This window comes from Oryzias latipes, chromosome 6 (genome assembly GCF_002234675.1).
Source record: "Oryzias latipes chromosome 6, ASM223467v1".
NCBI classification, from domain to species: domain Eukaryota; kingdom Metazoa; phylum Chordata; class Actinopteri; order Beloniformes; family Adrianichthyidae; genus Oryzias; species Oryzias latipes.
Window position 1 is genome coordinate 2,106,441 of NC_019864.2, and position 144,179 is coordinate 2,250,619.

Here is a 144,179-nt window from a genome sequence, read left to right on the forward strand (position 1 = left end):
GAGCAAAACCAAAAAAGATGAGGCACAGTTTCTGGTGAGGAATGACAGAATGAACAGTTTATGTCCAGATCTTTTTTAAACTTAGTAAAGAAATGTTTCACTGGATAAAATTTGTGAAGAATTTTGATAGAAATTTCTCTGATTTTATTGGTGATGAAATACTTTTGTGGCAGGGTCCAAACCTTTTCCCACTGAATTCTACATCCAAAGCTGTTCCAGTATGAGATAACATACGGTTTTGTGGCAATCTCATTTTGAAACAGAGAACGGATACTTTGATTATTCCTGCTAGCTGAAAAACATACTTTTCCACACCACAAGTCTGTTAATTTGGGATTTCTTGCTGGTTCATGTTAGCGTCTGCACTGTAATCCCTAAGCGAGTTGACTGAACTTAAAAATTATTGTGTAACAGATTACGCAACAGTTAAGTTATATTATTAAAACTTTTAAGTTAACATTTATTAAAATTCATATTGTCAGTTGGCTTACATTTGTATTATTTCATATAAAAAATATTAAGATTCCTCAACTTATAAGAGAGAGATTATTTACTTAAAGTTTTTAATATTTTCCAACTAAAAAACGCTTTAACTAACTATATTTTTATATTACTCAACTCATAAAATATGTAAAATTCACTCAAATGCTTTATAAATTCTTTAACTCATTAAATGTGTAGCATTGAAAATATTTAAAATTCTTCAGCTTAAAATGTATTCTAAACAGAGATATTGATACTGCCCCACTACATTTTAAAGGCTAACATTGATAAAAACCAACAAACGTGAAGGCCACACAATAGTGATTGCTTAATACACTTTTTTTAATTGCTCTTTAAAAAAAAAGCACAAATATCAAGAGGATGAAGAAACAATAAGTGCAAAAAACACGGCATTAGAAGAGTGCCACACAACATATTGACAAAAAGAGTTGGTTTTGTATTGTACGGCAGAAAAAGCATATGATCACAACAAAACACATTAGTTACATAACACTTAAACCAACAAATAGTCCATTCTGGAAGACTCACTCAACGAAACATTCTTCAGCGTCAATAAATGTCCTTTCAGTGGTTTGCTGTCCTCAAGGTTCAAGACAGCATTCTGAATAAATATGAAGGCAAGTTCAAGTTTTTTGGGGTGCTGTAGGTCCAGAGCATAGATGTCCCCGAAGAGTTAGAAGAGATTAGTCAGCCAGATGTGTGGGACCACTGACGGCAGCATCCGGAGCGTCACCACGACAACTGAGAAGATACCCACAGCAGTGTCTGTGAGGTCTGGTATTCTGGAAAATACAAAACAAAAAACACAGATGAGTTCAGACCCTCAAAGATATTCATCACACTAATGTCCAAAACTGACATTCCTGCCATCTGTCAATGGGAATCTTTTCATGCTAACATTCTGTTAGCTTTTAATCAACTGGCTATGATGTTTTAAGGACCAACTCCAATTAAAATTGTGTTTTTAAAAAGTTCTTTAGCATTTTTCTGAAGGAGGACATTTATAAAATAATTTAAGACTAAAGCTTCATTTTTCTTTATTCAAATAATGATGGATCAGGAGCAGAAAAAGGTAAATGAAAATGTTCCCACTCCTTCCAATCAGGAGTCCCTGATGTTCGTCTCATCTTCCATCTCATTTTTAAAACCATTTAAAAATATCACTCAGTTTACAAACTACAAACAATTGCCCTATTTATTATGTCACTCAATAAAATCTCAATCAATATTAAAGGATTAGTGAAAACCATTGACAGGGAGTCGTGTGCACTTACTGTACAGGTCTTGAAGAAGTTGGAGGCATCTTCATGCAGATAAACAGGAAGTGCAAGGAGGACAAGTGCCCGTCTCATGTTCACGTCACGCTGGTCCTAAAAGAATAAAAAGAAATATCCATTACTATTGAAGCAAATGAAGGGCAAACACTTCCAATATTTATTTAAGGAACTTTAAGAAATAATAAAATGATACCTTTTCTAGGTGTCTATTTCTAGTGAGAGTACAATACAGTGTTCATGGCATGATCCACTTCAGGTCAAAGACCCAAAGTCATTTTTAAGGCAAGTTACACCGTGGCTTCTTACAGCTGTTATCCGTTTTTGAATTATGCACATTAGAAATTCACCTGGAGGTCATAAATCCTAACCAAGCTGGCCAGTTCCTGTCTGTTCTGGTGGACTTAGTCTCAGAAAAGGGCAGCTTTAAGTTACACAAACATGTAAAAACTGCACAATTTCCTCTGACTGCATCTACTCTACATAAATCCATTTCAGATCTTGACAGATGAGTTTTCATGGTTTCAAATGATGGAATGGTGCTAATGCAACATCATTTTATTATTGTAATATACTGTCATAAAGACATGACAATATTCCAAAGTGTTTCCACATACATGGCAGTGGAAACACTTTGGAATATTGGCTATGTAGTACTGCAGTATTATATGTAGTACTGCATAGTGCCAAAGTAACAGAACACAACTTGCACCTCCATTCCATTGTGCCACCTTCAGCCTGCAATCTAAATATGTTTAGTTAAATTGTAAATAATTTCAGCTCTATTTAGACCTTTGGCTAGTTAAAATGTGCATAAATGTTTCCATGCTGCCGTATAAATCTAATAATGGTAATAGTTCAGGATGAATATATTAAATAAGTATAAAACTCACCCACTGACACCTCTTTTCTGGTGAAATGGTGACTTTCTGGTGAACTTTCTGAAGTTCAGTTTCTGAAGTTCAGTATCTGAAAAAGTCCAAAAGAGATTTTTCAATGTTAAAAAATGTTTCAATTATATTCTGATCAAAAAACATTTATTGCACTACACAACCTATTGCATTTTTTGTTTTTTTAAAATAGCTCTAGACAAATAACTGAGACAAGTTACCTGGCTGGCCTTGGCGTCTACCTGGAGGTGAAACACTGAACACTCTGTAGTTCGGTACCTGAACACAACACGAGCACGTTGATTAATTTATTTTTACAAAAACCGTTTTTATAACGGAGATCAGTGATTTATAAAAGCTTAAAGCTGCATTCAAAACCCAATGCTTCCATGTAGCAACCAGGCTTAAAACTGTTGGCGGTAGCTCCTCCCACACAACCGTTAGAGGCTTTGAGTGACATTTTTGGACAAATGTCCAGCAGCAAACTTTAGCCACAGACAGAGGCCTCCAACGCGAATTTCACACGCGGATCATGTTTAGTGTGATTGCAGCATAACAGACCATTTCTACCTCTGAAAAAAAAAAAAACCTCATCACTGTCGTAACTAAACGTACGGGCAGAAATGTATTTGGGTTTGGCTCGCCATACGTCTGCTATGACAAACTAATCATGTATACATTTCCACATTAATCTCTAAAACAATCATAACACACATATGTTTAAACAACAGTAAACCACATTTACGGTAGTATAAGAGCATTCTTAAAGCATTCATTCAAAATAAACCATGAACGATACTTACCAAATTAAATCAGGGCTGAAGACAAGACGGCACCATCAGCGATGAGGCGGATGGAAAAAAACCCCGAGGTTGGGGCGTCTTGAAGCGGGACGAAATCGCAACGCTTTGCAGAAAAATAAAATGCTCGACTTTCAATTTCAAACGTCGCATACTCGCATTCGGCAAATCCAACATGGCCACCTGAGCTAACGTAGAGAAAACGAAAGACCCTCCCACCAGTACGTGATGACGTCATGACGCTACTTCAGGGATCTTAAAATTTTTGAGTGCTAGATACAAATAAGCTTTAAAATATTTAGCACTGTTAAGTTAAATTTGAAAAAATCTTGATAGAGCTTAATACTTTATAGTTGAATCAACTACAAAATGACATTTAAGTTGTGTAACCTTAATAGTTATGAGTCAGTACAAGTGATAGGGTTTAGAGTGTGTTCAAAATGGGAGGTGGCGGCCTCTCGTCCAATCAGAGCACGAGAAATCATCTGCCTTCCGTTTCATGCAAAGTGCCTTCCTTTTCATTCAAAGTGCCTTCCTTTTCATCCAAAGTCACTTCCGTTTCATGCATACTCCTCTCTCACACACACATATAAACTCTTCCTCACACGTTCATATATACTTGTCTTTCACATACATACATTCTTTTTTAAGAGTGACAATGAGAGTGAGAATGTATGTATGTGTAAAGTAATATATATGCATGCGAGAGAGAGAATATATGAATGTGCAAGTGAGAATATATGTATGCGAAAGAGAGTATATATGACTGTGAGAGCAAGAATGTATGAATGTGAGAGAGAGAATATATGGATGCGTAAGAGAATATATGTATGCGAAAGAGAGTATATATGACTGTGAGAGCAAGAATGTATGAATGTGAATGGTTCAGAATAAATAATGTCTTATACGGCCCCTCATAGCATTCTGCTGCTGCACATCCTGTCTTAGCGAAGGAAAAGGGGAGGGGTAGTGGGCGCTGCGATTATGCAATACCTGGATCATCATGCTGTTGGATCACTCAGCTCATGCTAATAATGTCATTATTTAGTAACTATTGTAGATATTTTTATTACATGTCTTTTCTGTCATTTAGTTGGTGTCAGCATTTGACATAAAGACAGCAGGTTATGCAGGAAAACAGCTGAACTTTATGACATCAGAAATAAACAATCCATCATTTATTTATTAATGTTTTAAGGTTTTTTGAAGGATTTTTACTGTTGGTGTTGCACAAAATTAGAAAAATGCCAAATATTTTTGGAGTAATCCCACTGATGAGTTCTATGATTTAGTTTTTAATGATATTGACAATAACAGGCTTTTAAAAAAATCAAATGCCTCTGATCCGTTTCACAAAGACACACACAGGACGTCACACACCAAGAAATTAACTTATTGATAAAAATGATGCAGGAGTCCAGCTCTAAAAAAATGACAAAAGAGCAAAGAAAACTGAATGATTTGTTATTTCTTATTATTTTCAGGCTTGGTTTGTTTTGTTCTGCAGCATCTTCTTATTTGTATAACTTTGATGGAATATATTTTTATGGAGAGCAAAATATTACACGGTATTTAAGGTTTAACTTGATTTATTCTGGATTAATGTTCCTGTCTGTTTTTATTCATATTTATGTTCAAAAAGTTCAGTTTTAAAGGTTTAAAAGTTTAGCTGTAGTGTGTTCAATAAATGTTTATCTTGTTCAACCCAAAACCTAAAGTGGTTTTTAACTTGGGCCCCCTGTGTGATTGAGTTTGACCCCCCTGTAGTACCAGTTATACAATTCATGCAATTTATGTAAAATGTTAAATAAAGATAGAGACTGAAGGATGTCGTCAAATTTGTATGCGTGTGCGGGGGGGGGGGTTACTCGCCCGGTGAGTAAGTTAGTGTAGAACCGCCACTCATCAGAACTAAAACCCTTGGCGAGGCCTCGCTTCAGCACTGTGGGCCTCAGCCTGCCTGAGGACTTGAGGTGGCACTGTTCAGGTTTTTAAGAGAAAACTTCAAACACATCTTTTAGTAAAGCCTTTACATAGTTTTTACTTGTGCACATGTTTTTATTTGATTTTATTAAATTTTAACAACTAATGGAGAACCTCATGGAGACCCGTGGAGAAAGTGGGTGTGTCTGTTATCCTGGGGGCAGTGCTGGCAGCTCAGACTCTTCCTGGGAGGGGCTGTTCTTCACTGGTCTACATCACAATGTAAGAACCCACTCATTTTCGTGGGAGGGGCTGGTGCTCAGAGCGCAGGTTTTTAGAGGAATACTCATAAATGGTCATGGAAATACCACTTTGGGTGTTCTTTTAGTGAGGAATGAACATTATAATACACTTGAAAGATCAATAAAGTGATTTTGCATGGAATGGGCCCTTTAACATTTTAAACCTTTGTTTTATTTGCAAGTCAACTTTTCATTTTAAATATGTAAGACATGTGGTCTGGTCCTGATACCACTGATTGTTGTGGTTGAATGTTATGTAGATATCCCTTTATGGTGACATCAGCTAAATTGGGCCATCAGGTAAAATGGGCCACATCCGCTCAGAGGATCTCAGTTTCTTAGAAGTTAACAGTCAGAATAAATGTAAATAAATTCAGACGGTTGCCACAACAGTACTTGACATGTAACAACTGATTTGATTGGTCTATGGTAGCTATGGTCGTTGGGGCAAAGCCTCATAGAAAGAAAACCTGATGGTGAGAAACCTAAAATAACTCATTGTGACTGTTTTTTTGTCCTGTCCAGCAAATGAACACACAGATTGCAGCTGAGTCCCTTGGGGGCCTTGGGGGGGGGCTTTGCTTTTACAATCGGGATTGTTTGTCACTCTTGGAGTATCTTGATATAAAATAAATGGAGAAATAGAAGTGAACTTTATTGAGTTTTAGCCGCTCTGACAGGATGGGGAGGGGGGTGATAATCCAGGTGTCATATGTCACTTAAAGACATGCATTGGTGCTCATGGCCCACACCATCATGCCACCTCCACACAACAAGTCTTAAACATATCTATCCAAGTTCACGGTATCTATAGAAGACTTCCTGCCACACATCAGTGGACGAGACCCCTGGGAGGTCACGCCCCCCCAGCCGTCTCCCAGTTCCATCTGGATGAAGCACATCTACTGGACGATTCAAACATGAGGTTGTCGAGTTAGATAAGCTAATTCTTCTCTAAAGGTTCAGCTACATCGCCATCCTGGGAGTGGATCCCTGCTTCATGTGGACACCCCACCCCTGAGGTTTCTGCTTTTTTTCTGGAATCCTTTTTTTTGGGGGTGGGGGGTGGGGGGTTCTCTTACTGAAAAGGAGGGTCTGAGGGCAGGGATGCCCAGTTTAGTTTAGTCAGTTTAGTTTTGTTTAGTGATTACCTACTGTATTTTATGAATGATCTCATGTTTAATACACAATTACTGGTGAGAAGCGCATTGAGACGACTATTGTTATAATGTTGGGCTACATAAATAAAATGGAATAGACTTAAGTCAACAAAAAATAAATTTATATATACATAAATAATTATGTAAAATACTTTTGCTGATGCTTTCGGTTAGATTGTAAGTTCATGTTTTACTAAATGAAATTATTTTGGAGGAAAAGCCTTTTTTGTGAGTGGCCCACTTTACCTAAATATGTTCATGTATTTTGAGACACACATTCCAGCTAAAATGGACCAAATGAGTCATGTTATGAGTTAAGTTTGATCAAATATTTTGATATTTCAGCTTATTAAGAATTAAAAAGTAAGGATGAAATGGAACGTCATTATAATAATTTCCATTACATGCCTCTTTACATTTACTTTTGTAACTCATTGCGTGTCTCACACAAGAAAAGGAAAGATGAAAAAGACATGTGAGTCTACAGATAGTGTCTCTTAAAAATAAGATCTGCTTCCAAGATTTGCCAAGCCCCTTATGGTGACCCCAGTGGCAAAAAGGTCATTGGAGACTGGATGCGCTGTGGGCCCTGCACCTGGTTTCATGAGAGCTGAAGACAGCTTCATCTGCCAGGACTGTCTTTAAAATGCCGTGGTCTACGCCTAGTTGTTTGATTTTTGAGGTTGTTCTGTTTTTACAAGTCCAGAAACAAACACACACTTTCAGTCTCCCTTTTGTCTCTCACACGTTCTTAATTAAGCCTATATTACAATGTTGTTGCTATAGTGAAAGGGCTGTAATTTTCATATTTTAAACATTTAATTAATTTAATTAATGATCTATGATGTTGCTACTGCTAATTTTTATAATAATAATAATAATTTGATTGTAATATGAAACATGACTGCTTTCACTTTGCAGTTGGAGTGGCCCATTGTGCCTGACTGGTGCATATGTCAAAAATTAGGGTCATCTGATGTTTTAACAGCTGTAGAGTATTTTATTCCATAAATTCAACAAAAAAACAGTCAAAACAATCATTATTAATATTAGAAACACAATTTAATGTCACATATTGTGTTTTCATTAACCAAAAAGTGGCCCAATTTAGCGGATGCCACGCATGTGGAGAGGACATCTCTACTGTGAATTGAATCATTCTTAACGGTGTGAAGAACGTCGGCCCTTGATCGAATCCCATTTTTTTAACATTTATCTACAAATGAAGCCGGAAATAGATACACAGTTGTAAGGTTAAAATGAACAGAAAACCTCGTTTACCGTTTATAAACACAAGCACATTGCATGTCATTCATGAGCCAGCCTACTTGTATCGGATTAGTAGTAGTGGATCATACCAAAGCAGCCAAATAGGGGGGGGGGGCAAGGAACAACATGCCAAGTTGCCTCCCATTTTTACATTTGTAAAAAAGGAAAATTATTCTAAAAGGCAAAAAAATGTATGAAAGTGTTTTACTTTGTGAAATGATAGTGAAAAGAGAACTGACTTGAGAGCGAGCTTACAGCTGTGGAGGCGGAGCCCCCCTCTGATGTGGCTGCACTTCCGGGCGGCGGCGGGGAGAAATCGAGCGCTCGAGCGCTGAACGGCTCAGTCGCCGGTCCCAGAGACAGAAGTGATGATGTCTTCCCCGTGCATGAGCGCCCACAATTTCATTCCTTGAGACCAAGCCTCTTCTTCTTTTTCCCAGAGAAAGTCGTCCGTTGTTCCCGCGCAGGTGAGGCCTCGCTTCCGGGCTTTGAGCGCGCAGGTGGAGATGGGGATGGGGATGGGGATGGGGATGGGGATGGGGAGGCTGACCGAGGGACCGGGGCGCAGGATGGAGATGATGAAACACCTCACATGGATGTCATGTAGGCTGCGCGGGAGGGAGCACGGTCATTTATGCTCCATCCCAACAGAACACGCTGTCCCCGCACTCAACATCGAGCCGAATGCTATTATTTACTAGGTTTATTTTGAATTTACTAGACTTATCACGAATTTATAGCTTAAATATCTGTACTAACAATTAATCTGAAATCTATATTTTAAGAGGGGGGGGGGGTATTGTTTGATATAACAATAAAATATATTTTTATTCTAACAACATGTTCTCTTTTTTTTCATTCAAACCAAAATGCGTGAGCGGGGAAGGTTCCTGAAAGCATCATCCATCGTTCTTCCTGTCGTGTTGCGTTCAGTGTTTGATCGCGCGGCGGCCCTCGCCTCGCGCGGACCGGGCTAATCTGAAGGCGTCTAAAGGAGAAGATACTAATCGGGTTAATCCAGTGATTGGTGAAGGACGGGAGGCTGTGCGCGCGGTGCTCGCATCGTATAGGAATGCAAAGTCTAATACATTTATGTAAGAAAAAATACAATAAAATAACCAGATAAATAATGAAAAGCCAGAGCCGGGCCTTAAAGCTAACGCTGAGATTTATGGGAAGCTGCGCACCTCAGCCGCACATGTGCGCCTGGCGCGCGCCCACACCCTACGATCCTCTCCTCAGACTGTTACCTGCAGAAAAATCCAGATTGCATCATTCTGCAACAGTAAAACATGAAGCAGAAACGATGCAAATTGGTTTAGATTTATGGACAATTCGGGGTTTTCTGCACCACTTGTGTCAAAAATGTTTGGTTTTGCATTTAGCTTTGTCTTCTGAATTATGCAGAAGGCTGGGAACATGAGTGTCCACACTGACTCCAGTCAGCCGTCAAGAATCTGGATTCAGTTTCTCTTCATTGATGTCCTTTCCAGCCACGTGATTGTCTCTGGACAGCAACACATCAGAAAGCCTTTGCTGAACTGTTCATATGGCAGATATCTATATCAGCTTTCTAAATTTAAAAATAAAATAGCTGTCATTCCTAAAGTGATAGATTTGGTTCAATTAAAAAAACGTGATTTATTAGAATTATTTTAATCAGATTGGTGTATTTTTGAAAGAAAAAATATCCCAAACATTATTTTCTTGTCCTTTTTTCCTCATTTTTAATATCAGATGACATCAAAACAGTGTTTTCTGAAAGAAATAGGAGGAACTTGATGCACAACAATCCTGCAGCTTCTTAACTATTCTTAACTTTCTGTTCTTTCTGGGTTTATTTTGCAGATAATAGTTAATAATGAAGAAATAAACTCCTTCATTAACCACTCATCCTTCACGAACTGAAAGCCCACGGGCGTTGAACCCCAAACCCTCAAACTCCATTTGTATAAGTGACTTTGTCCAGCACAGACGCAGGCCCGCCAAGCCGAAGAGACGTTCCCCCCCCTCGCCTCTGTTTGCTTTATCAAATGCCCAAAAACAGCAAGGCCGTCAAGAGAGAGCTTGACGACGATGTCACAGAGTCTGTCAAAGACCTGCTTTCCAACGAGGACGCCTGCGACGACTCCTTCAAGAAGAGCTCACTGATCGTCAACGGCCAAGAAGGGGAGGGGAAGGAGTGCGATGTGGAGGAAGGGGGCTCGGACAGCGAGGAAGAGGAGCGCCCGGCCTGGAACAGCAAGCTCCAGTACATCCTGGCCCAGGTTGGCTTCTCTGTAGGCCTGGGAAATGTCTGGAGGTTCCCCTACCTGTGTCAGAAGAATGGAGGGGGTGAGTCACCGCCAGCTGTCTTATCTCTGGGTTCACTCAACTCAACTCAACTCAACTCAACTTTATTTATAAAGCACTTTAAACAGAACAAGGTTCACCAAAGTGCTGAACAATACAAAAATTAATAAAAGCACATGAAAATATAAAGCATAAAACACATAAAATAGGTCCGGATTCCAACTCAGTTAAAAGCAAAAGTGAAAAAATATGTTTTAAGAGCAGATTTAAAAATACTGAGTGAGTTTATTTGTCTGAGGTACAGGGGCAATTCATTCCAGATTTTTGGTCCGAAGACTGAGAAGGCTCGGTCACCTCTCAGTTTTCTCCTGGTCTTCGAGACGACCAGCTGTGTCTGATTTGTTGACCTAAGGGAGCGGGGGGGATTGTACACCTGAATCAGGTCAGACAAATATTTTGGGGCGAGTCCATGGAGACATTTAAAAACAAATAGGAGAATTTTAAAATCAATGCGTAAGCGAACTGGGAGCCAGTGAAGAGATGCTAAAATGGGAGTGATATGTTCTTGTTTCCGTGTACCAGTTAGAAGACGGGCAGCTGCATTTTGGACTAACTGCAAACGAGCAAGTAATTTCTGGGAAAGCCCAACATAGAGAGCATTACAGTAGTCCAAACGTGTTGAAATAAAAGCATGGATTAAAATCTCAAAGTCATGGCGGGAGAGGAGAGGTTTAACCTTGGCCAGTTGTCTCAGGTGAAACAAACTGGATTTCACCACTGAGTTTATATGAGCATTGAAAGTTAAATTGCTATCCAGTTTCACACCTAGACTTGTTGCTGTCTGTTTCAGGTGATCATTTAAAACGCCTAAGCAGAAGGTTAGAAGGTCTGCGGCTCAAATTTGAGTTTTGAAATCAGGAAACAGCATTTATAAGACATTATTTGTATCTGGAAATAACTGGCTTGACAGGGAAACATCGGAATATGAATCCTTCTTCTGAAAGGTCTGGTAGATTTATGTCTGACTTAACTCCACAGCCACAATGACCCTCATTTCCATGGAAGAGAAAGTTATGTGGAGTTAAAGAACATGGATTTTACTCCTGGAATTCATTATTACTCCTGAAGTTTAGGCGTGGATAATGTAGTCTAAGAGAAGAAGAGTCTAAATCCTAAATATAGACCGTTTAAAGGTATCAGGTGTTTTGCATCCTCCCTTTACTGCTCCATTTTGGGCCTTTTGAGCCTGAAGGTGTTTTGGCTTTTTGGTTGCACGGTTGTGTTCTGCCAAAAAACGCTTTCCTTTCTTCATAAATCAGGAACACCTCAGGGTTTTGGGTATCCATGTCCAAGTTAGCATTCAAATCTGCAGGAAAATCTACAAGTGTAGAGAAATGGTCTAAGAAAGTCCCCCCCCACCCCCCCACCCCCCACAAAAAAAGAAAAAGAAAAGAAAAGAACCATTTAGGTATTGGAATGCATGACAGTCCCACTTCCATCATCTTTTGATCTATTTTTAAAGCATTCCCAGTGGACTTTTCTTCATAATTATGCTATTTTGTCCAAAATCCCCAAACCTGTGTCGTTTTCTGCAGAGCCCCAGGAGTTTAGTAGAAATTCACCTCTGGAGCTGAGAGGAAGCCTGCAGAAACTATCTTTATTCTATGATTGGAATAAAAAGATAAACTCAGAAATGCAAAAACTCAGTTTTTCTCAGTGAGTCTTTAAGAACTTTTAAAACACACTGGAGATTATGTTTTTACGGTGGCCCAGAAGGGTCACAACACAACACATTAACTTTATACACAACACACTAACTTTATACACAACACACTAACTTTACACACAACACACTAACTTTACACACAACACATTAACTTTATACACAACACACTAACTTTACACACAACACACTAACTTTACACACAACACATTAACTTTACACACAACACATTAACTTTACACACAACACATTAACTCACAACACAACACAATAACTCACAACATTTATCCTCTTCACCCCTGTCGGGGCATAGGGCGTCTACTAGGTCTCTCCAGCCTCTCCTGTCCTGGGCTGCGGTTTCTATCTGTCCCCATGATAATCCAAGAGCTTTGGCTTCCGCCGCCGTTGTTCTCTGCCATGTTGTTTTGGGCCGTCCTGGATTTCTTTTGCCTTGTGGGTTCCACTTTAGCGCTTGGCGAGTGATACTGTTTTGTGGTTTTCGGAGCGTGTGTCCGAGCCATCCCCACTTTCTCCTTTTGATTTGATTCTCCACTGGCTCATGTTTGGTTAACTTCCAAAGGCATTCGTTCGTGACTCTGTCTTGCCATCTGATTCTAGTGATGGTCCTGAGACGTCTATTGACGAAGGTTTGGAGTCTATGGATTGCGGATTTGGTCGTGCGCCATGTTTTGCATGCGTATAACAGCACAGATTTTACGTTTGTATTGAAAATTCTGAGCTTTGTTGCCAGGGTGATGTGCTGGGATGACCAGATAGGTCTAAGCCTCTTGAATACTGCGGCCGCTTTTCCGATTCTTGCTTTAATGTCTCGGTCTGTGCCGCCATCTTTGCTGACGATACTGCCCAGGTAAGTGAACTGCTCCACTTCCTCTATGACCTCGCCGTTCAGGATCAAGTTGTCGACTCTGGTATTATTTGACCTCAGGTTCTTGGTCTTGACCATGTTTATCTTGGGCCCTACGTTTGCTGCCGTCACGTCAAGAGCTGTTAACTTGAGGTTCATGTGGTCAAAGCTGTGAGACAGAAGTGCGATGTCATCTGCAAAGTCTATGTCTTCCAACTGCCGTAGCAGTCCCCACTGAATTCCCCTCGCTGCCCCTGCTGTTGTCCGCTTCATGACCCAATCAATGGCTATCAGAAATAGAAATGGGGACAAAATACATCCCTGTCGCACACCGGTCTTTACCTCGAATGTATCTGTGAGACTTCCCTTATGGACTACTTGGCAAGTGGAGGGATCATAATTCGCACGGATCAAGTTTATAATCTTCCCTGGGATACCATAATGGTGGAGAAGATTCCAGAGGGTTTTCTGGAATCTGGAAACCCTCTGGAATAACTCACAACACAACACAATAACTCACAACACAACACATTAACTCACAACACAACACATTAACTCATGGCCCAGAAGGGTCACAACACAACACATTAACTTACCTCACAACACATTAACTCACAACGGAAGTAAAGCAGCAATTGAAGTGCTTTTATTCTGAAATTTCTACTGGGCTGAGCAGCTAACTACCTAACAGAAAGTAATGTCACAGTGAGCTGTGGAGGGAGCATGTTATTGCTACAAGAGAAGCTAGCAGCAGTGTTGCCAGAAACTTTGTCTTTACTAAGGTTCTCCTTCCTCTAAACACACACAATATGAACACACACTCCTCCCTCCGCTCTGACACCCCCCTCTGTCGCTGCACGCGCGCTCCTCTCCTCTCCTTTTCTTCCGCTCTGTCCTGTGTGCCTGTGTGAGAGGACAGAGCGGAAAAAAGGAGAGGAGAGGAGCGCGCGTGCAGCTCCCTCCACAGCTCACTGTGACATTACTTTCTGTTAGGTAGTTAGCTGCTCAGCCCAGTAGAAATTTCAGAATAAAAGCACTTCAATTGCTGCTTTACTTCCGTTGCGAGTTAATGTGTTGTGAGGTAAGTTAATGTGTTGTGTTGTGACCCTTCTGGGCCATGAGTTAATGTGTTGTGTTGTGAGTTAATGTGTTGTGTTGTGAGTTATTGTGTTGTGTTGTGAGTTAATGTGTTGTGTGTTAAGTTAATGTGTTGTGTGTTAAGTTAATGTGTTGTGTGTAAAGTTAATGTGTTGTGTGTAAAGTTAGTGTGTTGTGTGTAAAGTTAATGTGTTGTGTATAAAGTTAATGTGTTGTGTGTAAAGTTAGTGTGTTGTGTGTAAAGTTAGTGTGTTGTGTATAAAGTTAATGTGTTGTGTTGTGACCCTTCTGGGCCACCGTACTTGATAAAACATAAGAGAGCAATTTAAAGAAACACTTTCCTCGTAAAACCTCAACATAAACAATGTGTACGAATGTCAGTCAGGAAATCCAGTAAAATCTCTGAAATGTATTGGCGATCCTAACTTCAGTCAACCTTCTGAAACCACAGAGAGAACTGTCAACATTGGTTCAGTCCTCTCCATCATGCCTTTATATGATTTCATCTGGAAATGGGAAAGTAAAGCTGAGCCATTGCAGCGAGGCAGCAACCAGACTAACAGATTAGCCAAAGTACAGACTACAACCTGTGAGGTATTGTTTCGCGGCCACAAAAGTGAGTCATGAGAGTGTTGTAGACGGAAAATAAAGTGTGCGAGTGAACACAGGTGACCAACCTGACGATGACATCACAGGCTCCTAAACGCAGCGCTGCGCCAAAATCATGGAAAACTAAACAGAAACTGTAATAATAAGCATTTAGGTTGTGACTAACTATGTGTCACTGTAACATGGTGAGGTTATGGTCGCACAGACGCAAACCAGAGCATAGATGTGATGGATGAAGGTCTAATCCTGCAAGTCTTTCATCCCTCTTCAGGCACAGAAAACCTCAGTAGATCCAAAAAACACAATGGAAAAAAGAATCAATGTTGTTTGTTGCTGTGGAAAATAGTTTGGGTCTTTATGCGATGTTGGAGTCTGCACAAAGTGGCATTCATGACATTTGGGTCCACCACCAGGCAGTGAGGAGCATTTCCTGCTCACTCTCTTTCATTTTCAATAATTGCATGCAAACTTTCTGCAGCCAAAGGTGCATTTCCCACCGCCCCGCCCTCCCTCACCGCTCACTTTGTTTCTCACGCTGCTGCAGCTAGAACCTGCTAATGTGTCCTGAGAAGGAAATAAGGGGCTGCAACTTCCCTTATGGAGATTACATAAAGCCAACCACTGCTCCTGCAAAGCTGATTAAAGAAAACTCGTCCCAGCGGGAGCGAAGCATAAATGTGTCAAACGATAGAGGAGCTTCGCTCTCACTGGGCTTTACTAATCACGTTACGGTACGGGGTCAGTGCACTCATCAGATGATAATGCTTCTGTGAACGACCTATGTGTTGCTTACATTACACATGATGATCAGATGGTCAGACTGAGAAAAAACCTTGGAGTCTGTTTTCTGCATGAGGGCTCCCAGACATCGTCAGGTTCCTGCTTTCAATGCCCCCCACCCCACCTGTGCTCACCTGTAATCAGATCGAAGCGACAGGTCTGTGTTGGAGTGGGTCTGTGTGTGAACATGAAGTGAGGGCATCCCACTGACGGTCTGCCTGCCTCAGAGGGCAGATGTTGGTTTGTAGATGAGGTTATGGTCACTAAGAAAACAAACAAGAGCTATGCATATTTGTGAGCTTTTCCCTGCTTTAGTGTTTCAGCTTTTACTTTGAAAGAGCTTTCAGTGTTCCTCAGTGAAGCTCATCAACTAAACTGAACTTCACAAATGACAGAAACTATTGAGGGTAGATAGATAGATAGATAGATAGATAGATAGATAGATAGATAGATAGATAGATAGATAGATAGATAGATAGATAGATAGATAGATAGATAGATAGATAGATAGATAGATAGATAGATAGATAGATAGATAGATAGATAGATAGATAGATAGATAGATAGATAGATAGATAGATAGATAGATAGATAGATAGATAGATAGATAGATAGATAGGCATTTAATTTATGATTTGTTTATTACAAAACAAAACAAAGAATTCAAAACAAAAATCCCTCTTTAATTGGCTTATAGGTAAGAAAGAACAAAGAAAACCCAGGTAAGGAGTCTGTATGAGCGGGCTACAAATGCATCCATTGAGATGAATGGATGAATTTGCCACCTGTCATGAAATGCATCAATGTAGTATACATGGGGGGCTGTGATCAGGAAATTACTTGAAATATAAAATGAGTTGACAATGAACCACTCTTATCAGGCTGTTCTTCCTGCTCTCTGAGACAACAGTGGAGATCAAAGATGTTTTTGATGCTCTCTAAGGAGCAGTCTGCAGCCAGCAAACCAGAATTAGAAGTCCTAATATTAGAAACCAGTGGTAGACTGAGTTAAAACAACACACACTGATTCCCCTCTAGTGCCACTCCTGTCAAAGCGGCATGAGGGCGGAGCAGCGAGACTCAGGAAAAGGATCAGAATGGACATCCTGCCCGATGAAACAATGAGATCCGTTGAGATGAGGATGATTGTCACGACTGACTCACCGCAAACATCTGAGGACATTGATCCAACCATGTTTCCATTTGATGTAACTGTTGGAGGGAAAATGTAGCCGTTTCTGTGGTTTCCACAACTTTTTGGTGTAGATTACATCTGTTCACCTGAGAGGATGCAGCAGCTTCTCAAATATTTCCCTTCACTTCACAGTAAAATAGAAAGCCAGTGGATCTGATCACAATCTGGTGACTCTCTGCTGCACAAAGACTTTTAGGTTTCCTTTCATCAGTCATGTGCCCGGCGGTCTGTCCGCCACTAAAGCTGCATTTGATTGCTTCTTTACTGAAGATTCACCCTGAGACTCTAATTCCAGAGAGGAATGCCGTCTTCCAGAAGCTCCTCACACTAAACCAACTGTGTTGTCTATGATGCCAGCCTCGTGTCTCTTCTTGTCTCCAGAATAGTTGGATTGCATCACACACCACATGGTTCAGCAGGCAGGAAGGATGAAAAGCATCGCCGTCGTGTGTGTGTGTGTTTGTGTGGGTGTGTGTGTGTGTGTGTGAAAGCTGCTTTTCACAGTGTTCTGTTGTTCATTGGTTACAAAAGTTTCACTGCCAGGAAGAAATAAAGTAAAAAAAGATATAGAGTTTGTTGTGTTGAGCTCGTGTGTGTGTGTGTGTGTGTGAGTCACCATGTTGTGATGCTTTGAGGAAGTGAAACTCTGTGACTGTCACTGTTTTCTGATGAAACTCATTCCTTTTATTGCGTGAAGGCCGGATGGCTGAAGCTCACAGGGTGAAGCAACCCTCTGCTGGTCGGGGGTTCGAATCCCAGACATGGTTGTTGTGCGTCTATTGTGAGCTGCTGAGTGACTTACATGTGAACCTACTGTATGTGCTGTTTGGACTCCAGGAGCGTACCTGGTGCCCTATCTGATCCTGCTGGTACTGATTGGCATCCCACTGTTCTTCCTGGAGCTGGCAGTGGGGCAGCGGATCCGCAGGGGCAGCATAGGCGTCTGGAACTACATCAGCCCCCGCCTGGGGGGCATCGGCTTTGCCAGCTGTGTTGTAAGTCAGAAACTGAGACTTATCTGTGTTTGTTCAACTTAAACCAAAAAAAAGTTGACAGTTTTACCAATAAAATATAGACTAGAGACACTTCTGCACACAGTGAATTCTACCCTGCAAGACTAAAAATACGTGTCAAACAGACGATTTGTTATTTAAATATAAGTCAGTGTCAGTAAAAGGGTCTTATATTTTAACATGAGGACATCTTAAACTTATGAAACTGCTATTAAAAAGGTGAAATATATTGCTTCCTTAACCCTAAATAACCATTCCTATCATACAAAACGTGTGTCTGCGACTCCTCTCTGATTTGCACGTCCCTTAAAAACACCTCTACATTAAACGTGGTCCATGTTTTCTGCCCTGCAGTTCATCATCAAACCACTGCTCATTTCAAAACGGCTGCTTCCGTTAAAATCTCAAAAACACTTTTAGCCGGAAAAAGTTTGGCTAATTTTCAAAGCTTTATGATCTCATCTATTGGTATTTATTTGTTAAAATGCCTCATTGCTGTTTTTAAAAAAATCAAAATGTGTTGATAGTGAATTCTTTATAATACAGTTACACTAACTTAAAAATGTGTGGATCAGGTTTGAGACAGTGGATAAATAAGGGGCTTGGCAATGTCAATGTAATGTTTTTTTTTCTTCTGCAACCAACCATGCTGTGAGCAAAAACGTACTAAATCACCCAGTGTGTCATTATGGATACCATCTATATCTCATAATCAAAACATAATGCAAAATTATATTTATCTTAATTCCAAGGAGTTTAAAATTTCTGTCAATTCTTTGACGTTGTGGGCTCTTCAGCTTTAACATCCTCCTTCAAAAGTCTTCATTTAGAAAATTCAATCGGTGTTTAAATTATTGTTAAAAATGAGGGCTTTTGTGTTCTAAGGTTGTGTGATTGATCTTTCCAGTTTTTTATATTTGTTTGAGTTTTGTGTGTTGGTCAGAAGTGAAAGGCGCCTCTCTTGTCCTTCAGGTGTGCTTCTTTGTGGCTCTTTACTACAATGTCATCATCAGTTGGAGTCTCTTCTACTTCTCCCAGTCCTTCCAACAACCTCTGCCGTGGCATGAATGTCCTCTTATCAAGAACAAGACCAGTACATGTAAGACGTTGGGAGACAATCCCTCTGGCAATTTGGTGGATTTTTGTCTTTTGTTTGTCCAAAGGTTCTTGACAGCTGTGCTTCTGTTCACAGATGTGGTGCCAGAGTGTGAGAAAAGCTCAGCCACCACGTACTACTGGTACCGTGACGCCCTGGATATCTCTGACAGCATCTCTGAGGGCGGGGGGCTCAACTGGAAGATGACGGTGTGCCTGCTGGCTGCCTGGTCCATGGTTTGTCTCGCCATGATCAAGGGGATCCAGTCCTCTGGGAAGGTACGTTGTCTCTTCAGAAGACGAATTCACAGAAACTAGCTGTTGACTGTATAAGAGAACTGGACGGAGTGACTCCTCCCCCCTGACATTTCAAACAGGAAGTACCTGCTAGTTCCAAGAAGCCAAAATCCCATAGACCTCTATAGAGAAACAAACAGCTGTTAGTCATTCTTTTGGCCAGAATAACTATTATTACACTGATACCTTTGTTCTAAACATGTTCTTGATCATCTTCTTCTGCTTTTTTGTATTTTTTCTGCAGTGCCAGTTATAAACTGACCAATCAGGTGCCTCAATGAAAAGCATGTGGCTGACGGTTCGAAACATCTGATTGACATTTTTCGTGTAGCCCACTTTCAATTATTAGGGGTGTGGCCTTCCAAACAAGCTCCCCCCTGATTAGCAAGAGTGGTTGCCATAGAAACAAGACTCAGAACGACCAATCACTGCTTACTGACATTGTCTGGCTCCAACATGGCGACCTCGGTTTCACAAAAAAAAAATGGTGGGCGTCACCCTCGCCAGGTCCAGTTCTCGTCTACAGACAATAGGTGAAAATGAGAAGAGAAGTTCCGCCCCCCTGTCAAATCCGTCAAATTGGATGAGGCTCCTCCCCAAAAGCAAATCGAGACACTGGGTTGTACTTGAACAAAACAAAAGGCCTACTGGAAAATGCTTCCACGCAAAATCAGCTCTTCAGCTCCAAAGAGCTGCGAGTGACTTAGGTTTTCTCTTGTGCTCCAGTTTCCGCTGAACCTGTGAGCTCATGTGATCCTCTGATGGATTGCAGCTCAGCTTAAGTTCACTGTGTGGAACAGAGATGGGAGCAGCGTGACTTTCCTACACATGGATTATTCGGCTGGCTAAAGGCAGACTTTTGCTTCCAAATGATGATCTCTTTGTACAGGTGATCATTAACATCACATCATCTTCTGGTGTAACACGGCGAGCATTAGCAGCGCGCCCAGAGGTCGGAGTCACGCCGCGGCTTAAACCAGAACAGCATGAACCTTTGGAATTTCTTCAAAGAGGCTTTCAGCTGTCTGGTTTGGTCAGAGCGAAGCTGCAGTCCCAACAAAATACAAGCATTTTGATTTAGAACCGTTTGGTGCGTGTTCTGTTCAAGGTTTTTGTTTAGTGGCTGACCTCGAATAAGGCGCGTTGGCAGATAAATCCGCGGTTAGGAGTCTGACGCCGAACGCTGGCATCTTTCTGAAGTTTAGGAGGAAGAAAAGCTCCACATCTTCTAGGCGCTCGCTGTAGTCAAACACACGTGTGCAGAGACGATTGCTTCAGAGGACGTTCGATTGGCTGTTCCGCTGTCAATTTGTCGTTCTTTGCGCCAATGATGACAATTGGCTGCTGAAAATAAAAAATAAAATAAAAATTCAAATAAAATGTAAACACATCTACAAATAGGTTTTTGCTTATTTATTTTTAATGACCGTTTGTCGACCACGATTGAACTGTTGGGCACTCCTGATTTAGGGCACCGCCAACATACTCGAACGCCTGACATCACCGCAAGATCCCGATTTTTCTTCACCTCACCCCACTGGCACCAGTTTAGACATTGTGTGTTTTGTGATGCATGTGAAGGATGTCAAATCTGGATCAAATCCAAGGTAACTGTTCCAACTAAAGCCACAGCTGCGTGGCATGTTTCATGTTCCCCCTGCTTGACCTCTTTTCATCCCGCTGCTATCACAGCCAGTGTCTTTCATGTCCCCCTCATCAGAGCGCTTTACTTTTTATCACCACAACTACCGCAGCAGAGCTTTTTCACTGCTCTCAACAAATAATGCCCAACAGACCAACAGGTCTAGGGCTGCACGATATGAGGAAAAGCTGCCATATTAGTGATGAACACGGCAATGACGATATAACTTGCGATACATGAAAAAAAAATAGCAAAACAACCAAAAACATCATTTCCATTTCACTGCAACAGTTTAAAATTTCTACTCCAAATGACCCTCGTCTACATGTAACATAAAAGAGCTCCGTCTGATTGGTCAAATGCATAAATGGTTTAGTTTGATTTACTAAATACTTCAAGCTGCCACAAAATGGTTTTAGCACTTTTAAGGTAACCATTTATTACAACTTTCACCGTCTTTTGCGATATGCGTATTGCACAGTTTGATATTGCGATAACGATGCATTTGTGATTCATTGTGCAGGTCTAAATGGGACCCTGACCTTTCCTAAAAGTGTACATTTGATTCTAACATTGTTTCATCATTCAAATTTCAAAACACAAACAGATCTGGAACGACCACAGCAGACAAACTTTTTACAGGGAGTGTCACTTTTCATTATTTGCAACATTTTCAGGATCTCTTAGCCGCCGTAGTCCATCCATCTTATGCCGTCCGAAGCTAAAATCTTGAGAGACAAACATTAGAACAAAAACAACAGTTTCGGAGGTTTCCATGAATTGGGAAAGGCCTGATAAGATGATTGTTCCATGAAATAATGTTTGGGTGACAGTGGATTCTCAATGATTAGTTATCATTTTGTTCCCTGATGTGTTTTTTTTACCAGCTAAGGGGGGACAAGGGGCAAACATCCCCCCCAAAAAGCTTTGCCCTCTAACTTTTGAGTCAAAATCCTGATTATTGACAAAGTTGAAAAAATCATCAATGCAAGCTTATGTAACCCTTGTGCTATAGGCACTTTACCATTGGGAGTTGGGTCATCTAGACCCACTAGACAGTGCTCTGAACCTTTTATCTTCAATGATTTGTGATCTTCACTGGTGTCCATGGATTACATGAAACCTTTCCACCTTTATCCACCTTTGTCATGGTAGGGAGAACACGTCAATGTAAGGGGGGGGTCATCTAAGATAGTACAAGGGTTCAACATTGCAAAAATAACTAAAGTAACATTTTTAAGGAAATCTTAGCTCCTGAAATTATTTACTTTAGTAATAAAACAGTTTGAAAGACGTGTTTCATTTTTATTCACCGCCCTCTTCTGGCCCCCCCTCCAGCCCCCCTTTATGAAATGTTCTAGCTCCTATTTATTCTAAGATCTTCTGAATGTCCGAGCAGTCAAAGGGACGGCCATGGTCAGTCATTCATGGAGCCTCGCGCTTTCACTGACTGAAAATGTACAGTTTGGGACAGATGGCCGCCCTGCAGACCCCCCACCCACCACCACCGCGTGAGGACGGCTCTTTTCAGTCGGACTGTCCCGCTCCGGAGCATGGAGTCTCTTTGAAGTCCAGCCGGCACAGGCCCGTACAAAAGAATATTAATGCCCTCCCAACACACACAGAGGCCGGGTCCAAGGCGGGACCGCCATCAGCCTTTCTGTCACACTTGTGTGTGTGGGTTGGCATGAAAAGGGAAGATGTGGTTGCCATAGTTATACGCGCTCTCAGCACTTGGCTTGATTCCCAAGATTGTGGTAAAATAGAAAGAAGAGAGGGGAGGCTTTTCTCATGAAAATGCAGAATTTATTGCTAATATTTAGAAAAAACTCTATTTTAAAATTAATATTTAAGTTTTAGATTTGAGACTTTTCCATTGTGTGGATGACAAAGGATAAATACACATCTGCCTGTGATCCTGGAAACAGCTTCAGTTCTGGATCCGTTCTAAACAACAAAGCTTCTCTCAGAGGCTGACCTTTCTGAGGGCTGCTTTTAGGCATTTGGATTGCAAAAGTCCCTATTTGGAGAAATAAAAGTTAAAAAAAATGTGCAGAATGTTCTTCTCTGAATGGCCTAAAGCTGAAAACCAAATGAGCACGCTCACTCGAAGCAATTTATTTTAATTAAAGAAAGAAAGAACAAAAAGAGATTTTTGTTTAGTCGAAAAACCCAAATTACTCACAGCGTTTTAGAATTACAGCCTCAACCTAATAAACACTGACAGATGTCCTTTTTCTATCATTTAAAGTCAAACAGGAACATTATGTGGCCCACTTCAGAGCTGCACGCGGACCGCCAGGCCAAACGCCACCCTTCCCTAGATCTAGCTGTGGTTGGGAGGCGCGAGTCCCGCCTACACCCTTTTCTCACTGTGTGCACCCCCACCCCGCAGCCCGGCCCACCCGCCGAGCCCGTCAGACCGGCCGTCGCTCGCTGACAACCGGCTTTACGCATTAGAATGTGTTAACTACGGTGGCCCTGAAGGGCAAATCCCACCAACAAGTCATTCAGCGTAAAAAGCTTTTATCATGTGGTTGATGATGACGATTCATAAAGCAAACAGTTCAGATAAACAGCAGAACATTTTAGAAATCAATAGAAAAATAAAGGAAACTAAATTAAAATGAAACATTTTCTGGTTAAAACCAAACCACAAAAGTGATTTGCACAAATCAAAATGAGAAAAGAAACACAACGACAAACCAGAAAAGGTTTGGATGATTGGATGATGACGTTTGTCCATCATTCCAACTGTTATACTGGATATCATCACATATACCTATAGTATACAAACCTTTCCCAGTTTCTCCTGTGTTTTGTTTTTTACATTTCAATAAGATTTCTGGAAATTAATTTTGTTTCCTTTTTTTGGAATTGTGTTTTGATTTCTGCTATTTTGTTTTAAATTGTAATGTAGTTTTTATTTTAATTGTCGTCGTTATCTTTACTATGTTGTTGGTGGGATTTTCTCTTCAGGACCACCGTAGTTAGAGCGTTTTGAGGGAACTTTACAATATTGTTGGAATAGAATTGAATAAAAAGGGGAAATTAACTTAAATACCAAATGAAATGTGAAAATATTATTAAAGAAAGGTTTTTGAATAACTTCAATCAAAGAAAACCCAACAAAGAACCAGGAATGGTTTCTTTGTTTTGGAGGCTGTGTGTATGTGTGTGTGTATGTGTGTGTGTGTGTGTGTGGGTGTGTGTGTGTGTGTGTGTGTGTGGGTGTGTGTGTGTGTGAGGTGTAGTGATGAAAAGCTCTGGCCTGCTTCCAGGTGATGTACTTCAGCTCCCTGTTTCCATACGTTGTGCTGATTTGCTTCCTGGCCAGAGCTCTGCTCCTGAAGGGCTCGGTGGACGGGATCCGACACATGTTCACCCCAAAGGTAAGATCGCTTCCCATCTGTCTGTCAAAACCGCTTGTTTACTGTGTCAGTTCTGAGGAGATTAGGTCACTGACAAAGTGAGCAGGACCTGGGAAGAAATTCCATCAGTAGAGGGAAACATTCAGGATTACTGCTGATTTCCGTCCACGGTTCCTCTGAGAATCAGAAGACTGAAGCTGCGCTGTAATTGGCTGGCTCCCCAGCAGCAGGTGCCCAATGGGACTAGAGACCACAGAATCCTGTCACCATGGAAACAGGACTCACCGAGTCTCTATGTAACAAGCCAGCCGAAGATGCTGTCTGTCTGGTGTCAGCTTCTCCTGGCTGACTGACAGCTTCTGATTTCTAACGGCCTCCATCTTTGTGTTCTTGGCAACATGGAGATCTGCTGGGGCCTCTGAAGGAGAACACGTCAAGTCTGGTCCTTTTATGCTTTTTATTAATCCCGCCACCATCCCTTATTTCTGCTTAACTAAAAGCATGAAGAGAAACACACAGGAGGGACGAACACGCATGTCAGATTCTACCATACAGCGGTCCCCAACCTGCTCCAGGCCACGGATTTGGCTGAATTATGTGTGTCGGATTTCTTTAGTCCTAGCTTCCAAAGTAAAGTTTATCTTCAGCCTCTTTAAAATCTCTGCAGCTACCATTAGAATATGATCTAGATTCTCTCTTAAGCCATGACCGACGAAGTGGAAGTTTAAAATGAACTTCAACCTCGTCTGACTTTTAAGGTGCGACGGATAAACAAAAACCAAAAAAAAGTCACTAAAACTGGTCATTTTTAAATATAATAATAAACATAAATCCACCAAACTTTAATGGCAGTATCACCGTATCATTAAACAGTCGACACAAAATCTGTCAGTCGTATCAAACGCTTAATTTCACATGTTTTGTTCAGACTGAAATTGGAAATTAAACACAAAATATAGGCTCCAGCAACCCCTGAAAGGGATTCAGCGGGTTCTGAAGATGGATGGATGGTAGCAGTACAGTTTGGTTTGGTGCATGTTTTCAGGGATCTCCTGCTTTCAATTTGTAGGAAGATAATGGATCAGTGCTCTTTTTTCTTGACAACTTTAAAGCACCATTTTCCGTTCCGCCCCCCCAGCTGGAAATCATGCTGGAGGCCAAGGTTTGGCGAGAAGCAGCCACGCAGGTCTTCTTCGCCTTGGGTCTCGGCTTCGGCGGCGTCATCGCCTTTTCCAGCTACAACAAGCGAGACAACAACTGCCACTTTGACGCCGTCTTGGTGTCGTTCATCAACTTCTTCACCTCCGTGCTGGCCACCTTGGTGGTGTTTGCTGTGCTCGGCTTCAAAGCCAACGTCATGAACAGCAAATGCGTTGCTCTGTGAGTGCGCCGGCAGCAAACGCCCACTTTGACGCCGCCGCTGCGACATAACCCTTTTTGTCTGTTCTTTGAAAAGGAACACCAATAGAATCGTGGCGTTGTTGGGAAACGGCATCGAAGCCACGCTCATCCCCCATCACATAAACCTGACTCAGGTCAGTCAGGTGACGGCGGATGACTACCATCAGATGATCGACATCATCAAGGGCGTGAAGGAGGACGAGTTCCAGAAACTGGGGCTGGAATCCTGCACCATTGAAGATGAGCTGAACAAGGTTCAATAACTGAAGAACAAAAACACTGCGTTCAAAATGGTTATGCAAAGTGTCACGAAGAGCAATTATTGGTTTTGAATTTGTCTTGAGGCTCTTTGGATCATTGATATCAAACTCAGTGGTAATTAAATTGGAACACGGTGTACCAGATATTTTCTGGTTTTACCTCCTCGAGTTCTGGCATGAAGATGAACAATCTCAGATTAGAATCAATAACTTTCCTCTGACTCGTTTCCCCGACAGGCAGTCCAGGGCACGGGCTTGGCCTTTATCGCCTTCACAGAAGCCATGACCCACTTTCCTGCTTCGCCATTCTGGTCCGTCATGTTTTTCCTCATGCTGGTTAACCTCGGACTCGGCAGCATGTTCGGCACCATTGAGGGAATCCTCACTCCTCTGATTGATGCGTTCAAAGTCCGCAAAGAGCTTCTGACAGGTGAGGCGTGCACGTTCCCAGCTGAAGTACAGACTGTTCTGTTCTGAGGCCTGGATTGTGTGGAGAAGATGCCAGAATGTGGTCAACACGAGTCCCCGCTTGTCTCCTGCAGTGGGGTGCTGCGCGCTGGCCTTCTCCATCGGCCTCCTGTTTGTCCAGCGCTCAGGGAACTACTTTGTGACCATGTTTGACGATTACTCCGCCACTCTGCCTCTGCTCATCGTCGTCGTGTTGGAGAACATTGCCGTCGCTTGGGTCTACGGGATTGACAAGTAAGCAAGCGGGCCTGGGCCACAGGTTGGACTCCCAACTTGTAAAAAGTGATGAAGAAACCAAACGTTTCGGCATCCAGGCGCTGTCTTTTGACGCACTCGTCTGTCGGGTTGCAGATTCTTTGAAGACCTGAAGGAGATGCTGGGATTTGCTCCGTACCGTTTCTACTATTACATGTGGAAGTACGTCACGCCCATCCTGCTGCTGGTGCTCCTGTGCGCCAGCTTCATCCAGCTGATCATGACGCCGCCCAGCTACAGCGCCTGGATCCAGGAAGAGGTGAGACCGTCTCAGGCTTAACACCCGTGAGGTCCGGGATCAGCAGGGGGGGCTTCTTGGTAAATGTGCATACGTGTACCATGAAAGATTTATGAAATCTTTAAAAAAAAAAAAAGGCCCCAAAGAAACTTGTCAAAAATTGTGACATTTTTAAAAATAGGATAATAAAAATCTGCCAATGGGGTCAGAAAACGCTCTTAGTGAAAAATCCTGGTAAGGGAAAAATTCTAACCATTTTTTCTGAAAATAAGATTCGTTTGCTTTTAAACAACTTCAGTGATCAGATAATTTTTCTTGCAACACAGAAAAAAAGGCTTTTTTTATGAAACGAGAAACTTTTTACTTTCTTAAGATCCAGTTTTTGTCAGGGGTCGTCAACCTGGGGCTCCAGAGCCACATGGGGCCCTTTTAGCGCTAAAGTTGTGGCTTTGAAGAAAACCACTAACAGTCTGAATAAATAATAACTTTATGAAGTTACTTCATGTATGTTTAGATTTTAAAAAACTACTGAGGTGATCATGTATATATATATTGTAGAGCAGGGGTGTCAAACTCATTTTGGTTCGGGGGCCACATTCAGCCCGTCTGATCTCAAGTGGGCCGGACCAGTCCCGTAAAGGCAAAATAACAGCTTTGTTTGTTTTTTTCACTCAATTTGAAAAAATGCCTCAACCAACATAGTAGCTTAATCCCTTGGGGCTAATGGATCTCAAATAAAATTAATTTCAATAAAAAAAAAAGTTGTTCTATTCAAATTTATACAGACTGAATATTTTACATCTGACACTGAAGCGATCCAGAAACTTTTCTTTATGGTGAGTCTCATAGTGGTGCTGAATGTTGTAGTCTTTGAACACTGCAACCTGTTGCTGACATACCAAGCATGGGGGTTTGCATTCAGCTTCGTGAAAGAAAAAAAAACTGTCCATTTTTCCTGGAAGGCTCTTCACTCCACTTCACTTTTTGACAACATTTTGGTCATTAGGGTGTCACTACTGATCATCCTCATAGCAAGATAACAGCGGTAAGGCTCATAGGGAACTAAAGTGAATCTTACCCAGACGCAGAGCTGTTATGTTTCGCTTTTGGCACGTGCAGAGATAAGCTGTTCACCTGTTTTGCCTTTCCTTTTCTCCCCCGAGTGGCGGAATTGCGCACTTCGGTTATTTCTTTAAAAAATCATAACTCGCCACAGGAATGGACTAGAAACTTGCTTGCTTTTTTAACCATCCTTATGATTTTTACTCTTCATGTGTGGGCCGGACTTAACCACCTAGCGGGCCGGGCTTACTTTGCACCAACAGTCCCGTCCACAACTCAGAGGTGAATTTCTAATGAACTCCTGTTGCTCTGCAGAAACTATGTCCCAGAAGAAGACAAACTGGTTTTTGGATTTTGTTTACAAATAGCATCATCAGAATAAAAAGATTATTTTGAAAATAGATCAAACGATGATCAGAGTGGGACACATATTCTTATCTCTAGTTGCTGTTCCGAGGCAAAGTTCTTAAAGTATAAAAATAAATAATTAGAATTATAATATTTAGAATTCTAATCTGCTGCAGCAGGGAATGATTCCCCCTTAAAAAAAGGGTGTATTTTATTTTGAAAGGAACTTATGTGGTGCTGCTCATTGTAACTATAACGACAGTACATCTTCTAAATCAGGGGTCGGGAACCTTTTTGGCAGAGAGAGCCATAAACGCCACATATTTTTAAATGTAATTTCGAAAGAACCATACAATAATGTGGTGTCCCTTTCCCACACTGAGGCACGGAGACTTAACCTCATTTAAGGTTCTTTGTTCTTGTTATTGCAGACCGCAACAAATGACGCACAATTAATTCAGCAACTCCTGAATCTCCCCTGTCGACACGAGAGCGCGTCTCCCAACTTTATATTCCCCTGCTCCCGCTCCAGGCCTCCCATTACCTTATTCGGCCCATGGCTGAACCCCATTGGTCCAAACTACCTAACAACAGGCTGAGCGACAGAACTGAGAGCCAATCAGATGCGTTTAATGAACTCCAGAACTTATAACGCGGCCCAACAGCCACCCAGTCCAAGTCAGTAAGCAACGATATGTTTAAAACTAAATATACAAATGAATATGTGTGCATTTGATGTCATTTCAACATTTTTAAAGTACAATAAGTCTGTGGATTCTTTTTAATAACATTGTTATGCTGTTGCTGATAAATGGTGAGTATTTCTCGTGGTAGTTCTGCTGATGGTCTAGTCTGGTTGATACGAGGTGAGTTTCTGCTTCATGCAGGCGTTGAGACTTTAAACGTGATCGTAGGTCTGAATGTTCTGTAGATGTGACAAAGACTGCTCACATGCAGACGCAGAGCCAAACACACACTCACACGCTGCAGTGAGTGACGGGCAGCAGGTTTTACGTTTTTACAATCCCTGCGCGATTCACCTGCCGGTCCCCACAACACCTCACCCTCACCCTCTGCTTTCTTCCTCACACATCCCGTCCCCGCATCTGCGCGCTCTTTCTCAGAGACGGGGGCGCGTAGTTTTAGGCGCGACAATTCACAGGTTTCCGGGTGGTACAAACTCTGTGAAATAATAGATAATACTAACTGATAGTGCTGGCGCTGAATTTTCTCTCTAAGCACCGCTACTCCTGCGCGCGTCTGGCATCGCATCGCGCCCGAGAAGGACTGGTCTAATGAAAGAAAAAAGTATAATTAAAGATTTGTCTGCGAGCCACATGTGACCATCAAAAGAGCCATATATGGCTCGCGAGCCATAGGTTCCCGACCCCTGCTCTATATGGCCTAATGGTCACACAAACATTAAGTATCTTCTTCTAAATGGTGAGGAGGGACTTGGCGAATGAAACTCAACCAAATGGCATTAAAGGTTGCAGACCTCTGCTTTAAGCTGAGGAGGAGAAGCAGGAGGGTTTTTGTCACCGATGGGACCCTCATGATGCCGTTTGTTCATTTGTGAATCTATAGATCCCATAAAAGACAGAAGAAAGCTTCTGTGATGAACGCTGTTTTCGCCTCTCTTCCCTCCAGGCCATGGAGAAGACCCTCCCCTTTCCCCCATGGGGCATCGGGGTCTGCATCTCTCTGGTGGTGATGGCCATCATGCCCGTGCCCGTCGTCTTCTGCCTGCGCTACTTCAACATAGTGGACGATGGCAGCGACGGCCTCGCCGCCGTCTCCTACAAGAAGGCCCGCATCATCAAGGAGAGCGGCCGGCCAGAGGACGACGACGACGCCAGCCTGATCCACGGCAAGTCTCCCAGCGAGGCGCCTTCGCCCATGCCGGGGATCTACCGCAAGCAGAGCGGCGGGGGCACCGAGGGAGACACCGCGCCCAACGGCCGCTATGGCATCGGGTACCTGATGCCCAGCACGCCTGACACGCCCGAGTCTGACTCATAGACCCATCGTGGTTGGAAGTCAGCTGCCCCCCACAGCGTTTAGTCAGCCGTATCATCATGGAATATTCTTTTTTGCACTGTGTCTCTCTGTCGATATAGTAGCTGCTCTGTATTTGTTGCCTCTGAACCTTTTGTGGATGTTCATCAAAGTAAGAATGACCAGCTCCCTGCCAGGCTCCGCCCCCACCCACCCACTCTGTAACCCCTCCTCCCAGTTCAACAAGAACACGCAGAGGAGTCAGTCAAGTGGACGTTGGTCGTGTTAAAGCGCCCTGTCGGTGTTCCCGCCCTCGTGTGAGCAGGTCGGTCTGAGTGCAGCCGTCCTGGACGCCGCACCGCCGTCGACACTCGCCGGGTTTTTCTCTGGCTCAGATAAAAACAGACAGGCCTTGAAATTCCACTCCCATGATTGTTCCAGACAAAAGTGTGCCTAAGTCATTTCTATTTGTTTGTAGAATACACCCCCCATGTCCATCTGCAGTATTCTGTAAATACAACCCAAATATTACAAATATGTCCTCCTTGGTCGGTTTGGAGTTCAGAGCAGAGATTTTAAGGTTCAGAAGTGCTTCAAGTCCTCAACTGGCGTCATCTTGTTTTAGTTTTCTTTTTTACTAATGTGCTGTCAAAGCGGAGGGACTGAGTCCTTCTTGTAAATAACTTTTTCCATGAAATGGCTTCAAATGCAACGTCTTTTTCCCCAACGATTCCAGATTAAAGAGAGTCAACAGCCTCAGTCATGCTTCGTTTTAATTCAATGGATTTTTCCCTCTGCTCAGTTTTTGTTTATTTCACACAATTTACAAAAGTGCTTTTTTTGTTTTTGTTTAAATAGAAATACCTGAAAATATTTCACTTTGAAAAAAGCCAAAAAAAAACAGTAAACCAATATGGGGAACCAAAAAGGAATAGCTTTTCCTGACTGGTTCTGTTCAGATGGCTGTGGAAACGTGTCGTCACACATGTGGAGTGACTAGGATCCGTGGTAAAAACACACATACATGAATAAATATTGGAGTTTTCATTTTGCTTTCTTTCTGGGCTCACTTTCTGAAGGGTCAGCATTGCGGTTCAGGCGTCAGCTTTGACCACGTGTCCCTTTTACCAAAGTGTCACATTGGAAACATGCGCTGATTGTCATCAAGCTAAAATAACAAGAGTTTCTAGATTGAGTTGGAGCTGATTGGAGTTTTTCTCCTTAGTGCTTGGATTTCGGGATCTACGTGTGGAAAAAGTGCTTTTTGTCCAAAACGTCCTCTTTCTTGGGAAACGGAGGCGCGCCGATGCTCTGGACAGTTTATCCCTTTTGGTCGACTCTTCTGGAAAAGGAAAGAAAAGAGACATTTCTGGAGCTGCCATCACATTGCGCCGTCCAATAAAAAGTCTACGGCTCAGGGTTCCACGTTCAAAACTCTCACGCCTCGCCTCGCAAATTTCTATGGGTAATAGAAATAAGTAGTTGCTGCAGTGAAACATCAACATGTCTTTTGTTTTGCTTCGTACATTAGTATGAATATTGCTGCTGATTTAGCATTTGGATGATCCCTGCCTTCAAAGTCTGAAATTACCTTTGTCTCACTGAGAAAGCATTGGCTGCTGGGTAATATAAAGGATTATAATTCAAAATACTACATTACATCCATGTTTTGTCACCAGACACAGAAAATCTTCTGGTTTTTTTTTGCCTGATGACTGCAGTTTGTACGACATCAAACTAAACTATTTTTGGTGAAGGAACTGCTTAACATTTAGCATCTACTAAACATGCAGTTTGGTAGACTTCAACACAAAAAGAAGAAGAAAAAGCACCCAGCAGCTGGCAGACTCGGCTGTTTTAGCAGGTTAAAAAGCCCACTCAGATGAAAGATGACATGGTTTTCTGAGGATGGAGGACATTTATGAAGAATATTCCAAATTAAATGGCATTTCTGAGTATTTCTTTATTTAAATCGTTGTTTCCTCGTCTGAGCTGGAATCTGGATCCAAACTGGACGACTGGATGGCTTCAATATTGCTCAGCATTTTTTTTGCACCGCTAATACAAGGTGAGAGGGGCTGTAAGCTAGTGGGAGAGAGTGTAAACAGAAGGATGATGGGAAGTGGTGACGGGCTCTGCTAATAGTCCCGCCCTAAACTCCGAGCTGAATGTGTCATGAACTCCTGTCGCTCTGCAGAAACTGTTCTAGAAACCACACAGGTTTTTGTTTTCTTGTGGCTAAAAACAGCAAAATCCTAATTGGATGGAATAGAAATCCTCCAAACCTGCAGGCTCAGGATTGGTGGAGCTGCTCTCTCATTCTCACTGCGGTGCGCTCCCTCTTCTCACAGTGCTTCTTCAGGTCTCTGACCTCCGCCGGCAGCTTGCTGCTCCACACCATCAGCACAGACTCCTCATCTGAGGGCAAACGGACAAACAGGCTCAGGCGCTGGGCGTCCCAATCCCACAGCTGTCTGCGGAAACGCCCTCATACTGACTCTTGTCTTGTGGGAGTCTCCGTCCCAAAACCAGCACCACATTCTTCCAGATCAGCGGCTCTGCGGGGGCAAAAACAAGCATGTTGCAGGAAGACACTGATGCAAATGAATGTGAGCCGCAGGTGCTGCGTATCTGTGTGTTCCTGATGTTTGCTTGTGTCCGTTGTCACACTCTGCTGCTGCTTTCACCGCTCCACTGGATCTGACCTGTTCTGGAGCTCACGCTGTGCCAGCACCGGTTAACTGCTGCCAGGATCCGCTTCTCGTTTGCAATTAACAGACTCCACGGACTGGCAGCATAAAACTACGGCAACCCAACAGGAGTAGTTCAAGACCCACTCTGATGAAAAGGGTGTTTTTTACGCATGCTCTTTATGGCAGAAAAGTGAGAATAAAATAGCATTCCTACGTAATTCTTGATTCGAATCGCTGTGAATCAGGAGCAGACAAAAAGATGCAGTTGGAAAAAGAGCTTATTTGTGACGTAGAAAATAGGCTGTGTGGCCCACAAGGTCTCTGCTTCACCCCGCAGTGGGGGGGGGCTTCCAGGTAAATTTCTACTGAACTCCTGCGGCTCTGCAGAAACTATGTCTTAGTAAACAACACAGGTTTTTGGATTTGGGCTAAAAACGGCATCATCATAATCAAAAGACCACTGGGAGCGCTTTGAAAATGGATCAACAGATGATGGGAGTGGGACCTGGAGGCTTCGTGATCAACAGACAATGTTGGATGTGATGACCAGCAGGACAGTGGCGCTCAGCACCAGAGGACAAATGTGGAGAACGCACGTATGAACGCAGAGGTGATGGAGCGGACCGAGTCGCAGCCGAGCGCCGCGACCCACAGAGGCTGGTGTTTGGGGAGCTCCAGCAGCAGCAAATGGCCCCCCCTAGTGCCGATCCAGAGAGCTGCATTGCTTTGCAGCAGCAGAGCCTTCACTATGGCCCAGGGGGGCGGGGCGTCAGAGGGGCGTTCCGCTCGTCCGCCCGGCCCGCGTCTGCCGCCCGAGTCCTGCCTGCAGGGAGAGTAGAGTCACTGCGGATGCGTGGAAACACAGATTTACTGTAACTAACAGCGTGTGTGTGTGTACCGAATGATGTGACAACAGTCGATGCACTCCATCAGCCTCTCACTCCTCTTATCCCAAACTTCAACGGTCGACGCTCCGGCTTTACTCAGGTACACGTTTTTGTCCACAACCATGCGAGACACACACGCCTCGCCACTCAGAGGCGGCTGCTGCCTGCAGGGCGACACCCCCATGACTTCACTTCCTGCACTGCGGTGGATGTTTCTTTTATTTGAGCTTCAACTTTAAAGATTTAATGAAGTTCAATTTAAGACTTTTTAAAGTCCACTTTAAGGCCGTGTGTACGAAGAAAACGAACATCCTGTCATGTTTATCAAACACACATGCAAGCACTAAACTATGTAAGAACACGGCAAAATAAGCTTTTCAACAGTTTTCAAACATTACAAATTACATACATTTCAATTGTTCTTCTGATAGTTCTTATATAATCACAAAATGTTGTGGCAACAAAGTTCCAGACCCATTCACCCAGAAGTGAAGACAGTTTCATGCTGTTTGTGCTCTCTTTTGGCTTCAGTCAAATGTCAGAGGTTCTAAGGGTCCTGAGGAGAATCACTCACTGCAGGACACCGTTGGGTCTGGTGTCGATGGACCTGGAGACGTCGTAGTCCACAGAAAAGGACAGGATGTTGGTTCCACAGCCGGCCCACAGAGTTCTGGAGTCGGCAGAGTGCAGAGACGGGCCCAAACACATGAGCGGCGTGTTGACGTTTCCCACGGTGAGGGTTTTGACGGGCCTCCCGTTTGTTTGCTGCAAGGAGCACAAGAGGAGAGTGAAGTCCTGCTTGCTGAGGCAGCACATTTCTGAGTCCAGACTCAATGGAAAGAGGTTTTTACCGGGAGCACAGAGTCCTCATAAACACTGAGAATCCCATCTGCTGTCCCAACCAGCAAGTAGCTTTTTCTTTGGCTAAAAATATAGGGAAAAAAAGGTAAAAGTGAACAAACTATCACTTAGTTTTCATTTTTCTCACTGAAAGGCAGTATGTTTGTATTTTCAGAGACTGTCAAATGTAGAGTACACGTCAACCACATGATCGTAACCCTTGTGCTATCCTAGGCACTTTAACATTGGGAGTTGGGTCATCTAGACCCACTACACAGTGCTCTGAACCTTTTTTCTTCAATGATTTGTGATCTTCACTGGTGTCCATGGATTACATGAAATCTTTCCACCTTTATCCACCTTTGTCATGGTAGGGAGAACACCTCAATGGAAGGGTGGGGTCAGCTAAGATAGCACAAGGGTTAAAGGAGCAGCTGCTCAGTTTGTCATACACTTGTTTGGGAAATCCGTTCAGTGTCTTAAGAAGGGAAAATCACTAGTAAGTGACAAGAAGTTAATAACATTTAGATTTTATAGATTATAATCCAAAACGTGAGCTAATATTAGGATTGAAAGATAAATGTAGGACAGAATGGGCTCCATGTCTGCAGCTGTGTGACCTATTTCCAGTTAAAATGACGACCGCTGAGTTAATTCTGCTTGCATTAACTGCATACATCAATTTCCCCAAAACAGAGAACAAGTCTGTGTATGAATTGATCTTTGTGTAGTTTTTTTAGCATTGTTTGTTTACACATTGACATTAAAAAGGAGGTTTGCTATCCGAAAGCGTCACAAGCTGTCATTGCTGTGTCCCTGAATGTGCAGCTTCAGCTAAATGTAAAGTTTCCACACTCTGATTCTGGGATGTGTGAGTATAGAAGTATGTCGGGTGTGCTTTGCTAAATTCAAAGTGTTGATGATGTCTTGATCATTTTGTGTGTGTTGTCCGCTGTGAGACACCTGGTGGTTTTGTACGTTGCAGTGAAAGAAACCTACCGTCGCTCAATCCAAATGGTATAGATGAATATAATCAACTTGTTTTATTTTGAAACATTTTCTAATGCTATAGCTCAATTCTGGTACATGGTCTGTCCGTCCTGGGGGAGGATCCCTCCTTCATGTGGACACCCCTGAGTTTGCTTCTTTTTTTGAGTTTTTCTTCACTGAGAAGGGGGTCTAAGGGCAGGGACGCCCATTTGAGTTTAGTCTGTTTCGTTAGTTCAGTTTAGAATTTTCCTATTAAATTCTATGTATTCATGATCCTTACGATGTTATGTTTACTTTACGATTAGCGGTATAAAACCCATCGAGACGACTGTTGTTGTGATTTTGGGCTATATAAATAAAATTGAATAGAATTTGATTGAGAACTTGCCTCAGACAGATCGATCACTGGATGGTAGGAATAGAAATCCATTCTCTGGTTAAGTCATTTCATTGTTACAACCCCAGTAATCTCATGCTTCACGACCTTTTCTTTGTTTATACTAATAAGAGGAGAAACAAAACCTCTGACCTCTGGACCTTTGCGCATATAGAAAGCATCATGAGCAGAAGCTTCTTTTTTTTTATTCCTAACAGACACCTACGTGCAACAAGGCTGAGCGTGGAAGTATAAGGAGGTGACGGCATCAGTGACACCCTGCAGGTAGTGCCATGAGGAAAGGTCTTCGGTGCTGATCACCAGCAGGGAGCCCGACTGTGTGCCGGCAACCAGCCAATGGCAGGCCTCGTTTGGGATCCGGACCGTCACAAGGGACAAGACCGGGCTGGAGTCCACTTCCTGTTTCAAAGGAAAAAACACAAGGTGTTACAAACAAATGCAAGCTAGGAAAATAAAAAGGTACATTTATGGGAAGGACAAAGAGAAAATGTAGCCATGAGCTGCGTTAAAAGGCTACTCTCTGTTGACACAACCTCACTGGCAGAGCAGCTGCTACATTTCCCTCACTCCCCCCTTCTGCCCTTGCCACCCTTTTGACAAAACCTTTTTTTCAAAATGGGGACTTTTGTGTTGATGTTATCACCATAGCAACCATTTTAGGTTGATGAACAGGTCTTTGTACAATTTAGAAGAGCACATTTTTGAGTTTCCTTGGCAGGTGAAGTTTGTGTTAGCCACGCCCACATTCCTAATATGGTCATATCATGTGTTCTATGGTTTTGTTCAGTTTGAGCTTGCAGCTAGTGTATTGCATTTTCACAGTAGTCTGGTAAAATATGGATCAAAGGGCGGTAGGGCCGTCGACCTCTGATTGGACGATTGCAGGTTCGATTCCCGGCATGTGTCAAAGTGTCCTTGGGCAAGACACTGGCGCCCACCTTGCCTCTGGAGGACGGTTGGCGCCAGTGTTTGGCAGCGGAGCGTGAATGGGTTTGTGACGGTAAAGCACTTTGAGCCTTCGAGGAAGGTAGAAAGCGCTACACAAGTATACAAGTATACAAGTACAAGTATAGGCCAAAAAATGCATTTTCACCAGGTACAGGGTGCCAATTTTGGTGAGTAACGTGTGGCAAGGCTCCAAGTTTTGCTCAAAGGCTCAGTAAGAAAGCAGAATGGTGAAAACAAACAGGAAACCTGTGGGACAGAACACATTTGGCCCCTGGCCTGGATTTGGGAGGGTGTCAGTACCTGCGTCATGACTGTGCTGTTGTCAAGGCCCACAGCAGTGACGAAGCCCCGCCTCTGCGTGCTGCTGCCCCCACCAAGCCAGGCCGTGTGGCTGCTTTCAGGTCCCTCGCCGCTACCGGAGCTTGCAGTGATGCACTCGGCTCTCAGCAGCCGGGGGTCCCTGACCTCCATCATGAGACACAGCATTCCCCCTGAATTCAGCCGGTCAAACACCTGCACACAGGAAGAGCAGTCCAGACTCCGTCAAAAGCATAAAGTTATCGTCAGGAATATTGATGTTGTGCTTAGATACTTTTGTGTGCTGGTGCTGTTTCCTATTTTTATAATGATCCCCAGAAACAAAAAGTTATCTTTGCATTTGGAGTTATAGGTATAAACAAATGCACTTGCTGAGCTATGTGCTCTTTGGTTTAGACACCTGTCATCTGGATTCAGATGAAATGTCATTGGTTGTCCCATTGAAAAAGCTGTGTTTGCTCTTTAATGTTCATCATGGAAACACTTCAACTCTGAGAGACAGAATGGAAAAAAACAAACTCAGCCAGGAAATCACACTGTCTTCTTTTTTCCAGATTATTTTTGTAAAATGTAGCAGAAAATAGTTGTTTGGTCAGTAGCAAAGGTTCATCTCAATACTTTGTTACGCAGCTCTAGTTAGTACTGACAGAGGTCAAAGGTTCTCTATTGAATTGAGGTCCAAAGATTGGCTAGAACTCTACAGAACTTTGAAACCCCTTTTGCATAGACACTCCCTTGTTGCTTGGACAAAGTATTGGAGCGTCCAGCCATTTTCCTCCTTAATGTTCCCACTGATGAAGGGAGGTTTCAGCCCAAATTCTCTCCATACATAGCTCCACTTATACAATCCTAAATAAAGATCAGCCATGCTTGCCCCCAGCCTCAAATGCCCCCGTGATGTTTCCACCTCCATGGTGTTCTTAGGATGCTACTTCATCCTTCTTCAAATATGGTGAGTAGTGTTTATACCAAAGATTCCCTTTTGGTCTCATCTGACCACATGGCCTTCCCCCAGTCCTCCTGTAGATCATCCAGATGTTCTCTGGAGAACGTTGGACGGGCCCGGACATGCTCTGGTTGGGGACTGATGGAGCTCAGTGTGTTACCATAGTAACCGCTGTGACTGCAGCCCTGTCTCTCTTCAGGTCATGGACCGGTTCCTAGTAGTCCTGGGCTGTTTCCTCACAGTTCTCAAGATCATTTGGTCCACCAGGTGAGTTCCAGCTGGAGGGTGGTTGTCAGAGATGCTTCACTTCTGTCATTTTCTAATATTTGCTCCAACAGCTGATCTCTCCTCATGAGGCTGTTCGTTTAGCGTAGAGGAGGTTAGGGATACAGATAAGCAGTTTAAGCAGGTGGGATCAATACAGAAAAGCTTCTTCAAGCAGAAGTTTCAGGTCTGTAAGGAACAGAATTATTGTTTCTAGGAGATAAATACGTTTGTTGTTTTTAATGAAACACTAAATGAACATAAAGACAAGAGTTGAAAATAGACAAATAAAAACAAAGTGTGCTTGAAAAGGAGTGGGTAGAAGAAAAATCTTGTATTCTCCCACCCCTTTTTTACAACACTTTAGAATGTTTATATTTCTATTTACAGGTTTTTTTTTCCTCAAAACAATTATATTACCTTTTTTGATAGCACCTATGCAGAAGTGACATTTGCTTATTTGTAGTTATTGATCATTTCTAGCCTTGTAAAGTTCCATCAGTGACATCTTGTAGGTTTTTTATGAATACATGTAAACGTTTGCTTTTTTTAAAACCTTCAACCAACCCGTTCCATAAACCCACAAATGGATGAGCACATTTTCTTTTGTGCTTTACTTTTAACGCCTGTCTCTGTCCTTGAACATTTGGTTTATGTTTATTGGAAGTACCGTATTTTCCGGACTATAAGTCGCCTTTTTTTTCATAGTTTGGCAAGGGGTGCGACTTATACTCCGCAGCGACTTATGTTAGAAATAAATTGAAATAAATACATTGTTAACCCTCCTGTTATGTTCATTTGTGACGACCAGAGATGATATTCCTGGGTCAATTTGATGTGTGAGGTATGTTAAGTGTTAAGAGGATGTTAAGTGACTCAGAGAATCAGCAAACTTTTTTTTAAACAGTAAGATCTTGAAGGCTAACAACATAATATTCTATTTTCCAATGATTTCATAGATTCAGAAATGCAATAAAAATGACAACTGTTTCTACAACTACAGGATGAAAACAGAGTATTAGTTGGCCAATGATGCTTCATGAAAAGAATAAAGAAATAGGTTTGAGAAAGAATTACTGTGAAATTATGAGATAAACATTTTGCTATGATTGTGTCATATGAGTTTGTGAAAGTCATTAGTTCTTGGTCTCAGATTTTGTCAAAAAAATTTCTCCGTCAAAATGCGACTTATAGTCCAGTGCGACTTATCTGTGTTTTTTCTTTACTTTATAATGCATTTTTGGGCTGGTGCAACTTATACTCCAGAGCGACTTATAGTCCGGAAAATACGGTAACTTATTTCTGCCTTTAAACATGAAGAGTGCCGTTTTAAGTTTCACTAGTTCCCATCATTTCTATAAACCAGGCTTTAAAAACAGCACATTTGCATGTATCCCATAATCCACAGCAGGAACGATTGGAATGGCTTTTTTTGTACCGTTACAGAAATTAAAGTTTTTAAACCAAACAATGGTAAATGGTAATGGCGTATACTTATATAGCGCCTTTCTTCCTACAAAGACAAAGCGCTTTACAGTCACACACACATTCATTCACCCATTCACACACTGGTGGCGGCTCCGCTGCCAAACACAGGCGCCCGCCTACCACCAGAGGCAAGGTGGGGTTCAGTGTCTTGCCCAAGGACACTTCGACTCATGGGCGTGCAAGGCGGGAATCGAACGTGCAATCTTACGATCATGGGTCGACCGCCCTAGAGCTGCACCACGGCCGCCCAAAAAACAAATGTGATGTCCTAGATCTTTTTTTTCCATTTTGTGTCTTCCAGTTGCAGAACCTTTGACTGAGCAAACGTTTTTGGTCGTGGTAAATAAAGAAAGCTCCGGCTCTCACCTGAGCAGAAGTGGGTCTGTCCTGTGGGTTTTCCTTCAGACAGTCCTTCATTAGAGCCTGAAAGCCGGGCCACGGTGAGCACCCGTAATGCTGGACCGGATCTGTTGTGGAAGATTTTTAACTTCCAGGTTCATCATTTACATCAAATAAATGAATGCAGACACATTTGCCATATGTTTTTTTTGTCTTTGTGTTTCTTAAAGGACAAAATAACAAATATGTGTTTACAATCCAGACACCTTTTATGACTCTTTTCTATTTCAGACAGATTCTTTGTCTGGTGAAGTCTTTGAACTCAGTCACTAAAGCTTACAGCTCTGAAAAACGTATGCTGGAAGCTCAGAGTCCATTTAAAATAAAAAATCTGAGATTAGCGTCTTAATAATATTATCACCTGGAAGATTTCCTTGAACTGCGACTTCATCAAACTCGCTGGGAAACTTCATGCCGTCTGAGATTCTCTCGCCGCAGGTCAGAAGGTCGTAGAGCAGCAGACCCAATGAGAACACGTCTGCCTGCTGGTTGTAGACTGCGTTGCCGCGAGCCACTTCCGGTGCTCGGAAACCTGCCGCATGAACAAATGAAAGGTTTTCTGCCGCACCAGGAACATCTTCACCTGCTGGTGAGGGCTTGCCTGACCTGGCGTGCCCTCGGAGCTCCTCACTCCCATGCTGCAGCAGTACTGGGCGATGCCGTAGTCTGTGATTTTGACGATGATCTCAGAGTCGGTCTTCAAGTTGAACAGCAGGACGTTGTGAGGCTTTAAATCCCGATAGATGATCATGGCGGAGTGAAGGTACCTGGTCACAAAGATCAAACGTCTTCAAATCAGTCATTAAAGACCCGCTCCAATCCTCTTTTGATCTGTTGGAAAAAGTCCTTCTCTGTCAAGCAAAGGCTGATAAAGATCGACTCTTCTACCTGAGTCCGTCTGCCACCTGCAGGGAGATCCTGTGCTGCAGCTTTCGGCTGAGGCTGCCGTTCTGGTGTTCGAAGAGGGCATCCAGAGAGCCTCGCAGGGCCAGCTCCATCACCAGGACCTGAGGGGCCGAGCCAGCTGCCAGCAGGCCCACCAGGCTGGGGTGTCGGAGGCGACCCAACACCGCCAGCTCCTTTAAAAACACACAAGACAATTGGACTGATGACAATACAGAACCCGGTCTGTGGAGAACAGAGATGAGAAATATCTGAAGCCTTTCACAAACAAATGAGAATCATCTTTTGATCTATTTTAAAGTGTTTCCAGGAAAATCATCAAAATAAAATTATTATAATGCAGTTTTTAGGCATTTTCTAGGATGTAGTTACTGCAAAACTGCAGTAGTTCTTCAGAAATTCACCTCTCAGTCGTGGCAACAGAGTAAGCCAAGCCCCACTTCCCATTACCCATCTGTTCACAATCTCTCTACCGCTAGCTTACAGCCTCTCAAAACCCCAAACTAACATTAGCAGTGCAACAAAACTGGCGAGCAATATCGGAGCCATCCAGTCGTTCCAGTTTAGATCCAGATTCCAGCTCAGATGAGGAAAACAAAGACGTTTATGGATCTGTTTGTCTGACAGTGGATGATCAGAATGAAGCAGAGCAGGGAGCGTTTGACCTGCTGAGCGTATTTTCTTCCTGACGAATAAGCTCTTTTTTAAAAATTTGTTTTTTCATCTGCTCCCGATTCAAAACAAAATGAGTAAAGAAATGCAATTTTAAGCTTAAATGTATATCTTTATATAGAGTGGGTCTTATTTTCTGTACCAATTAAGATGTGAGAAATTAGTTTTCCTTTCGTCTCTGGAATTACGCCACCTTCTATCATGTGTGTGTGTTGGTGTGTAACTCTGCAAATGTATCAATGTCCGGATAAATGAGTCTGGAAGGATTTATTGTGGAAGTGAAATGTTTTGCACTGTTTGTGTGTTTTCTGCCCTATAACATTTTTCTTAAATACTATTTGTTCCCAGTGGTGTTCTAATTACGATTATGAAGTTTTTAACCAAAATCCCACAATCCAAATCTCTTAAAAAGCCATCTATCATGTTTATTTGGGTGTGTGTGGGGGGGAGAGACAAATTTACACAGCAAATAAAATGAAATGCCAGAAACAAAGTGACTATTCACACGTAGTTTTCCAGATACACGCGGCCAGTGCTGAACTTATTTCTTGGCTGCACGGACAGAGGAAGAGTTAAGTTTAGGATTAGGGGTTACGGTTAAACTGAATGCGATTCAAGTGGCAGAGGCAGCAAGTTTCTATGTTAAGTCAATGGTGCAGACGCCATCTCATGACCTGCGGCCTTCTTTGTTACCCATCTGAACCCCCTGGACAGTCTGTTGCAGGGCGTATGGAGATGGATCACTATGCGGCTCCCGGGAGGCGAACCGGCAACCAGACACAGACGGATGGATGTGGAGCCAGCCTCCTGAACTTGAAAAAGGTCCCCTTAATTTAATTCTTGCTTTTATTTTTACCCTCTCTGGTTAACAGCAAGCCTACAAACTCGGTCAAAACGAGGACACAAATGCGGAGAATATATTTGGAACTTTAACGTCAAGTTTAGTTTTAAATACGTGTGGACAACAGCCTTGGACGCACTTTCAATACGTGCGGGGAATGCAGCAATGTGCCACCTTCTCTGAGCTTGTGCTGTTGTGACATCACAACGTCTCAATAATTCAAACAGAGGATCTTTTTTGAAGGTTTGATTTAAAAGGAGAAATAATCAGAAATGCAAAAATGAAAGGATTTCCTATTCCATTTGTTCTCTTTCATAAGTACATGTCGTCAAAAAATCAAAAAACATGATTTTCATTGGAGTACAAGTCTTGTTCCTCTTCTTGTCAAAACACGGTGCCCTCTTGGGTTTAACCTCGGGAAAGTTTTGATATGGGATTTGTGTGTTACAAAGCAACAAAATAATTCAGAGAATCTTTTTTTTCATTTGCTAATAAGCAAGTAACAATGAAGAAAAACCTCTCAGTTTGGTCGTACTAAACCTGGTGTGGTTAACAAAACAAAACATTTGTGTTCAATTTAGCCCAATATGTGTATGATACTTAAGGTAAACATACTGGTATGCAGCAGGGTTGCACCAATCCCACAATAATATGTGTGGTAACTACGGCGTGACAGACCGCTCGGTTTGAAACGCAGAATTGTGACATCCCTGGTGAAAATGGAGTACAGTGATCCCTCGCTATAACGCGGTTTACTTTTCACGGTTTCGCTACTTCACGGATTTGCATCGTGCATTGTGTTCTGCATTCTGATTGGCTAAAAAGTCACTCTGCTTCTTCTCTACCTGCGCTTCAATAACATTGCAGTTTAATATGTTCACGTACGTAAAACAGCTTGTCAAATTTACATTACGTACGTGCAAATTCTCTAGCAATTTCTAGTTTCTCTAAAGCCCATAAAAAAAGACCGACAACTGTCTATCACTATGTTCTTCTCCTGAACAAACACAGCTGCACCGCGGGCTTCAGAAGAAGAAAACACTGCAGAGCGGAGTCAGGATGCAGCGGTTCAGTCTGAAGAGCAGTGAAATACACCTGAGTCACTATTTGTCCCACTGTACTTTGTATTTTTTTATAATCATTTTAAATTTTCTCCTGTTTAATCCTATTACTCGGGTCACGGTGGGCGGGGCTAATCTCTGCAATTTGAAGCCTTCTGTTCACATCGATGATTAAAATTATTATTTGACAGTACAGTAGAGAAGTTATTTGTTGAAGAAAACGTTGCTAAAGTACTTTGATTTGTGAAACAAATGTTTGAGCCTGTAAAATGGTCTGTTCTTTCTTTTCAATGTAGAATAGAGTATTTAATTGTATCTTCTTTCTCTTTCGGCTTTTCCCATCAGGGGTCGCCACAGCGAATCATCCTTTTCCACCTCACTCTATCATGAACATCTTCTACCCTAACGTTAGCCAACTTCATGTCCTCTGTTAAGACATCCATGTATCTCCTCTTTGGCCGTCCTCTTGCCCTCCTGCCAGGCAGCTCCTTCTCCAACATCCTTCTACCAATATATCCACTATCCCTCCTCTGAACATGTCCAAACCATCTCAGTCTGGCTTCTCTGACTTTGTTGCTAACACAGGCAACATGAGCCGTCCCTCTGATGTACTCGTTCCTTATCCTGTCTAACCTGGTCACTCCTAAGGAGAACCTCAACATCTTCATCTCCACTACCTCCATCTCAGCCTCTTGTCTCTGTCTCACTGCTACCGTCTCTAACCCATAGAGCAGAGCTGGTCTCACCACTGTCTTGTACACCTTTCCTTTGAGTCTTGCTGACACTCTTCTGTCACACAACACTCCTGACACTTTCCTCCAACCGCTCCAACCTGCCTGCACTCGCCTCTTCACCTCTTTTCCACACTCCCCATCACACTGAACTGTTGACCCCAAGTACTTAAACTCCTGCACCTTCTCCACCTCAGCGACCTCACCTCAGAGTATTTAATTGTATAATAATTGTAAAAAAAAATAATAAAGGTTTCTACTTCACGGATTTTGTTTTTCACAGTTTTTTTTTTTTAATCGTAACCCCCGCGAAAAAACAAGGGTTTACTGTATTGAAAACGCATTTGGTGGCACATTTCTCCATTGTATTACCTGTCTCAGCAGCCTGTAGACATAAAGCTCTGACGCATGTTTGTTGAAAATTTTCACAGCAACGTCTTCATTTTTGTAGACGCCACGATAAACTGTTCCAAACCCTCCATCCCCTAAGGGGGGAAAAAGAAGCAAAACAGATTTACAAACTTGGGCTGACTAAAGGAGATGGAAGCCCGACAGCTGTGTAGGGTCTTCAGGTCCATACCCAGCCTGCTCTCTTTGGACAGGTCTACTTCCAGCTCCTCACGGTCCAGCATTGTTCCTGCCGGCTGGTCACTCAGCACCAGGTCCGGGGCGATCAGTGAGATGGGAACTGTGCAACCTGGATCCTCTGGGTTCACCAGCAGAAAATCTGGAGGTGATGAAGACATAGGTGAAGATTTCTGATCACTTTAAAAAGGTCAGCTGAGTATTTTAGAACTAAAAGAAGTCAAAGAGTTGATCTTCTGGTGGGAACTGCACTGTGTACCATTATCGGAGTATCTGAAAAGATCCTCCAGCAGAATCTTGCTGGGCTGTTGTCCGTCATGGAAGCTGTACACCGCCCACCTCTTTATCAGAGCCTCTCCGTTGCCGTGCATGTCAGTGTTGAGCAGACCAGGAAACCATTCCTCCAGCACGGAGTCGGTGTGATCCACAACCTGACCCAGTAACACCCGGCCTGCAGCAGCCAAGGAGGCTCATGTTATGCTGATGGTCAGGGCTTTGAACAGCGTAAGTAGAAACATTTATGACCCGCGGCAAAACCGCAAGTGCCTGATTGTTTTCTCACCCCTCACTCTTACTGCCCCTTTCAGTGAAAATACCCTGCCACGGGCTCAAAAACTCACCAAACTTTGCACGCACCTAGTATCTGATTCAAGATCCCATTAAAAAAAGGAATGAGGATACATTTGTCTCACGGGGCTCAAAAGCTTTTTAGATAACCACCAATGAAACCAAAACACACACATCGGGGTTATTTACAAGGAAGTTTTAAAATGATTATGGGATGGTCACAGAATCTACAACTTAGTGACCCTTTTGAGGCAAAGTGTAAATTTTGGCAATACTTTACCTTTACACACCACCAGCTTAAGTCTACACCCACAGTTTTGTTGACCTTTGACCTCGGGAAGGGGGCGTCATCTTGAGTTATTAGAAAAAAATTCCCCTTTAGGACCTTCTACCCATTGAAACTCCTCCTAGGGATTTGGATCTATCAGCCCATATCTACTGGAGCAGCATTGGGAAGATACTTGAGGGAAAAATGTTGGATTTAAAATTTGTAGATTTTGAATGGCGTTAGCTTGGCAAATTCCCAAAGTAGCGATTCCCTCTTGCTTGCAAGGTTTTTACTTTGTGAAAATTCAAAAAATGAATTCCTGGCTCCAGCAGAACGAAACAATATGACATAAGATGTGAACATATTAGGAATGTGGGCGTGGTTAACAAAAACCACAATTGCCAAGTACAGCTAAAAATGCCGATTCTTCTAAAACCTACATAGACCTGTTTGTCACCCCCAGGCGACCAAGAACTAAAATGGTTGTGATGGAGCTGTTGGTTTCACAACAGTAAAGGCGCCATTTTGAAAAAAAGTATTTTTTTGAGGAATTTGTTACGAGCAGCTGTGGCGGGGTGGCATGGGCAGAGTGTTAGCGCCTGCAGGCGTACATATACAACGCCGCTTGTGGCTCTAATTTCCATTCCAACGTCTCCTTAGATTTCACTCAGAAGCAGATGTCCGCCGCACACACATTGTTACCTTTTCGCGACATGGGAACAGTTATTTTGACGAAGCTTGAGGGACTTCCCTCCTCTGAAGCAGCTTCCACCAGACAATATGCTTCAGGACACCAGTTCAGGTAGACGCCTCTCCTCCAGTAGATCCGGTTGGGTCGCAGCATTTTGTCTGCGTAGGGGGGAGGGGAGGGGGGGGTTAAACACTCGTCTCACACACCAGCACGCCCAGCGTGGATGAATGGGTGATCATGGTTCAGGTTACCTTGTCCACAAAGCAAATATGAGGACACCTCCAGAAGCCGGCAGATCTGACGAGACCAGTAATCCATGGGAAAGTATGGCATCTCATAGAAACGCACAATAACCTCGGAGTTCTCACAGTGAGGCAGCTCTATGACCGGTCTGTGCTTGGACAAACTGCGCGTGGTGGGGTGGGTGGGTAGAAAACAGCGATCCCCCTGTGGTTATCATGGACTATTGTGTGTTCTCTAGAGGCGGTGTGAGGATCTGAGCTTACCTGCTAGGTACCAGCAGTTGGTCCTCACCTAAAGGAAGAGCAATCTGGAACTTCTCCAACAGTTTGACAAACTGCACCAGGTGGCTCTTTGGGAAACATTTGCTCTCGGAGAGAAACTTCTCCATCACAGAGCGCTGAACAATTCCTTTGGGTTGCTCCCGGAGACCGCAGCTCTTTAAAGTCAGTTTCTGCGCAGATAAGCAGCAAGGAGAGACCACTGTGTGTCTTAATGAGTTTGGAATGATGGCATTGATTATTAATGTCTGATTCCTTGATGTTGGATTTTGTATGTTAACGCTATGTTCAGTAAAGTTGGAAAATAAAAATCATCACAAAACCAAACTGTAATCAAAGATGTGAGCATAAAATGACTGTTTAGGAGATGAAGAACTGTTTAAAGTTTGAGACTAAACAGAGACTGAAGCTTTTTTTTGTTTTCATCTCTAAGAGAATTTTTCCATCCAACCTCAGTTTATCTAAAGTCCCACATTAGAACAACAATTATTTCTGTTTTTATTTGACCCTTTGTCATTGTCTGCATGTCTGCAAAGCAGAAATACCTGATGTTGAACTGAATAAATTCACTGTAAACAAAAACCAAAAAAACCACTGTGTGTCCGTTTTCAACTGATATTTCAGCTCGCTGCCTTAGCTTTTGTGTTGTACAGACACACTGATCAGTCTGAGATACCTGAGAGAGGATGTTGCACAGCCACTGCGGGTCGATAAAGTAGAGCTCTTGAAGGCGGAGTCCAGGATCATTAAAGTGCAGCAAGATCCCTACAGAAAAAAAATACACCATTTTCAGCATAAACCAAAGCCTCAAAGGGAATATGCAAGAACTGGCGCTTGACATAATTCTATTATTTTCATGTCTACATTACTGTGGTAGTTTGATCACAACCTAAGTCTTCAGACCCGAATTAAAGAAGGAGTATGGTAATATTAAGGCTCAAGACTATTAAAGACCCACTCTGGTGTTTTAAACATGTTTTTGTGGCATTTTTCCAATAACATATATAAACAAAATGAAGCTCAAAGTTGCATTTCTGAGTTTTCTTTTTAAACAAATGGTTGTGAATCTGGAGCAGATGAAAAATGCCGTTTGGCAGGACCACAAGCTCCCTGCGCCGCTCCATTCTGATCCATCCACTTGCAGAAAATAAAATCCATGAACGTCTTTGTCTTCCTCATCTGAGCTGGAATCCAAATCTAAACTGAACAGCTGGATTGTTCCATTATCACTGACCGTTTTTGCTGCACCACTAATGTTAAGTTGGGGCTGTGAGGGGCTGTAAGGCAGTAGGAGAGAGTGTAAACATAGAGCTCTCAGTTATGGGTTAGGGCAGGGTTCGGCAACCCATGGCTCCGGAGCCACATGTGGCTCTTTCATCCATCTCTTGTGGCTCCCTGTGACTTTGGAAAATAATGAGTATTTTATAATAATTAAATTGTATTTTAGTTTGTTCATTTTTCATGCCATTTCAAAGGCGCTGCTGGCTCCGCACGAAGCGCGAGCCACGTAAAAAACAGCTTCGTAATGAGCTCGTATTTATCGGGCGAGACCTGCAGAGCTGATAGTAGGGAGAGGCACGGGGGGCGGCTTCAATAAACACTCCGATCTTCTGCCGGGAACTTGACGTGACTTGACGATAGAGTCACAGTTTCCAGCCCAAAAGTCATCTGAAAACCGCCAGACCCAGCCAAAAACCGCCCAACACAGCTTTTGTTGATGTTCTTTTTCGTACTGGACTGATAAAATAAAATATTTAAAAAAAAAAAGATTGTTCTGACCAATAATAAAATGTGTACAATATTGAATTTTTCTTCTACGGGCCGCCTTCTTCCATTCATTTGCTTAACCCGCTCTATCCCCCTGCATCCGGCTCTTTCATCCTTGTGCTGCGCTGGAGCGCCCCGACTATCGTATTTAGCGCTCTCTGTGTAGGACACACTGAGGAGCGCGGGGGAAACCAACTCTCAGCTACAGAGGATGTGAGCAGGTGAACAGGTAGAGAGGAAAAGCAGGTGGAGAGGCGGAGGAGGGGCTTTGGCTTCAAACTCTGTCAGAGAGATGCAAACACGGGCGTCAGATTCAGACGCAGCTTTCCCTGCAGGAGTTGAAGCAGAGACTTTCTCTGGGATGATTTTATGAACTCACACATGGAAACATGATTACCAAGTAGAACTCTTCAAAATAATAAACCTGATCTCTCCACATTCTCAGTTTCTACCATGCATTGATAAACACATCGCTCCATGCAGCGATCAGACCAGAACCAGTAACTCCTCCCAACGCGGCCGCGGTATCATCCTTTAAAGAACATAATGTGCATTTGGAGCGACGTATGCTTCAGACGATGTCCGATTGGCCAATCTACATGTCAATCAAGTCTCGTCCTTCTCAGTGAGGACTTTGGTGGATTTTAAAGAAGTACCGGTACTTCTTTTTTTTTTTTCTGGCCCGCGATCTACACTCATGTCATTGAAGATCGACCGGTCGATCGCGATCGACGTAATGAGCACCTTTGAATAATATATACATGCATAATATATATAATGATGTCAAAACGGGTTGTGGCTCCGGGTGCTTTCTTTTTTATTAGGGGCGGTCCCAAATGGCTCTTTTGAGTAAAAAAGGTTGCCGACCCCTGGGTTAGGGGAAGCAGGGGAAGGGGTTGCTCCACGCTGACGGTCCCTCCCACAACTCAGAGACGAACTTCTAAAGATTTTCATCAGAATGGGTCTGTAAGCTTTAATATACGGGGGCAGAAATAAAACTGAAATTTCATTCTTCTCACTGCTCCTTTCCAGTCATTAAGATGTGAGGACATGTGTTGTATTGAAAATGTTAATGGTACTGTGGTACTCTTAATAAATAGAATAAACAAGCAGAACAAGAGCAAGGTAAAGGAAAAGCTGTTGCACTGTTGAATAGTGAGGGTTTGAAGCATGCTTTCACATTGGAATCAGTCGCTCAAACGTGCGTTTCCGAGCCCCGTGTGATGGTAGTATGAGACACACGTGACGTAATGATGGAAGTGGTTTACACAAGAGGTTAATAATACGAATTTGAGTGTCTCACACCCTTGACCTTTATTTGTATTCGAGTCAATTGCTAACTTCTGGTCGTAAAAGTAGACTTTTGGTAAATGTGCCAAAAGGGTATTTGCAAAGGAAGGGATCATTTCCAGACAAAGCAGGAGCATCTTCGAGGCTCCACTCCTACTGACCGACTTCACTGAGGAAATGAACGGCGTGAGGAAGCTCCGCCTCCTCCAGCTGCAGCTGACACTCCTGGATGAGCTGGAGGAGCTGGTAGCGCCTGAGGACGGGGAACTCTGGCGAGATTCTGGTCCTCTCCAGAAGAACTCTACGCTCCAGCTCCACATAGCTGTCTGGTACCAGCTGGCCCATGACAAGCTGGCCTTGGATCTGTGAAAAAGAGCAGAAAACATTAGCAGGGTTGAGGTAGACGTGATTTGAACTCTTCCATCCTGTGTTTGCGTTGCTCCACCTTAAAGCTGGTGACCTCCCTTGTGATAGCCTTGCGGAGATTGGCAATGGAGTCGGAGTCCTCACAGAAGTAGCCCATGTGATGATCCCTGATTGCTGGAAAGCCCTGGTGGTTCAGCAGCTCTGCCCTGGTTTTCTTCAGACAGTCCTGGAAGTGCAGCTCATCGCTCACGTCTGCATGAGTGCCCACGAGGATGACCGGAGACAGCGGTGCTACCGCCTGAAGTAAACAGACGAGAGCAGCGAGTGTCTGACCTGAAGGAAAACAAGCCAAATTCATGCACCTTGACTTTGTCCGTACCTTAATAGTGAAGAGCCAGGGTTTGAGAGCATCCACCTGACTGGATCCTTTACTGAGGTTGTACACCACCAAGTAGACAGCCCTGGAAGTGAGGAAGTGAAGATGGGAGCCACTGAACTCTTCCCCCCCTGTTAAGGATGGAAAGGGACTCCTGACTGGCCTTCCAAAGCAAAGTTACCCTCAACTTGAGCAGGTTTTCTAACCTGTGAAGTCCCAAACATTCAGCACCATTTTCTTCTTATCCCGGTCCTTGATGGTCCAGTCTAAGACGTTAATGCCTGCAGCATTCTGATTTGAGTTCAACTGGCGCTTCTGCTTCATCAGTTGATGGATCAGCGTGGTCTTCCCGCTGCTGGGATTCCCCACCACTATGAGCTTCATTCTGTGATACGGCACCGCCTTCTTTAGTCGCTGCTGCAGGGACCTGAAAAACAATTCCAGAAACGGGGTGCAAATCTGACTCCACTGCATTCTGTTCAAGATGTCATGAGGCCAAACATCTATCATTAACCAAGACATGATGCACCAGCAGAGAGGACGTTTGGGTTAGAGAGGCACAGCTCAGGTTGTGCAGCACTCAGATGAACCTTTAGCTCAGTGGAGGCGGAGCTTGAGACTGAAGCTACAGTCATATCTCCCACAGCAACGTGCATTCAGGCAACCACTTTAATGAAAAGCTTATGTAAACGTGCATAGAGGCGGTTTCAGGTCTCTGAGTTCAAAACTTGCAAAGGTTTTAAGTCAATTTTCTGGCTCTACATCTGAAACACTGAACGTGCATTGAAAGTTAACAGGCTAAACTTTGACCAATCTTGGATTTGGCAGTGTCGTTTGGATGACATCCCCTTTAATTCACGGAAGTACCAACCATTTCAAAATTGATCATGGAGGAGAAATTAATAATTGTGGTTTGTGTTCGGCTGGAATTCTACGACAGCGAGTCTTTCATTCATCGGAATAGAGCTGTGAAAGAAAAAGCCTGGAGCAAGATTCACCAGATTGGCACTGCTTTGACATTTCACACAAAGCCTCTTCCAACTGTGACTACATGTGCTAGTATCAGATGGCGACATTCCAGTGTGAACGCCATATGCTGAACGTGCGTTTAGTGCGTTCTCACATGCCCGGTGTGAAGTGTGAATGTAGCATTATTTTTAATGCACCTGTCCGGGTGTTGAACTGTAACGGGTTTTTGAAATGTCCAGGTTTGTGGAGGGTCGTAGAGTGGAGCAGCTGCATCGTAAGGGCACTGAAGATGCTCCTGGTATGGGTATGGAGTGTGTTTTGAAAAGTATTTGTAAGAATAATGTAAGTTACACACACTTATGACATGTAGGTGATGCTGTCGTACAGCGTCTCAATGCCACAGTCTAGTCATTGGGGAAGTGCAAGCACTCTCTCCATGCCGACCATAAATCCTGCACAGGTGATACCTACATGCCCATAGCATGTGGGCACACACATTCTTAATGTCCAATTTCCTCTTTTCTAACAGTGAGGCTGCACACAACAAGCACACTTACCTTGTTAACAGCACTAAAGGGCTGCTTGTGCAGGAAAGGTGTTAGAAAAAAATAATTTCTGTGATATATTGCAATAGTTCATTTGGCGACACCTGATGCTATAAGGACGATATTTATTTAATTATTTATGAGCATCCTTCAGCGTCTGACTCTTGTTTTTCACTTAAACCTCTGTCGCTAGTTGGTAGCAGAGCCCACTGAGCCTCTTTGAGCAGCTCTACACCACACAAGACTACACGATCTCAGCGAGGAGCAGCTTGTTTTGTTTTTATGAGACATGCACTACTTAGTTTTTACTTAGAATGGGTACCGAACCGAAACTCTGTGCCATGTTTCTGCCAGTAACATATGAAAACATGGATTGTGGTGCTATGTAGCGGCTCAGATAAGAACGAGTGAAGCTCTGCAGCTGCACAACGGGTTCTAATGCACGGAGCATCGGCCAAAATGCTATCGGCAAAGCGGGCCAAAGTTCTGCAGAACCTCACAGCAATGGATTCTGGTTCAGTGACCTCATGGATCAGAGTGATGTGTGAAAAAAGGACAACATCGTGGCGATGACCATTACTAGTTCACTTCAGCGTGTAAGAACGCGTGGCTGCAGCGGTGCAGAGCAGACTGTGATGTAAACAAAGCCTCTTAGCCACATTAAAGCGTCTCCTTCATCCTGTCATGCTGCCTCATCATCATCACTTCATTGTTTCTGGAAAGAATTAGTGTCCCCCCCCCCCCCCCCTTTATTTTTGAAGTACCATTCAGGCATCATTCAGTTTAGAAATACTGGAGAAGCTACATTAAGCAATATTGAAAATACACTGCACCTTTTTTTACACCAATCAGACTTTCAGAACCCTATTGGTGAAGACACATTCATTCCATTTTTTTCCTTGTACTAAACAATATTTTGTTGTGGAAATCAGACAATGTTGACTGTTCCCTTTCTATATTTTGAGTTACCAAAATTAAAGCACAATGAATTTGTGTAAGTTGTAGTGTTTAGCATTGTGATCATTAAATAAACTGAATTTTACAATTTCATTGCAATGGAAGACGTATTGAAATTCAGGTAGAGTTTTTTTAAGTCATGCTTTAAAAAAGAAAAAAGAAAGAAAAAGTGTTCCAGTCCAATTTTGGGATATGTATCATATCGCCAGTACACAACCCTATTGGGCAGGGTTTGGGGGGTGTTGAAAAATGTAAAATCCTACGCCTCACCTTTCATCCTATGACCTGTCTGTCCTAACATGCCTATGCGAGTCATTTGTGTTTGTTTCTGGAAAGTTGGTGAAAGCGTTCATGCTCACATTTCCGCTGAAACTTATGTTTGTCGCAGATTTGATACAGGGAATAATTTGAGTTATCTATACTGTTAACATCTAAAAGGTTTCTATTAACGCTATGTTTATGATCCGGATTGCATCATTGCAGAGGTTAGCAGGGAGCCCCAACCTGATTATGTCTTTGGTTTTGTTGCCGATGAGTTTGAAGTCCAGCTGCAGCCGCAGGCCGTCCAGCGGCAGGTCCCAAAGTTTGCTCAGCTTTCCCATCTCATCAGGGAAGGACCGCAGGCCTGAGTTGTGACTCACATCCAGAGAAGTGAGGCCGTCCAATAACCCAATCTGTGCAGGAACCTGCATGCAGACGACATCAGAGAGAGGCCAGCGGAACTCGCTCCTTCAGGTCAGGAAGCTTTTCCTCACCTCTGAGAGTTTGTTGTCACTCAGGTGGAGTTTCTCCAGTCTGGCCCATCTGTAAACAGGTCCACTCAGATCCAGGCTCTGGATGCAGTTCTGACTAAAAATAAGTTCTCGAATGTTGCTGGACGCCCAGAGGCTCGGCCCAGGCAGGAAATCAATGGTGTTGGCCCGCATGTCTAAAGACCTCAAACTAGACAGAAGGAAAGAAGCCATAAGTGCTGGAGAAAAATGAGACGTAGTAACAGCAGAGCCCATGTGGGAGCGATGGAGAAGTAAAGGTCTCACACTGGGAGGTCCAGGACGCTTGCTGGAACCTGACTGAATTTGTTGTTTGCCAGTTTCAGTGTTGTGATCTTGATGGGCAGCTGAGACAGGTGACCTGGAAGAGACAGCTAACATTTTAGGACTTCATCATGTCAAAAAAAAAAATGTGGCCGATGTGGCGCCAAAAGGGCCAACATCAGTCACCTCCTCTACATGGATGACATCAAGCTATATGCTAAGAGCGAGCGTGACATTGACTCCCTGATCCACACAACCAGGATCTACAGTACTGACATTGGGATGTCATATGGGCTCAAGAAAGAGAGGCATGGTAGTCCACACAGGAGGGGTCTCACTCCCAGAAGGAACAATAACAGACATCGAGGACAGTTACAAGTACCTTGGAATTCCACAGGCAAATGGCAACCTGGAGCAGGCAACAAGGAAAGCTGCAACAGCTAAATACCTCCAACGAGTAAGGCAAGTCCTGAGAAGCCAGCTCAATGGCAAAAATAAGACCCGGGCAATAAACAGCTACGCACTGCCAGTTATCAGATACCCTGCAGGAATAATAAGATGGCCAAAGGAAGAGATACAGACCACGGATGTTAAAACATGAAAGATTCTCACCATGCATGGAGGGTTCCATCCCAAATCCATCACCCTGAGACTGTATGCTAGCCGCAAGGAAGGAGGCCGAGGACTAGTGAGCATAGAAGCCACTATCCAGGATGAAACATCCAAGATCCATGAATACATCAAGCTCAAGGCCCCAAATGACAGTGTGCTCAGTGAATGTCTCAGGCAATGGAGAACAGAGGATACAGTGCTGGAGGACAGATCCTCATGGGAGGACAAACCCCTGCATGGGATGTACCACCGGACCATAACTGAAGTGGCTGATATCAAGAAGTCCTACCAATGGCTAGAAATGGCCTACAGGATAGCACTGAAGCACTCATCCTGGCAGCTCAGGAACAAGCCCTGAGCACCAGAGCCATAGAGGTTCAGATCTACCACACCAGACAAGACCCAAGGTGTAGATCTACCACACCAGACAAGACCCACGGTGTAGATCTACCACACCAGACAAGACCCAAGGTGTAGATCTACCACACCAGACAAGACCCAAGGTGTAGATCTACCACACCAGACAAGACCCACAGTGTAGATCTACCACACCAGACAAGACCCAAAGTGTAGATCTACCACACCAGACAAGACCCACGGTGTAGATCTACCACATCAGACAAGACCCAAAGTGTAGATATACCACACCAGACAAGACCCACGGTGTAGAACTACCACACCAGACAAGACCCAAGGTGTAGATCTACCACACCAGACAAGACCCAAGGTGTACGCTGTGCAAAGAGGCGCCTGAAACAATCCAGCACATAACTGCAGGATGTAAGATGCTGGCAGGGAAAGCATACATGGAGCGCCACAATCAAGTGGCTGGAATAATATACAGGAACATGTGTGCAGAATATGAACTGGAAACCCCAAGGTCAAAATGGGAAACACCTCTGAAGGTGGTAGAGAATGAGAAGGCAAAGATCCTGTGGGACTTCCAGATCCAGACTGATAGGATGGTAATGGAGAACCAACCAGACATTGTAGTGGTGGATAAAGAACAGAGGAAAGCCGTTGTGGTGGATGTGGCAGTGCCAAGCGATGGGAACATCAGGAAGAAGGAACATGAGAAACTGGAGAAATACCAGGGACTCAGAGAAGAACTGGAGAAAGCCTGGAAAGTGAAGGTGACAGTGGTGACTGTGGTAATTGGAGCACTCGGGGCAGTAACCCCCAATCTGGAGGAGTGGCTACAACAGATACCTGGAAAGACCTCAGACCTCTCAGTCCAGAAAAGTGCAGTGCTAGGAACAGCAAAGATACTGCAGGACCCTCAAGCTCCCAGGCCTCTGGTAGAGGACCCGAGCTTGGAGGAGAAACCACTCACGGAAGGATGGTTTTTATATATGTGTGTGTTCAATTAAAAAAAAAATACAAAAAAAATGACACAAATGTCCCCATTGTGGGATTAATAAAGTATCATTTAATTCAATTCTATAAGGTAAGCAAGTCCAGAAGACTTTACCAGATGGAAAATTGCCACAGCTTTTAGACCATTTTTCAAGGAAAGATCAGTCCTCTTTGCAGGTTTTCAGTCCGACGTTCTCTTCAATACTCACCGATTTTATTCATGGAGGCATTCAAATGTTCCAGTTTGCAACAGTTGCTCAAGAAGTCTGGACAAATGTTGTCCACACTGTTCCTGCTCACATCCAGTAGTTTGATCTCTGGCAGACACAGAGGAACGCACAGCTCCGTTATGCAGTTGCTAAAAAAATAAAAAAATAAAGTAAGTGTTTATATTTGTATTTCGTATTGTTTGTGTGTGTTTGTGTTCTTTTTAAATCATTAGCAGGGGACTACAGATGAAAACTAGCCTTTGCTTATTCTGGTTTTTTAATCATGTGTCTTTGGTTTTATTTTCCTTTCCCTCTTAAATAAACTATTATTATTTAAACTTTTTGTGTCTACAGCTGTCCCTCACCATGACACAGTTCATCTTTCACAGACTTGTGGTTTTGCAGATTTTTTCGTAGCGCACTTTTGAACCCTTTTCTGTGTTCTGCCTTGTGATTGGATGTAGACCTTGTCAATCAATCTCCTCCGTCTCTTGTCCCCCATGCAGAACGCCTGCAGTTCACCATAGATCGTGGGTTGCGATCAGATCTCTGTTTTTTTTTTTTTTTTTTTTTTTTCAAGTTTCTTTTTATTTGAGTATTCAGCAACATATACAGTGTAAAAGACATTCAAACTTTTTTTTTTTTTTTCCCTTAATACCCCAAACAAACAAACAAACCCCCCCTGTTGCACCCTAAAGAAAAATAATTAAATACAATAAAAAAAGATTTTGCTGAATGGAGTAACAGTGTTACCCCTCAGAAAGAAGCAATGGATCAATATCTTTGATCTTGCTCAGAACTGGCTGCCAGACATTAAAAAACCCTGCAGTACAACCCTTCATTGAATATCTGATTTTTTCTACGGTAAGATGGCACATAAGATCCACAAGATATTTCCTAAAAGTAGGGGGTTGTTTGTTTTTCCAGTGTAGGAGGATTAGCCTCCTGGCCAGAAGTGTAGTGAAAGCGATCACACTTTTGGATTTACTTGGAAGCCGCAGAGAGAACTCTGATACACCAAAAATTGCAATTGAGGCTTCAGGAGCCATGTGTGTCCCCAATGCGTCAGAGAGAAGTTGAAAGATGTTGTGCCAGAAGGCCCTTAGTGTCGGACAAAACCAAAACATATGCGAAAGTGTACCTGGTACCCTATCACAACGATCACAATTAGCATTAAGGTCTGGTTTGATTTTAGCTAACTTTACTTTGGACCAATGCAGTCTGTGAACCACCTTGAATTGTATAACCCTTTGTCTTAAGCATATAGAGGATGAATAAATATTCTGAAGAGCAGTCTGCCATACATCCTCTGATAGGTCCGTAGCCAAATCTTCTTCCCACTTTCTTTTGGTATGAGTCAGTGGATCTGTGTTTGATGAGTTGATTGCAGTGTATATTTTGCTGATGAGTCCTTTTGACTGTGGATTAAAGGTCAAGATGTTTTCAAGAAGTGAGTCTGGTGGTAAATGGGTGAATGTGGTAGATAGAAAACTTCGAAGTTGAAGGTATCTGAAGAAGTGAACATCAGGAATTTTAAATTCACTTTTTAGTCTCTGAAATGAAACAAATTGACCTTCGATGAACAGATCCTTCAGGGTTCTCAGACCATTTGCGGACCAATATGTAAAAGAGTTATCAGTTATGGAAGGGAGAAACATAATATTTTTCACAACTGGGGCATAGATTGACATATTTTTAAGGTGCAGGCTTCTCCTAAATTGTGCCCAGATTTTAAGTGAATGTTTAACTACTGGGTTCTGTGAAATTTTGTCGAGGGATTATGACAGTGGTATTGTTGAACAAAGTAGAGAGTGTAAAGAGGCAGATTGACATGACATTCGTTCAAAATTTAACCATTTAAGATCCTTATGACTTGATGTCTCTAGCCAATAAGGTAATGTACGGATATTTGCTGCCCAGTAATAGTATTGGAAATTGGGAAGTGACATTCCCCCATAATCTTTGTGGTATTGTAAAATATTTTTGCGAATGCGGGCAGTCTTCCCATTCCATATAAATGATGAAATCAGTTTGTCTAGGTTAGAAAAGAATGTTTTTGTTAAAAATAAAGGAATAGACTGAAAAAGATATAGAAACTTAGGTAGGATGTTCATTTTAACAACATTAATTCTGCCTCCTAAATAAATTGGTAAGGATTGCCAGCGTTGCAGATCTTGTTTTACACTATCTAACAATGGAATAAAGTTTGTTTTGTACATATGTTTATAATTGCTTGTGATCCAAATCCCTAGATACTTGAATTTATGCTGGCTTAATTTAAATGGTATGGAATTTGACACATCTTTTAGTGCAACAGGATTTATGGGCATCAGTTCACTTTTGTGCATATTTATTTTATAACCTGATATTTTTCCAAACTCACGCAAAAGTGTGAATAAATGAGGAAGGCTGTATAGGGGATCAGATATATATAGTAATGTGTCATCCGCGTACAGAGATACTTTGTGTTCAGAATCCCCTCTCTGAATACCTTTAATAGAATCATCACCTCGAAGAGTAATTGCTAGAGGTTCAATGACCAAAGCGAATAATAAAGGTGATAAGGGGCATCCTTGCCTTGTTCCACGTCCCAGCTTAAAAAAAGGTGAAAGATTATTATTGGTACGAATTGCTGCGACTGGGGAAGAGTAGAGAATACGTATCCATGAGATAAACCTTGGGCCAAAGCCACATTTTTTAAGTGTATAAAAAAGGTAGTCCCACTCCACACGGTCGAACGCTTTCTCAGCATCAAGCGAGAGAACTATTTCAGATGTATCTGGTGGAGAGGGATGATGAAGAATATTTAAGAGTCTTCGAACATTATGAAAAGAATGACGATCTTTGATAAACCCTGTTTGATCATCAGATACGATAGAGGGCAAAACAGTTTCCAAGCGATGTGCTAGTATCTTAGCAAAGATTTTACTATCTACATTTAATAACGAGATAGGCCGGTAAGAACTGCACTCTAAGTGACTTTTACCTTTTTTATGTATCAAAGAGATAACAGCCTGTCTCATAGTCTCTGGGAGAGAACCTGAGAGGGAGGAGTCATCATAGACTGAGAGTAATATAGGGGACAAATCTTTTGCAAAGGTTTTGAAAAATTCACTTGGGAAGCCATCTGGTCCTGGTGATTTCCCACTTTGCATAGAATTTATGGCCTTCTGAATATCTTCTGTTTTAAAAGGTCTCTCCAGATTTTGAGATACTTCCTCATCTACTCTAGGCAGATTAAGCTTGCTAAAAAACTTGTCAAAAAGTACTTGATCCTTTTTAGATTCTGAGGTGTATAACTGTGTATAATATGTATGAAACCTTTGATTAATCTCTAAAGGGTCAGTTAACTTCACATTCTGTTCAGTGTTGATGGCTATAATAGCCTGAGCCACTTGCTGATGGGCGAGTGTTTTACCTATCTTTTCCCCATGTTCATATGATTTATATCGACATTTATTTAAAAGATTTTCAATCTGCCGTGTAGTCGACAGATTATATTCGGTCTGAAGAGCTAGGCGCTTTTTGAACAGGTCAGATGAAGGGGAGTTAGCTAGCATATCATCTAATTCAGAGGTGGGCACTGAGGGCCGCATTCCTGCATGTTTTCCAGCATACCCTGCTCTAGCATGTTCTAATTGGCTGGACACACCTGAACCAGGTAATCAGCCATGAGTAGGGCAAGATTATTGGCTGGACACACCTGAACCAGGTAATCAGCCATGAGTAGGGCAAGACTATCTGGAAATCATGCAGACACACCGGCCCTCGAGGCCTGGAATTGCCCACCCCTGATCTAATTGGAGAATATCATTTTCAATCCTCTTAATCTTTTCAGTTAGAAGTCTTTTCGTTCTAGCACTATAAGATATAATTTGGCCTCTAAGGTATGCTTTTAATGATTCCCAAATTAAGCTAGAGGACATTCCAGGGGTGCTATTACGTGTGATATATTCCTTTATTTCCTTTGAAATAAATTTAACAAACTCTCTATCTGAAAGCAGTAGAGTATTAAATCGCCATGGTCGATATTTATTACCTGGACTTGGCATTTTCAATGACATTAACAATGGTGCATGGTCAGATATAACTATTGCTTGATATTCACACTTATTGACTAGAGAAAGTAGGTTGCTATCAAGGAAAAAATAATCAATTCGTGAGAAAGTTTTGTGTACTGGTGAGTAGAAAGAGTAACTTCTGCTATTGGGATTCCGGAATCTCCAGACATCAAACATTCCATATGTTTTAAGAAGCTGGTTGATCACTTGTGATGCCTGTGATGGTTGTGTGGATTTAGGCGAACTACGGTCAAGGGAAGGAGTTAGTACACAATTTATATCACCTCCGAGGATGAGATGGTGCGAATCTATGTTTGGTATTCGGGAAAAAATTTCAGTAAAAAAAACACCATTGTCCCAATTAGGAGCATATATGTTTGCCAGTATAACAGGAGTATTATTCAATCTTCCCACTACTATTATATATCTTCCAGACGGGTCAGCTTCTACTTTTGTCATGTTAAAAGAAATTGATTTTTTAATGAGAATGGCTGTACCTCTGGATTTAGAATGAAAGGTAGAATGAAAAATATGTCCCACCCATCCCCCTCTAAGTCTGGAGTGATCAAAGGTGTTTAGATGAGTTTCTTGGAGGAAGGCAATGTCAGTATTCAGCTGCTCCAAATGTGAGAGCACCTTCCTACGTTTTAATGGATGATTTAGTGATTTGACATTCCAGCTAACAAAATTAACTGGGCAACAGCCATACTGATTATTGAATAACTGACTAGCCATTGGCTATGAAAAACAGTATTTTTAAGGTATTAATCTGGGCAAGTAAATACAACCTGTAAGACATGAGATCTCATCACTTTAACAGAAATAGATGCAACAGATGAAAATAAAATAACTTTAGGTGCAACAGGTAACCCACCCCACCCATCACCAACAAGAACATGGTGATCATAAACAACCCTCTTACAACAAAATCCACACATTATGTGCTTGTTAGAACTCTAGCGTCCAGTTTGCTCTGCAAAAATATTTAAGAGTAGAAATACCAAAAAGCCTTTTAACATCTGACATTCAGATTAAATGTCCAAAAATGGTGCAGGTGAAGAGGTCACACACAAAAAAAAAAAAAAAAATATATATATAAATATATATATATATATATATATATATATATATATATATATATATATATATATATATATATATATATATATATATATATATATATATATATATATTGAATTAAAAAAAGTTTAATAATAAAAAAAGGGAGGAAAAGGTATGGTTCATTCCGATCATAGTTTACCTATTTATTCAGATTACCATCCTTTTAGTAGTCATATAGAGTGGAAGTATGATTTGTGTGTGACAGATGAGCATTTCCGTCAGTCTCCCGGTGTGACAAAAAAAACCCCACAGGAATAACGTAGATGAGTAAAAAATAGAGGAAAAAAAAAGGAAGAGAAAAAAGTAAAAAATGATCACTCCTCAAAGAATATTTCCCTTCACATACGTCATGGCTTGTGCTGCATCCTTAAATCGTTTTTCAATTCCATTGTGTGTAATCCGCAGCTGTGCCGGGTGAAGCAGCCCATAACGCACGTTCTCCCGTCCACGCAGAAGCTTTTTTACCTCATTGAAGGCCGCCCTGGCGCTGGCTACACTCGGTGGATAATCGGGAAAAATGAGGATGGTGGCACCTTTGTAGAGGAGAGGACCTGCAGCTCGGGCACGGCGGAAGATCTCAGTGTAATCCTGATCGTAGTGCATCTTCGCGATGATCGCTCTGGCTTTCCCATCTGCTTGTCTCGTCTGTAGAGCGCGGTGGCATCTGTCAATCAGCACTTCTTTATTGATTTTCAACACCTCTTTGAGTAGTTTGGAGATTGAATCGGGTGTGGTCGGAACTTCCTCGGGTACATTCAATATGCGAATGTTTGATCTCCGCATGCGTCCTTCCATATCCACACACTTTCCTTGGAGGATCGACATGTGTTTTTCCAGCTGCTGGACAGATTTTTGTAAAGTTGTTATGTCATCTGAACACCCTGAAAGTCCTCGCTCCATCTCTGACACAGTAGATTGAATTGCTTTCAACTCTGACCGCACTGTGGCGGTGTTGTTGGCCAACTCTGTTCGGACCGCTTGCATCTCCATTTTCACCTCCCCGAACTCCTTCGCTATCACTTTTGCGAGCTCCGTCTGGAAGAGCTGGGTTATTTCTGATTTGATCGAGGCCAGTATGTCGCTCTTCAGATCTAGAAGTCCCGTCTCAGACAGTTCACACGGCTCCATTGGTGCTCCTAGCTCTTCAGGTGGTGTGCTAAGTGTGGAGCTAGCTGAGTCTGAGCACGCTTTGCTAGCAGAGGCAGCAGCTTTGCCCGTATATTTATATTTGCGGAGACTACTTGCCATTTCAGCTTGTAGAATAAAATCCAGGCGATGAGGAAAGAAGATAGGTTGCTAAGCCGCACGAGTTTTCTTGGCACTTTTTAGAGTATTATGGCTTTTTTTGCTAATTTATGCAGAGCACGCTAAACATGCGACCTACTCCATTGCCTGCTCGCTAGCGCCCCAGATCTCTGTTTTTAACCAATAACTGGACTTAATTTTCTATGAAGATTTGAACTTTGAGAGTTGAAACATGAGAAAAGTATAAAAGTTCTGGGTTTCACAGCCTTAAAACATCTGTAATAATTATTATTTTTTTTAATCTATGCATTTTTATCATTTTTGTAATGAGTTTGATAAATCTGTGTGCATTCTTTATTGCTTTGACTACAATTCTTGAAATCAATCAATCAAATCAATTCCAATTAAATCCATTTCTGGTGCTTTCTTATAACAAAAATACTCAGTTTCAACCAAACAGGACCATTTTGAAATCTGTACTTTCAGAGTGAGTTTTCCATTGTGTTAAAAACAAAAAGGCCTACCCTTCCAGAAACAGCTCCTCCAGCTTCTGCATGCTGCAGCCCAGCTGGTGAGGGAACGTGGAGATCTTGTTAAAAGAGAGGTTGAGGTGCTTCAGAGCCGGACAGGTGACGGCGGGGTCAAAGCTGAGCGTGGGGCCGATGCAGTTGCGAGAGACGTTGAGCGTGCTCAAAGAGGGCAGAGCCAGCAGCCCCTCCGGCAGCGACTTCAACTGGTTCCCCTGCAAGTCCAGTCGGGTCAGACTCCTCAAATTCTGCATGGAATCACCAAGAAAAGCAGGGTTTTGAAAGGCTCTGCTTCCCCTGGTTTTGACCTGGCAGTGACTGTGTTCACACTGGCCGCTTTACTTGGCAGATGGTGGAGGGAAATTCTGTCAGATTGTTGTGACAGAGGTCCAGGCGGAGAAGAAACCCCAGCTGCTGCTGGACGAAGCTGTCCTCTGCCAGACAGGACAGAGAGTCCAGCTCATTCCCTGTCAGGTCCAGCAGGCGGATCCGCTCCCTCTCTTTGAGCAGAACAGCAGAACTCTCACCAGATCCCCAAACTGAGAGAGTAACAGCAGGACACCATGAGAGTTACTGCACTTCCTCTGGATCTGGAGGACTGATGCTGCTAAAAAGGTTTATCAAGATGTTCAAAAGAACAGAATTTACAGAATTTGGATTGCTGCAGCAAACAGTAATGGAAGACCTGGCGACTTCAACAAACCAACATCGCTTTATAGAACTGTTGTAGCAAGTTAAAAATAACGATAAAAAGACATAAACTACTAAATCAACATGTCCCTCTTTTTGTTCAGAAGGAACAGAAAGAGTTATATAACATTTGAAATTGAAAATAAAGGAAGAAATATTCTGATCCTTAAAAACGGTAAATGAATCCAAAGTTACCTTTCTGGCTGGATCCAGACCTGCCATACCTCCTGTGGGTGAGCTCGCTGCTTTCATGCTCCGTTTGAGCGCTCTGGTCGCACCAAAACGCAGAACGACAAGTTAACAGAACCCAATCTGAACAACATGACCAGTGGTCATAAAACGAGATTCAAATGTTGAGAAAAAGGAAAATAAAAGTCTATTTTCAAACATCAAAGACCTAGAATCCCACTGAGCTTTCACCTCTGCGCTGGCATGTCTTCGACGTCCCTGCTTCCTCTTGACAGGCCCCCCCCTCAGCTCCTCTGATGAATGATTACATGACCTTGGAGCAGGAGCAGGTGATAGGGAGTCACTTCCTAATAAAAGGAGAAAAAATGATTTGTTTAAATCTCTGTATGTTAACCATAGAGGATAATAAAAAAAGAGAGAGATCCATCAAGTTTTCCACTGGCATAAAAACGCAAAAACATTCAAGTGCATCTTTACTCAAGTAAGTGTGGAAGAAGGGTGAAACTTCACTTCCACACAAGTATCTCCAATGTTGTAAAAGTGGAAGTTTGAATGATTTCACTGATGTGGAGCATTTAAATCCTGCAACAAAATATCATTCTACGCGACAAACAACCAATAATTCTCCTTTGAAGCTGCAACTCTTGCAAACCCAGTGTGTTAGAGATGCTTTACAAACACCCTAATCTCCATCATTAATGAGTACTGACACAAAAGGGAAAACATTGGAATCTCCTGATCACAGTCTCACTCTGATCATCTCCTGATCTATTGTATAAGCATTCCCAGTGGTCTGATAATTATGATTATGCTGTTTTTAGCACCACTTTTAGTTTCTACGTAACAAATACGATCCTTTTCAAACTGCATTCTTTTGTCTGCTTCTCTTTCACGACAATTTGAATCATAGAAATAGTCGGAAATGCAGTTTTAAGCTTAATTTTCTTCATATATGTTCTCCATCATTGGGAAAAATGCTACAAGAACATGTCAAAAACACTAAAAACTCCATTTGTATTGGAGTGGGTCTTTGATATGACCATTAACAGGCCTTATGATGGGTTTTTAACATTTGGAAAAAGATGACTACATGTTGAGGATCTAAGCCTGATGGATCAAAAACTTAAACCTGCTGTCAGTTTGAACTAAAATCAGTAAAGGAGTCTTAAAAATGACTTTTTCTAAACATGTTTAAACATGAGAGTAACTGTGCAATGAGAATAGGTCATTTTAAAGCTAGTTTTAAAGACATGTTGTCTAAACTGTGGCCCTGCAACAGACTGGCGACCTGTTCAGGGTGGATCCCGCTGTGTCCCAACAGTAGCTGGGTTGGCTCCAGCAGCTAGTGATCCTGATGATAGATGGATGGATGGGTCTAATTTAAACCCATATCCTGATTGCTTCCTAAGATTATGTCCCTAACACATAACATGTAAGCTGGGCAGAGCTTTCTGGGGGGAAAAGGACAACACTGAGAAGTCTTTGCTTTTCACAGCATTTATCTTCCACTTTCGGCTTCTCCCATCAGGGGTCGCCACAGCGAACGAGTCGCATGGTAAATTTGGCAATGTTTTACGCCGGATGCCCTTCCTGACACAACCTTCTCAAACCGGGCTTGGAACCGGCAGAGGTAGAGAAGGGAACAGGGAGCAGCCCGGAGTCGAACCCGGGTTTCACGGACGGAAGGCGCCGCAAACCAGCACGAGCTAAACTGGCTCCTTTTCACAGCATTTATAAGGTTTGCTTTTCAGCTTCCTTTGACTCATTTCAGCGCTGCTTACCATCACTCTCCGGGTCAATGTTATCAAACAAGCAGTCCTCCGGGGACACGGGGCTGAAGCTGGAGTCATCACTCTCGTCAGAGATGTAACCAGAGGTCAGACACTGGTCAGACATGAGTCTGCTGAGCCTCTTAGATCTCTGGAAAGACTGAATAACCCTTGCCAAACCCATGCCTTTACCTAAAAGACAGACAATCAACAACAAAGCGGATAGTCAGAGATTCCGAGGTGACAGACTGAATCGATTTGTCCAAAAACTAAAAACTGTTTTCAAAGAAACAAAAACAGTAAACTCCAGTCCTCACTGTTGTTGCTGCGTAGACTGAAGCTTCTGCCTCTGTCTGCCAGCAGGGGGCTCAGCCATGCAGCTTCTAGTCGACCCAGCCTGAGGCCGCCCAGACAAAGGGCACCGTTATTAACATCCAAACCCAGACGGCCCAGCAGCTGGATGACTGTGGAGCTGTCGGCCCTCTTCACGCTCACAGCCAGCGCCCTGCGGACGTGCTGCTCATGGGCACCATGGCTGAGCAGGAGCTCCACCAGTTCCAAAGGTCCGCCCCTCTCACAAACCTGCAGATTCATCCATGTTAGTGTTAGTTCACCAAATGGCCGCTGGCTGGCTTGTTACGCAACCAAGTTAGTCTCCATTCTATTGAGGTCCCACTTAATGACTAAAGTCTAGCTCCCCAAACACTTTTCATGTCTGTATTTGGATGATCAGGGCGCAACAAAGGATTTCCAGCTACAGATTGTGCAAAGTAAAAAGCTTAAATATGGGTTGGGTCCTAAGAGACAGAGCGTGACAAAAGACTTCCAGTGAAACCACTTTGTATAATTGATAAATAATTTGTAAAATGGTGAAAACAAAAATATACATCTCCTACAAACAAGCAAGAATTGTGTCCCTAACAGACCTGTTTCTTTCTTCTATCTTCCTCTGGTTACCTGTACTGATCTCACCTGTTTGAACTGGTTATCTGTATAAAAGACACCAGTCCACACCCTTCAACAGTCAAAGTGTAAACTCTCCACCATGATGAAGACCAAAGTGGTCTATATCTATATGAGCTTCCATGCACACCGGCTTTTCCTAATTGCTTATATAGTTCAGTATGTAGCAAGTAGTGAAGGAATCCTGGACACAACCATAGCCGTTTTATGAACTATGGAGTACTCAGCTATAGAGCAGTCTTACTAGGGGAAGTTTTTAACAACTTTTGGGGTGGTTTGTCCCAAGTTTCAGCTTTCTTCCAGAAGGTCAGGTGTTTGGTTATGCCAGAGTGGTTTCAAAAGGACTTCACTGATTTAGTATTAACTTTTGAATTGTTGCTTGAATGGAAGCAAATTGTACTCTGAAAACTTTGTTGTGAGAACAGGATTCTCAGAACAATAAACTTTGTGCTACTATAACCTGACTCAAATCTCTTTGTCATCTTACCAGAAACCAGAAGGTTTAAAGTGTTGATTGTTTCTGGTTCTGAACCCATGCGGTCACTACCCTGTCATTTCACTAAAACGTCCACAAACCCTGCAAATATTTGTCAAACTATTAGGAAAGAGAACAGCTAGCAGATCATGACTGTTTTGGCCTCTCACCTGGTAAATGAGAGACTCGCCTTTGCTCTTCTTGTTGATATCAGCGCCCATCTCAATCAGACACTCGGCCATCACTGTGTCTCCGTCCATGCAGGCTTTTTCCAGCATGCTGTAGTGAAGCTCAGGGTTGCTCCACATCTTGGACAGAGCCAAACACACCGACTTCCACAGCTGAAGCAGCAACAGAAAACAGAGCCAGGAGTTTAGCACTTTGGAATGAAGACTAAGCTTAGGAGGCACAGAAAGGCTGAATAACAAAGAGGAATATGACAGTAGAAGGAATTTCCTGTGCATGATGACCACACATGCACAAACCCCTCACCGGAGTGGCGCTCTGATCGGTTTCCTTTCTGAGCTGTTGGAAAAGCTCTCGGTCAAAGTCTCGTTTTTGCAGCTCAGCAGCAGCATCTGAGCAGGCGTCCAGCATCCTGACAGCCACCTGAAAACTCTGCAGCACAGAAGAAATGCGGCAGGCTCGTCTACAGGGAATCACCACGTACCAATGGAACATACCATTGTGGTAAGTGTAATGTGGAGTGTGTGTAGAATAATGCAAGTTACACGCACTTATGACGTACCAGTGATGCTGCTGTACGCTGACCTTACGCTGCACTCTAGTCATACTGGCCCCTTACTCAACACGTGCAAATGCCGCACTCATGTGGTGTAAAGGTGATATCTAGGTGCCACAGGACGCCCATAGGATGGCCACACAAACTACACTCTTATTGTGTAATTTCTTTACACTTATCACATGAACAGCACTCACAGGCTGCCTACGCAGTGCCTGCGTCTCACCTAAATCACCCTTACTTACCCTTGTGCTATCCTATGGGGTCCAGATGACCCCCCCCTTACATTGACGTGTTCTCCCTACCATGACAAAGGTGGATAAAGGTGGAAAGATTTCATGTAATCCATGGACATCAGTGAAGATCACAAATCATTGAAGAAAAAAGGTTCAGAGCACTGTCTAGTGTGTCTAGATGACCCAACTCCCAACGTTAAAGTGCCTAGGATAGCACAAGGGTTGCCCTTGTGTCTTGTTGAAGTGTTTACTACGACCTTTCGAACATAGTATGCTCATAGAAAAAATGTGCATGAACGTTTTGGCTGTACAGGCTCACCGAGCGGTCTACAACCATCCAGATTTGTCAATATTTGCCCTGCAGACTGCAGACAGCCCGTATCCACCTGTAAGGGTAGTTGTGCCTAAGGCTTAAGGCTGAAACATTTTTCTAGAAGAAGTATTATTAGAGTTTGGGATGGGTGGAGTTTTCATGTTTAGACATGTAAACAAGTCTGACTACAAAAAATGTTCAGAAAAATTTTAAAAGAAGAAAAAAAACCTTAAAAGAAATAATTTACCATATCTTCTGCACTAAAGGGCGACCAAGAGATCATACGGCGCATTGTCAATACTATTTTGGAACGTATGGCATATGAAAGGTGCACCAAACTACAAGCAAGACAAGAGTCAAAGATACCTCAATGAGTTAGTCAGACTGTATTAAATACATTCACGGTAACTCTAAAACTTGTTGGTGACATGCTACATGATAGCCATGTTAAAAGCCCTAGACGTATTAATAATAATCAAGGGGATATTTTATGCAAAATCAACTTTTTTGAAGTGTATTATAATGTTAATTCCTCACTAAAAACAACTCCAAAGTGGTATTTTGATCTATTCATGCATTTCTCACATTGAGACGTCATTAAAAAGTGAGAACAGCCCCTTCCAGGAAGAGTCTGCGCTGCCAGCACCACCCCCAGGCTAACACACACACCCACGTACTCCATGGAGCTGGAAGTGATCAGCAAAATGGTTTCATTTTATATCCACAATATGAACATCCATCTTTGCAAAAGTTTGGATGTTGTTTGTTTTTTGTGGGAGAAACTCAAACACGCTGCAGTGGCCGGCTGACAGAAAGGCTCAAGAATAGCATGATATAGGCCTTTTAACAATGCCTGTAACGTTATTGTGAGTATGCTAACTCCCAACCTCATTAGTAACAGGTAAAAAACAAACAGTTTAATACCGCTACATGTTAGCAGTGTTAGCGTATTCACAATAACACCCAACTAAACATTCTGATAGAGGGCCGTGTACCTCTCAAAATCGCTTCAACGTTATTAAAAACAACCAGAATGAATGCATCTATAAGGAACTCTGGATTATAAGGTGGACTGTCATTTTTTTAGATAAAATTAAGGCTTTTAGCTGCGGAAAATATGGTAAAAGTAAGAAAGTGAAAATACTGAGACAGAATGTGGTTGTTGATACAGGCTGGCATTTGTGCGGTCCACCTTCAGCAGCATCTCAGAGTCTTGTCTGAACTGACTCAGCGATGTGAGCACAACACAGGCCAGAACAGGCAGGATCATCCTGGACAGCTTCTTCTTGAACACGACGTAGTTAAGCAGGGCCAGACCCCAGTAGTGTATCTCTAAGGAAAAATGGAAACTCTTCTATCAAATTCATCAAAAAGAACTTGAATCATTTCATCTTTATAGCTACTCCATACTGAACATGTGAGGGAAATATTTTGGTATAAAATGATCATTTTATGTTACTGTCAAATAATGATGCAGTCCAAAAGATAAAAGGAGGTCAAAAACAATAAAGAGAAGTGACTCCAGCAGCATTTTTTTCATCAGACTGTCCCTGCAGCTCCACAATGAAAGTAATAATGCACGCGGAAAATTTCCACTCTGCGAGATTGAGAAAAGTGTTTCTGGGGTCAAATCAGGATCAGCTCAAGTGAATCAGATTGAGAATTGGAAAAACAGACATCTTTGGAAAAGAAATCTGAAAATTTGAAAACAAGTTTAAACCCAACAGTACACATTGTAAACATAGAAAGGAATCAAACTTTATTGATCCTACAAAGGCGAAATTACCTGTTTATTAAAACCTCATGTCATGTAAACGACGCACCCGGAGGCCGCTTTAGACCCAGAAAGTGGTGGAAAAAAGTCCAACATGGAGTAGCAGGCATGCCACTGCACTCAATGTTTGTAAAAAATGTTAATTAAAAGAGGGATCATGATAAAAGAAAAAGAAAACAAAAACAAATGAGCTAACACAGAGATATAATACCTGGCAGCCTAACATGGTGATTGTTAAATAAAAGATATATATATATATACATAAAAGTTAAAGAAAGAAATGGTAAGATTAAAATACATATTTTTAATTTTTTGCAAAATTGACACTTGACAGTATAAACTTAAAGCTATCACCCAATGAAAAACAATGTCCGGGACTTTGTGAGAGCTTCATCAGTACTGTAGAGGCAGGAGATGCATTTGGAAACAAGCTTTGAGTTAATTGTTTTTTTTAATTCACCTTTGTAGTATTTTTTCAAATATAAAATCTGAACGTATATTTTAAATTTGGTTATTTTTTCAAATTTACAATATTTCTTTCAAGTTCACAACATGTTTCCATAAATTTGACTTTTTGTTTTTTGAAATTTGATTTTGTTTTCACTTTAAGCCGATCCTGATTTGACCCCATAAAATGACCTTTTAGTTTCTGAACAGACTGAGCTGCATACCTCTGTCCTCTGGGAACATCTGTAGTGTATGAAGCACTGTGTCTATCGCCCCCTGCTGGCACAACAGGTCCACTGCACCCGAGCAGTCACCCAAAGCAGACAGCAATTTCAAACCGCTCTTCTGTATGGCCGGGTAGCTAATGAACTACGAAGCATAATGGGATTTTTTGTTAGGTTTCAAAGGAAAACAGACATTGAAATAGACTGTTAAGTAGTTTATTTGTTGCTGTTTATCAATGTGAAACTTCAGGCTTGAAAAAAAGCTGAGTTCTAGATCTTCAATGACCAAATGTCTTCAACATCAATACTGAAAAATGTACTTTTAGCAAAAACAGTTTGAACAATAGGCAGACTATTATGATTGATATTCAAGAGAAAGATTTCCTTAAATCCAATATTTCTACTGCACTACCTCTAAGGAAGTGTATCTTATACTGCATCCATCTCTCAACATAATATATGTTAATGTAAAAATGTCATCTTAAGCAATAAAGTCAGGAAGATGGAAATGAATGTCCTTGTTTTCCTACTCGGTTGAGGACCTCCAGGAAATGAGTGTGAGCCCCCTCCACCACCAGCTGGTTTTTCAGCACTTTCAGAGACACGTCCGCCATGTCTGGATCCTGCACAGAGATGCCATGCTCCCTCAGACTCCGGTCTGCACACACCAGAAAAGGGGAAGCGAGGACAAAGATGTGAGAAAAAGAGGCTTCTCGGATGTCAAAGGCTAATCTAATCCCACGCACCCTTCTGATTAGAACAGATGCTGAGGACCCTGTAAACAATCATAACAAAAGGCTGCTGCACAAGCTCCCCATTCTTCTACTGAGCATAAGGCACGATTGTGTCATCTTGTCTATTTTCAACATTATCCAAGACAATGTAACACATTGTAACATTGATTTAGAGAAGACCAGTCAGAAGGAATTAATCCCAGAAAAACATTCTATTTGTAAAAAATATCTGTTGGAGAACGTTCTCTGTATTTTAAAGGCCTCTTAGTGAAAAGTGAATTCCATGTTTCGCTCCAAAGAACAAATCAGTTCCTTTTCACTGTTGTGATGCTGTTGCTGCCTGTGTGGCACTGAAAAAGTTACCGCTCTATTTCTGTCTCCAAAGAGGCTTTTTCCTACAGTAAAGAGGATTCCATGGGGACCTGCACACAAATGCAGAGCATTTACTGTGGGGCGCTAAGTTAGCTATTCATTGTATTTTAATGTCACTAAATAAAATTCCATCAGTGCACAAGCTGCGTAGGTGATGTGTAGGTGATGCGTAGGTGATGCGTAGGTGATGCGTAGGTGATGCGGAGGTGATGCGGAGGTGATGCGGAGGTGATGCGGAGGTGATGCGTAGGTGATGCGTAGGTGATGCGCAGGTGATGCGCAGGTGATGCGCAGGTGATGCGCAGGTGATGCGCAGGTGATGCGCAGGTGATGCGCAGGTGATGCGCAGGTGATGCGTAGGTGATGCGTAGGTGATGCGTAGGTGATGCGTAGGTGATGCGTAGGTGATGCGTAGGTGATGCGTAGGTGATGCGTAGGTGATGTGTAGGTGATGTGTAGGTGATGCGTAGGTGATTAGTAGGTGATGTGTAGGTGATGCGTAGGTGATGCGTAGGTGATGCGTAGGTGATGCGTAGGTGATGCGTAGGTGATGTGTAGGTGATGTGTAGGTGATGCGTTGGTGATTAGTAGGTGATGTGTAGGTGATGCGTAGGTGATGTGTAGGTGCCCTCCTTTCTAAAGGTCAGTACATGTAGGGAGCACACACTCACTAACAAGGTCTTTGTACAGTGTGCACCTACTTCCCCCATACTTGCCCGTGGCTGTTGTGTAAGCGTTCACTACTACCTGTCGCCCGCAGCATTCCCATATGAAAACATGTACTGAACAGTTTCATGCAGGTCTTCTATGGGCCCCATACAGGTTTTTCGTCCGCAGACACCCCATATCCACCAAAAAGGGCAGTTGGGGACTGAGGGTGTAGCATACAGATGTCTCTGCAGTTGACTTTAGGACCTAACTGTCGGCTGCACGGTGACCCTCAGTCGTACCTGGACAAAGGAAGACCAGACTGGTCTTCAGCGCCTCCAGCTGAACGTCTGGCTGGAAGTTGTGCTCCCTCATGGTGCTGAGGATCTGACCCATGACCATGTTCAGCTCATCGAGACTCGCAGTCCTACGAAAACACAGGCAGCTCAATTCAAAGGTTCATGTTGTGCAGAGCTCATCAGCTAACAAAACCAACGCAAGTAACGTTTGGAACAGTTTTGAAATTTGAATTCCTCCCAAAGTCAAACATAAAAAAAAGGTCAACCAGATGCTGGTGGTTTTTCTAAACCCAATTACTTCTGTTCAGGGTCCCTGGGTGGCATAACAAACTACCAACAGCACTCACATTCACACCTAGGACCAATCTAGAGTCCTCAATGAGTCTGTGAAGCATGTTCTAGGGCCCACGGATGCACGAGCAGAACACGCCAAGCAAGCTTCACACAGAGCAGACCCTGCTGGGATTTGAACCAAGTTCATCCGGATGCACTAGAAAACATTAGGTGGGAGAAGCCTGTTTGAAATTCAGGTCAGCAGCTGGATTTTTTCAAGCTTCTAAACATGAGTAAACCTTTGAGGCCATGCGGTCTTTCAGATTTAAACAGTCCTAGGCACACACATACACTGTTTCCTCTCTATATTCATCTTTCATGGTCTTGCTGTTTTGCTGACTTCTTTCTGTGCAAATTTGCAGGCTTTTTTTTTAACAGCTTACTGTGTAATGCATTTTGATTGGCTGTTGACCGTGTCAATCAATGTCCTCTGCACTGCTGTAGAGAATGCCTTCAGCTTGCTAGAGTTACATCAATCTTTGATCGTGATCAGATCTTTGTCTTCATTTTAGAATACTGGACTGATTCTTCTACAAAAGTTTGAGCTCTGAGAGTCTAAACAAGAGAGAACAATGTGAAAATGTTCACGTCGATCTGAAAAGTGAAGTGAGTTTTACGTCTGTAGTTCTGCTGTGCGGATTTTACCTATGCCAGGTTGTTTTTATAACATAACCCAACGAGGGAACACTGTGCATGTTAAAAAAAAAATATTAAAAATAAAAATAAATCTAAGTTGCTGCAGCAGGGGAACCAAAAATAAGCTTCCTTTATCAGAAATCAAGAATTCCTCACGGTAAATGCTGCAAGAAGACGACACAGATAAATAGATAAAGAAGTCAAAGCTATGCTAATCTTTTTTTGAAGTGTTTGAAAACAAGAAGCACTTCGTCATGCAGCTGTCATTGCTAAGAAATAGAATTTTCATTCTATTTTTTAAAAGAATTGACAGTGATTTCACAGAATCAGATGGAATGTGAGGAAACTAAAATGTCAATGGATTTGACATTCATTCTTGTTTACTTTGACAAATATTTAATCTACACTTGATTAGCTTGAAGAAATACAAGGAAACTTCAACCTGCAGTTCAGTAGCAGGTAGATGTCCTGGATCCATTTTAGGTCAGTCAATTGGATCAATCATGTTAAACAAATAACAATATGAATCGTATCTGCAGCCACAAATGATGATTTCAATTGAATTGTTCAAATGAATCGTTATACTCTTAATAAATGAGGACATTCTCAATGATCTGTTGAAAGCCCCATGATTGTCAATAATCAAAACACCTACATTTTTGCACCACATTATTATTATTATTGCTATTTTCACCGTTTCCTGTCACTTCCCTTAAGAAATAAGAGTCCACCTTTATTTAAACTTCTAAATTAAGCAATAAAAGAGTTTGTTCCAACCTTCCATGAAAGAGAAGCTTTAACAGCTTGAAGGCAGCTATGGAAACTTCAGCTGAATTTAAATGTCTCTTCATCGTCTCCACCAAATTAACATGGAGGCCACTGGAGAGCAGCAGAGGGCTCATTCTACCTGCAAGCAAAGCAGAAATGATCTGAGACAACAGCAAATGCAGCAGAAGATGAGATTCAGGACAGTGATATCACTCAGAGATCCTTCACAGCACATGGGTCAAACTCATATAATCAGCCCACAAGATCATATTAGAGCTGGCCCGCGGTATATTCTGTACTGCTCATCCTACAAATCCCACAATGCTTTGCTAGTATGTTGACAGGTTATCAAAACCGGCAAGCGCTCCTTTTTTCTGTTGACAGTCGTTGACAGCCACGCTCCAGTCACATCAGACAAATTAATTTCACTCTCCACAAAAATGGCCAAATGAAAGATGGACAACAGGAGCTTTTAAGACGGGTGGAAGGCAGATGATGATCTGTTCATGAATATAAAGGACAGACCTGTTTGTCTTGTGTGCCGAGCTAACGTGGCTATAACGAAAGAATACAACATAAGACGACACTATATGAAAAGGTTAAACTGATTACATATCAGTTGCAGTTACTTTTTCAATAAATGTTGAGTTTGGCCCATGACTTAACTTTACTGCTCACTGTTGGCCCACTGTGAATTTGAGTGTGACACCCTGCACTAGAGTGACCCTTCTTAAGTTTGTGGCTTCGTGTTTGTTCGATGCAGCTCTATTCAAAGAAAACCTCCTCATTGTGTTGCTACGCCTCCATTAAAGCATAAAATCAGAAACATGCAAGAGTGACAGAACAATTCTATTTATGTTTTACCCCTGCAGCCTGAGGGGGACTATGTACCACAGGGAACTCACTGTTGTTTGAGACCAGCGTGGCGAGAGCGCTGGCAGCAGCTATAAACACTCTGGGAGAGGATGAATGAAACAACATGGCTGCCATCAGCTGTCTGTGAACAGGCGTCCTTGAAAGACAAACATGTCTTTTTTTAGCAATCAAACATGGTCAACTTTGTGCTTTGATGGTTGACTGTATATGAGAACTGGACTGAGTGACCCCTGAGTGACCCCTTTCCCCCGCATTCCAAACAAAAAGGTTCCAAGAAGCCAAAATCCCACAGACTTCTTTAGAGAAACAAACAGCTGTTACTCAGTCATTCTATTGGTCAGAATAATTAGTCTTTTTTTACATGTTCTTACTAATCCATTTGTGTCATTTTGTTCTGTAATGCAAGTTACTCAAGTTATAAACCGGCCGATCAGGTGCCTAAATAAAATAAGTGCTGTCACGTCGAGTGTTTGAACCATTTGACAGATTTAGTGTAGCCCTCTTTCGAGTTGTAGGGGTGTGGCCTTCCAACAAGCTCACTCTTGACTGCCAAGAGTGGTTACTATAGAAACAATGAGTTGGACCGACTCTGACCAACCTCTAGCTAACTCATGATATCTGGCTCCAACATGGCGGCGTCCGTATCACGAAAAAATGGCGACTGAATTGACTTCATTTGGTTGGAGCCAGAAGTAAGCCATTTTTCCTACACTCACTGGCTCCAGTTCTCATATACAGTCAACGGTTTTGACAAAGTGGTCAACGTCTATGCTTCTCTGTGCACCTGTCATCCAGCTTGTCCTCTGATTGGCTGACAGAAGCTCTGTGCAGGAGCAGGTGATGAATGGCCCAGCATGCAGCTTCCTGAAGCAGCAGAAGGGGCAGCTGAATAGAAATGTTATCAATCAAATTCATAGCTAGAGGATGTTAGCCTGACCAGAACCGAGGGCTCAGAAGCATGGCGCTCCAGAGCTGTGCGGCAGTCTTCCATCCAGCCCAGACCCATGTCCTCCACCTCTCCTGTCCCTCTGTTCTCTTCCGACTCTCCTTCCTCCAGACTCTGTTCAGCCACTTCTTTGTTGTGCACGATGGTTGAAGCTGCCACAGGATAAAAGCATCGTTTTAGTGATGGGAAACAGTATATCTGCAGCTCAAGGTCTGATTTCAACAGCTGACAAAACCGTTTGTCAAAACGAGCAGTCATGGATTTTTAACCCCTGTACCCTCTCAACCAAGCAGACGTATATTTAACAAGTCTTCAATATATCCCTAAACTCCAGTTTTTCTTTTGTTTGTTTTTTCGAAACTCACTTTTTATTACTTTTCTTTTCCATTATCTGATACAAGAACAACACTGAAACAGTCTGACATGAAACAAAACACAAACACCAAAGGAGGAAATAATAATAATAATAATAATAATAATAATAATGAAAAAAGGGTACTGGTTACAACAAATAATAGACGCAGAGTTGGACATTGAAAACTACACAAAGTTGCTCTGCGACACAAGTATATATGAGACCCAAACCAGGGTAGTGAGACATTAACAGCCATACACATACTGCAGTTTTTATATATTTTTAGGCTTTGTTGGATGTATTTACCTTTGAAGCTTTTTTTATTTGTTGTGTAATGGCTTAAGGTTATGAGCAGTGTCTGTTAATGTGAGAACTGGAGCAAGTGAGTGTGACATCATCCTTAGAAAACGACTTACTTCTGGCTTGGACCAAATTAATTCAATTCAGTCGCAATCTTTCCGCATTACGGAATGTTGAAGCCAGACAACCTCAGTACGCAGTGATTGGTCCGAGTTGGCTCAACGTTTCTATGGCGACCTCTCGCCTTCCTCACCTACCCGGAGCGAGCTTATTCGAAGGCCATACCCCTACCACTTGAAAGCTTGCTACATGAAATCTGTCTATCCAACGTTTGGATGGTTTGACATGAGAGAACCTACTTTTAACAAGGCCTCTGATTGGTCAGTTTTGAACTGGAATAACTGGCACTACAGAAAAAAATGTCATTAAAAGGACAAGAACATGTTAAAAATGTATCAGCTGTGCTCTTCTGACAGAGTAACAGCTGCTTATTTCTCTATAGAAGTCTATGGGATTTTGGTTTCCTGTAGCCACCGGGTACTTCCTGTTGTCGTATTCTTGAGGAAGCAGGTGTTTTTTGACGTTTTTCAACTTGTGTACCTCGGTAACCTTATGTGTCCACCTATATTTGGGTGGGATGGCATTTCCTTCTACACTCGTTTACTTTCGCATGTATGTTGATGGTACTTTAAAAGGGTTAAAACAGAAAACAACTGATCTTTTTGGAACAATTCAGATTCCTTACAAAGCAAACAAAACACAATAATACATCATCTTTTGGGACTGTAATTCTGTTGATCAAAACTCAGTCAGCTGGTTTCCAGTTAGTGGGGATCTGGCGTTGCTGTGGATGCAGTGGGCTAAGAGAACCTCCCTGAGGCTAAGGAAGGTCTGCTGGTAGAAGGTGAAGCTGTGCAAAAGCAGTCTTCACTGAACATCCCTTTTTTTGGTTTATTTCGGGCTCCGTCTTTAGCCTGTCACTTCTTCCCCCATCACTGTGTTTGGGATTAATTGGCTACACTTTCTGGTTTATGGTAAGTCATAACTTGCCTAAACACACATACATCATGGTACTGTTCTCATGCTGTTCTCTTCTTGGTCTTCTTTACCGAAATCACACAACAACACATTAGGGCCGCTCCGTACATTTTGGAGAAATGTAAGACTTTTATGTAAAAGTACTGTATATAGAAACTATGATAAAAGGCAGAGAGCCGCATGCAGCTCAGGGGCCGCCTGTTAGTCACCCCCCCACCCCACCCCCACACTCTAAAAAATGAATTTCCCGCCCCGCTGCCTCGCCAGATTTGACATGTACATTTCAGCCAATTAAATCAACCAGAAAAGTTACCACCCCCCAAGTGACAAAAACGCCCCCTTAACAATGCGCGCAAACCCAGGCGAGTGCGCAAAGGGGAAGTGACCGCGCAGGATCACCGCTCAGTTAGGATCGCAGGCGTGCAGATTTAAAATGAGGGGTCGCTCAGATAGAATTGCACCTGCGCGGTTATAAGGTTCGCTCACTCAGTTCCTGAGTACGCCCGCTCAGTTGTTTTTGCGCTCCTTCAAATAATGGAGGGATGAAACGCCATAGGCGTCACTACTGATCATTTTCATACCAACATGACAGCAGTGAGGCTCGCAGGGAACTAAACTGCATCTTACCCAGACGCAGAGATGTTAGGTTTCGCTTTGGCACGTGCAGAAATAAGCGTTTCACCTGTTTTGCTTTTCCTTCGCTCCCCCTAGTGGTGGAATTGCGAATTTTGGTTATTTCTTTAAAAAATCATGACTCGCCACAGGAATGAACTAGAAATGTGCCTTCTTTTTAAAACATTCTTAAAATTTGTATTCTTTATTAGTGGGACGGTTTAAACTATCTGGCCGTATGTTTGACACCCCTGGACTAGAGTGTGATGTAAGGACACAGTACGACAGCATCACCCATACACCATAGGTGTGTGTAACTTACGTTATCCTTACAACAAATACTTTACGATATATTTACCACACGCACTGCAATGGTATGTTCCATTTTCATGACTCTTAAGATGGCCACAAGGGCATCAGGGGAACTGCAAAACACACCTGAGCTCCTCTTAAGATGTGTAGATATAGAAAGGCTCTCCTCTACGACCCTTCATGGGCCCGGACATCCCACAGCACGCATTCGGGTCAACCCCGTACGGGTGCATATCACTACTTCTTTAGAAAAATTTAGGATAATTCATTTATTTATACATTGACGTGAAAGCTGCAGTGTGTCGAGTGAGATGCAGTTTTCATTTCAGCGTTTTTTGTTATTCCTGTTTTTTTCCATCTGCGTTCTTACTGAGATCAGCCAGGCAGGAGAGGGCGGCGGCCTGCAGAACCGCGTTGTCGGGGAACCTCTGGACGGCTCTCACTGTCACTCTCTGGACGCCATTGATCACTAAGATGTTGTAATAACTCTCTGCAAGAAACAAGCACACTCTGGATGCCTCTGCTGGACATGGCAGTCCTCCTTTATCGTTAGCTTATCGGTTATTCAAACACTGTAATCTCAAACTGTCAACAAAAAGTTGCAAATCAAAAGCTATTTATTGACAGCTGAATGTTTGCATTTCTTTTATTTGCAATTCAATTAAAAAAGCACAGTATTTAAATTTGGAAGCAAAAAATATCGCAAATTAAACCAAATGTCAAATGTTGTTAAAGCAGATACAGTAGGAGGAAATGTGTAACCTAACCTCCCGTCGCCCTGCTCCTGCTTCTTTGTTTTCTAACCTGAAGTAAACCTCCGGAAGAGGCAGCAGGCCGCCTCCTGCAGCTCCTCCACGTCAGGAAAAGCGTCCATGGCAGCGATGACCGCGCTGTAACACCGAGTGCCTCCCGACATCAACACTTCCACGTTACTGGCTGGAAAAAAGCAGAAATGGGAACTTAGTGAGAGTGTCTCAGTTCTGCAAAGTCAACGTTTATTACGCTCAAATGACACCATTCAAAAAAAAAGGGAGAGTTGATCACGACAAGAGCATGAGCTGTGTCAAAAGAATCAACCACAGCCTGGAAAGCAATACTGTTTTAAACAAAGACGCAGTGACAGAAATAAGGAAAGGCAATTTAAAAAGCCCTGGAAGCCCCCCACCCCCCTTAGCATGCAAAATCTCACAGTAAAAAAACTTTCTAATGTAAACTTCTAATTATTTCATTTTTCATACCTAAAACAATCAGCTAATCAGCAACATTGAAAGAGAAAGTTACCAGACTTATTTAGAAAAATTAAAATCACTAAATAATTGCTACAAATAAAAACTTGACAGCTGCTCGGTAAAAATGGGACAATAAAACAGCCCAAATGCTTTGGTCCTGATGTCTGTAAGCTCACCTCTTTTTTATTTTTTCAACTTGTCCTGTCCAACAGCTGTCCAAACAGATGAGAGCTGAAGGCCTCTTGTGTTGGACATATTTTACTTTAACAACAGGGTTTATGAATCTTCAGACAAACCAGAGGTATGTCTGAATAAACCCCTTTTGGAATCGAGACCAAACTTTATTCATCTTAATCATATTTGAAAACATTTTGTGTTGGGCCGGACGGAAAAGGAAAGGAGGGAAGAAGAGAGAGGGATGTTAGGGGGGGGGGGGGGGGGGGGGGGGGGTAAACCATGAAGCAGTTTTCTGGATGGTTTTACTCATTACAGTAAGGTTCAGATGTAATACAGGTCTATAAGGGCGGGGCCTGTCCACACACACACTCAGATGTTATAACATACCTGTTGGCTCAAAAAATTGCCAAATGTCAACATGTACACAAAACAAACACTGTTCACACACGCATACTTATGCCATCAGACCAACACATGTGAAACATTTCATTCAATCACGCAAACTATTAATGTAAAGGTGAGCTAACACCTGTGCTCAGGTGAGTGTTTATATTCTTCTAAAATGGATGATGGAATGTGAAAAGAAGGAGGGGGAGCGCCCAGCCATCCCCACACCAAGACCCCCGCCGCAGCAGCAGCGGAAGCCAGAATCCCCCCAACGCCACACGGCAGCAGATGGAGAACAACCGCAACAACCGCCCCCCGGGTGGAATGGGGGACATAGAGTGCAGCTCCAGCCCAACCAGGAGAGCACCCCCCCGTGCCGGGAGGGCCCAACGCAGGGCCCCGCCCCAGAAGAACGCCCACAGCCCCAGATGACCACCCCATCACCATCCAGGAGTTCTGGGCATCCCCCCGCCCCAACCCCTGGTACGAGCCAGGACCCCCCAAGGGAGACCCGCCCCGTGCTCCAGGCAGCCACCCACCGGCCCACGGTTGGTCCAGGAAAGAGCAAGGCAGGGGCCAGCCGCCCCCGCCCAGGAGGAGGTTACCCGGGAGAAAAGGGGGTCCACAAGGGGTGTTGTAAACATGCCCCGACCAGGCTCAGCCACTGTTGGAAATTTGGCGAGGCCCTGCACCCAGGGGCCAGGACCAGAACCCACACCACAGGGACGTGGACACCCCCCAGCTCAGATGTGATGTGATCCCTAGCTCTTGGTCTTGCCAGAGAACTCAGGGATCCCTCTCCCTGTGTGGAGAGAGGGCCGCCAGGCCCAGGAAGCCAGCACCCAGGGGACACGGCCGCCGTTGCCAAAGGGCCAGTACCCCCAACCAGGGATGGGGTAGGGGACAGATGGTCCTAGTTCCCACCTTCCTTGCGAAATGCATGTGTGTGAGGGTGTGTGTGTGCATTAGAGGTAAGATCTTAAGCCCGAGCCCGAAATTCGGGTCGGGTCGGGCACTAAATGACAATCATAACGTTCGGGTCGGGTCGGGCGTCTCTCTCGCTGACTTTTTTAATAAATATATTGTAATGGCTGCAAAGAAGCTCCTTAGGCGGGCGGTTGTCAAACAGCTCTTTATTAATCCTGTATGTCAGAACGGTTACCGCACGAACCGAAAGGCACAGCCAGCTTCTTCTTACTCAGAGGGAGAACGTTCACCGAACGCACACACACACACACACAGGTAGACCCCGCCCCCTCTATCCCACCAGTCACCAGCCCACCATTGATTGACATACACTGTGGTCCAGCAACTGGCAAAAAGAGGGGGGCGCCGGCCACCCGCAGCTCTGCGCACGTGTCGTGAATGTAATCTTCCCTCCGCAAGTCCGCATCTATTTTGTTTAGGGATCCCTGATATGGAGCAGCAAGAAGTCAAGGATAAAATTAAGACAGGGGAACTGAAAAAGCAAACACTCACCCCCTGCAGTATTTCTCCGCATTAAGCGAGTGCTCATCAAGATCTCTCTTTCACTTTCTTTGTCTGGCCTATTATTCTGTGTTCCAGCGTTATTTCATTGTGCAAATGCATTTATCATGATCATAAAAATATGTAGATTATTTTAACCTTAAATCTTGTGTTTTTTTCTGCCACAAATACTATGGGATAAATTGAAATTTCGGGTTTGCTTCGGGCTCGGGCCTGCAGATCAAGTTAATTGGTTGGGATCGGCTTTAATGCCCGCGGGCCTGTGTCGGGTCGGGCTGGATTTTTTAGGCCCGATCTTACCTCTAGTGTGCATGTATGTGTGTTTGTATTGGAGTGTCTACTCTACTCTAATCTCACCTTTAAGCAACTTAAAAATGTCAACTACTCCCTAACAGGTGCTGAATATCACAAATAGAAAATCTGTTCTTGTAATACTAATACTTTGTTGAAATTATTTACTGTTTCATTATTCTTCAATCTATTATTTCAAGTGAACAAGTAATACTAAGTAATTGTCTGGTTTGACCAGTCAATGTCTTTGGACCATCATTCCAGCCTTTTAATTAGAAACTGTTTTTATCATTTACGTAACATAGCAAAACTGCGGGCGTTCTTATCTAACTCAGTCTTAGAGATGGTTATCCATGCTTTTATTTCTTCTCGTTTAGATTATTGTAATTCTCTTTTTACTTGTTTTAATAAATCTGTTCTTAACCGTCTTCAGTTAGTTCAAAACACTGCTGCAAGGCTTTTAACAGGATCAGACAAAAGGGCACACATTACCCCCATTTTATCCTCCTTGCACTGGCTCCCAATCAAGTGGCGTATTGATTTTAAAATTCTAGTTTCAACCTATAGAGCTTTAAATGGACAGACCCCAAAATACTTATCAGACTTGCTCTGTCCCTACGTTTCCAGCCGTGCCCTCCGATCCTCAGATCAAAATCTTTTAAAGATTTTTAAGACCAAGTATAAAACCAGAGGTGACCGGTCGTTCCAGGGAATAGCCCCCAGACTCTGGAATGCCCTCCCTCTGTCCCTCCGTGTGGCCGACACCGTCGATTCTTTTAAAAGTCAACTGAAGACACTTTTATTCAAAAATGCTTTTAGCTGACTGGTTTTATTGTTAAATTTATACTACGTTTATTTTTCTTCAATTTAGTTTTGCTTTACATTATATTTAATTGATTGTTTTTCTGCTTTTACTGGATTGGATATTTATTATTGTTCAGCGCTTTGTCTGAACAATAATAAATATACAATCCATTGATTAAACATGAAAGGCGCTATATAAATAAAACTTACTTACTTACTTGCTAATAGGGAAGCCACAATCCTCATGTTTCCCCTTTGCACTGAGTTGTGGTGTAAGTGAATTTTTGCAGCTCTGCTGCATACCAGTATGTTTACGCCGAAAGTGTCAAACATTTTTGTAAAAAGTTTTTTTTTTAATTATGACATTAAACCAGGAGCCAACTGAAAGGTTTTTTTGATTATTATTTCTTTATTAGCTCATTTGAAAAAGGATTTTTCTGAATTTTGACTTTGTTGTTGTTGTTTTATAATACACAAATCATAATTAGAACCGAAACAAAACCATGACCCCCCCCAAAGAAGATCAAGTTTTGAACTGAATTGTGGCTATTATTGAGGCAAGCGTTAAAAAAGCTTCTGCATTCTGCCCCAAATGCATAAACACATAAAGACTGCTATGTTTCTCTCTCTTTGGATTGACTAACATGACATAAAACCGTTTCATTGGGACATTAGTTCAAAAAGGATGTGGGTCAAAGTGAAACCTTCTTCAGTTGTCGTCTTTATTATTGTAATTGTTATCTAAAGCCTTGAAAACTCACAGCAGAAGCCTTAAAACACCTAAACTAAGACAATGTACACGGAAAAGATCCAAAAAGATTCCAGAACCATTTTACATTTACATTACAGCTTGTGTTGTTAATTCTGGACACATTTGAAGTATTTTGTTGAGGTGTTTTACAGTTGGTTTGACTCGTTAGGATACTTTTGGATTGTTTTGAACCATGACTGGAACTTTAGTGCATTTTGAATGAGGTTGTGTTTTTATTTGGATCTTTCCTGTCTTGTATTGTCGATTCATGTATGATCAACCTGTCCACTGAATACACAAAAGCTTCAGGAAAAGATTGTTTTATATATGAAAAACTTACATTTCAAGTTTCGGACCTAATTAATAGAAATGTTCCATACACATTTTTTTAGAAAGATTTTGGTGTATTTGGATTTTACCGGTGCAAGCCAGAGGCAGAAGCACTTTCATGGCCTGCAGGAGCACCCCTGGACTTCCTGGAAACCTTTGAAGAGCTGAAAGAACAACATCATGGTCCTGGTTCTCCACAAACTCCACAAGATGAGCGGCACTGACTGAGAACACAAACACAAGAATGACAAATTAGGAAGTTTTCCTAATCCTGACAGAGAAAAAAGTTACTCAGTGCAGTTCTCAGAAACATTTAATGTGCCAGGAGCAGTGTGGGCTTCAGTGTCTTGCCCTAGGACACTTCCACACAAGCTGGGAACTGAACCTGCAATCAGAGGTCAACCGCTCTCTCTCTGTTTACCACATCGACAGCCTTAACCTTTGCCCTTTTAAAGCATTTCCTTTTTAAGCCAGTTTCCAACGCTCTGGTTTGTTCACCTGTGTTAAGCAGCCGCTGCAAAACTCCACAGCCGTGAAAGTGAACTTCATGGCTGGTAGGAAAAGTCTTCATCGCCTGGACCACCAAGCTAAAGACATCCTCCTCCTCCTCCTCCTCCAGCAGCAACATGGGAATCACATCTATTCAGGAACAGAGGAAGAAAGCATCGGGAAAGTAAACACAGTTTGATCAAACACTGAAGAACTAAAACATTAAGTCAGCTTTAGAAAATAGAAAGCAGGGCAAACTATTCTCAAAGTCCCACTCCAACATTTCTGTCACAGCAGTGGGTCTGGTGCAGGTGCACACCTGATGTGAGCAGCAAAGCCAGCGCCCGAAGTCCAACCATGGTCACATGCCAGTCTCTGCTGTGCTGAGAAAGCACCTTCAGGATCTGCCTGGAAAACACAGCAGCACAATCAGCATCTGGGCTCTAAGCCCACAGCTGCAGCACACGACAACAGCGTCTTTCAGAAAATGCAGGAGGTTTTTGCAATCAACACTAGTTTGTGACAAATGGATGACACTTGCTGGAGCAAACTGGAAACACAGACTGGCATTTGAATAGTTAAGATAAATGCTGGTTGTAATTCAGCCACGTGGAACTTGTAAATGGTTCCACTGCAACAAAGTCGTGTCTTTTGCTGAAGTTATCCAACTAAAGTGTAAAAGTCTGTTACTTCCAGGGCTTACTTGGGTTTTTTTTTTTTTACTGCCAGCAAATGTATAACACTGTCTCCTCTAAACATGTCACAACTTCAGCTTCCAAATCATTTCTTTGCATGACCCTTTAACACAAGCCTTTCATTATTATGGGAAGATTGGGGCACTGGGACACTTACTGGTGCACAGGCAGGACCTCCCAGTCTCTGGCAGCCTGCAGCGGCCTGGTTAGCTGCCCCAGTGTGCCGGGGCATATTTCTATCAGCTGACAGAATAATGACAAGCCCACCTGCAGGAACGAAAACTTTACTTCCACTTCAAATACACATAAAACACATTAAAGAAACACACTAATAGAAAGATTGTATCAATTAAATTGAACTCTTTTAAAAAGTGAAGCTGTAGCTGTACATGGTCTAAGCATGAGTGCCTACCCAATCGGACTTTCAGTTTGTTGTAATCTCAGTGTGTCGCCTGCGATAAGTTTGAGTAAACAGCGGTCACAATTCCCCACCGGCATGCCGGATAAGGCCAATACAGGTCACTTGTGCGTTTTATTTAAGATGCAAAGCAGGACTGAAACTCAGACAGATACACACCGCTTCCAGCACACTACAGACCACAGCTGCAGCGACTGCCACTGTGTCAGGACAGCTAGGGTGGGGTCTTCACACATGCTAATGACTGACAGGTCAATTACTTTGAACATTTTCCCCAGCATTTTTCTTATTTTTTAAGATCATTATCTGCTTAAAAAGAGAGAAAGAACCTAAACATCAAATTTGGAGAGGACGCCTGTCTTGAATTTAAAGTGGAATTGAAAGATGTTCCACCTTAAAACATGCAGGTGTGTGTGAAAACGACTTTCCTGAGGCACGTTGCAATGGTCTAAAAAATAACCTAAATCTGATAGTAATAGCATTAAATAATAATTCTATGAGAATGAATGAAAGTCAAACAGAATTATTTTAAAAACTACAATCCTAAATCAAAGCTGGACTTAAATGACGGCACCCCAAGAACGACAATGGAGACCATCCATGTGTGTCCACATTCTTGTCATCAGTCAGTGGGCCTATGTAAAGGGCTACAGGTAGTCCCTGTGCTGTTTGGTGACATGGTGTGTACCACACTCAACATGGACCAGAGGAAGCAAAGGAAAAGAGATTGGAAAGGAAGTTATTGACAAGCATGTCAAAGGTAAGACCATCTCCAAGCAACTTGATGTTTCTGAGACAACAGTTGCACATACTGTTCAGAATTTAAAGATCCATAGGACTGTAGACAACCCCCTTGTATGTGGGTACAGGAGGAAAACCGATGACAAATCAAAGAGTTGGCTAATACGAATGGTAATGAAAGAGCCCAGAAAAACTTCTTCAGAGATTAAAGGTTAATCAAGACCCACTCCAATGGAAATAATGTTTTTTGTTGGTGCTCTTGAAGCATTTTTCTGATGATGGTAATCCCAAAACTTTTAAGAGATTTTGGAGAGAAATCTGTTGGTGTGTGTCAGAAAGCTTGGTCTCAGTCATGGCTCATGGGTCCTGTAACAGGACAATAACCCAAAAACGGATACCTAAAAACACCCAAATAAGGCTAAGAGGAAAACGTTAGATCAGTATTTCCCAACCCCGGTCCTAAGGGAACACTGTCCACCCTTTTCTTTCAACCCTATTCTACTCAGAGAAGACCTGCCTTTGATGATGGCCATTATCAGGCTTCGGCAGAGCTTGAGGACGAGGTGAATCGGGTGTCCTAAAACAGGGTAGCATGGAAAAACAAACAGGACAGTGTTCCCCGACGACAAGGGTTGGGAAACATCAATAAATAAAGTATCAATTAAACACTGCGTTACTATTCTAAAATGGCCCTCTGTAAGCCTTGTCCTCAATCCTATAGAGTATCTTTGAAAGATACTGAAACATGCTGTCTGGAAAAACCACAGGAGCAGTTTGCTCACAAGGAGAGGGACAAAATACCTGTTAACAGGTATAAGAGTCTGTTAGACAGTTACAGGAATCGTTTGATCGCAGTGATTGCCTATATGGTTCAAAGTATTAGATTACTGGTACAAATTGTAAATCATCCTGTAAAGGCGTGGTTGTAAAGCAATATCTGACCTTCATTGGTTAATTTTCATTATACCATGGTCCGGGTGAATACCCGATTCTGATTGGCTGCTGGGTGTGCATTAAAACCTGATAACCGCACGGTGAAAGAAGAAGTTCCGGTCACCTAGTTTAAATGTTTTGTATCACTGCTCTGGCTTCTTCAAAACAACCTTTTGCTTCATCATTTGGACAAAAACAAGTGGTAAGAGGTGAACTTTCTCTCTGAACTGATGCTTCATTCAACCCATTGGAAAGATCAGCATATATATATCGCCGAATCTTGACTGCAGCGGTGGTCCATCACGTAACAAATAGTCCGCTTTTTGTGAGAAAAGTGATCCAAATTGGAAAAAAAACAAGAATTAAGGACTAAAAAACTGGTTCAAATGTATAGATTTTGTAAGTGACCATGGTATAAGCGGGTTAATGGCCTTGGAAGTGTGCGGTTATTACTTTTTAACGCACTTCGCGTCGGACGGTTCAGGCTTCCACGGCGTGCGTTAAAAAGTAATAACGCACACTTCGTCGGCCATTAACCCTTACTTATTACTTTTCTCAGATTCAAATTTCTTTGACCATCGAGCTTTTCTTTCAATAACGGAAGGGTAACAAAAATGTTGTCCACGTGTGCATCAGAACCCCACTCTGAGAGCTTAGACTGGTTGTGGATACCAGCTGATTTAAAAACTCCTGTTGATTTGATGGGGAAAGGCCTTGCATTACCTGCTGGACTCTCCTGCTGCTGATGTATGTGGACAGCACAACCATAAGAGGTGTGTGCACTTCTTTGTCTTTAAACAGTTCAGCTGCTGCAATAAAACAAAAGAAAGCTTGGATGAGAGAGCAGGACCTGACGAGGAGGAGGTAACATCGTGGAGGCAAATTCAGTCCAATCCATCACAAGTAAAGAACCCACAACGTAGTTTTTGGATCAAAAATGAAAAATGAAAAATTTACTGCCAATTCTGGAATGAACTTTGTTTGAAATTAAAAGTTTAAAGGATGTGGAAGTAAGTAAAATGTCTGTTTATTGGTCCCTGTTGTTGTTTAAATAAAAACATTAAAAATGAACATTTTCCTCTGCCATGTTTCTTATGATGGAAGACATGTATAAAGAAAATAAATTCAAACTGCATTTCTGAGTATTTCATGATTTGGTCATCAACTAAAGTCCCACTCTGATCCTCTTTTGATCTATTTTCAAAGCGTACTGAGTGGCCTTTTATTTATAATTATGCTGTTTTTAGCTCAATTCAAAATATTTGTCATAATCTAGGACATGGTTCCTGCAGAGCAGCAGGATTTCATTCTAAATTTGCTTCTGAGTTATGGGTGGGACCGTTGCAGAGCAACCCCCTCTTCCCATTGCCCATCTGTTCACAGTCTCTCCCACTAGCCTACAGACCCTCACAACCCCAATCGATGTAACCAAAAGGCGAGCAACATCGCCCGGCAATATGCAGCCGTACAGTTTTGATCCGGATTCCAGTCCAGTTTGAGAAATCAAAGTCATACGTGGATCTATTCGTCTGCAAGTGGATGCATCAGAATGGAGCAGAGCAGGAAGCGTGTGCCCCCCCCCCCCCCCCCCCCCCCCCCCCAGTTTATTACATCTACATCACTATTTTACAAACAGCATTTTGTCATCTACTCCCAATTTACAAAAATTTGAACCCAAAAATACTCAAAAATATATGTCCTCCGTCATGAGAAAAAAAAAATGCCACAAGAACACCAAAACCATCGGATGTACGACTCTAAAATTCAGATGGAGACATTTGAAGGCAGACTCAATTCTAGTCGTTCTACATGCAGCTGTTATCTGCATGAAAGCCTGTGTTTTAGGGGAACTTTTCTGAGTCAAAACGAAGGTATCAGCAGGACCTCTGGCTGGAGAGCATTTCTGTTTTTTGGGTGTCGGCTTGATCTGAAACTGGCAGGTTGAGAGATGAACTAAAAAGACACATGTTTTGCCGGCATGCCCTTGAGCATCACAGGTTCAGAATGGGGGGTTGGATGTCCTTCAGGTGGTTCCGGGGCACGATGTCTGCTCACACGGGAGAGCAGAGTTGACCCTGTCGGAGGTACTAACCCTCAGACATGGATTCATTGGAGTTAAAGCAGTCCTGCTTTGTTTTTGTCCACTCATGGCAGTGGCATTGTGCCGTTACCATGGAAATGGAGTTTCAACAGGGATAAAGTCATTTTAAAAATGACCATTATTATTGAAATTATTGTAGGGGGAATATTTTCCAAATAGATTTCATAATAAAAGTACATCTAAGATCATAAACCCAAATAAAAAAAAACATCATGCAGACTTTTCAGGGACATTCAAGTCTTTGCTAAACAAACTATTTGAAATATTCTGTAAATGGGAGGCTAAGACGTTGATGTTTGTTTGTTTGTTTTCGTTTGGTGGTGTTGGGGGGGGGGGGGGGGGTGGTTCCTACCGGAGTCCTCGAGCGCCAAGGAGAGCAGATCCTGGATGATCTGGATCAGCGTGGACATCAGCCTGTCCTCCTGAGGAGACTTCAGCCTCACCAGAAGTTTCCTCAGCCGTTCTTCTAATTCCTCCTGGTCGACCATGCTCCTGAAAGTCTCCCGGTACTAGTGCATTGGTCGAGGTCAGTCGGTCGGTGTTTCCCGGAGAACAAGACGAACGAAGAAGAGCTCGCGCTCACCGCGCCGTAGACGTTAGCTAAGCTGCTCCATGTTCCTGCAGCGACAGTGAGCCGAGCCGAGCCGGGCGGGGACGCGGTCCCTGAGTAACTCAGTGAGTTCCGGCCCTGACCTCATCCTCGAACCACTTTCTCTGAGAGAAGAACGTGTTCCTCCTTCTTGCGGCCTCGGAGAATCCGAAAAGACCGCGGTTCCTCTCTCTTCACAGGCGAGTTCCTGTTTCCACGCACTTCAATCATATGACTCGAGTCTGAAAAACACTTCCCGTTTACACAGGAGACTCACTGGCAGCTGTCCCACTGACTGACCCGGTCCGTTCCGGTCCGCCCTCCTCACGACGCCTGACAGCTTCGCTCACGTCCGCTCATCGTTTGACTTCATGACAGTCGGTAACGTAAAATGGTCAATTTAACAAAGAAAACTCAATAAAAAGACTTTACACTGACGATGCCGTTTCTTTTCTTATTGTTATTTTAGGCCAATTAAAAACCATCACCCTTCTTCCTGACAGTAATCCCTCCTCTGCTGAACAGATGCTAGATTTATTAAAGAAGTCTCCGTTTTCTTTTCGTTACCTGAAAGAGTAAACTTTTATTGTATTGCGCACTTACGCCCGGATTTACGGTAGTGTTGTATGGACCGTCAGTGGTCCAGTAAAGAAAAAAAACTATGCAGGTCCCAATGTGGAAATAAATTCATTTAGTCTTATACCAAAATTAAAAATCGCATTTTACAAATATGTTTTACGACAGAGTATTAGGGCCACAATAATAATAAGAAGAAATAGCCTAAAGAAATAGACGAGAATAAAGTCATAACTGTATTAGAAAAATATCAAAATTTTGATTGTAAAGTTGTAAAAAAAAGAGACAAGCGAAAAAGTTAAGACAATAGTCACAAAACCACAAGAAAGAAAGTAAAATATGATGAAAATGGTCGTAGAATTACATGAAAAAATTAAAAATGTAACAAAAATAAAGTAATGCACTTATGAGAAAAAAGTCAATATTTTGCTAAAAGAAAGCTGTCAATTTATTAGAAAAAGGGCTAAGCTTCATGAGCATATAAAGCCCTGCTTTTAAAACGAAAAAAGACAACATTTTATGAAAATAAAGTTGTGCAATAAAGTAATGAAATTAGAAGCGAAAGTCACCATTTTACGAAAATAAATGTGCAATAATGATGAAAAAGTCATACAATGATGTTTCAGAAATTAGTAATTTTACAAGGAAGGTGTAATGTTTTTAAAATTATATTTAGCTTTTCAAATTTCAAAGACACTTGAACATTTAACTTTGTTCTTATAAAATGTTGACATTTTTCTTCTAACTTTATGACTTAATTCTCGTAAGATGTTTACCTTCCCCCCACCCCCCCAATTTTGCGTCTTTATTCATCCTTACACTGTCATACTAACTACATTGGGAAGCCCAGTTTTCCTGTGTTTATCACATGAACCTTTGTATACCTGCAATTATACCAACCAGCAGAAGATCAGCAGCTAAATGCAAAGAATTTAAAAAAAAACCGTAATTAGCATTTGAACAAACAAGTGTTTCATTCTGTGTGGTAATGCTAGAAAACAGCACGACTAAATAGAAATTAAATATTTCAAACTTGAATGATTTAAAACATGGTGAGCAAATGTAGGTGTAAAAGATCACACAATTTGAGAGTAAAAACGAGTCAGTGAGTCAGACGAGTCAACCAAAGTCAGCTGGGTGACTCCCTTCTCCAAGTTTTAAGATACTCATACCTTTAAAAGTTCATTTGAGGTACGCTGCGCAGAAGCCACAAAATTAGGATATAAGTGATCCTTCCCCACAGAGGCTCTGTGTTCCTGTGGCCAAATAGCCGTGGGAAGGTGGATTTTGAATGCCTTTCCTTCTCACGGACAACCTGGATCTGTGGGGTGTCATTGACCATATCTATATTGTTTGATGAAGCCTTTGAAGATTAAAATGCGATAGAAAAAGATCCAATCGAGCACAGGTATCATCTCCTTTGCTAATTGGCTTTCACTGCATTGAAGCAACTCTCTCTGAGCCCTCAGTAGCCGCGGTTACATGGGCAGAATATCTTGATCGGATCAATGGTCGTGTTAAAATTCACCCGTGCACATGGGATCAGAAAATCTTTTTCCGATTAGAACAAACGTTCACATGGCTCACACTTTCGGTTGGAATGAATCATTTGGGCATGCGCAGTAGTGTAAAATCACCCGGATGAGGAAATAGGTCCCGTTGTAAACAAACCGCTGCCACATACATTTATTTAATGTAGCAGCTCGGTAATATACGAGACGATCTTCCAAACGTGCTTTTATTAATGTTATGAATATTATGAAGCGCCTGTTCGCTCATCGTTTTTATTTAATCCGTGTGATCAGTGCTGGAAGAAGGGTTAGGACAGGCTATCAACAAAGGCTAACAACATTAGCCTGATGGACACAAAATCCAGGACCATGCGAGAAACGCAGAAATCTGCATCCTGGCTGCATGTAAATGTCTGGGAATAACATCAGTCTTTATTTTGTCGGGACACAACTGGAAACACAAATCCACGTGATTGTTTGAACAGTTTCTGAGTGACATTTATTTCTGCTTCCCCAAACTTGCTGCGTGAGCTGGCGGTTCCTCCTGAGTCCTGCAGCCGCTAACCCAGAGCGGCGGGACGGCCCGCAGTCTGAATTCTCCCACACATCACAAAACAACAAAACGCACACGTAAAAAAGCATTCTCCTCCCATCAGACAGGAAGTTATTAATCCAGCTGCTCTGCTCACTCGGGTGCCAGTGGACCGAGTGAGCATCGGGGGGCACGAAGCGCTCCTGCCCCGCATGTCCCTCGTAGGGGATGAAAGAGAGGGGAGAGCCAGCGGGGCGAGAGCGGAGCGGCGCTTTTCACGGGGCGTCTACAGAGCAGCTGGTCGGTCCTGTTTGAGCTCCAAAGCTTTCTCTGGAGTGACACACCGTCTATGCGTGAGGTAAACAAGACCAGTAGTGACACACGATCGGAATGACCGTTTACATGAACAACGATCGGATAAACGATCGGTATAACCCACCTATCTCGATCGGAAAGAAATTTTGATCCCAACGAGTCTGACCGGGGCAGAGTATTCCGAATGGCGCGTTTACATGACGCATTTTCTTTCCGATCAGGTGTTCTTTCCGATTACTTTTGCCCATTTAAACGCGGCTAGTGTCAGCTGGTTATGTGTGATAGCAGTTCTTTGTGTTTATGTTCTTAGGTTGAGACTTCGGGAATGAAACCCTGGGACTTTGCTACACCTTCGCTCATGGTTCTTCTTGCATTTGGGTTCCAACCTGCTGGCCTGACCGTGACAGTTTACTGCACTTTGAAAACAACAAATCTTGTTCATTTCCTAAAAGGTGGATGAAAACTCTTTCTGTGGACTCTAGGACACAATTTTAGCCCCAACATTTGCCTGATACCCTTTCCACCCCTACATGCTTTAAAACATCTATTAACTGAAGACCAGGTCCAGGCTGTACTTTCTCCAGAGGCTGCGCTCATTTGACATCAGCCCCATTTTTAATGATAAGGTCTTTTTTGTTATATCATTTTCAAATGTACCTAAGACGGCACTAGAACATTTTAGGTGATGATTTTCTCTATTGCAATGAAAATCTTGAAAATGTCCTTGGCAAAAGTAGAATAGATGCAGTTTTTGTGATTTGAAAAAAAGAACTGCGTGTTCCTGTAAGGATTCGGTGGCATTGTTCTTGGTCATGTTTTTGGTTTTCTTTTTGTCACTCACTCCAGTTTCGGGTTCATGATCCACAGCTGTCTTCAGTTCAGTTAATTACCCTCAGCCTATTTAAGTGTCTTGGTTTCTGTTCATCCTTGTAAGGTTATCTGCTCTGCTGTGTCACAGTTTTGTTTCTCCTCATAGTTTTGTCATGTTTCAGTTTGCTAATTAAATGTTTTATTTCCTGTCACCAATCCTGGTGTCCTGCATTTTGGGTCCTCCACCACGAGTTCCTGACAGTTCCACAGTGGAAGTCGAAGGCGCTTGACAGTATAGGTACGATAACCATTCAGACTACAACTACCTTCTCCTAATGATGACGTCACATTATGTGATTGGCTGTACATTGGTCTGATGACGTTTAAGATAGTGATTGGTCCGCAGGTTTACAGACAATTACTGTTCCACAGGGCTAACACCGTTCTTTTACACGCCAACACCGACACGCTAACAACGTTGTCCGTGAGAGAGTTCGTCGTGGGAGCCGTTCTTCGTGACTTACAGTTCTTCGTGAGAAACACACATGGATGACTTATACAAGGAAATTTCCCATTACATATCGAAAGGGACTTATGATAGCCTCACTCTCAATACCAAAAATCCTGAAAGCAAGAAGGCTGCCATTCGAAAGTTATCAAAGACTTACACTGTTAAAAGTAAGAAACAATGTGACTTGATGTGTTGAATTTACGTTGTATAATTAACACGTAGATACCACTGATTAATTTATAACCGTTTAGTACCATTAGTCATTTCACAGATACTATAATAATGCTCTCTTTTCTGGTATAGTAGATGGGCACCTGTATTACAACTCTCAGGGAAACCTGCATTTGGTCGTGTTTCAAGCACAGGTTGGCGACATTTTTAGGAGTTGTCACGACAATCTTGGCAGTGGGGGTCATGACGGAGAACATTGGAGCAGGTTTTTGCATCCTACTATTGGAAAACTTTACGGAAGGATGTAAATAAATGGGTAAGATTTTTTGACCTCTTGAACTATGTGTTCCTACAAATGATAATTTGAAGATTCTGACTGTGACTGCCCCTTAAACCTGATAAGGTATTTGTTAGTTAAAATTAATTTAATACCCTCCTTCAAAGGTTGATGAGTGTCAGCATCATGAGACAGTAAAAACTGTTGCTCCTCTTCTTCATTTCATTGAAGTTCAGGAGGCTTGGAGTGTCCTTGGGATAGATTTGATTGGTCCCCTTCCTACCACCGCAAAGGGCAAAAGGTAGCACTGAATTTTGTAGCGTGTCTATGTATTCATCCCGAGTTAATATATGCATTTTTTTAATTTAAATTAAAAAAAAACAAGAGACAGTCGTGGAAACTAATTGAATCTCATGTTGCAGGTTCATTCTGACAGCCACAGATCTTTTTACCAAGTGGGTTGTGGCAAAGTCCCTGTACAGTAAACCCTTGTTTTTTTCGCGGGGGTTACGTTCCAAAAAGAGCCCGTGATAGGCAAAATCCGTGAAGTAGAAACCTCTATTTTTTTTACAATTATTATACAATTAAATACTCTATTTTACATTGAAAAGAAAGAACAAACCATTTTACAGGCTCAAGCATTTGTTTCATAAATCAAAAATACTTTAGAAACGTTTTTTTTCAACAAATAGCTTCTGTACTGTACTGTCAAATAATCATTTTAATCATCAATGTGAACAGAAGGCGGAGATAAGCCCCGCCCACCGCGACCCGAGTATTGGATTAAACGGGAAAAAATTTAAAATGATTATGAAAAAAATACAAAGTACAGTGGGACAAACAGTGACTCATGTGTATTGCACTGCTCTTCAGACTGAACCGCTGCATCCTGACTCCGCTCTGCAGTGTTTTCTTGTTTTGAAGCCTGCGGTGCAGCTGTGTTTGTTCAGGAGAAGAACATGGTGAAAGACAGATGTCACTCTTTTTTCTATGGGTTTTAGAGAAACTCGAAATTGCAAGATGATTTGCACGTACGTGTTGTAAAAATAGGAAGCTGTTTTACATACGTGTACATATTAAACTGCAACGTTATTGACGCACAGGTAGAGAAGAAGCGGAGTGACTTTTTAGCAAATCAGAATGCAGAACACAATGCACGATGCAAATCCGTGAAGTAGCGAAACCGTGAAAAGTGTAAGTTATAGCAAGGGATCACTGTATACCAAAACTGCAACGGGGGTGTCAAGAAAAATTGTGAATATTTTACTTGACTTTGGACTTATGCAGAGGATCATTACTGATCAAGGGCGGGAATTTGTGAATGAGGTATAGCTAGCTATTTGAAAACATTGTATTTGTGACATAGGATATTTGTTATGAATTTTACTTTATTTGTAAAGGCATAACCTAATGTGTCTACAGGTCAACCGTGGTGTTTTTGGGTGTGAAACATTGTATTACATCCGTCTACCATCCCCAGGCCAATGGACTGGATGAGCGCACCAATCGAAATATAAAGACTGCGCTTGCCAAATACTGTGGGGAGGATAAAAATGACTGGGACCTCTATCTAAGGGGAATAGTGGCAGGCATCAACACATCTAAACAAGTAACATTGTGTAAAAATGTGTGAGTGAACCATGTTCAGCAAGACAGAAAAAGTGTATAATGATACGTACGTATGAAAATGATTTTTTTTAAACAGAGATCAACCAGGTTCACACCCTATTGTGCCCTGTTTGGAAGACACCCTCACACAGCAGGTGTGATAAATATCACACAAGACACGGGGAGTGACAAAGATGTTGTTGTGGTAGAGGAGACTGAAGAGCACTTGGAGGCCAAGATTGCAGAAGTTGCTGATTTGCATGCAAAGGTAATGGTAAAAGAGAAATACATGCATCTAAAATGCAATGTTTAAAATAGCCATTGCATATGTATTTATATTTTCGCAGATTTACCAGAACATAAAAAAGGCACAGAAGACACAAAAGAAGGAATATGAGACGAGGAAAAAACGGAATATGTAATCGTTCATATTCAAAGTTGGCGATGAGGTGCTGAAAGCCAATAAAACAAAGGAAGGACGAAAAGGAGGACGTCTGGAAGCAAACTGCTCTGGACCGTATGTGATCGCCTCCATTTCAGAAAAGGGCGTGGCGACCCTGTCAAATAGAACAGGTCTAGGTTCTTCAAAAAGGCTAACATAGGCAGCCCTTTAAAAAAAAACAATTAAATGAATTTTTCTAAAAAGTTCCCCAACCCAGGATTCCAACTCCACAACAACAGAAGCCTTTTCTAAAGTTCTTCTTGCAGTTGTTGACATCACCAGTCACTTCTAGGTGATTGATGTTGGGGCAGGACAAGTGACGTTGGGGCCGACCCTGCAACTCCACGTTTGGTCAGACGCTCCACAGTGGATCATTCAATCTTCTGTCTCCAATGAGTCTCTGTGTCTTTGTGGCAGAAAAAAGATTAGATGCAGTCATTCTCTGGGTGCCTCCTTCCCACAGAGAGGTGCATCTTTAACTACAACCTCTCCCCAGCCCGGCTGGTTTAGAAGAACTTTGATGCCTTCTGTGCAGAGGTGTCATTATCAATGCCTGGATGAAGTCCACCCAGACGTTGTTGAGCAGAGTGTGAGGGCAGCATGTGCTCCTCACAGCTTCATCAGGTCTTCAGCACCACAGGAACCTGCAGTGACTGAGGCTGTTGGCCTCAAACCGGTTTGTAGCTCTCCGGCTGAGAGACTCCTTCATGATCCACTTTCCTGCAGAGGGAGCAGATCCATGGCAGAATCATGTTTCTGTCCACCAAGCACTGACCCACAACACCTCTTTTCAGAACCGCCCCTAAAACCTTTAACACTTGTGCTATCCTATGACCCCACCCTTACATTGATGTATTCTCCCTACCATGACAAAGGTGGATAAAGGTGAAGGGATTTCATGTAATCCATGGACACCAGTGAAGATCACAAATCATTGAAGAAAAAAGGTTCAGAGCACTGTCTAGTGGGTCTAGATGACCCAACTCCCAATGTTAAAGTGCCTTGGATAGTACAAGGGTTACGTCTTTTTCCAGCTGATTTTGTTCCATCAACAATTTTTTGCTATTTATAAAATGATGGATCCACGGAAATAAGCCTTTGCTGCCTCCAATAAAGTACCTTGGAATTCCGCAGGCAAATGGCAACCTGGAGCTGGCAACAAGGAAAGCTGCAACAGCTAAATACCTCCGAGTAAGGCAAGTCCTGAGAAGCCAGCTCAATGGCAAAAAATAAGACCCAGGCAATAAACAGCTACGCACTGCCAGTTATCAGATACCCTGCAGGAATAATAAGATGGTCAAACGAAGAGATACAGACCACGGATGTAAAGACACGAAAGCTCCTCACCATGGATGGAGGGTTCCATCCCAAATCCTATGCTAAGCTAAGCTAAACCTATACCTAATCTATCAGTATTGTGCAAAATTCTTGAATCTCTTGTGAGTTATTAAAAGACTTTTTATTTTCCGATTCAATCTTGTCAAAATATCAGTCAGGCTTTAGAAAAAAGAAAAGCACTGTCACAGTTGCAATGAAGATGATAAATGATATTGTTGCTCTTGACAAGAAATATTGTGCATCGCTTTTTATTGATCTGTCAAAAGCATTTGATACTGTCGATCATGGTGTTTTAAAGATAAGACTTTGTCAGGATTGTCAGAGCAAGCAGTTGATTGGTTCTCTAATTATCTGAGTAATAGAACCCAGTGCATTAAATATGAAGGTCTATATTCTGAATGTGTTACTGTCCACAGGGGGGTTCCACAGGGTTCTATATTAGGTCCCCTGCTATTCATTATTTATATCAATAATTTGGGACTAAATGTATCGGATGCTAATATGCATTTTTATACTGATGATACAGTTATTTATTGCTGTGGATCAACTCTTGTTCAGGCAATTGAATCCTTGCAGAAACCCTTTGGTGCTGTCCAGCAATCTTTTCTTCAAATAAAATTAGTTCTCAATGCTGATAAAACCCAGCTTATGTTGTTTTCTAATTGTAAGAAGATGCCTCATACAGTCAATTCCCACAGTGTCCACTCTTGAAGGAAACAACACAGAGGTGGTTCATGAGTATAAATACCTTGGTGTATTGATTGATGACTCCCTCACTTTCAAACCTCATGTGGAGAATCTTGTCAAGAAACCAAGACTAAAATTGGGTTTTTATTTTCGAAACAAGCTGTGTTTTTCGTTTGAAGTAAAGAAGTGACTTGTAGCTACGACTTTCCTCTCTGTGTTGGATTATGGAAACCTGTTTTACATAAATGCTTCAGCTCAATGTCTTCGAATGATTGACACGGTTTATCATTCTTGTCTGAGGTTCATCACTAATTGTAAAACAATGACACATCACTGTGAGTTGTATTCTCGAGTGAGTTGGCCTGCCCTGGCCATACGGAGGATTCATTGGTACACTTTCATTTATAAGGCACTGCTTGGACTACTGCCAACCTAGATCTGTTCCTGTCACAGAGAAGGGCTGATTCTTATTCTCTTCATTCACGTGATCATGTGTTGCGCTCTGTTCCATTTGCTCGCACCGAACTGGGCAAAAAGGCTTTTGGCCACTCTGCACCTTATGCATGGAACATGTTGCAGAAGGCCTGGAACTTGACAGTTGATTTCCTTGAATGCTTTTTTTTTTTTTTTTTTTTAACTTGTCCTGTCCAACAGCTGGGCAGTCAGATGAGAGCTGAGGGTCTCTTGGGTTGGACATATTTTACTTTAACAAGAGGGGTTATTAATCTTCAGACAAACCAAAGGTATGTCTGAATAAACCCCTTTTGTAATTGAGGCCAAACTTTATTAATTTCAAACATGTCTGAAAATCTTTGGTGTTGGACCGGACGGAAAAGGAAAGAGGGGAAGAAGAGAGAGGGACGTTAGAGAGAGGGGGGGTAGGGGGTGATAATAGGAGGGGAAGGGGGATAAGACCATGAAGCAGCATAAAGCAACAAGTTTACTGGTTGTTAATCATTATGGTAAGGTTTAAATGTAAAAAAAAAAAAAAGGGCGGAGCCTGTCCACACACACACTCAAATGTTATAAACACACCTGTTAGTTGCAAAAATGTCCACCTGTCGACATGTACACAAAACAGATAGTGTTCACACGCATACTTATGCCTTAAAACCAACTAGTGTGAAATATTTCAGTCATTCAGTCTGTTGAGCTAACACCTGTGCTCAGGTGAGTGTTTATGTTCTTCTAAAATGGATGGTGGAACGTGAAAAGAAGGAGGGAGAGTGCCCAGCCATCCCCACCCCAAGACCCCCACCGCACCAGCAGCGGCAGCCGGAATCCCCCCAACGCCACACGGGAACCGGCAGGGAACAACCGCCGCCCGGGCGACCAAGCCCGCCACCCAGGCCAGGGCCAGCAGGGCCGCCGCAAGGCCCCCAGAGCCAGAGAGAAGGGAGGCACGGAGGGAAAGAGGGCGCCGCCCCAGCCCAACCAGGAGAGCAGCCCCCCCGCCGCGCCGGGAGAACCCAACGCAGGGCCCCACCGGAGAAGGACGCCCACAGCCCCAGACGAGCACCCCACCACCACCCAGGAGTTCCGGGCATCCCCCCGCCCCAACCCCAGGTACGAGCCAGGACCCCCCAAGGGAGACCCACTCCGCACTCCAGGCAGCCATCCGCCCGGCCCACGGTTGGTCCAGGGAGGAGCGAGGCAGGGGCCCGCCGCCCCCGCCCAGGAGGGGGGAACCCCGGGGAAAAAAGAGGGCCCACAAGGGGTGTTGTAAATGTGGCCCGACCAGGCTCGGCCACAGTTGGAAATTTGGCGGGGCCCAGCACTCAGGAGCAAGGACCAGAACCCACCCCCCAGGGACACGAACACCCACGGCTCAGATGTAATGTGAACCCCCCCACCGCGCGGAGAGAGCACCGCCGGGCCCAGGAAGCCGGCACCCCGGGGACACAGCCGCCGTTGCAAAGGGGCCCGTACCCCCCACCAGGGAAGAGGCAGGGGACAGATGGTCCTAGGTCCCAACTTCCTTGCAAAATGTGTGTGCGTGTATGTGTGTTTGAGAGAGTGTGTGTGTGCATGTGTGTGTGTTTATGTTGGGATGTATATATTGAGGGGGGAGGGGTGTGTGTACTAAGGGGGGTGCGGTTAAAATTGGCGGGTAGGGCACTAAGGGGACATCTCCTGATTACTCACAGTGACGTCCCCTCACCCTCCCCACCAAGGGGCCCTAAATGTCTAAGGTGCGGTTAAAATTGGCGGGTAGGGTGCTAGGAGGACATCCGCTGCTTGCTGGCAGTGATGTCCAAGCACCCCCCCTACCAAGGGCCCTACATGTCTAAGGTGCAAATAAAACCGAAAGAGGGGGGGCCCACTCCATACGGCAACCACAGGAGGGGGGCCACTGCCTAGTAAACCCCCCCCCCCCCCCCAAGGCTCATCGCAGGCTAAGCCCCCCACCCCCTCACCCTATTATGAGGTTATATGAGGAAGGGGGTAAGTTGGGGACAGATGATAGACTGTCCCCCGGTGGTCAAACAGCCGTCCCCCCCCCCCCCCCCAGCAAGGGGGCCAGGCCCGCCCCACCCCCGGAGGCGCAGACACCCCAGGCCCAGCACCACCACCCCCACACAGAGAGGGGAGCCAGAAAGCGCCGCCCCCCCCCGGAGCAAGCCCAGGCCCCCACCCCCAAACGCCGGCCCTAGAAGAGCTCTGGTCAGGCCTCGACGGGACCAAGGCAGCCAACCGGCATTCCTTGAATGCTTTTAAATTTAAACTGAGAGGTCTCAAGGCTGACTCCATAACATGCACTTGTTTTTCATAATTGGTTTGTTTCCTGTTATTTTGCCCTTTGTAATTATGTAACTATTTTAGTCGCTGCTTCCGCTTGGGCAGGACTCCCTTGAAAAAGGGGTTTTTAAATCTCAACGGGACTTTCCTGGTTAAAAATAAAATTGGTTTCTTTTTTTAACTTTGAACCCTCAGGTACCCACATTTAGAAACAAGACAACTTGTCAGTGTTTTTCTAAACTGAATGCTTCGTATACAAGCATCTATGCTTTAAATCAGAAAGTGTTTAGGCACTTTTTAATTAGGTCTTTGACACTAGAGAATGTAAAATGTGCAGTAAAAAAAAAATAAACTTCATCCCTTTTGTTTCCCATATATGTGAACTTGTATAAAATCTGAGAATCTATTGCAAATATTTTAGTGAGACAAAACAGCTTGAAGATGTAAGAATCATATTTATTTAAGGAAGGTGAGGGACACAGTCTGGTTGCTGGCGGCGTCGGACACAGTCTGGTTGCTGGCGGCGTCGGACACAGTCTGGTTGCTGGCGGCGTCGGACACAGTCTGGTTGCTGGCGGCGTCGGACACAGTCTGGTTGCTGGCGGCGTCGGACACAGTCTGGTTGCTGGCGGCGTCGGACACAGTCTGGTTGCTGGCGGCGTCGGACACAGTCTGGTTGCTGGCGGCGTCGGACACAGTCTGGTTGCTGGCGGCGTCGGACACAGTCTGGTTGCTGGCGGCGTCGGACACAGTCTGGTTGCTGGCGGCGTCGGACACAGTCTGGTTGCTGGCGGCGTCGGACACAGTCTGGTTGCTGGCGGCGTCGGACACAGTCTGGTTGCTGGCGGCGTCGGACACAGTCTGGTTGCTGGCGGCGTCGGACACAGTCTGGTTGCTGGCGGCGTCGGACACAGTCTGGTTGCTGGCGGCGTCGGACACAGTCTGGTTGCTGGCGGCGTCGGGCACAGTCTGGTTGCTGGACACAGTCTGGTTGCTGGCGGCGTCGGACACAGTCTGGTTGCTGGCGGCGTCGGACACAGTCTGGTTGCTGGCGGCGTCGGACACAGTCTGGTTGCTGGCGGCGTCGGACACAGTCTGGTTGCTGGCGGCGTCGGACACAGTCTGGTTGCTGGCGGCGTCGGACACAGTCTGGTTGCTGGCGGCGTCGGACACAGTCTGGTTGCTGGCGGCGTCGGACACAGTCTGGTTGCTGGCGGCGTCGGACACAGTCTGGTTGCTGGCGGCGTCGGACACAGTCTGGTTGCTGGCGGCGTCGGACACAGTCTGGTTGCTGGCGGCGTCGGACACAGTCTGGTTGCTGGCGGCGTCGGACACAGTCTGGTTGCTGGCGGCGTCGGACACAGTCTGGTTGCTGGCGGCGTCGGACACAGTCTGGTTGCTGGCGGCGTCGGACACAGTCTGGTTGCTGGCGGCGTCGGACACAGTCTGGTTGCTGGCGGCGTCGGACACAGTCTGGTTGCTGGCGGCGTCGGACACAGTCTGGTTGCTGGCGGCGTCGGACACAGTCTGGTTGCTGGCGGCGTCGGACACAGTCTGGTTGCTGGCGGCGTCGGACACAGTCTGGTTGCTGGCGGCGTCGGACACAGTCTGGTTGCTGGCGGCGTCGGACACAGTCTGGTTGCTGGCGGCGTCGGACACAGTCTGGTTGCTGGCGGCGTCGGACACAGTCTGGTTGCTGGCGGCGTCGGACACAGTCTGGTTGCTGGCGGCGTCGGACACAGTCTGGTTGCTGGCGGCGTCGGACACAGTCTGGTTGCTGGCGGCGTCGGACACAGTCTGGTTGCTGGCGGCGTCGGACACAGTCTGGTTGCTGGCGGCGTCGGACACAGTCTGGTTGCTGGCGGCGTCGGACACAGTCTGGTTGCTGGCGGCGTCGGACACAGTCTGGTTGCTGGCGGCGTCGGAAAGAAAAAAGATTTAGCGCACTGTCTAGTGCAGGCGTCACCAACCCTTGTGGCGCCCGCAGGGAATGCACCCCCAAATCTTTTTTCATTTATTTTTTTTAATTGAAGCAAATATTCAACAAACAATCACGGCATGTCTGTCAATGATAACAATATCAATTCTGAGATAAAAGTAGACAAATAAAACAAATATGAAAACAAATAAAACTTAAAAAAAGAATCAATGAAAACAAGGGTCTATTACAAAAGTTTCAATAGATCAAATAAATTACACAATGTCTGGGCATTCTTATGATTCATGTAATGTAAAGATTTAGAGAATAGGTTGAGATGGTTGAGTAATCCATTAATGTGAGGTTTCACCTTTATGAATTTACAAGTATGAATAAAATGCTTTCAGTGCATTAATCAGAAAGTCCAGATTTTTGTCAATTAATTGCAATTGAATTTTAATTGTATTCCAATTTAAAGGGTTAATGATGATATTTTTGAGTTTAAGACAATTAGGAAAAGAAGACCAAAAATATTTTACATGAAAACATTCAAAGAAAAGATGTTCCACAGTTTCTACATCATTTCCACAAAAGGCACAAAGATTACTATCCCAGTTAAAGTGAGAATGTAAAAAATGATTGAAAGGGTAAATATAATTTAACCGGAATGCTCCAAAAATAGCATTGCTTATATAGAAAATCAATATATTGTGGCGATATGGGGGTTAGCCCCGCCTTCAGCTTTTAAGACTCATTGGAAGTGGGGAATCTTGGTTGTGTCAAATCGCTCACCATAAGTGAGGGAGCTGTGAGCAGAAGTGAGGCTAATGCTGTTTGGCTGCTGGTGGGGGTGTTCAAAATAAACAGACAGATATGATTGTCTGCTAACTTATGTGTCGTTTTCAAGAAATTGGGGTTGTGCTTTGCATGGGGCACGGGTAGCAGGCTTGGACATGTCAAGTGTGGCCGCTACCGAGTAAGACGATAGCGAACTAAGACTCGGGCGCAATGGTACTGGCCTGGATAATAGGGGGTGGCTATTCAGTTCTTGCTATTGGTAATTGATGCACTTTAGTTCTGCTATCGTGAAAAATATGGCAGAGTATGGAACAGCCTGAAGCTTGAGAATCCGCGTTCCCGCCTTTGAGAAAAAGGCACGCATGTGTGTTTGAGGAGGAGAAGGGAAGGGGAGGGGTAGTGGGTGCAGGTTGCGAGGTGAAACGTCGCATGGAGACCATTGCACAACACCTGGATCATCGGGTGGCTTAAAGTACTCAGCTCATTATAATAAAGTCATTCTTCACTAACTATTGCGCACATTTTTAATACTTGTCTGTATTTTCCATATACATTTATTTTTACGGTTGTTTAGTTGGTGATAGTAACATATAAATAAATACAGCAGGTAATGGACGCTGGAAAACAGCTGCACTTTTTCAGACCATAAATAAACTATAGATCATTTGTTTATAAAAGTATAGAGGATTTTGGAGGATTTTTAATGTTGGTGTTACACAAAATTAGAACAATGCCAAATATTTTAGGAGTAATCCAGGACCAAAGACACACACAGGACCTGAGACTCTCACAGATCATCACACACCAAGAATAAATTAACTTATTGCTAAAAATGGTGTCAGGAGTTGAGCTCTAAGAAAATGACAAAAGAGCAAAGAAAACAGAATAATTTGATTTATTATTTCTAATTATTAATATTTCCTGGCTTTGTTTGTTCATATTTCCATCATTTCACAGAATATATTTATTATTCTGGATTAATATTCCTGTCTGTTTTTATTCACATTTATGTTTAAAAAGATAAAGTTAAGTTGAAGTTTTAAAAGTTTAGCTTTAGTGTGTTCAATAAATGTTTGACCCCCCCCTGTAATATGAGTCTAGAAAATTCATGCATGTTTTTGTGTCTAAAATGAGCAAATAAAAATAGGGCACACAAAATGACGTCCTCAAATTGCGTTTAGTGGCGCCCTTCTCACCACTTAGTGCCCATGAAATAGCCCTCGGCCTCAAAAAGGTTGGTGACCCCTGGTCTAGTGGGTCTAGATGACCCAACTCCCACTGTTAAAGTGCCCAGGATAGCACAAAGGTTAACGCAGGCCATGGAAGCCTGAACCGTCCGACACGAAGCAGAGGACAGTTGCTTCCGCGAAGTGCGTTAAAAAGTATTAACGCACACTTTGAAGGCCATTAACCTGCTTATACCATGGTCACTTACAAAAGCAATAAATATTAACCAGGTTTTAGTCTTTAATTCTTGTTTTTTTTTTCGATTGAGATTGCTTTCCTCACAAAAAGCGGACTATTTGTTACGATCCGCTGCATCGCGTAACAAATAGTCCGTGTTGCGCCGCACCACCACAGCAGTCAAGATTCAACGACATATATTTGCTGATCATTCTGATGGGTTGAATAAAGCATCAGTTCAGAGAGAAAGTTCATCTCTAACTGCTTGTTTTTGTCCAGATGATGAAGCAAAAGGTTGTTTTAAAGAATTCGGCCCAGTGATGCAAAACATTTAAGCTAGGTGACCGGAACTTCTTTTTTCACCGCGGTCATCAGGTTTTAATGCACACCCAGCAGCCAATCAGAATCAAGTATTCACCCGGACCATGGTATAATTTGTTTACAGAGAGGTGAAGCAGCATGGCGTGTCCATTTGAAGATGATTTAGTGGATGAAGAAGCTCAGATAATACTTTAGTTTTTCCACCATGAGAGGGTGATAAGACCACATATGGATTTTGGAAAAATATACTTTTTTACTTTGATCTTACTTAATTATTTATTTCAGTTAAGATAAATCAATTCTTTTTAGTTAAGTCAGCTTAAAAATAACACGTAGTTTTCAGACATTTATTTTACTTTCATTCAAATTAATTCAATTAAGTAGGTGTAACTTTGGTGCTGCAGTTAGATCGGCGCCGCAAGGAATTGTGGGATACCATTCCTTTGGCCTGTCTGGACGGATTTGGGTTTAAGTGTGGGTTTTTGACCAAATGTGTTTAGTTGTATAGCTGTTTTACTGTGTTTTGTCTAGTTATTGGTCCTGTTGTGTTTAATTCTTTCTGCACCGTAAGTGAGAGGATGATGAGTTTTTCTTAGCACTGTAATGTTAAGTTCAGAGATGTGGCATTTGGTTACATGCTTGAAATCCAACCCCTGTCATTCATTTTCTTGTTAGACAAATGAGCATATCTGCAGGCTTAAATTTAACATATGGGAGTTCAAAAAGTACAATAAATTAAGATGGAAAAACTTCAATTGAATTGGAGTAATATGAAATTTAGTTGGATAAATAAGTACATTTTTACTGAGCCCGTGTCCTGACATTAAGATATAAAAATATATCTTGTTCCCACAGATTAATATCTTGTTCCCACAGGTTATTATGTCGTTCGCACGAAATACTATTCCGTTCCCACAAGATACTATTCCGTTCCCACAAGATACTATTGCGTTCCCTCAAAATACTATTCCGTTCCCTCGAAATGATTAAATCGTGCTAACGCAATAATTATGTCGTTCGAACGCAATAATTAATCCGTTCGAACGCAGTAATTATTCACGTCATAAGTCATACACGCGGATATGCTCTCTGTACGCCGGCAAAACTAAGCCGCTTTCAGCGGTAACTTCCGTGTCTCTGTGACCCATATTTGTTCAAAAAAGGAACACGAAAAACAAAAATGATCACTTCATTACCGTCTCAATGAATATAAGAAAAATATCAAAAGATTTATGATAACTAGGCTGCTTTGTCATACGATAGCTCCTGCTAGGCTACTACTAGCGCCGCCGCAGAGCTCTCTGATGTATGCCGGCATTTGGGCAACTGGCTGGTCTGTTGTCAGACAGCTGATATGGTAGTTTAGGGTCGAACAGGAATAATAATATTCAGGACTTGTCTTTTATTAACTTTAGCAGTCAGTCGCTTTACATTCGAAGGCTATAAGGATACATGCTAACTGACTAGCCCGTCATTGATCCTGTTATTCATTTACGTCATAGATTTACAGCAGATACCTTCACATTTCTGTCTGTGTGTGTCTCATTACAATGCATTGAAGACACGGAGGATGTTTAGAGAACAGATTTATTTATTTCAAAAAGCACAAAGCATCCATCGTATTCACGTTCATTCACATGATGATCTGGTAGTACGCCCTCAGTCATCTTGCTGCAAAAGCCGCTTCCTGCCGCTACTTCCGTGTCACTGTGAGCATTCAATAGGGGTAAAAATAAAAGCAAGAATGGTCGATCAGTTATTGTCTCGATGAAAATCTGAAAAATATCATATTAAGCTGGCTGCTTCGCCTAAAGCACTTACCTTTAGCTTGTAGCATAACAACAATAGCAGTACGTCAAGTTTCCCTGAATGCTTTGCGGCCAGAAATGTGAAGGTATCTGCTGTAAATCTATGACGTAAATGAATAACAGGATCAATGATCGGCTAGTCAGTTAGCATGTGTCCTTATAGCCTTCGAATGTAAAGCTACTGACTGCTAAAGTTAATAAAAGACAAGTCCTGAATATTATTATTCCTATTCGACCCTAAACTACAATATCAGCTGTCTGTCAACCGACCAGCCAGTTGCCCAAATGCCGGCATACATCAGAGAGCTCTGCGGCGGAGCTAGTGGTAGCCTAGCAGGAGCTATCGTATGACAAAGCAGCCTAGTTATCATAAATCTTTTGATATTTTTCTTATATTCATTGAGACAGTAATAAAGTGATCATTTTTGTTTTTCATGTTCCTTTTTTGAACGAATATGGGTCACAGAGACACGGAAGTCACCGCTGAAAGCGGCTTAGTTTTGCCGGCGTACAGAGAGCATATCCGCGTGAATGACTTATGACGTGAATAATTACTGCGTTCGAACGGATTAATTATTGCGTTCGAACGACATAATTATTGCGTTCGCACGAGTTAATCATTTCGAGGGAACAGAATAGTATTTTGAGGGAACGCAATAGTATCTTGTGGGAACGGAATAGTATCATGTGGGAACGGAATAGTATTTCGTGCGAACAACATAATAACCTGTGGGAACAAGATATTAATCTGTGGGAACAAGATATATTTTTATATCTTAATGTCAGGACACGGGCTCCGTACATTTTAGTTGTAAAAAGAAATATTGAGTTAGATAGATGTAAGAAATTAGGTTGAATACATTTAACTCAGTTACTTGTTACCAATTAAATTAATTTAAATTGGATACGTTATATGCATCACAGTGAAATAAGATCTTGCGTTCTTGCGTTTACTTAGTCTGTTCTTTTTCTCCAAGCAGAAACTCTTTCTTTTGCTGATGATGCAGCCGTATTACTTTATTGATGGACGTATAATCTTCAAACGTCGTCATTTAAATCTCAGACTCCGTCTCACTGAAGTATAGCGCTCTCTTTTTTTCTCCAGGCGTTTCCATGGTGACTCCGGAAATCGACGATCCATTGAGAATGTCTTTATGTACTTGCTGTGCACGTGCATTAACCCAGGGTTACCAAGTCGAGGGTAATTACGCTAACTCATATCCGGTCTTTTGGAACCAACATACCCAGAGTAAGCAAGTTCAGGAGGATTTCAGCCAGGGGGGTATTCCAGGAAGCATGTTTAAACTACCCTGACTTTAACCCTGAACTCTGGCTACTTAATTGAATTAAATTGAATGAAAGGAAAATAATTGTCTGAAAACTACGTGTTATTTTTAAGGTGACCTAAAAAAGTAAAAAAGTTTCTCTTTCCAACATCCATATGTGGTCTTATCACCCTCTCACGGTGGAAAAAGTAATATCTGAGCTACTTCATCCACTAAATCATCTTTAAATGGACACGCCATGCTGCTTCACCTCTCTGAAAACAAAGTAACCTTCAACTAAACCTGCTCCAGACCAGGTTATGTTCAGAGCATGAGTTGCCATGGTAACTTGACCTACCCTGAAACATACCTCCATTTCTGGAACCGAAAGCTGAGGTTACCAACTTCCTTAGCCTCAAGCTTACCGTGGGAGCTAGCATAACCTGCTTTCTGGAATACCCCCCAGGTTTCTTCTTCTGATTGTTGTTATCCAATGCTTTGTTATCATGCCTGGTGCTCAAGAGGCACAAAAAACAAGATATTTTGAACATATATAGATGAATAATTGATCAAATGTGATTTGTTTCAAAGTTATACTGTGTAAATACTGAGCCACATGAGAAATAACATAGAAAATGAATATGGGTCATTTTGTACCCATCTTGGGCATTAAAGGGTTAAAGAGTGTCATGACTTCCACTTATGGAACAAGACTTGATCCTTTTCAAAGCGCTTACCCACAAATAAATAGGGATTTCTATTCCAATGTCATCTGCCCATGCAACCTTAATATGAGCAGTTGGTAGCCTATAAAACTATCTGACAAAATTTGAAATCAAATTTGTAGATGTCGACGCTTTAATTAAAACTTTGCAAAATTCAGGTTGTTGAAACTGAGTTATAGATTGTTTAACAAAGTGTGACCCGAGGGAGAGAAAACCTTTTTTGCAGTTGGGTAAAGGATGCAAAATGATTGCAGATGTAGAGATCCTTAATGGATGGGAGGCCCTTTTTATCCCACAGTGTAAATGCATGGTCTAGCAGACCTGGTTAAAAAGCTTTTTATTAAAGATTCAGGCGAATGGGAGCATGGATAGATAGGACAGGCAGACTGAGTACCTTCCTAGTACGGATCTGTTTTAATGTCATAAAATATGAAAAATCTGCCATGCTGTGTAATGACTTTAAATATCCACTAGAGAGCGCTAACATTTAAATTGTAATCTTCATTGTAACTTTATAATGACAGGAAGTTGTCTAAGGCTACATTCACACTGCAGGCTGAAACGACCCAATTCCGATTTTTTTGCCCCTATGCAACCCAATTCCGATCTTTTCATGACAGTCTGAACAACACAGATCCGACCTTTTCAATTGCGACCCAGGCCCCGTGGATTTGCCGTCCTGATTCCGAAACGTATCCGATCTTTTCAATTGCGACCGCCGTCTGACCGGCCAGGCGGCTTGATTCCGAACCATACGTCATCGATACGCAACAAACGTCATCATTTTGCGTTGAAGTAGGCGGGAACGAGAACATAAACAACAACGATTGCAGACGATGCTGCTGAGACCAGTCAGTGGAAGGGAAGCAAGGTCACCGATTGGATTAATATTTGGAGTAACAGCTCTATTCAGGCCAAACTCCAGGGCTTTTATCGCAACTGGGCGGTTTTTGAAAAATTTTCCAGCTAAATGGCCGAGCGTGGTGTTGTGAACCTTTCCCGCGATGACATTTTTTTCTTTCTCCCCTTTCCGACCGTGATCAGAAGCGCGGGGGACCCAAGGCGGATCCTCCTCCTCCTCCCTGTTCTGACCCTTAGATTCTCCAGGATTGTCCAGAGCGGGTTAATAAAGAATCAATAGCATTTATTCTGGGGGAAAGCTTCTTCTATTACCGTTCTCCTTCCTCCATAAACACACGACATGAATGCGCGCCCGCACTAACCCCCCCCCCCATTCTCCACCGCTGCACACGCTCTTCTCCTGTCTGTACGGCGCGCGCGGCCCAAACACATCCTCATTTTACTACAGTGGGTACAGACGATTTGCAAAATAGCTCCACTGTTGACATCCATTGTTCACGTTGGCTCCACAAACAACGAGTGACGTCGTTCACCGTTGAGTATTCTTCTGCGCATGTGGGTCAGTTTTGGGTCGTCTCACGGTCACACTGGAGACCACAAAAGTTCGGATTTACTTGGAAATGTGAACGGTCTTGAGCATTAAGCCCTGCAGTGTGAACGTAGCCTAACATTCAACAAACATTTGACTTTTAGGAGAATAAAAGTTTGATCTTTAGTCTTTGAGGACAAAGGAGTTTGGATTGACAGGACGGTTTGTCTTTGACTCTCTGCTCACGGATCAGAACAGTTCTGCTCTTGGTCTAAAGATGCATCACTGTAACTCAAAGGTTCTAAAATAGAGTCCTGACATTTATATCAAATGTAGATTAAAACATTTGTATCAAATGTCTATAAAAATGAAGACCAAACGTTCTGCAAACACATATTCTGAGGAGCTTCGATGTTCTTCATTTTATTGAAGATTCCATATTAGTGTCAAATGACTTCATTTTCTTCAGAGTAAACAGTTTGAGTCCTTAACAAAGTGAACTTTTTACGCAAAGATTAGAGGCACATTTTTTATTTTTGTTGACTTAGTGTGACATTATCAAACTTTTACTATAACCTAATAAAACTAAGAACTAACAATGTAATCCATCAACTCTGCGGTTTCATCACAGGTGTGTCAATCAAAATGTGAGTCCAGCTGATCTGAAGAGAAAGACAATCAGTTGTTATGAACAGCAGCTGTGTTTCCTGCAGGAGGAACTTTTTTAAGCTCCTCTTGGTTGTTGTCTTCTCATTCGGTGTCTGAAAACATGGGAGCTGAGACGTTTGTGGCCGTTTGTGTTCTGGCTGTTTTCCTCAGCAAAGGTATGTTGGAAGGATTTGAACTGCAGATGGAAATCTATCAGTTTACCATAAACCATCAAAGCAAACATTTAACCTTCTTATAAACTGTGATTCTCTTCAGGTTTAAGCTTACCAGTTGCTAGAGAAACCCAGAATGCAAACCATAAAAGGATGGGAAGAAAAGCTGGTGAGAATTAATGCTAGGAAAAATATATACATAAAATATTCCTGAGTGGATGTTTACTACTTTCTCTTCATTTCCTCCCCAAAAGATTTGGCTTTAGAGGGTGGCTTTGATCTTCAACAGTCACTGGATTCCAGGTTGGAAAATCTGGTAAAAGGTGAGAATTTGTAAAACAAAACCTAAATGGCAAATGCATGGTTTGTCAAAAGGATATAAGCTGCAAAACAAACACAGACGTTGAAGAAAAGTACGCTGTAAAAGTGAAAAATGATTTTGTTCTGTTAGTACAACTGGAAACCAATGAGGTGGAAGCTCAAACGGCGGCCAGCAACCAGACTGTGTCCGACGCCGCCAGCAACCAGACTGTGTCCGACGCCGCCAGCAACCAGACTGTGTCCGACGCCGCCAGCAACCAGACTGTGTCCGACGCCGCCAGCAACCAGACTGTGTCCGACGCCGCCAGCAACCAGACTGTGTCCGACGCCGCCAGCAACCAGACTGTGTCCGACGCCGCCAGCAACCAGACTGTGTCCGACGCCGCCAGCAACCAGACTGTGTCCGACGCCGCCAGCAACCAGACTGTGTCCGACGCCGCCAGCAACCAGACTGTGTCCGACGCCGCCAGCAACCAGACTGTGTCCGACGCCGCCAGCAACCAGACTGTGTCCGACGCCGCCAGCAACCAGACTGTGTCCGACGCCGCCAGCAACCAGACTGTGTCCGACGCCGCCAGCAACCAGACTGTGTCCGACGCCGCCAGCAACCAGACTGTGTCCGACGCCGCCAGCAACCAGACTGTGTCCGACGCCGCCAGCAACCAGACTGTGTCCGACGCCGCCAGCAACCAGACTGTGTCCGACGCCGCCAGCAACCAGACTGTGTCCGACGCCGCCAGCAACCAGACTGTGTCCGACGCCGCCAGCAACCAGACTGTGTCCGACGCCGCCAGCAACCAGACTGTGTCCGACGCCGCCAGCAACCAGACTGTGTCCGACGCCGCCAGCAACCAGACTGTGTCCGACGCCGCCAGCAACCAGACTGTGTCCGACGCCGCCAGCAACCAGACTGTGTCCGACGCCGCCAGCAACCAGACTGTGTCCGACGCCGCCAGCAACCAGACTGTGTCCGACGCCGCCAGCAACCAGACTGTGTCCGACGCCGCCAGCAACCAGACTGTGTCCCTCACCTTCCTTCAATAAATATGATTCTTACATCTTCAAGCTTTTTTGTCTTCTAATACTTATGGTGGACCTCACCAATAATCTGTTGTCCTCACTGTGCTGCAGACGACTGTCTTACTAAAATATTTGCAATAGTTTCAGGATAGATTCTGAGATTTGATGCAAGACTTTGAGGAGCATGAGCAAGACCTTGAAGGACTGCTTGGTAATGCATAAGCAGTTTTTCATGCCCCATTATCCACAGGTTCACATATATGGGAAACAAAAGGGATGAGAAGTGTTACACTAACTGTAACATTCTCTAAAGTAAGACTCAATTAAAAATGGGTGCCTAAAACTTTTCTGATTTAAAGCATAAATGTTTGTATACAAAGCATTCAGTTTAGAATAACACCGACAAGTTGTCTTCTAAATGTGGATACCTAAGGTTTCAAAGATTAAAACAAAAGTAGCCAATTATAAACCTTGTTCTAAAGTGTGGCAAAAGCATAAAAATGGTCTTTCTAGTGGTAGAGAGCATAAATAGTTGGATGTCTGTAAAAGGGTTCCACCATTTACTGTAAATGTAAACGGTCCCACCCAATATTCAGAGGTGAATAAACTCCTGCAGCTCTGTAGAAACCATTAACTAGAACACATGTTTAAAACTCAAGGACCATGGGCGAAAGCATAAAAGTTTTAATTTCTTACAATAAAAAATAAAAACTGTGTATTCATTTCTAGGGGGAATTGGACTTGAAATATTGGTTTGGGCAACTAAAAAATTAGTACTTAAGCACTGTCCATATAACCTGACAAATTTAAAAGGATTCATGCTGGAGTAACAAACATGTTTTCTATTTAACAGTAATTGTCACTTTAAAAAGTTATAGTAAAGTAGTAGTTACATTTATTTTTCATTACATTTAGTTACATGTAAAAGTTATCTCAGACTCAGTGTTTTCTTTTAAAAAGCAGCTAAAACTTTATCTATTTATCCCTTGTGCTATCTTAGATGACCCCACCCTTGCATTGACGTGTTCTCCCTACCATGACAAAGGTGGATAAAGGTGGAAAGATTTCATGTAATCCATGGACACCAGTGAAGATCACAAATCATTGAAGAAAAAAGGTTCAGAGCACTGTCTAGTGGGTCTAGATGACCCAACTCCCAATGGTAAAGTGCCTAGGATAGAACAATGGTTAAAATTGTGTTTTTCTTAAGTTTTCTGTATTATGTGTTTTATTGTGTTTTACCCTGTTGTACTGTGAAGTACTTTGTGATTGTTATCTTAAAAGGTGCTATACAAATAAAGTTTATTATTATTATTATTATTATAATTATTATTGTTATTATTATATCTGGCTCTTTGAGGGCAGCCGCTATGCTGATGTGGCCCTCAGTGAAAATGAGTTTGACACCCCTGAACTAGAGAATGACAGGTTTTTTGATTTGATTAAAAACAGCATAATTATCATTAAAAGACCACTGTGGGAACACTTTAGATCAAAAGATGATCAGATTGGGACTTTAATCAATGGATGGAAGTGCAGTGGGAGATGTTTAATGATGCAACAAGGAAGCTTCAACAACAAATCAGGCCCCATAGCTCCACACACTATATGGACAGCCTGCCATAGCACAGGAGATTAAAGAGACTGAATCTGAAGAACCATCTTCAAACAGCTGCTACGTCAAGAGGCTCAGATTGATCTCATTTTTTCTAGATCTGCTCTGTTCAGAAAGGTCCCGAGGGACTAAGTTTTTAGTAGACAAACTCTAGTCTCCAACTGGGGACTGACTTTATACTCTGACTTATTGAATGACTTCAAGTCCTGTTTTGATCATCTTTTCTATTGCAAAAGCATTCCCAGTGGTCTTCATTTATGATTATGTTGAATTTTACCAAATCAAAAAACGGTGTTGCTTTCTAGGACATAGTTTCTGCAGAGCGGCAGATGTTTAATAGAAATTTAGTTGTGGAAGTAAGCCAGCCACCCCTCCTGTCACCCACTTATTTACACTCTCCTGCTAGTTTACAGCCTCTCACAACCCCAAGTTAACATTACTGGTGCAACAAAAATCGTGAGCAATATTGGAGGGATCCAGCCGTACAATTTTGAGGCACATGCCAACTCACAAGGACGTACTTGGATCCAGTCATCTAAAAGGGCATGAATCAGAATGGAGCAGAGCAGGGAGCAACTACAAGCTTTTCAGCTTTTCAGCTCCACGACTACAGTATTTTTTGGATTATAAGTCACTCTACAGTATAAGTCACAACTGCCAAAGATACATAATAGAGGAAAATAATCACACATAAGTGGCACCTGATTATAAGTCGCACCCCAGGCTAAACTATCCAAAAACACTGGACTTCTACTCTGATAATCACAGTACTAGAAAACTTTTCTGTTGTCCTTAAGCTGTGGACGCCCACAGTCAATTCCCAGTGTTTGGTACAAGCCAAATTTGGCCCAAAATTTGTGTGTCAGTTACATAATTTGAATGTGATATGTGTGCCGCATACACGATAAAAAGTTATACATCGGTGGTTCATGCGTGGAAAGTCTGTTAGACATACGTGGAACGGAACAAATATGCGTATCCATCTCGCAAAAATCACGCACAACTGTGTAGGACATCTGCGGACATCGGTGAATGACGAACGCAAGAAATCACGCATGTATGACGAGAGAACGAAATTTCATATGTGGAAAATGCGCAAAAAGGCCGCAGTGGCTGTGCGACACCGTCTTTACTCAAAGGTCTTATTCTTCATGTTCTATTTCTTGCACTTTCATCTAAATATTTTGCACAAATATTTGGACACATTTTCTTTAAATTGATTCATTTATATGAAGACTTAAGCCCAATTCTTGGACATTTTGGGAAATCAAATCAACCTTTTTTTTTTTAATTCAGTGACAAAATATTGTGTTGTAATAAATAGATTTGTTCTGTATTATTGTGTAACCCTTGTGCTATCCCATGGGGTCATGGGATAGCATCACCATTGACGTCACCATTGACGTCCCTACCATGACAAAGGTGGAAAGGATTTCATGTCATCCATGAAAACCAGTGAAGATCACAAATCTTTGAAGAAAAATTGTTCAGCGCACTGTCGGTCTAGATGACCCAACTCCTGCTGACCATCATTAAAATTGTTGAATCAAAAATGTTCATCATTTATGTAAAATAGTCAGAATATTCAGCAGGACACCACAGGGAATCGAACCCTAACGTGTTAAGCAGATCCATCATTACCAGTGTCTTTTGCTTTTTGACCTTACGTAAAAGACAAAACCTGACTTGAATTTTGCAGGTGTATTCTTAAGTCATCATCCTGTCAAACTATTTAAACTTCATCTTCTTAAACATCAGCATTAAATTCTTCTGTTTATGACTTTATGACACTGCTGTTGTAATGCAAACAAAATCTTAAATTTTCAACATATTTGTACTATTATTATGCTTTACATCCATTTTTTTAACAAGTAACTACTACATTTATGGTAACCAGTGTTGCCACAAGGCCATTCCGCTGAAGAAATATTCAATACTGTACTGATTTTATGATGAGTCTGAACTATCTTTTTTTGGGAAAAATGACCAGGGGCCTCATTTATAAAACTTTGCGTAGGATTTGCGTCAGAAGTGGCGTACGGATGAAACATAGGACGTGCGTACGCACAGAAATATTCGGAGTTATAAAACCGTGCGCACGCACATCCTACGCATCTTTCTCTTAATAAATCACAACCAATTCTAAATGCAGCGCAGCTTTTGCGGCCTCATGACATGCCTATAGTTGCCCATAAATAGTCCGTGAAACGCCCACAAATGAATATTCATTGATTGCGAAACCATGCCAAACACGGAGAGAAAATCAAAAAAACGTAACTTCACTCAATGTGAAGTAGAAGTTTTCGTTGGCGAGGTGGAAAAGAGGAGAATAATGTTGTTTGGAGGGCACAGTGTGGCATTACTAATGCCAAAAAGGCACGTGAGTGGCAGACGGTGGCAGACGCCGTAAATGCTGCAGCCTCACAACCTCGGACCGTGGCCGAAATAAAAAAGAAATGGTCGGACATCAAAGTCAAGGCATAAAAACGTCTAGCGCTGACCCCCCCCCACACACACACACCCGTGTGGAGCTGACCCCTCCTGATGAGAGACTGGCGGCAATAATTGGGGAATCCCTTTTAAGTGGAGTGGTGACTGAGGCGCAGGAGGACACCGACGCGCCAGTGACACCCCCCCAAAAGCGCCAACAGTACGGCTCGAGGAAGTCGGAACCGGCTCATAAGCCACTCGTCCTCGTTTGCCAACAAGTCTCCTTGCTGTCTAAAGATCCGTTCACTCCGAATTCTTCCATTTGCCACATCTTCTAAGAGCGCAAGATCAGCCATTGTGCGTCATTACGCATTGTGATGGGGCATTTTATTTCCCTCCATTTAATTGCATCTGACAAGCTACAGATGTCGGTAATAATCCACGTGGAAATGGGAAATTGATCAGCGCAAATGTAATTTCTTTTTGCTTTCTGAATGGTCGAGACATACGCCATACATTGTTTTATCAAAAATAAAACAAACTAAAGGCATATGCATGAATACCATAATTCTGTAGCTTATGAAGAAATGTTTTACTATGAAAACAACTTTCCCCAGTGGACAATTAATGCATCTCTCTCTATCTATCCGTCTGTCTGTCTAATTGCACCTATATCTGCTCCGCCAGACGGACACATTGACGGGAATGTCAGTTTTGTACATTATTTCGTTCTGTTAAATATATTATTTATGAGGATGAATTGCACAACATGCCAATATTGCAGAAAATATTTCACTTTTCTTTTTGCAAATATGTGTTCATTTGAATTTCTGTTGTAATTTTCGTTTGATTTTCTTTTTGTTTGTTTCACTGCTGATCGGTCCAACGGGTGTTGGTGTAGGCTGTTAATTGTAAGACTTGCTTTGTGAAGTCTTCTTGTATTTTCTGAGAGGCAGTATTGTCATTTTCACTTTTACGTGTTTCTTCCATCTGCCGACGGTGTCGCCGTTTCTCATTTCACCCGTTTTTGTGCGTACGCCTGGGTCAGAGCTTGCGTGAAGGACCGCACATTTTCCCGTCAAGTTTGCTTTTTATAAATCTCAACTATTGCGTAGAGAGTGGCGTACGCCTTCTTTTGTGCGTACGCAACGTTTATAAATGAGGCCCCAGGTCTGGCTGCTAAAGTAGTCCAGTAGGGAAAAAATGGGTACACATGTTCTTACGTGTCTGATTTTCCGGGCAGAGTCAGACATGTTTGGACGTGTTAAGACATGTTCGCCCATGATCAGTCTTGTTGGGACATGTTGTGCTTCCAGTGGTTTTGAGCGCCTTACGCCTTTTCTAGTTCCTAAAAATATTATCCATGGGACGTTAATGACAACAGGATCTCTGCCCTGTCACGACACATTTTAAATGATGTTATGTGAAACCTAAAATAGCGTCTTGAACTCATAAATACTCATGCCAGACAGCTGGCTGTGATCTGTATATGTCTTTTTTTTTTCCTTTTTTTTTTACTGCAAGGTCTCCCCAAATAGAGGCATGCTACCTTCGTAGCAAACCTCTAGAGGCTTGGTTTCAGCGACGTGCAACTCTCCGGCGTCTGCGAACACCATGAGTTTATTACGCAGTTTTCTGCTTACTTGACGTGGACTGGGGATGGGAAGAGAGGCCTGTCTGCGCATGCGAGTTTGTACGAGCGAGTGGCATGGTTTCAATTTTTACACCCCACTTTATCCACCATGACAAAGGTGGATAAAGGTGGAAAGATTTCATGTAATCCATGGACACCAGTGAAGATCACAAATCATTGAAGAAAAAAGGTTCAGAGCACTGTCTAGTGGGTCTAGATGACCCAACTCCCAACGTTAAAGTGCCAAGGATAGCACAAGGCTTACTAGATGGGAATTGGAACAATTCCAATGAAAAAAGTCAAAAAGTTTGTTTTTGACAGTCCTGCTCCTGCTGTGGGAAGAAGCCATGCTGATGATAATTTTACTTTGCAGTAGAACCTTAAAACCCAACAACTACTCTAACTGACAAATGCAACTGAGTCACAGCAATATATTGAATCAAAGAGCTCCTCCTTAATAACAAACAGCCTTGTGTGTATTTTCAGTCTTTGAGCTTTTTAGTGATGAAATGTTTATTATTTGTGTCTAAAATCTGCTGTCCACTTCATATTTTTTGTACAGAACATGTTCTGCTTTGGGCCAGTCTTCCTCATAAAACACACTGCTAAGCATGGAAAGCAACCTGTAAATGTTATATTTTTCCAATAGATTTTAGGCTTCACTAGGAAATTATTTCTCATCAAGACATTTTTTCCAAAGAAGAGACCTACATCATCATATTAATGAAAGAAATTGATGTTTTCTGAACGAAAAAGTACAACAAAATTGGACACTAAGACAATCCTGACATAACAACTTAGGTTTCCTTTACTGGGACTGTTGCTTTGTTTCAGAAATCTTTGTTTCACCAGGCAAAATATTTAAAACAATTTCTTATTTACAATGTTGCCCTGAAAATGCTAAAAACACTTAAAGGAGAGGGAAGAAAAAAAAAAACATGTTTTAGACATATTAATTTACTGATTAAGAAAACATTTACACAACTCTTTAAAAATGTCCTTTCCTCTGCGTTTAGAAGCGGAGAGTGGAATCAGAGTTTCCAAATGCAGTATGTTTTGATAGAAGTTCCAATCATTTGTAGAAGAAAAACGAAATGACATAAGGCCATAGGAAGACCGTGTTTTTGTACCTTTCAATTTGAGGATTCAGTGTCAAAAAATGTTGCTGAAAGTACAATTTTCTTTTTACCTAATTAAAAATTGTGCAATTAAAAACGTTAACAGGACTGGCCCAATTTGAGCTCTTGTGTTTCTCGTATTTCTTAACCTTCTTTGTTTTCGGTGAGTTCTGTGTAACAAGGACTATTTATTCATGGTTTAAAAAAAATCCCATTTTCTTTTTGAAGGCTTATGAAGGAATATTTACAGGGTTTGAAAATATCAAATACAACAGTTTTTTAATATTTAAGCAGAAAAAAAAAACACACCAAAGAGACAACTGAAATTGTGTGTTTGCAAAGCAAAGGTATGCAAGAAGAACTCCAATCTCAACTTTGAAAAGAAAAAAACTCCACACATTTCTGTCTGTGATCTAACTCTGCCTCCATGTGGATGAAGGAGCCTAAATACACTGACCAAAAATATAAACACAACCCCTTTGTTATTGCTCCCATTTTTTATGGTATGAACTCAAAGATGTGAAACATTTTCCACATCCACAAAATAACCAGTTCTCTGAAATATTGTTCATAAATCTGTCTAAATCTGTGATAATGAGTACTTCTCCTTTGCCAAGACAATCCATCCCACCTCACAGGTGTGCCATATCAAGATGCTGATTAGACAGCATGATTATTGCACAGGTGTGTCTTGGACTGGCCACAAGAAAAGGCCACTCTGAAATCTTGAGTTGTATCACACAGCACAACCCCACAGATGTCCCAAGTTTTGAGGGAGCGTGCAATTGGCATGCTGATAGCAGGAATGTCCACCAGAGCTGTTGCTAGGGAATTGAATGTCCATTTCTCCACCATGAGCCGTCTCCAAAGCATTTCCGAGAATTTGGCAGCACATCTAACCGGCCTCACAACCGCAGACCACGTGTAACCACACCAGCCCAAGACCTCCACATCCAGCATGTCCACCTCCAAGATCGTCTGAGACCAGCCACTCGGACAGCTGCTGAAACAATCGGTTTGCATAACCACAGAATTTCTGCACAAACTGTCAGAAACCATCTCAGGGAAGCTCATCTGCATGTTCGTCGTCCTCATCGAGGTCTCGACCTCACTCCAGTTCGACGTCGTACCGACTTGAGTGGGCAGATGGCAGACAGCGTGTGTGGCGTCGTGGGGGTGAGCGGTTTTCTGATGTCAATGTTGTGGATCGAGTAGCCCATGGTGGTGGTGGGGTTATGGTATGGGCAGGCATATGTTATGGGCGAAGAACACAGGTGCATTTCATGGATGGCGTTTTGAATGCACAGAGATACTGTGACGAGATCCTGGGGCCCATTGTTGTGCCGTACATCCAACAACATCACCTCATGTTGCAGCATGATAATGCACGGCCCCATGTTGCAAGGATCTGTACACAATTCTTGGAAGCTGAAAACATCCCAGTTCTTGCATGGCCAGCATACTCACCGGACATGTCACCCATTGAGCATGTTTGGGATGCTCTGGATCGGCGTATACGACAGTGTGTTCCAGTTCCTGCCAATATCCAGCAACTTCCCACAACCATTGAAGAAGAGTGGACCAACATTCCACAGGCCACAATAGACAACCTGATGCACTCTATGGGAAGGAGATGTGTCGCACTTCATGAGGCAAATGGTGGTCACACCAGATACTGACTGGTTGTCTGAGTCCCCCTCAATAAAACAAAACTGAAGATTTCAGAGTGGCCTTTTCTTGTGGCCAGTCTAAGGCACACCTGTGCAATAATCATGCTGTCTAATCAGCATCTTGATATGGCACACCTGTGAGGTGGGATGGATTGTCTTGGCAAAGGAGAAGTACTCACTATCACAGATTTGTGAACAATATTTCAGAGAACTGGTTATTTTGTGTGTGTGGAAAATGTTTCACATCTTTGAGTTCATACCATAAAAAATGGGAGCAATAACAAAAGGGTTGCATTTATATTTTTGGTCAGTGTATGTTTCTTTTCTATCCCTAATTGTCAATAACAGGACTTTCTTCCACCCTTAGGGGGCCCTCTGTGGCATTGTAACTTTTAGTTTCTTGCTCTAACCTGGACTTGGTGTTTTTAGTTTGTGTTAAAGAACAACTCCTTTTCAGATCAGCCCATCATCCTGCAGCCGAACAGTCACAGGATGCCTCACCTTTCACCTAAGTACACTAAAATCTGAAAAATATACTTGTAAACTGCGTTTCCTCTGCGACAACACACCCCATTTCTGTGAAATATTACAAAGGCGCCAAATCTAACATTTGCTTTAACATGACGTCCCTAATGTGTAACACGCTGCGTCATGCTTTTTATGGCGAGCTCCACAAACCAGAAAGGCATGTAAACTTTCAGACTCCTGGTTTCTGTTAATGCTATCAAAATCATGTAAAAATGTTGAGCATTCACTCAGTTTATGCCGGGGGAGTGCACTTTTTTTTGGATCAGTCACATTTATTTGATTCTACCCATAAATCAGAGCAGCCCCTCATAACTCAGTCCAGAGTAAGGTCATAGCACTCAGATCAGGCCTGTGATTTGTGGGGTTTGGAGGTGCTAAATGGAAAGATCGCAAAGAAGTCTACAAACACTGACTGTAGGTTGTCAGCAGAATCACCGAAACACTTCATCTAACATAAGTGTAGGATGATCCAGGTTATCCTGAGCTCAAGGGTTGAAATCATATCACAACATTTTTGCCTCAAAGCGGAACATCACAGAGACGAGTCAATATTTTATTCAAAACAAATCATAGGTAACATTAACTGAGATTTGTTTAACTTTTCTTCTCAAAATGCTCTTTTAAATGTGTGCTGTAGGTGTCAGGGTGATGCTGCAACATGTTCTCATCTTTTAAAGCAGACATCTGGCTGTCAGAATTCAGTGCAGTAGAAGAATCTGAAGTTGTCTTTGGCCTGTGTTTTCTGATGATGTGCCAAATCTCCTCTAAAAGTAAAAAAAATCTGGGGTGTGGGCAGGACAACTCAACATCCACACTCTCTTAAGATGAATTCATGCTGTAGTAATAGCTGCAGTCTGTGGTTTTCAAATCTCCTGCTGAAATTCACAAGAGCTTTCCTGAAACATCTAGATGAGCGCTGCTCAAAATAATTTCCACTTATTTCTAATAAATATGGATTTAATTCAAAAGCGTAGAAGCTGTCCCTATAGTACGCATTTGTGTTCTTTCAGTCCATCTAAGATAAACGCTTTGCAACTAATTGCCAATAACACAAAGCCTGAGGACAGACCATTCATGATAAATGTCACATTTAAACTGACCACAGAACACTGCCGCTTTTCAAATCATCTTTGGCTCACAGGACATGATTCTGCTTCTGGACCATGTTTAAATAATGCTTTAGTTCCATTAAATTCAATGTTATTTATGTAGCCAAATATTACAAGAATGGCTTCATACCGGTAATTAAATAATAATCAAATCAATCATAAAGAACATGAAGTGATAGAATTCAATAGGTAATGGCTAGACTGACTAAACAGATTAAGCTAAACTGGGCATCCCTCCCGTTAGATCCTCCTTTGCGGTGAGGAAAAACTCCTAATAAACCAGATCATTCATGCATCTTCTAATCCTTTCTGTCACTTCTGGGGTCATGGCCTATCCCGTTCACTTGCAGGCGAAGGCAGCAGACATCCTGGGCAGGTTGCCACTGTCGCAGGGTCACAATCACACCCACGCACTCTCACATACACACTTATGGACAATTTAGAGTAACCTATGAAGCATGTTTTTGGACTGTGGGAGGAAGCCGTGTAGGTAACAAAACTGTTCGGTCTGCAATAAGGGTTTGGGGGCCTGCGACTAATGATGACGTCACACTATTTGACTGGCTGTACGTTGGTCCGATGACGTGTCAGATAGTGATTAGTCCGGACAAATTACAGTACAACCATAGAAGAAAAAGTTATGAGTTCCATTGTGAACATACAAAGCTCCCGGACCCGGAAAAAGGGTTTGGATTATGTTAATCCGTGCTAACAGCATTTAGCCGCGGATGAACTTAAACTGGAATAACATCAGCCTTTATTTTGTCAGGACCCGAATGGAAACACAAATCAGATTTTTCGCACGGTTTCTCAGGACTGTTCATTCTAAAGCCGCCTCCGCTCGTCCCAAGGCCCGTCCTCTGTCTGGAGATACAAACATCATGGGAGACACGCTCACGCAGAGCAGCCGAATGGACTGTGTTCCGAAACCTTCTCCGGATCGCACACTGTAACAAAGCACCCTCCCTTGCCCGCAAACACAAAGCTACAAGTCCGGCTGCTCTGTTCAGAGACACGGTTCGCTTGTATGGAGCAGCACGTTCATTCCAACAGCCACAGATCTTTTTACGAAGTGACTTGTGGCAAAATTTCTCTATAGACATTACAAAGAATATTGTCAGAAACAAATTATGAAGGAAAAGAACTTTAGGTTACAAAAGGAAACGTGAAATGAAAAATGTAAAGCAGATCTCAATGCTGCATAGTTTATCCAAGTGGGATTACCGTAGTGTGACGTTATCATTAGTGTCAGGGCCCCAAACCGTTTTTGTACCTACACCAGAGTCCCCGGAGAAAACCTGCACATGCAAGGGGAGAAAATGCTAACTCCACACAGAGAGGTCCCCTATTGAGGTTCTGCTGCAGGTCCCCCAGCCAGGACTTGAACCAAGGGCCTTCTTGTGTGAGGAAAGAGCGCTAACCACTGCACCAGGACGGACAGGCGATGTACCAGAACTCTAAGAGAAGAATGAGCTTGTCTAACTCTACAACACCATGTTTGAAAAGTGTAGCAGATGGGTTTCATCCAGATGCCGTTGGGGGACGGCTGGGGGTGCGAGACGAGCTAGAGGCAGGATCCACGGTCACAAACAGAGGAACGGACGAGCCAACTGGAGTCTGGAATCAATCTGGAAAGACGGACAACACATGAATCACACTGCACCAAAACAGAGGCATGGAGAACTAAATGACAAATAAATGATCAAAAATAGAGGAGAGAAGGAGAGAAGAAGTAGATGAGAATAGAGGACAGAACCCCAGTGCACCATACTTTCCCCAGCTTCAAACTTCTAGCAGCCTTCAGTTGTAAACCCTGTACTATCCTAGGCACTTTAACATTGGGAGTTGGGTCACCTAGACCCACTAGACAGTGCTCTGAACCTTTTTTCTTCAATGATTTGTGATCTTCACTGGTGTCCATGGATTACATGAAATCTTTCCACCTTTATCCACCTTTGTCATGGTAGGGAGAACACGTCAATGGAAGGGAGGGGTCATCTAAGATAGCACAAGGGTTAAAAACCTCTCTGTTTCAGTGGAGATCAGTGGCGGAGTGGAACAACTTTTCGGTCCGAGAGTTTAATGGCCAAGACCGGCCCATTTTTAGCCACATGAAAAATTAGGCAAGAATTTAGCACTTAATATAAATATATTGTTGCAGTAATGAAAATAATCATGAATAACAAATAACAAACAAATAATAACAAAAAAGTTGTGGTTGAACAGAAATATTTCACAGTATGATTATGTAAACAAAGGTTCAATTAAACTTCTTTTTTTCCATTTTTTTTACAAAAAAGAAAAAAAACATGCATACGAAATAACTTCCTAAGAAGTGCACTAGTTTCTGCAACCTTATTTATTATTTTGTCATAGTCAATGGAAACAAGAATTTCTTTTTCTGTTCGCATGAGCATAAATGCCTTCAAATGTTCTTGACTAAGTGTGCTATGTAGCATGTTTTTAATTAAGCTTAGAGCAGAGAAGCTTCTCTCACATGCAACTTGGGACAGAGAAAGACTCAAAAAAAAATTTGTATGCCAGCCCAACAACTGGTCCTGCTCTCAATGTCAGGAACTCGTGGTGGAGGACCCAAAATGCAGGAGACCAGGATTGGTGACAGGACATAAAACATTTAATTAACAAACTGAAAGATGACAAAACTATGGGGAGAAACAAAACTGTGACACAACAGAGCAGATGACCTGACAAGGATGAACAGAAACCAAGACACTTAAATAGGCTGAGGGCAATTAACTGAACTGAAGACAGCTGTGGATCATGAACCTGAAACTGGAGTGAGTGACAAAAAGAAAACCAAAAACATGACCAAGAACAAAGCCACCGAATCCTTACACTCAAGTTCCATGTCTGGTTCACCTTGGCCCTCGTAGCCTTCATGTCCCATCTCAGTATGTCCTGACAGTGAAATCCTCCAGAGGGGACTTTCTGAGCCTATCCCACTGGGATGCTAGACTGGGCAGCACTGTGGCTCTCTCATTAAACCTAAGCAGACTTTTACTTATTTTTTTTAAGTGCTGAGCTAGCGAGTCCATTAAGCCTTATCTCTGTAAAGTTTTTAGGATCAAGGCAAGCAAAATCTGAGACAAGTTTGGCATTGGCTGTAAACCTCAAATGTATGCTACTTGTCACAGTGTCCACAATGACATTGTGGACATCCTCAAAATCAGCCTTGGGTGAAGCTTCTGGGGCATCTTCTAAAAGCTCTCCTGGCATCATTTTCTTTTTTGTCACTCTTCTCTCTGGAAGCACAGCCTGTACCATAAGCTCACAACTTTCCACTTCTTGAAACTTTGCATTGGCCCTATGTCGTGGGTCCCTCTGGGAAAGGAGGCAGAGGAGCCAAGGTGAGAGCCTTCTTTCTTTTATTCAAGAACAATGAACACCACAATTGCTCCAAGCAGGGCACAACAGGTCATGACATCTCCGTCCCTCTCTCTATTTTCACTTCCTGTGACACTTCCTTTTAACCCATAAGCCCCTCCTTCTGGGCGTTGCCCTTCATTAGTCCACAGGAAACAGTCTTATACTGTCAAGTTAAGTAAGACATATTTACATAAAACAAATAAACGTTGTGGGCCCCCACCACCAGCTGACGGTGCCACACCGTCACACCCTATTAACAAATACTTCAGCTGGTCTTTTCACTCCCTCAAAATCTCTGACACATTGTTTAAGGTTCTGCTCAGTCCCCTCAACACAAAAGGAGCATTCCTTGGGTCTGGAAGTATTTAGAGAGGGGTTGGGTGTGTTGAAAAATATGTAGAAAGATTTAAGCAATTAGAACAAATTTTAGAAGAGTTTCAATGAAGCCCCTTGCTTTTGTCCTCTCCGTTGGCTTCATTCCCCCATCTGCCATAACTCCGTTCAGGGTCAACAGCAAGTCCACATACAGTCCATCATCTTGTGGTTCACCAAAACACCCAAAGATTTTACGGAGAGCCTGGTCCTTAGCCCACCACCTAGTTTCCCCTATTAGAATCAGTTTCCTGTGACGCCTGTCCTAAGACAAGTCTCTCCATGGCCGCACACCAAAGTACATCTCTGACATGTTAGTGCCATATGAACCATCTCGTACTCTGAGGACCTCAGGGACCGGCCTCCTGTTGATTCCCAGAGTCAGAACTAAACAAGGGAAATCAGCTTTTTAATATTCTGCAGCTAAAATCTGAAACAGCCTCCCTGAAGTCGTAAGACAGGCCTCTTCTGTGTTCATGTTCAAATCTAGACTTAAAACATTTCTGTTTAGCCGTGTATATGACTGAAAGGTCCTATCTGCACTTTTCTTTCTTTTCCTTCCTTTATTTTTAAATCAATTTTCAAATATTTTTCTTTTCTTTTAAAGTAAATTTTACGTTGATTATTTCTATGATGTATTGTGATTTTAATGCATTTTTCTGTTTTGTGAAGCACCTTGAATTACTTTGGGTACGAATTGTGCTATACAAATAAACTTGCCTTGCCTTGCCTGTCCTCAGAGGTCTCTTCCCGCTCTTGCATACGCTCATGACTCTCAGAGAAACTGCTACATCATTAAGCAATGAAAAGAGGGATACAGTTTCAACAACACTGCCTGTTGTGTCTGTCAGCACTAGATTTAAAATTTGTGCATAACACCAAACATGAATCTGTGTAGGAGACTGCTGGGAAAGAAAAGCTGGAAACCCCTGATATGGCTCTTGCATGTTAGCTGCACCATCAGTGGAGTTGCCTACACATGTGGAAATGTCAATGTAAAGCTTCTGCATGGTCTGTTTTAGCAGCTCAAGTAACTGCTTGCTAGTGGATCTGTCACAGTTTATCACACCAACCAAACGCTGAATGGCATCTGTCACATATCTTACGATGATTGTACATTGGTCTGTTGAAGTGGTATCAATTTGGACAGAAAAGATTCCAGCCTTTTCTAACCTCATCTCCAACTGAGTCCTTTATAGCCTGGCCAAGAACATCAACAACTTTACAAACAATGTCCTTTGGCAAAAGAGTCACAAGTTAACCTCTTCCCTTTGCACCACTCTCATAGTGCATTTTACTTTGCTCAATACAACTGTAAGATATTGCAGTGATTGACAGCAGGATTTTCAAGAGTATTGGCAGCTTCTTCTTTATTGTTGGAATAATGTATATAAGTTATCTCATATTTGCTCTTATGCATTACCTAGCTATATAGGTGATATAATCATGTTTGCAGAAGTGTTGTGTGTGTCCAACTCTGTTTCACAGGAAGGTAAAGCTGACACCCTCGGGGGGGGGGGGCAACTGTCTTAGCGTCTTCCCAGGCTTCAGCATGAGAACTACTGTTATCTGTGTCTAGACCTGAATCGACAGACATGTTGCTATTATTGTTTTCTGATCACCGTGCTTCACTGTTTCCCCCTCCCTTTAGAGGCACAGCTCATGTGTCACTTAGGGAAACCCCAACAAACTTAATAAAGGAGGTAGCGACAGGATATGTGCCAGAGTGGAGAGACATTGTTGCTGGGTATGATCTCTGTTCGCTCTCCTCGTAAACTGTGCCTTGGTCTGTTGTCTTTCTTTCCTTAGATGTTATTCTGATGTTGTAGGTTGTTTTAACCCAACATTTATGTCCCCTTTAACTACCTGTAAGTCCACATTTGACTTTTATCACATCACTGATTCGTTCCATCACCTGATCCCTCTTTTTCACCTGCTCATGATTTAAAGACCTATGTTTGCCAGCAAGAAGGCTTTTTACGTCTGCTTTTTTAGACATCTCTTTTAGACTCTCTCTATAGGTCTTACCTTTCTCATGCTCTTCTATTTTCTGGTAAACGTGTTTCCATATCTTGTTTCACAAATGGACCCCTTGAAGCAGGTGCAAATGGCAAACACACAGAGCAAAACAGTGATTGTGATTTGTCAGAGTATGTTAGTCATTTCCAGTTGGTGCCATGCTTGTTGTGAAAAACATTGACAAGTAGGGGCAGTTTAATAGGCCACTGAGGATGGTAATTAAAAAAAACATTTAAGGGTAAAAACATGTGGATGGACAAAAAAAAATCAAAATATTCAGTCTCATCTACACTGGCTTCTTCTAGTGCTTCTTGTTCTTGCATCTGTGTGTCCTGAGCTGCTGCAGACTCACTAGACGCTGTGTCTCTTTCCCTTCTCTCAGAATCTGCTTCACCTGAGAAATAATATGCAAATATTAATGTCAGGACACATGTCAGCAGGTGCTTTGGGATTACTTTCCAGCTTGCTGATGAGGGATGAGGGACACCTGTGTGGGAGGGCGTGGTTACACACAGAGCGGGGAGTTGTTTTTTTAATATAGTAAATATAAATTATAATTATATAATTTATAATTATATAATATTATAATTATATATTATAAAGTAAAATATCAATTAGGCTTAGAGGCCTTTACCAATTCCCCTCTTCTGACTGTCTTCTTGAAAACACGTCTGTGAGCTTCGCACATTTGGCAGCATCCTCAGTCGATGCCTTTCTTATCTTTAACCCGGCTTCTTCCGCCCCACTTAGTCTCTTCCAATTCATTTTTTTCTCAAGTTAATCTGCCGGCAGGCCCGCTTCTCAGCCCCGGCTCGACTTTTTGGTAAATCTCTGGTGGAATCAACCAGCTGTGAGCATTGCAAAGAGGTGTTTGTGCATACTGTTAACTCTGAAACTGGCTTGTGCCGTTTTTTCAAAGGGACAGGTTGATTCAGAGTGAACAGTGCTGCAAAGATTCATTCATATTCTTCTGACTATTGTTCCCTAACATCGACCGACCGGCCCATGAATGAAGTAGCCCACCGGGAATCTTCTGGACTCTCCCGGTTACCCGCTCTGCCGTTGATGGAGATCACTCCCATTGCTGTGTCTCCACAAATTCCTGACTTTATTTTTTTTTTTAAACTTGTCCTGTCCAACAGCTAGGCAAACAGATGAGAGCTGAGGGCCTCTTGTGTTGGACATATTTTATTTTAACAAGAGGGGTTATTAATCTTCAGACAAACCAAAGGTATGTCTGAATAAACCCCTTTTGTAATTGAGGCCAAACTTTATTAATTTCAATCATGTTTGAAAATCTTTGGTGTTGGACCGGACGGAAAAGGAAAGAGGGGAAGAAGAGAGATGGACGTTAGAGAGAGGGGGGGTGATAGTGAGAGGGGGGGGTAAGACCATGAAGCAGCATAGAGCAGACAGGTTTACTGGTTGTTTATTGTTACGGTACGGTTCAAATGTAGTACAAAAAGGGCGGGGCCTGTTCACACACACTCAAATATTATCAACACACCTGCTAGCTGCAAGAATGTCCACATGTCAACATGTACACAAAACAGATAGTGTTCACAAACGCATACCTATGCCTTTAAACCAACTAGTGTGAGATATTTCATTCATTCAATCATGCAAACTATTAGTGCAAAGGTGAGCTAACACCTGTGCTCAGGTGAGTGTTTATGTTCTTCTAAAATGGATGGTGGAATGTGAAAAGAAGGAGGAGGAGCGCCCAGCCACCCCCACACCCAGACCCCCGCCGCAGCAGCAGCGGCAGCCGGAATTCCCCCAACGCCACACGGGAACAGGCAGGGAACAACCGCCCCCCGGGCAACCAAAACCGCCACCCAGGCCAGGGCCAGCAGGACCGCCGCGAGGCCCCCAGAGCCAGAGAGCAGGGAGGCGCGGAGGGAAAGAGAGCGCCGCCCCAGCCCAGCCAGGAAAGCAGCCCCCCCGCCGCGCCGGAAGAGCCCAACGCAGGGCCCCACCGGAGAGGGACGCCCACAGCCCCAGACGAGCACCCCACCACCACCCAGGAGTTCCGGGCATCCCCCCGCCCCGACCCCAGGTACGAGCCAGGACCCCCCAAGGGAGACCCGCTCCACACTCCAGGCAGCCACCCACCCGGCCCACGGTCGGTCCAGGTAGGAGCAAGGCAGGGGCCCGCCGCCCCCGCCCAGGAGAAATTCAAATTCCTGACTTTAGACACTTAATCCTCCATTTTGTAAATTATGCTAAATAATATTAAAGTATAACTGGACGGCTGCACTGTACTTGCCACCACTACTATTCTGTAACCACCCTTTGCCTTTAGGGATGCGTACTGCACGCCTCACCTACTTTACTTCTAATGCACATTTTTTTTGCAGATGTAAAAGACTAAATGGGTCACAAACTGGCATCAACGTAATCAGACAGTTGGTGAGAAATAGAAAAATTAAGTAGTTAAAAAAAAGCGTCTCTTATGATGATAGAAAGACCGAAACAGTAAAGCACATGCGTCAGCTGCAGCTCCAGTCACTGTGTGCGGCACAGTTTGGGTGCAGGGTAGGCACGGGCTGCTGGTTCCTCACCTGCTGTGTATTTGAAAGGGAAATTAATAAATCTGCTACTTTTTTACCTAGGAAACATTTAAAACCCACACAGAAAAAAAGTAATCATACAATAGACATAAAAAGAAAAAACATAACTTTTATTTTTAAGTAACAAAAAATATAATTATCTTTTTAATGTATGTATTTTTGAGCTATATTTTTCAAGTGAGGCTGTGCCTCACCCGCCTCCCCAGACTGCATGTCAATGCAAAAGGGAAATGTTCATCTAGCTCCAACACATCTTTCTCAAAGCATTTGTTGCTTAGCTATCAACTATGCTGAAGCGTGTAGTATTTGTAATTTTTGGGGGTGATAAACTGTTTCCTCATATGTTTTAAAGATATTTTTGCCTTTAATCAGGTCAAAATTTAAAATTCAGTTTTTCAGTGTTTCTTAGAACAACAACTGAAGCATGTTGGTGTCTGAATCATGTGCTTTTTGCTGACAGATTGGATCTTTGCTCTTTCTAAACATGCTAGAAAACATCAACATCTTTTGGGGTTGTGGTGTTTTCCTCTGGTTTGGTGTTGTTTATTTTGTTCATGCAGGTGTAATAAAGGTGTAATACAGAAAAAAGGAGTCAAAGTTAAAAGCCTGGAAGCCAAGGATACACAAACAAGACGATAGGATGCAATTTCCCCTCTCTGAGCATGCAGAATGCAGCAGATTCCTGAAATACACCCTCTGTGTCTTTGTTGCATGTTTTTTATAAGCCATTTAATTTAACAGGCAGATAGTTTATCTTTCCATAAATTCTGCACTTTAAAAAACAAGTACATTTTGACATTGCTATCTTTAAATGATGAGTAAAGAGCAAAAAAGATTAAAAAAAAATAAGTACGGGGGGACAGTCTACCAGCTGTCCCCAACCTACCCCCTTCCTCATATAACCTCATATTAGGGTGAAGGGGTGGGGGGTTTAGCCTGCGATGCGCCTTGGGGGGGGTTACTTGGCAGTGGGACCCCTCCGATGGTTGCCGTATGGAGTAGGCCCCCCCCTCTTTCGGTTTTATTTGCACCTTAGACATGTAGAACCCTTGGTAGGGGGGGGGGGGGGGGGTGCTTGGACATCACTGCCAGCAAGCAGCGGATGTCCTCCTGGCACCCTACCCGCCAATTTTAACCACACCTTAGACATTTAGGGCCCCTTGGTGGGGAGGGTGAGGGGACATCACTGTGAGTAATTAGGAGATGTCCCCTCAGTGCCCTACCCGCCAATTTTAACTGCAACCCCCTTAGTACACACACCCCTCCCCCCTCAATATATACATTCCAACATAAAACACACACACATGCACACACACACACTCACAAACACACATACACGCACACACATTTTGCAAGGAAGGTGGGACCTAGGACCATCTGTCCCCTACCCCTTCCCTGGTGGGGGGTACGGGGCCCTTGGCATCGGCTGCCCCTGGGTGCCGGTTTCCTGGGCGCGGCGGTGTTCTCTCCGCTCGGGGGAGGGGGGGGGTTCACATTACAGCTGAGCCGGGGGTGTCCGTGTCCCTGGGGGTGGGTTCTGGTCCTTGCCCCTGAGCGCTGGGCCCCGCCAAACTTCCAACTGTGGCCGAGCCTGGTCGGGCCATGTTTACAACACCCCTTGTGGGCCCCCCTTTTTCCCCGGGGTGCTCCCCTCCTGGGCGGGCGCGGCTGGCCCCTGCCTTGCTCCTCCCTGGACCAACCGTGGGCCAGGTGGGGGGCTGCCCGGAGTGCGGAGCGGGTCTCCCTTGGGGGGTCCTGGCTCGTACCTGGGGTTGGGGCGGGGGGATGCCCAGAACTCCTGGGTGGTGATGGAGTGCTCGTCTGGGGCTGTGGGTGCCCTTCTTAGGGTGGGGTCCTACGTTGGGCTCTTCCGGCGCGGCGGGGGGGGCTGCTCTCCTGGTTGGGCTGGGGCGGCGCTCTTTTTCCCCCCGTGCTTCCCTGCTCTCTGGCTCTGGGGGCCCTGCGGCGGTCCTGCTGGTCCTGGCCTGGGTGGCGGATCTGGTCGCCCGGGGGGCGGTTGTCCCCTGCCTGCTGCCGTGTGGCGTTGGGGGGTCCCGGCTGCCGCTGCTGCTGCGGCGGGGGTCTTGGTGTGGGGGTGGCTGGGCACTCCCCCTCCTTCTTTTCACATACCACTATCCATTTTAGAAGAACATAAACACTCACCTGAGCACAGGTGTTAGCTCACCTTTGCACTAACAGTTTGTGTGATTCAATGAATGAAATATTTCACACTAGTTGGTTTAAAGGCATAGGTATGCGTGTGTGAACACTATCTGTTTTGTGTACATGTTGACATGTGGACATTTTTGCAGCTAGCAGGTGTGTTGATAACATTTGAGTGTGTGTGGACAGGCTCTGCCCTTTTTGTACTACATTTGAACCTTGCTATAATGATAAACAATCAGTAAACTTGCTGCTCTATGCTGTTTCATGGTCTTACCCCCCCCCTCCTACTATCACCCCCCCCCCCCCCCCCCCCCCCCCCCCCCCCCCCCCCCCCCCCCAACATCCCTCTCTCTTTTTCCCTTCTTTCCTTTCCCGTCCGGTCCAACACCAAAGATTTTCAAACATGATTGAAATTAATAAAGTTTGGCCTCAATTACAAAAGGGGTTTATTCAGACATACCTCTGGTTTGTCTGAAGATTAATAACCCCTGTTGTTAAAGTAAAATATGTCCAACACAAGAGGCCCTCAGCTCTCATCTGCCTGCCTAGCTGTTGGACAGGACAAGTTAAAAAAAGAAATAGGCACATCGTCTCTGAACTCCCTCAGAGCCAATATCTGCTTTTATATTGCAGAAAACATGGAGATTTTTCTTAAAGCCAAAGGGAAAGGGGAGCAGGACAGAAAATGTACCAAATCTGATAGAAAAGCAAAAAAATAAAACTCACCAACTTTTAGAAGGAAGTCTCTTTTCCTTTGGACCCAGCAGAATAAACACAACAATGGAGATGAGGCTGGCAAAGCAGAAAAACTGCTGAATATTCACCAAAAGTCAACAAGGAGGATACATCTCTTTTGGGCAAGAAAGTTCCATTTTCTTTTGTTCCAATTACATCCAGGAACCTGCATGTGTTTATTACAGTAGCTGTCTGTAATTTATTGACCAAAACAATGTTAAAAAGTCTTAATACTAAGCTCTCTCTGCTGTGGGTGTGTGCCCAGCCCAACAACAGGCCATCAGGCAGATTTGACCTTTGGTTTCCTGTTTCCTCCACCTCATTCTGGTACTCAAAGACATTCTGTTCATTCAGCAGATTCAGCTTTCTCTACCTTCACTGGATTTTGTTTTCCATACTAAATCATGGAGGGACTTTGCTATTTCTGCTCAATTTTACTTCTGTCTTTAGGAGGATTTTTTGAGCCGTCTGAATCCGGTTTTGATAAAGGTGATATTTTTCATTTTCACTTCATCATTTGGTAAAGTTCTATATCTGTTTTGCTTAAACTGCTTTGTTAAACTTAAAGTCTGAGTGGTGCTCAGAATGGGGTGACGTGTTCTCTGCATTTGCCCCATTCTCTGGTGGGCAGTGACCCTCTTGGTGCTTTACCCCCGAAACCGACTCTTTAAAGCCAAGAGTGAAGCAGGGACAGGAGTGTGACTAAAAAGATTGATGCGGCTGTTAACTATCTTTTTAAATTCCCAGTTTAGAAAAAAAGCAGTTTTTATTAGCATTTATTTATTGATACTGCAGAAGAAGTTGTAGAAAAACTTCTCAATTAATAAAATTCCGACATGAACTGTTATTATTTTTTACCTAGGAAAACAAAAACTTCTGATTTGTCCAGGACTGGATGACAAAGAGACAAAAGAAGCTTTTAAGACCCACTTGAAAATGATGGTATTTTTCTGATATATTGGTATTTTTCTGTCTCATATATGAAGAAAATCCAGCTTAAAACTGCATTTCTGAGTATTTATTTGTTCAAATTTTTGTGAATCAGGAGCAAATGAAAAAATACAGTTGGGAAACAATTATATTTGTGATGTAGAAAATACGCTGGGCAGGCCACAAACTTCCTGGTTCACTCCATTCTGATGCATTCACTTGTATATGAATAGACTAGATCCATGAACGTCTGTATTTTCCTCGTCTGAGCTGGTATCGGGATCAAAACTGTACCGATGGATTGCTTGAATATTGCTCTTCCATTTATTGTTGCACGACTAATGTTAGGTTCGGGGAGTGAGGGGCTGTAAGCCAGCTGGAGAGTGCATAAACAGTTCTCAGTTATGGGTGACGGGAAGTGTGGGTGGGCCTTCCTACATGCCAACAGTCAACTCAGAGGTGAATTTCTACTGAACTACTGGCGCTCTGCAGAAACTATGTCCTAAAAAACACACAGAGTTTTGATTTTGGCATAAAACGGCATCACCTTAATTAAAAGACCACTGAAAACGCTCTGAGTGGGACTTTAAAAAACAAAGTGCCTGAAAATGAATAGGAGCTTCCATTGACATTTGACTTTGAAAAAAAAAAAAAGTTCCATTCGACACATTTGAGGAAAAGTTTAGTGCAAAGAGGCCGAGAGCAGACGTCTGTCTAATCTTGGCTCCTGTTTTTCCTCAGACATACTGCTTTGAGAGCTGTTATCACCACGCAAGCAATGAGATACCTTTGGAAATATTTGTGTGTTGCTGTAAGTTTGTTTGAAATAAAATTGTTTTTTTAAAGAACTGCTGACAGCCTATGAATCACTTAATAATGTGAGACCCAAATACCTGTCATATATATTGGTTTTTAACCAAAACCAACCCAGCAAAGCTCTGAGATTGACAGGAAGCCGCCGGTTCACCCTAGAACCAAGCAACGTAAAAGTGCTTTCAACTACAACTCAAATAGAACCACCTTCCTGATGAGCTCAGAAGTTTACCAACATAACATAACATAACATAACTTTAATGTATTTTCTATTGCATTTTATCTCTATTTTATTTCCGTTTAAGCTGCAAAGCCATTGCTTTGAGATTCTTCTTTGTATGAAATGTACTTGGAAAAACGTTGAACACAACGTTTTGGATCTCAAACTAAAATTGTTGTGAACAAAAACTGACCAAATCACTCAATGAAATAAATATTAAATATTTAGACTAGAGAAAATTAGGATTTTGCGTCATACTATTAGCAATAAAATTGTTTAAAATAAAAGATGAGGTTAAATATGAAAGAGTACAGTGGGGCAAAAAATATTTAGTCAGACACCAATTGTGCAAGCTCTCCCACTTAAAAAGATGACAGAAGCCTGTAATTTTCATCATAAATAAACCTCAACTATAAGAGATAAGAGGAAGATAAATCCAGAAAATCACACCGTCTGATTTTTAAAGAATTTATTATTAAACTATGGTGGAAAATAACTATTTGGTCAATAACAAAAGTTCAGCTCAGTGCATGGTTATATACCCTTTGTTGGCAGTCAAACGTTTTCTGTAAGTCTTCACCAGGTTTTCACAAACTGTTGATGGTATTTTGGCCCATTCTTCCATGCAGATCTCCTCTACAGTAGTGATGTTTAGGGCTATCACTGGGCAACACAGACTTTCATCTCCCTCCAAAGGTTCTCTATGCCTGGTGCAGGTCAACTACTTGGTTTCTGGTGTCCTTAGACAGCTCTTTGGTCTTGGCCATAGGGGAGTTTGAAGTGTGACTGTTTGAGGTTGTGGACAGGTGTCTTTTACAGGGGTGGACAAAATAGTTGGTACCCCTCAGTTAAAGAAAGAAAGTCCACAATGCTCACTGTAATGACTTGAAACGTTCAAAAGTAACAATAAATTAAAATGTATTGAAAATTAAATCATCAAAATCAGCCATTACTTTGGAGTTGTTGATTAACAGAATTATTTAAAAAAACAACTAACGAAATAGGGCTGGACAAAAATCATGGTACCTCCATAAAAGACTGAGAACTAGTTGCCCAGAGGGTCATGATGAACTCAGGTACATCCTTTAATTGACATCACAGCTGTTTTCAAACCCATAATCAGTCAGTCTGCCTATTTAAAGGGAGACAAATAGTCACGTTTCTGTTTGGTGAAAAGGTGTGAACCACACTGAACATGGACAACAGAAAGCCAAGGAGAGAATTGTCCCAGGACATTAGAAACAAAATTATAGACAAACATCATGGAGGTAAAGGCTATAAAACCATCTCTAAGCAGCTTGACGTTCCCATAACGACAGTGGCACATGTTATTCAGAAGTTTAAGACCCACGGGACTGTAGCCAACCTCCCTGGACAAAGAGGAAAATTGAAGACAAATTGAGGAGACGGATAGTTGGAACTGTATCCAAAGAGCCCAGAACAACCTCCAAAGACATTAAAGGTGAACTCCTAGATCAAGGTACATCAGTGTCAGATCGCACCATTCGTGGTTGTTTGAGTCAGAGTGGACTTCATGGGAGACGACCAAGGAGGACACCACTGTTGAAAGGAAATCCTAAAAAAGACAGACTGGAATTTGCTAAAATGCATTCTGGGAAAATGTCCTTTGGACAGATGAGACAAAACTAGAGCTTTTTGGTTTGGCACATCAGCTCTATGTTGGTAGACTCAAAAATGAAGCATCCAACCAAAAGAACACTGACCCTACTGTGAAACATGGAGGAGGCTCAGTTCTGTTTTGGGGCTGCTTTGCTGCATCTCCCACAGGGTGTCTTGAAGTTGTACAAGGTCAAATCAAATCTCCCGATTATCAAGGCATTCTGGGTAGAAATGTGCTGCCTAGTGTCAGAAAGTTTGGTCTCAGTTGCAGGTCATGGGTCTTCCAACAGGACAACGATCCAAAACACACAGCCAAAAACCCCAAAAATGGCTAAGAGAACAGCGTTGGACTATTCTGAAGTGGCCTTCTATGAGCCCAGATCTGAATCCCATTGAACATCAGTGGAAGGAGCTGAAACATGCCATTTGGAGAAGACACCCGTCATGAGGAGTGGGCCAAAATATCTGTCGACAGGTGCAGAAGGCTCATTGACAAATACAGAAACCGTTTCATTGCAGTGATTGCCTTAAAAGGTTGTGTAATAAAATATTTAGTTATGGGTACCATCATTTTAGTCCAGCCCTATTTCATTAGTTTGTTTTTTGAAATAATTCTGTTAAGCAACAACTCAAAAGTAATAGCTAATTTTTATTATTTATTTATTCAATAAATTTTATTTTATTGTTACTTTTGAACGTTTCAAGTCATTTCAGTGAGCATTGTTGACTTTCTTTCTTTAACTGAGGAGTACCAACAATTTCGTCCACCACTGTATATAGGTAACCCTTGTGCTGTCCTAGGCACTTTACCATTTGGAGTTGGGTCATCTAGACCCACTAGACAGTGCTCTGAACCTTTTTTCTTCAATGATTTGTGATCTTCACTGGTGTCCATGGATTACATGAAATCTTTCCACCTTTATCCACTTTTGTCATGGTAGGGAGAACACGTCAATGGAAGGGTGGGGTCATCTAAGATAGCACAAGGGGTAACCAGTTAAACAGGAGCCATTGATACAGGAAGCGAGTGGAGGACAGAGGATCCTCTTAAGGTCTGAGAGAGCCAGAAATCTTGCTTCTTTGTAGATGACAAAATACTTATTTTCCACCATAATTTACAATAAATTCTTTAAAAATCAGACAATGTAATTTTCTGCATTTTCCTTTTCATTTGTCTCTCATAGTTGAGGTTCACCTATGATGAAAATGACAGGCCTCTCTCATCTTTTTAGGTGGGAGAGTTTTGGAAGTTTAGACATTAAAATATAGTTCTGTAAAGTTTTGAGGTTTTTAACACAAATAAAAAAAATCAATCGTGTTTGACCCCAAAGAATAATAAAGTTTTAGTTTGACATTTTATTCTGTAGTATTTCCTTAAGGAAAACAACTTTTCTGGATCTCAGACATGTTTCTGTGGCTGCATTTTTTAAAAACTAAATCTGGTTGCAGTCATTCCTCAGGGTTACACGTCCAGTGGAGTCTTCCTGTTAATCGAGGGAGGAAGATACACCTTGAACTTCACCGCTGCCAGAGATACGTGTTTATCCCTGAATGTAACCATGGCAACCAAGGCTCAGATGGAATGGGCAATCCAGCATGGACTGGAGACATGCAAGTAAGCTGGTTGATGACGTGCAGCTGTGGGTACAACAAATGTTTGCTTACGTTTTTGCAAAGTCTGATAAATGCTGATTTTATGTTAAATGCAATGATCACTCAATTTAATTAAGCACATGTGATTTAGGTGACTTTATTGTTTTGTTTTATCTTCTGTCTTTTTAATCTATGCATTTGAACATTTCTGTGATGAGTTTGATAAATATGTGTAAATACTTTATTGCTTTGACTACAATGCTTGAAATGAATCAATAAATCAAATCAAATATCTACACAACTTTTTTCAAGAATAATATTTACTATCAAATAATATTTTTAGAACACGATAGAGTAGAACTCAAGTTTTTTCACGAGTTTGTTGAGGACTCAGGTAAACTTCTTAGAGCAGCTGAGAAAAGGTTTTATCGCTACCCAATATGTACCGGTTACCTAGTCTGTACCCCACATATGTGAAATGTGTCTTTTTTTCTCTCAGAACATTTTCCTTCAAATCAATAAAAATTATGTCTAATCTAATCTAATCTAATCTAATCTAATCTAATCTAATCTAATCTAATCTAATCTAATCTAATCTAATATACTTTATTGGCCCGAAGGAATTTTGTCTTAGATTCCCAGGGGCTGCATCATAGCATTCGTGCATGCACACAACTCTGTACAAGTACGGCAGCAAACAACACAAGCAGAAGTGCGCATAAAAATATACAAGGTATTAGATGTGCTGTGGTGCATGGTGACTCTGTGTCTGACATAAATCGTTAAAGACATTTAAAACACCCATAAAATAACAAGTAACCATCTGAAATCCATAAAAGTCATAAGTCAAAAACACTGTAAAAAGTACCTTTAAGATGAAAAAGCTTGTAAAACAGAGATTGTGGGAAAAAAAAATAAAAATATATATATATATATATATATATATATATATATATATATATATATATATATATATATATATATATATATATATATATATATATATATACATATACATAGTAATATATATACATAGTAAAATACAGCAGTTCTTAATTTTGTTAAAATGTACTCCAGTGTGATTAAATTAAATTAAATTAAATTAATTTTATTTATATAGCACCTTTCATGACGAGAAGACAGCTCAAGGTGCTGTACATAAAAACAAAAACAAATGCAATAAAATACAATAAAAGACATTCAATTAGCCCCGCGCAATAAAATACACAAAGACAAACACCAGTGGATAATAAATAAGTGATTAAAATAAAGAGAAACCAGAATTAAGATAAACCAAAATAAAGAGAAACCAGAAAGCGCCGTCTGCCCTGTCCTCCTCTCGGCAGGTGTGTCAGTATAGACCCAAACACCCCAGCCGGGGGCGAGAAAACACTTGAAAACAGTCTAATTTGAAATAAAAAGAATATGTGGTAAAATATCATAAATCTTGATTAAGCAAATAAAATAATAAAATGATGTGCAAAAACATCATAAAACGTAAAAAAGAATGAAGAATAAATATATGTGTGATAAAATATTAGAATAGAAAATAGTAGATTAAACAAGTAAAATGCTAAAAATGATGTAATAGAACATCATAAAACGTAAAAAGAATGAAGAATAAATATATATGTGATAAAATATCATAAAATATAAGAATAGAAAATAGTGGATTAAACAAGTAAAATGCTAAAAATGATGTAGTAAAACATCATAAAACATAAAAAGGCATAAAATCTAATTAAAAGCTAATTTAAAAAGGTGTGTCTTTAGTTTCTTTTTAAAAACCTCCACAGTTGTTTTTTGTCCTGACCCTGGGGACCTTCAGCAGGGCTGCACCTGAGGACCTAAGGACTCTAGGAGGTTCGTACGTTAAAAGCAAGTCGGATATAAAAGAAGGACCAACACCATGGACACTCTTAAAAACTATTAAAAGAATCTTAAAATCAATTCTGAAGCTGACGGGGAGCCAGTGCAGAGATTTTAAGATTGGTGTAATGTGCTCCCTCTTCCTAGTTCTTGTTAAAAGGCGAGCAGCAGAGTTCTGGACTAGCTGCACGCGATTGAGAGTGGTTTTCTTTACAACAGAAAGGAGGGCATTACAATAATCTATTCTTGATGTAATAAAAGCATGAATTAGGATTTCAGCACTGCCTCTAGAGAAAAAGGGTCTCACTCGGGCGATATTCCTTAGATGGTAAAATGCAGATTTATTTAGTTGATTCACATGTTGGTCAAAGCTAAGATCTGCATCTAAAATCACACCGAGGTTCCTTACTGTGTCACGTGTAGTCATAGAGTGGGTTGACAGATAAGATTGGACCCTATCTCTCTCAGCCTCAGAACCGATTACCAAGACTTCAGTTTTGTCCTGATTGAGCCGCAAAAAGTTCTCTCCCATCCATATTTTAATATCTAAAATACAATTTAAAAGGCCATCCAGGGTGACCCAGACTTGTTTAGTAATGCAACAGATGTTGGAATAAATGATACAGCGCTCTGTTGCTTTGGTGTCTTATTGCTCGGTAGCGCCGCCCTGATGGTCAGAGTTCATATCCACTGGGCAGTGGATGGGAGGGTACGTTTATGATTCTCTGTGCCAGGGACACGTCTGGCACTGCAGGATTTGAGTACCTAGCGGTGGTATGTTGCTGATGGTAGCCTTTGTTGTTTTAGTCCCAGCTCTCTGCAGGTTTTTCACTCGGGATTTTTGCTCACAGTTCTTGTAATCATTCTGATCCCACGGAGTGAGATCTGGCAGAGAGCCCCAGATGAAGGGAGATTATCAGTGGTTTTGGATGTTCTCCATTTTCTAATAATTGCTCCCACAGATGATTTCTTCGCGGTGCTTTGTAGCGGGCTCAGATAAGAACGAGTGAAGCAGAGAAGCTGTGCAGCAGGTCATGGACGGAGCCTCAGTGAGGTTCTGCAGAACTTTTACAGCAATAGATTTTAGTTCAGTGACCTAATGGATCAGACTGATGTGTACAACGCTCTGAAAATACACCAATATCATCTCGACTCGCGATGAAATCCGTGTTACCTTCTGCGTGTGAGAAAACTGCTGCAGCTGCAGACTGTCCTGTAAACAAAGCATCTTAGCCCCATTAAAGCGCTCTCCTTCCCCCTGTTATGCTGCCTCATCACACTTTATTCTTTCTAGAAAGAATTGACGTTTTTTTGAAGCACCCGTTCAAGCAGAGTGCAGGCTGAACAGTTTAAAAGTTAGTTAGCAATGGTGGATATAAACAGCACTTTATTTCCTCAATCATACTTCTAGAACCTTAT

The 144,179-nt window shown here is 42.6% G+C and overlaps 2 protein-coding genes and 1 long non-coding RNA gene across 6 annotated transcripts; 2 read left to right on the forward strand and 1 right to left on the reverse strand.

The window, feature by feature from the left end:
• The first annotated feature begins 8,446 nt into the window (after positions 1 to 8,446).
• On the forward strand, positions 8,447 to 30,891 carry slc6a15 (solute carrier family 6 member 15). The gene is made up of 12 exons (XM_004086239.4): positions 8,447 to 8,589; positions 9,971 to 10,456; positions 17,522 to 17,679; positions 18,670 to 18,796; positions 18,890 to 19,071; positions 24,013 to 24,123; positions 25,241 to 25,482; positions 25,559 to 25,757; positions 26,001 to 26,193; positions 26,306 to 26,465; positions 26,583 to 26,745; positions 29,785 to 30,891. Exons 2-12 carry the CDS (start codon positions 10,156 to 10,158, stop codon positions 30,154 to 30,156), a joined length of 2,208 nt encoding a protein of 735 aa, XP_004086287.1. The 5' UTR covers positions 8,447 to 8,589; positions 9,971 to 10,155; the 3' UTR covers positions 30,157 to 30,891.
• On the reverse strand, positions 30,888 to 91,281 carry lrrk2 (leucine rich repeat kinase 2). Of its 2 annotated transcripts, none has more exons than XM_023955457.1 (52): positions 90,816 to 91,281; positions 89,086 to 89,168; positions 86,428 to 86,537; positions 85,895 to 85,983; positions 85,585 to 85,725; positions 85,176 to 85,310; positions 80,434 to 80,565; positions 80,000 to 80,119; positions 77,004 to 77,164; positions 76,851 to 76,930; positions 76,096 to 76,202; positions 75,200 to 75,329; positions 73,457 to 73,581; positions 71,931 to 72,058; positions 71,401 to 71,545; positions 70,148 to 70,287; positions 68,157 to 68,282; positions 67,835 to 68,005; positions 66,544 to 66,808; positions 66,239 to 66,418; positions 64,689 to 64,804; positions 64,464 to 64,536; positions 63,921 to 64,117; positions 63,576 to 63,826; positions 56,624 to 56,772; positions 54,450 to 54,543; positions 54,168 to 54,354; positions 53,917 to 54,098; positions 51,148 to 51,368; positions 50,945 to 51,072; positions 50,645 to 50,863; positions 50,361 to 50,562; positions 47,819 to 47,907; positions 47,128 to 47,315; positions 46,873 to 47,027; positions 46,633 to 46,779; positions 45,355 to 45,546; positions 45,091 to 45,237; positions 44,883 to 44,995; positions 41,191 to 41,381; positions 40,909 to 41,069; positions 40,664 to 40,834; positions 40,270 to 40,370; positions 37,188 to 37,400; positions 36,145 to 36,338; positions 34,564 to 34,636; positions 34,287 to 34,477; positions 33,724 to 33,876; positions 33,422 to 33,648; positions 32,631 to 32,690; positions 32,418 to 32,550; positions 30,888 to 31,474 (listed from the first exon to the last, which is right to left on the reverse strand). In XM_023955457.1, exons 1-51 carry the CDS (start codon positions 90,949 to 90,951, stop codon positions 32,426 to 32,428), a joined length of 7,614 nt encoding a protein of 2,537 aa, XP_023811225.1. In that variant the 5' UTR covers positions 90,952 to 91,281; the 3' UTR covers positions 30,888 to 31,474; positions 32,418 to 32,425. The 2 variants fall into 2 exon arrangements, with proteins under 2 accessions (XP_023811225.1, XP_023811223.1); XM_023955455.1 differs by having other exon boundaries at positions 89,086 to 89,171.
• Positions 91,282 to 95,001: 3,720 nt separating this feature from the next.
• On the forward strand, positions 95,002 to 98,691 carry LOC111947506. Of its 3 annotated transcripts, none has more exons than XR_002873364.1 (6): positions 95,002 to 95,094; positions 95,229 to 95,474; positions 95,611 to 96,056; positions 97,178 to 97,384; positions 97,461 to 97,631; positions 97,711 to 98,691. It is a non-coding gene; the product is annotated as an uncharacterized LOC111947506 (long non-coding RNA). The 3 variants fall into 3 exon arrangements; XR_002873365.1 differs by having other exon boundaries at positions 97,178 to 97,364; XR_002873363.1 differs by having other exon boundaries at positions 97,178 to 97,631.
• Positions 98,692 to 144,179: the final 45,488 nt, after the last annotated feature.

What these genes read in the sequence shown, in the direction of transcription:
- slc6a15 (XM_004086239.4), top strand. Translation starts at nt 10,156, where the DNA reads ATGCCCAAAAACAGCAAGGCCGTCAAGAGAGAGCTTGACGACGATGTC. An exon ending in GTGTCAGAAGAATGGAGGGG is followed by an intron (nt 10,457 to 17,521) that starts GTGAGTCACCGC and finishes TTTGGACTCCAG; the next exon opens with GAGCGTACCTGGTGCCCTAT. An exon ending in GCGCCTGGATCCAGGAAGAG is followed by an intron (nt 26,746 to 29,784) that starts GTGAGACCGTCT and finishes TCTTCCCTCCAG; the next exon opens with GCCATGGAGAAGACCCTCCC.
- lrrk2 (XM_023955455.1), bottom strand. Translation starts at nt 90,951, where the DNA reads ATGGTCGACCAGGAGGAATTAGAAGAACGGCTGAGGAAACTTCTGGTG. An exon ending in CTTGGCGCTCGAGGACTCCG is followed by an intron (nt 89,172 to 90,815) that starts GTAGGAACCACC and finishes GTTTTATTGCAG; the next exon opens with CAGCTGAACTGTTTAAAGAC. An exon ending in CAACTGCTGGTACCTAGCAG is followed by an intron (nt 47,028 to 47,127) that starts GTAAGCTCAGAT and finishes CACCACGCGCAG; the next exon opens with TTTGTCCAAGCACAGACCGG.